A 142735-nucleotide genomic window follows, 5' to 3' on the forward strand; every position below is an offset into this window, starting at 1 on the left:
AGCACAGGCTACAGTGCAAAGCAGTCCCTCTGCTCTAAGCTGGAAGTCTACAAGTCTGAGTGTGTGCGCATGCTCTCCCTCAGCTCAGAGGAGCAGCTAATGCAGTTATATAATAGTTAGCGCAGCCGGCGTCTGCTGTGAGCCAAATGCCAGGCCGGTCTGGTTACATAAGCTCGTCAGAGTCATATTGTAGCACTCCGGAGCGCTCACACCACAGCATGTCCCCGCTCCTTTCACTGTCTCTTCCTCCGTCTCTCACTTCCTAACGCCGTTTTTCTTTGCTTTCCCATCCTCTCGTTTCTACACCTCTCCTCGCATCCACCCCTCCCTCTCAACCTCCCTCGCACTTTTCCTTTCCTTTCCTTTTCCCCTCTCCGCTGCAGAGCTGTTCTCAGCCACGAGAACAAAGAGTTTGCGTGCTGGATGCAGATGCACAGACAGCTCAGAAAATATGAGACACAAAAGAGCAGGACTAACTGTACGCTCACAAGTGCATTCTCCAGTGAAACATCAGGACATGTGCAATTCAGTTGCTGGATGCCTTGGCAGTGACGATGGGTGAGTCAGGTGAAGAGATAAGCTCCGGCTGCCAGTTACCACAACTCGTGCACTCTGATGTCCACTGGCCTTTGATTACCATTTGATCTCCAGGAATGCCTTTCTCATTGACCTTTTGCATCTACCTCCCATAAGTCCCTACTTATGGGCCCACAAATAGGAGAAGGTCAGAGAGCCATGGTCAACAGATCAGCACCCATTGCAGCCGGGTGTCTGCCAAAAACTGCAAACTAGAAGTGTGCAGATCGATCCAAATATCGATAAACTTGTATTGATATTGGAACGATACTAGCACGATAGCAGGATAGGCTTAATACTTATGTGTCTGTCTCTGAATCATACCCAATATGATTTAGAGACAGACACATTTACATAAAAGGCCTGTTATAATGTTATATCAAGCAATTATTGTGGAAAGTAAAAATCAGTAATCAATTGGCCATTAAAATGGGTTCAACTTTGGTTAACTGATGATCATTCATCTCATAAACATAACACGGTTCCCTACATAAGCTCCCTTTAAAGGTTAAAAGTATCCTTAGGGATATCGTTACATTGGCCCTGTATTTACTTGGTATCGGGTCCTAAAACTGCAGAATGGCACAGCACCCTTGCGCAATTGAAGTTAATTCATTTATGGTTTCAGCTCATAACAAATCATTGTTAAGATCTTTTGTGTGATGTCATCTCAGTCACTCGTTCAAGTAGACTGTTGTTGTACAGGATGGAGGTGTGCGGTGATGGTGTAGGTCCACGGAGGAAAACAAAGTGGATAAACGGCTCAGTTTGACTCCAGAACTCTCACGCTCACTGCGCGAGCTTGTCTAGCTAATTAGAATTAACAGCATTAACCAGGAACCGCTCCTCTCAACCAATGGCGTCCTTCTACAGCTTATGATTATTCATGAGGCGGGGCTCGGCGCGCCAGCCCACTGGTGGAGGCTGACGGGAGGGCGGTGCCCACCGGACCTACCGCGCGGGGTGGTGCGGAACCGCGGAGTGTGTCTTGCGTAGGGCGAGATGTTGTTTTTTTGTGGCGATCTGCTGAACGTGGCATCGCTGTCCGGTCTGACACAACAGTGGGAAGCACAACCAGCCCCTCCGGTCCTCCCTGCACAGAAACCCGGGCGCACAGCAGCTGATCCCGGCGCATCACAATCCAGGAAATGCGGACTTCTGGCCCCTTCGCAACGGGATAAATGGCTGCAGCGCCAGCACTGTAGCAAGCTGGTAAATATGAACCGTGTCGGCTGTTTGTTACTTACTTTCATTTGGCTTGTGGTGCTCGTCAGAAAGAAAGCGCGAGAGAGACAGAGAGGGGAGGGGTACACGGTGTGAAGTTGACAGCTGATCCCGGCCGTATTTTATTTTATTTTTGGTGTTTATTTATTTTGAAAAGCGTGAGTGTGATATGAAGTTGAGCGATGCGTTTTGGTGATAAATGATTAAAGATGTGTTGCGTGTAGCGGACCCGAGCAGCAGAGCGAGTTTTTTCCCCCCCTTTCACCAAAGTACTGTACGCTGAAGTAGCGGCAGGGGCGCTGCACATATACAGCTGACAGCATATGCTTCATCATGCACCTTCATTCACCCCGGCTGTCCTCAATAGCTAACCGGCTGAGGAGAGCAGGAGTGGTGGGGATGGGGGGCTAGCACACGCACGCTACGCATAAACACGCGATTCACGATCAGGCCTGTGAAGTTATTTGTAATGGGCTACACCTACACTTGGCAGATTTTTGGACGATGACATCATGCTTTTGGACTCTGTTGATCTGCTTTTATATGATAGATGGGCTCAGTTAACAAAACAGTTTTTTTTTTGTTGGTCTTTTCATCTACTTGAAGTTGTGTCATTGAGTTTTAGTGTAACTCTATCTGTCTGTGTAAAATCAGAAGTTGGCATAAGGCAAAGTCATGGTTTTGCACCTCTGATGTTACTTTTACAGGAAGTGAGATATGGATAGCACTTGAAATCTGTTGTTCTGTGTAGATGAAGACCACAGCCAGCTGATGCTGTCTCGTTTTTGTTTTGTTTTGTTGTGTTTTACATAGGAGATGAGGTTCAGTACCTCATCAGTGCAAGCATTTGAAAAGGAAACAAACACAGCAGCCTCTATGCTGCAGCGTCCTTGGCGACGTCTGCCAGCTGTACTCTTTTAAGTCCCACCACAAAGATACAGTAAGATGTCACACCATAGTGGTAAAGGTGGTGTGGGGTGAAAAGGGAGAGAGGCCTATATGCAATTATTTCTTAGTGAATCAGCAGAAAGTGGCGAACTTACGGTGCTCCACTCTGGCCTGGATCAAGACCAGTTTGTGGTGTTGCTGGCTGAAGGAAGGCGCTAGCTCAGCAGGCACCTGAGGAGAGCGCCGCTCCATTTCCTTGCAGAATTCCAAGACTGTTCGCGTCGTGGAGGATTTGGTCATTGGACAAAATACCTGCTGTCAGAGATTACTGCCATTAATAGTTTTGACATGGACGGGGATAAAAGGCGAGATTCGAGGCTTTGATGTTTTCACAACAGTCGAAAGTCAGAAGGCAGCTTGTTATGGATAATTACTACGTCTTAAAGTTGGAAACGAAGGTCTTGCAGAACCTGTTTTTATATATATGTGTGTGTGTGTGTGTGTGTGTGTGTGTGTGTGTGTGTGTGTGTGTGTGTGTGTGTATATACACACAAGTCAACGGATTAGCAATGCCAGTTCACTATATAAAAAATATTCAGTGTCGTAGCTGAAGACTTGAGCAATAAGTTTGATCAGGCACAATAAGAGCAAATATAAGTGTCAGGAGTAACAGTGATTACTAAAGAACTTCGACTCTGCTCTGTCTTGGTGTCTCTCCCACTGGCACAAGTACCACTTGAGAAAACAGGCCAGTTCTGGTCAATTAATAACAGCTTATACCCCATATCCCTACTTTCACGTGCACCCACAGTCACCTGGCATACCCTCTGCAGCTCTCGCACTCTCACTCAACCTTGCAGGTGGCAACGTGTTGATTTACTGCATGAAATGCCATTGGCAGCGAGGGGTCTTGTCGAGTTCCTGCTCAGACCTTCAGATGCATCCCCTGCAGACAGCAAGGTCTGATAAGCACTGTAGCACCGGAGCAGGAAGGTCGGGGAGCATGTGTGGTTTTTTCAAAGCGAGCTTGGCAGTTTAGACTGAACCTTTAACGCGAAATGTTTCACGGACGGCGTCACACCTTTCTACAAAAATTCAAACCGAGCGTTGGCTCTGGTGCTGTTGGTGTGTGCGAGCAGGTTTAAGTCTTGTTTTCTTCGAGAGGATGTTGAGGGGTTTTATTGGGATCTTCATGGGAATAAAAGAACACATGTTGAAGATGTGTGGTAAGAGGGCACATCTTTCATCTCTCTGTGGCTGGTCACTAATCCTGTTCCTCCGAGGCACCGGAGAAGAATAGATGCACTGTAGTGCTCAGAGGCAGTAAACAGTAAACCAGGAACAAGTCTTGGATACACAAATTGCACGAATGCACACCGAGTAAAATGGAGGTCAGGAGTGCCAATCTGGCAACTTCACAAATGCCCCAGTAGCCCAATAATCCTTTTGCAGGCATTCAGTAACACTGTAATGCATTCTGAATATTAAAAAGCATTTCCTTCACTTATCTAGCCCTGTGGCCTTCTGTGTAGTGCATGACTCTGCTTTGGTGTCATTTAGGTCAGTGTGTGTGTTTGTGTTTGTTTGCAGGGGTTACAGTTGTTTATCAGTGTCTGGCCTACACTCAGCCTCCTACCCGGGCCTGTGTATTGGCTGGCCCCTTCAAATGGAGTTTCTTTGTGTTTGCCAGGCAGGGACCAGAGTCTGTGCCGTATGTGTGTTAGTGCCGCCACCTGGCCCGCTCCCAGGTGTGCTCGTCCAGGTTATACAATGATAATCTTGGACGGTGATGTCCGTGCAGGCAGTGAAGGTTCTTACAGGAAGAGAAAGCGCAACAAAGTGGTTACTCGCTCGAACACTCCCTCCGTAAGCGTTAATCATTACCCACTCGAGCACCATTGGTAGCCAAGTGGAATGTCGAGAGGTTTGCTGCACGTAATGACAATCCTTCTTCGAAAACAGGCGACAAGTTGATTACATCCTAACTCCCAACTTTTCTCGAGACCCAATAAATTGCCATTATCACCAGATTTGTATTTTCTGTTGTCGTCTTTAGGATATGCAACAATCTGTGTGTTTTCTCCTTATATCAACACGGAGGGCATTTTTGTGCACGGGGTTGTTCGCTGTCTGCAGCGGCCGGCATTTTGCAATACTTATTGTTGTAGTATGATTGTAAGCCTCTGTGCTCCACACCACAGGTATGTCTGAAAGGGGGCTCCGCCAGGATATCACTGCTGAGCTTTGTGTAATACTGGGGGTGAGGCTGATCAGTGCTTGAAAAAACACAAAAGCAAAAGTGATAACACGCACGATAAAGTTTCAGCTTTAGAGTTAGCAGTTATGTGAAAGAATTAAATCGCACTTTTTGGAGGTCAGGCATGTAATCCTCCAGTTTGGGTTTTTTTTTTTTTTTGCATCTGTTGGCTTGAAAGAAAGAGAACGCACCCAGTGTGCGTATTGATCGATGGTGCAGGCAAGTTATTATATTTCACTACCAGATATCTCCACCACTTTCCAAATCTCTCGCTTTCACTCGCCGACTCCCAAGACACCGCTCTGACCACACCCCTCAGCGTGCAATGCATCTGCACAGATTGCAATCTCCAGATGATGCCTGTTCACCGCTCTAATCTGTGTTCATTAACTGACACCTGCAAAGATAACTAGTGTTTACCTCTGCTTTAACTTCTCTGAAATCCCATTGCTGCGTCCTCAGATGCAGGCTCTCAATCTGTCTCATCTTATATCAGTCCCATGAGAGTCTGTAAACTATGCAGGCGATGCAGATACAGTGCTGAACACTTATATAGTTATATATATATATATATTTATATGTGTGTGTGCATGTCCTCATACTAGCTTTCCCTCCTCTCTTGAGAGCTGATTTCTCTCCTCTCCTCTAATGGAGTCCTTTGTCTCAGTGAGTAAGGCACTCCTGCAGGAGCAGTAAGTGAGGATTGGAGGGGATTTCTGCTCCGCAGGAGGGTAAGAGGGCTTTGGGAGGGGAGAATCCTTCCAACCCTGCCGTGGATCTGCCGAGCAAATCAAGACAGCAGGCGATGCTCCAGCACAATCCTCCCCAGCCATGTCACTGTCACTGAAGTGGGGAGGGAGGGAGAGTGCGCCGTTCTTTCTTACTTGCTGTGCCTTACATGATGTGAGCTGTGTTGGCTTACGGGGAACTCCGGGGCATGCCCTTATTTATTTATTTCTTTACATATATTTGCCATGCCCTGCAGTGTGATCCAATATATCGGTCGAACCGGTGAATACGATGCTGTATTAAAAATATAATTAAACCGAAAAATGCACATGTGGGCTGTGGGCTGCACACGTGCATCTATTTGCTGTTTCTCACAGTCTTTCTAGGCAAGCTATGCCCTGACGTTGTCAGGTAAGGTCATGCAAAGAACACCTCACTTTAGATGCTGTTAATTATGCAAGAGTGTGGTCAACTGGTGTCAGTTGGGAAGGCCATTCTCTCTTTATACTTTAAAGGTCATGAAACTCCCCACATTTTGGTGTGTTTGTTCTGTGTTAGCACCAAATAGCTCGTGTTTTTTGTGGTTTTGTGATGCTGCAGATGCTTTGTTGACATCCTGTTTGAGGTTAAAACTACCTTTATAAGTCTTCAGATTTTGCAGTTGTCGGTACACTGGCATTAAAAGGAGGCGTATTGACACACGATGTGTTTACATACACTCTGCACACTTAGATGTATTCTGTACGTGTTTGCCTGTACGATGTTTTTGCTGATGTCTCCATATTGCAGCCCCTAAGCGCGGGTGTCTGTTTCACCTAATTGAAGGTCAATATTTGCATGAGCATTCCTACAGATAACTTTCCTAGCTTGGCCTAGACAGAAGACAGAGCGACTGCTGTACTTCAATAAAATCAAAGTGCCTGTCATATTCCAGTCTAACACTGTCAGATGTATCTCTTCACGCTACATTGGTGCCGTTCCAAAGCAAAAGGTCTTTCCTTGCTTGCAATAAGTGCAGGGGATACGGGGGGTGGGAAATCTTCCTGGTTTGATTTTGTCGAACAGGTTGGATTTATTTAGGCAAGGTCTAAAATTTGCAAAGATTACAGGTTATTTTGTTAAATATGTCCAGGAACTGATTCAGAGGAACTTTTTTTTTCACTTGGATAATTCACCAACTTGTGGCAGTCTCCCTAATCTGATGTCGTTTTTTGTCAGGCTTTAAATGAAATAAATCCAGAAAAATGTAAAAACAAAACTTGTTTTTGTAGCACAGCTTTGAGTCACTGTTTTTAATAGTCAATCTAAGTCGAGTTAAGCTTTTAAAATAGCTCCATATGATCAACAAACCCATGTTTTTCACAGGCAAACAGAAAAACTATCACCCTGGCTGTCATTGTAAAATTCCACCAGTCCACAGGCCCGTGTTTTCCTGTTTATTGAGGAATTAGCGTTATTATAGGTGTGCTTCACTTTCTGGCTTGGCCTCTAAATGAGGAGGGAGCTAAACAGTGGGCTTTCTGACACTCTGATTGTCTAACTGCTTGCATTTTGTTGCCTCATTTTAGAAGCAGACGGATGCAGTTTGGCCCTGAAAACTTTGGGCTGTGACAGAAATCTGTTTGTCTTCTTAGCCTGAAATAATGTTTTAGTTTCTTGTTTGTTTTTTGTTTTTTTTAAGTTTAAATTTTAAATTTCAGGTCTCAAAACCACGTTTGCTTTTTTTAGTTGTCTGTGTGAAAAGCCTCATAAATCCTTACTGAGACGAGTTTATCCGTCAGCCTCAGAATTAACCAGAAGGCCTGGAAGTATGTGAAGGATGTCCACAACACGCCGTGGCTTTAGTGAAGTAATCTCATGACACATTTGTGACACAAGCTGAGCGGATCAGCAGGCAAAGCACGAGCCCCATTATTAGGGGATGTGTGGAAAGAAGGAAGAAAACTGTCTTTTATATTTTGGCTCTTTTTTTGTTACACAATTGTAAATATATTTCTTTCTGCACTTATCATAATGACCACGAGGTATTTGAGACACACACACGCACACGCACACAACTGTCTGTACCATGCTTCCTCTAGAAACTTCCTCACCCTGGGAGAGGATACTCCCTTCCCTCTCTCCGCCTCCTGCCAGTGCAAAACCCCAGAGCTGCTGACGCAGACTCACCCAGTGTAATTGGGAAAATAAACAGATGATAGAAAATGGAAAAAAAAAAAAAAAGCATATGGATGTTTATCCACAACTGGATGCTAAAAGTCTTGGCTTTCCCGGGAGCTAAGATGAATGAGATGTGGGTAAAGTTGGGAGGAGACCCCTCCCAAAACACAGGGCAAACTGTGGAGGCTGAAAATCCTGCAAAATAAATCTATCCATCCATTCCTTATTCGCCCCTTTTAAAGGATTTGCAGTACTATTCAGCTAGCGGCACGCAGCGGTGAAATTAAATTAACTGGGTGTTATAAGTCAAGTCATAATTAAGGATTTGCCACCATAACAAAAGCAGACGACTGCGGGAGACATGAGAGCGTTTATTTTTGGAGGGAAAAGACAGAGATTGCTGTAGGAAGCTCTTCCTAAGTCTGAGATGTTACAGTGGGTTTTATTATGTAATCCTGCTGTCCTCAACAACCTCAAACAGTCAGCAGTCCCAATGTTTGCACCCAGGTAGTCCCCCACCTCCTCCCTGTTTTTTCTCCCAGCTTTGCTCCGTCAGCACAGTGCTAGGGAGCAGCCCCAGCTTAGTCACTGCAAACGCTGTTTTGTTTTTTCTCATCAACATTCTGCAACTCTAATATGCTTAATGGTAGTGCCCTTTTCCTCTGAGGACCCCCACCTTCTCCTCCCTGTGCCTTCTATGTCAGCTTAATGACAGGTTTCCCAGCCAGGAAAGAGGCCAGAGTTAAAGGAAAAGTTGGGTCATTAAAGCAGTCTTACACCGTCACAGGGGTCCTCTGGCTCAGTTGGATTCATGCCATGTTTCAGTCTGACACCAGCTTCCACAGAGAGCGCTTGAGATGCACGGCTGGAAGCATGCGTTGAAGTAAAAGACAGAGGGAGAGTCCTTTTCTCTTTGTTTCGCCAGGCCCAGTCTCTGTTTCGCACTCTCTCAACAGCCTCCAGGTTTTAGTGGATGCTCACAGCAAATCTGAGAAGCTGATATTCACGAGCTGGAGTGGCAGGGGCTGGATTCCCACTCGCAGCCCCCTAAGTAGAGTGTCCATTACTGTGGGAGTGCCTAAATAACACAGAAGAAGGAGATCAGGAGAAACCCTAGTGAGGGTTTGGGAGAGGACGGGGGCTGGAGGGTGTAGAATGGAGAGCTGCATTCTCCACTGAGATTGTAAACCCGGACTGAAATTGCTCTGCAGGATTCGATGGTTAGGTGCATGGCGTGCACTGTCTTATGAGTGCGAGCTGTGCGTGTTGCAAGGATAGAAACTCTCTTTCACTGGTTACAGTTGTAACTATTGTTCACGGGGAGCATGGCGAAACACGTGTCATAGGTTAACTGCTGTTTTCATCAAGAAGTTGAAAACGTTTTTTTCTTCTCCTCAACTTTTTCTTCTTTCTTTCTTCCTTTTTTTTTTGCTCATGAAGCACTAAACCCAGGAGCTGTGGTTTGTTTTGTTGAGGGTACCGGTGTTTTACCCCATCAATCTATGTAATGCACAGTTTATTGCTTTTCTGTGTAACTACAGTGTTATCAGATTATCCCCAGTGCAGTTTTTCATGGTGAATAGTGTGCTGCATTGTATTCTGCCTCTCATTTGCCAAGGCCTGCTGACTGTGTGTCATCGAAACGCGCCCAAATAGCGACGTTATCATTTTAAAGCCAAAGGTTGTAAAATGCAGCAGGTTCTTCTATGGGTGGGAGTGCAGTAACACACTTTCTACTGTAACTGCTTAACACCCTGTTACTGAAACCGTCCAATTCAGCAATCTTTTTCACATTTTAGTTAAGATTTAAGTTAAGATTCATGCCGAAGCTGACAACACATGCCAAACCACAGTTGCTGTACTCACAGGCTGGGCAGGTCTGCAAACTGATTTTCATTTTTTTAATCTATCAGTTTATGTTTATGGTATCGGTACAGGAAGTGTTCTCGCTGACTTTCAATCAGTCGTCACTCGTCCACTTGTCTTTCGCTCCATCTTCTCAATCAGAGCCTCCTTGATTTCGCCGTTTTTGCAGAGAAACTGTTTTACTTCGACGGTATGCACAGTCGATGTTTTCTTTTTTTTGAGTCAGACTGCTACAGTAATGAAAGTTATCCTATCTGAGAGTCGGCAGATTCGATTTTCTGTCTTTAGATTAGATTTTCACTCTCAGTTTAGCGGCTCACTGGAGGGCACATCTTGCCATTTGTTTGAATTTTGTGGGTTCAGACTTATGACTTGCTCATCAGCTTTTTACATGGTCTCTAAACAAGTTTCCGTACTTTTAGAAAACTCTGTCTATCTGTTACCGGAGTACACGGCCCGTTTTCATCTTTTACTCTTTTCACGATGACATTAGACACTCGGGTCCAGTTCAACCAAAATAAACCTTATTTTGGTTGAAAAAAAATGCATTTAATTTAACTCTGGTGCTGTTCTCAATTCATGTGCTTTCTTTTAGTTGAAACTAGACTGGATCTGTAAAAGCTGACCATAAAAACCAATGAATCAAACATGCTCTTCATCAGGGTTTCCCTTATTTTTCAGCTTTCTAGAAAATGAACAGACTTTAGTGACTTATTGATTGTTTAGCTTGTAGTGTGAATGCAAACACTTGCACTTGTCTGTGTTACAGACTGAAAAGAAGACAGAAAATCAAGTCTGTGTTTTTTAATCTTTGTTCCATGTTCTCCTACCTCACAATATTGACACTCTGGCAAACACCGCCTTACTGCGTTATACGTAAATACTTTATTCAGCTAGAAGAGTAACCTTCACACCATGCAGTAAACCTTCAAGGCTGCATGATGACTAAAAAAAAAGTTGATCTAAATCTAATATCAAAAATAGCTCCTCCTCAAATCAAGGGCACAGATTTGTTTTGTAAATTTAGAGTTTGTTGAGTTTTCTGAGAGGTTCATCTAAAAGTGCTCTCTGGGTCCAGCAGTGTGAATTGGAGTGGTAAATAAATGGCCTGTATTTGTATAGCGCTTTTCTAGTCCCTAAGGACCCCAAAGCTCTTTACACAACCAGCCACCCATTCACACACACATTCACACACTGGTGATGGCAAGCTACATTGTAGCCACAGCCACCCTGGGGCGCACTGACAGAGGCGAGGCTGCCGGACAACTGACCACCACCAGTAGGTAACAGGTGAAGTGTCTTGCCCAAGGACACAACGACCGAGACTGTCCAAGCCGGGGCTCGAACTGGCAGCCTTCCGATTACAAGGCGAACTCCCAACTCTTGAGCCACGATCTCCCGGAATGGGGAAAATTAAATCAGACAATCTGTCCAGCGTGCATGAAAAGGCATCTCCTCCTGTCCAACTATGATATAAAAGCTTAGCATGTAAGCTTGTTACATGGAAGCCGTCCAGTTAGAGCTTTTCTTTTCCTTAGAAGAGCAGTTCAGCAGTTTGGAAACACACTTATGAGCCTTCAGTGGATATTTAAAGTCGGAGTCGTTTGTTATGGTAAAATGCTTTAGTATAATACAGACACACAGTCAGTCACAGCTCTGTCCAGTAATAAAAACCTGCCTGATTTTTAAACGGGTTAAACAAATCACTGTTTTAAGGAGATGCCTTATGAGCTTTGTGAGAGGTGCCGAAACTGAAACAGCCCATCCGACCTTCGTACCCTTTTAAGCTGATTGGCTTTAAGCTGTAGCCTCATGTTCAATGGTTAGATATGAGCGTGGTATCATGTTCCCTGAAACCGCTTTAACCGCATGTTTAGTCTGGAAGACACCTGTCAGCTTATCACGCTGAGCTTCACCTCTCAGTTAGCCTGCCATCCAATTATTGTTGAGCGTGCAGGGTTTCCCCATCATCCAGTGATGATTTTAACCACCTTATTTGCTTCATTTCTCACTGCTGTCTCTACAGTTTATGCTGCACAGAGCTTTGCTCCTTCACCTGGTCTGTGAAACTCCAAGGGGATCTCTGATTGGTTGCTATTTATAGGACTTTGTCCCTAAACACTTTGATTTAATCTGCAGGGTTGGAAAAGCCTCTGTGTTCATGCCACTAAGTATCTATGTACTTATTTAAAAGGTGGACGGTACGCAAAGCAAATGGTGCCAGGCAGCTAGTTTCTTCCAAATTCTCCGGTGGAACCGGAGTACCACATTTAAACAGGGAGATGTAAGAGTCTGAGTTTTGTGACTTGCATTGTCAAGGTGTTGTTTTCAGGTGTTGTTGTGCCTGTGTTAAACTGCAGTAAGAGTATTGGTTACGATAGCATTTAATTAATTGGTGATAGAATTGATACTTTTGCTTCGTCATGCACTCTATCATGCTCGATTCTCACAGAAAACATTCTGAGCGGTAACATAATGATCCGCTGTGTGTGTACTGAGACAGAGAAGCCTGTGAAGCCCGGCTTAGGGCAAGTTCAGAGACCGTGCTTCAACCTGGATTGGATGACAAATCAGCCGTACATAACCAGAGAAGAACTAGCAGGAAATCAATGTGTCTGTCCACCTATCCTACATCAATACAGTGTCTCATTTGCTCACCATATGCCTGTTGTTCTTGCTGTCTTTCTCTCCTTCTTGTTCTTTCCCTTTTCCCCCCTCTCATCCTCTCTCTATTTTCTCGCTCTCTCTGCAGTGTGGTTCTTTGAAAGCACACTGCAGACAGCATCTCTATTTTAAGGACACCTTTGTTTCTCTGCTTTGTATTCAAATGATCAGGCTCGCAGGCAGAAGGATGCAACTCTGGAGACGGGAGGGATGGAGGGAGAGGAGGGAGAAGAGGTGGCGAGTTGGCTTTTGGAGTCAGGTTTCCCTTAGAGTAGATCTTTACGGGCCGATAACAAATGGAGGAATGCACAGTTAATACCCCTAAAGCGGGTCACATGACCTTTGGGCTCAATTACCTCTAGTTTGGGTGGTCAGGAGAGAGAATAATGCTCATCTACAGCGCGTGTGTCACATACCGTAAACGCACAATATGACGCTTCATGAGCAGCGTGTCTTTGTAGTGATACGGCAGCGTTACCATGTGTGGCCATCCCAAACGGCCAAACTAGACTGTACATCCCAGCGTGAGTGAGTGTAGCCAGTGACACATTTCTGTCTGTCTGGGGCATTTGGTTTGCAGGAGTTTTTGCCATGGTTCATCTAAAGCGTAAACAAAGGCATCACACATAAATTCTGGATCTCTCACACACTTGTTAATAGCAAATTACCTCCGTAAAGTAGCACTCGGGTTTTGGTATTGGAATGAGAGACAAGTGCAAGTGTTTGCTCAATGCTGGCACTTTGTTTCTAAGCAGCGTGCAAGTGTTGACACACTCATCTTGACATCTTAATTCTTCCTACCACGTGTTTACAGTACAGTGAAGCTATGTTTCTTTAGCTCTCTAGGGTTTTCAGCTGGAAAGACGAGATGAACGCAAGGAAAGCAGCACGATGATTATGCACGTTTGTTCTCATTAAACCTTCAGTATATCCATATTCCATCTGTCTTGTGTTATCAGACTGGATATGATTTCATCAAGCAAAAACGACAAGCTTTCCAGTTGAAAACTTACAGTATAGTGAGATAAAAACATATCAGGGCAGGTAGATGCTTTATTTGATGCTCTGGTTTGGTTTAAATACAATCTGAATACATTTCTTTACTTTCAGCGCAACGGTGGTCAAATATTTCTGTATTTATTCATTGTGACAATTGTTTTTCACCTTGTTAGTGTGCAAGGAGTGGCAGCCTGTCCCAAGGTCTCGCCCTATGATAACTTTACCCTCCCTCGGACCTTAAATTGGATACGCTGAAGCTGGATGGACTGATGGATGTTTGTGGGCATCATTCAGTTTCCAGGTTTTGGAAAGGTGGTTTGTGGCATTTGATCGCAGATGGGGTGCAATGCTTGACAGTGTTAATGCTCACGGAGCTGGGAAAATTAAAAATCTCATCACTGTCATTCATAATTACTTAAGGGAAAAGTAAAAACTTATAACACTTTTCTGCATCTGTACATGTTCATGACTCCACACAGAAAACGTGCAGTTTGACTTTTTGTCTCGATTTCCGTGCGTGATTGACTAACTGTTTCATTCAGACCGGGGGCATTGGTCTCAAGACACAGAGGCTGAATATTGTAAATGCATTTGACAGCCTTTTAAAGTTGGTCTCAGATGGCAAATGGATCATTGAGGACAGGTTGTAGGCACTTTACGAAAACACGAAATGACCACATGCGAGAGCCTTCTCTCTCTCTCTGTCCCTGCCTTTCTCCTACGCATTTGCACATTCTGTTCTTCTCTGTCTTGTTATTCTGCGTCTCGCACTCTTTCCTTCTCTCTCCATAACACACACCTCCACTTTCAGAGAAATAAACACACAAACAGACGGGTTGTGGCACACGGCGTTTGTATATAAGCGCATCGGGTCTGGAGGCTGACGAGGCGTTGATGCGTCAGGAGAGGCTCTGTTGACAGGCCACTAATGCAGCGTGGCACCAAGCAGAATGGTCAGCAGGGCCTCGCAGTGGAGGAGGGAGAGTAAACTGTAAACCGACACTTAGACTGAATGGAGTTGTTTGTCACTGTGGGTAGCAATTACTTGGCCTGGGCTAGCTTTGAGTAAACTCCCTGATCAGAAGAATGCCCTTCTGCCAACCGAGCAACAGGAAGGTGGGGACCGAGGTTTGCTGTGTTGATACTTTCTGTAGGCCAACTGTCATGTTTGAACACACTCAGGGTGAGCGTCCACCTGTTGACTCTTCCCCCGTGTCTGTGTTTGTGTAGGCCTCAGTAAAAGCACGAGCAGCTCCAGCATGGCGGCGTGAATTAACAAAATAACCCCTTACTTAGATGTGCAGATAAAGCTTGACGCCGGGTCACGCACCAAGCAGCCAGTGCTAAGTCGTACCTGTTGCAGCTTCACACAGGATGCAGTACAGCAGCTGCAAAAAGAGGAACTAGCACCGGCTTTTCCATCGCTGGGGAGCAATCCACTTGAGTGACTTCATCGAGAAAAATAGATCGATTCAGCAAAAACAAAAGTAACCGCACCAAGGGATCGCTGTCACAAGATAAAAAATCGCTTGATGTGGGAATCTGTAAACGCAATCAGGGTGCTCTTTGACTATAGCATATTTCCCCCCTCATTGTTGGGTAATCTGAGAACTTTCTAACCTTTTTATACAGGTAACCTGCCAAGAGATTCAGGTGGATGCTTTTCACGTGCTCGTCACATGGCTTTAATACCAAGAGCTGCATCTTTGTCCCCTTTCCTTTCAATTAACTGGACACCTTCATCTCATCGCAGGTTTGCCTCGAGCCAACACTTTTCAGTTCGCACCACAACTAAGAGAGCAAATTTAAAGCAGCCAAGTGTGAACGGCGGGTACGGTGGGCTGCGTGGGAGACTGTGCACTGTGATCTTGACATCTACGCATCACTGAAACTTGTGAGCGCTGGGAGGACAGCTTTTGAAAATGTCAGTTCCTCTTTCTATATTTATCTGCTCAAGCTAACCCCTCCCTCCCTCCCTCCACAATGCTTTGTCACTCTTTTATGTCATTTGCATGCTGCAAGTTATGCATTCAGATGTGTGGCACTGAGCTGTCCGAAGACAGGTTTTGTTTCTTTTTTTCCGTTCGTTTCACTTCTGTTACAGTAACTCCCCATTCAGCTCACTGTGAAGTTGTTACATGTCAGAAGACCCTTTTTGCCTTTGAAGTGTGAGTCAAAATGATCTCAGAAGACTTTTACTAATACTGTGCAGATATATAATAACCGGGTTTAGCTGTTACACTAGAAATTGCAAATGATATATTGCCTCTATATATGGTAACACTTACCAATGAGCACCAAGCTGCTTTCCATAATCACTACCCTCTGCAGCCATGCGGACGCGATTTCCTGGTAGCTGTCCTCACAATATAAAGCTTACTTTGTCAGATATATAGACACTGGCACTTAATGATGCTACAGCAGGGTGGTAAAGAAAAAGATAATGAGTATGCTGTGCGTGGCTAAAGTTTACCTTCTTTTGTTTCTCAGAAAAGTTAGAGGAATAGCCAGCAAGAAAGGGATTTAGTATTATATTATTTAATATTTAGATTATTTGTTTAAAAAATAAAATGCAGAGGTGCTGAGTGGGAAAAAAAGGGCCATGAATGCTTTGCAGGGTCGGATATCATATCTGCTCAGGGTATGTATCGATCGGCATTAACAAAAGACTTGCATGTTCAACTCCATTAGCTGGCCGCTTGGTTCCCTTTCTGTAACTGCTCATTATAAGATCAATGGGGTTTTTTGATACTTTGGATTTGTAAATTTGGCTTTGCTACACTATATGGACAAAAGTACAGCTATTAATCTTTGAAGTCAGGTGTTTTCAGTCCCATCACCACTGAGTGTCTTTACAAACATTTGTGAAAGGATAGGTCAATCTAAAGAGCTCATTGGATTCAATTCAGTTCATTGGTGGCATAAAACTGATCATTTTCTTCAAGTTTTCTTTAGATGTTGAAATGATTACAGTGTCGTCTGCATACCTCAGGTTATTAATGAGGCGCCACTGACCACAATTCCTGGCTTCATTCAATCTTGCACATGATGTGCTCGCTGTACAGAGAAAATAGGCCAGGTGGCAGCACACACCCTTGCCGTACACCTCTTCTGATGTTGACAAATTCTCCAATTTCATTGTTGCTTCTGATTGCCGGACTTTGTTCCTAGTAAAGCTTCTCCATAATTCTGAGGTCTTTTCCATCATCGTTCAAAGCTAATAATAACTTGATCAAATGTTTATGGCTTCACATAATCAAAACACAAGTACAGATCTTTTTGGACTTGAGTTGCTATTTCTGCAAGAGTTCTCAATATTTATATAGCGTTTGTTGTTCTTTTGCCATCGTCCAGAGCTCCTCTGGCATTAACATCAGAACAGAAACTGAGTGCAGGGAGCTTCATGGCGTGACTTTCATGCTCCTATAGATGGAGCAGCACTTCTGTCAATACAGTTTATTTCCTTAATCCTGTTGAATGCCAACAAGCAGGTACCCTCGGGAAAAACGTGTCCAAAATAGTTATGCTGACAGTTTGTTTTAGATTTATGGATATTTTTCATCGATCAGATATTTATTGATTTAAACCACACATTTATTTTGCTGCTTCAGGCTACATTAGCAGCCACTGGTGGAAGGCACACAAATCTCCAACTGAACTCTTAGTGTAGATGCAAACTGTTTGATTGGCCCATCGTCTGGAAAATAGTACCAAATGTGCTAAAATGTAGCAATTTCACGTTTTCAGAAAGTGCCTACAACCTGACCTCGACATCCGAATAATATCGCATCAGCATCTTAGTTTGCGATGGATGGATGGACATTTAGAAATGGATGTTGCATTTTAAACTTTGGGTATCACATTAACTGCTGGAGCCTTTGCATGTGGAGTTTCTCCAGGTACAGTTTCCTTTGCTTCCCTCCAGCTTAATGACATGCAGGTTACTTTCGCTGCATGCAGCCCTGAATGTCAGAGCAGTGAACAGGGCAGGCAGCAGATTATCATCACAAAGCATGTATAACATTATTTAACTCAGGTTAATTGAAGATTCTAAATCGGCCATACGCGTGGATGTAAGCCTGAATGACTGTGCTGCTCTATAATGAGCCAGTGTTCGTTGCCCAGGAGGTACCCAACCCCTGGCCCATCAGCTGGGAAAGGCTTTAACTCCCCTGCCACCTTAGTGGGATAAGCAGTTCAGAGAATGGATGCATGTTTACACTAAGCCAAGGGATTGTCCAGCAATCCTTTTTCCTTTTAAAATGACTCCATTTGACCTCAGCTGAGCAGTGCTCACTGTTTTTTGGAGTCCTACAGTCAGGAGTATAACCTGACGTGTGGCCTGTCAGAGATATTGCTGTGATTAAACTTGTCATACTAAGTTTATATTCTGAAGTGGAGGCTGAGCATGAAACAGTGACACAGTCAGAGTGTATTTTTTTGATTAATGACCAGATTTAGTGGTTTAGTTCTCAAAAGGCACTCTTCTTCTTTGTTTTGTTTTTTTGTCTTCCAAATATAAACAAACAGGTAGATCAACACCGAGCCACTGCAGCTTTTGTAGACTAGGTACGCTCCCTCTTTAAATGACTCTTATTTCTATCATAATACCACAGCTTTATGGACAGAGGGGTTCAGTTTACTGGAAGACCACAAGTCTGAAATAATCTGCCCATGGAACAGAGAGAACCCTCTCTACATACTACCGTGTTTGCCCACTTTACTGCCTATGTCTGCAGTTTATGAGGTGAAAGTCCAAAAATATGCCATCTGTATGGTTGTCTGTAAATGCGCAAACCACTCATTTGGTCTAAATTATAGTCTGCGGCTGATTCAAAACGGCACAGTGTTTCTTATAATACAATGTTTGCATTTTAGGTGTTTCTTGTCCCTGCATTATGTTATATATGAAGGTGTCTGCAGTACACATGAAGCTGCCTCGTGTGACCGTACCACAGGGGAGCCTTTGTTTCCATTTACTGTAAATGAGCGCAGCTTTGCATACTGTAAGTCTTGCTTGCTTTGGGCCCGTGGGTAGTATACGGTTACCATTTATTATAGCCTAATGAAAGCTTTATGTCCCACCTTCACAGTTGCTGCACTTCCCATTTTAATTTACTTTTCAAAATATGATCTGTCCTGTTCTCCTTAAGCCATCCTAGCTTTCTTTCTTGCTCCAAATCCGACTGTTTATCTGCTGCTCGTTCCCTGGCCTCACTAATCATTAGGTCTGCGTAAAGCGACTTCCCTGTCAATCACTGCCATAGTGGCAGTTTTGTTCCCGGGCGTCAGCCTCCACCCCCGACATCCCCACCTTCCCGTCAGAAGTCTTCAGTCTTAGGAACAGAGGACAAAGGGATGACGGATGGGTGAAGGTCCCTCACAGGGAAGTACAGTATAGAAGGTGCGTGCTGTAAATGGTGACAATGAGCACATTCAGGGAGACACAATACAGTGCCTCGGCCAGCAGCCTGTGAGAGTAGCCCAGCATCAGGCTAGCACAGTCCCCCTGCAGCAGTCAGCCGCACAGAGCCAGGGGTAATCACCAAGTCCTGAACAAAACTGCTATTGAATGCGACCAAATAAAACAAGAGAGGAAACACGAACCAGAGGAGGAAGAATGGGGAGACATGTGGACAATCCAGCCGTGGTGCATGTGGAAGAGGTGACGTAAGCAAAAAAAAACGTGAAGAGGGGAATAAAAAGATGGTGTGTGGCAGAGAAGGTTGAAAAGAGAAGCATAAAAAGAAATATGGAGAGCAATTAGAGCTGGAGACAATCATCTTTTTCCAGGCGGTGAATCCCAACCAGGTCAGCACGTGTTGCTGGCCTGCATGGATCCATGTTCTCTCTGCCTGCCTTCTGATCAGCGGGCCAGCCATCCGCTCGTTCTGTGTGCCGGCTCGACGCCGTGCGAGTGTGTTTATTTTAGAGTGTGTGACTCACACTTCCTGTGCTCTGCCAGTGAGGCAAAGCTCTGTGGAACAGCAGGACCTCCGTTCATTCTAAATTCTCTCTTTCTCTTTCTGTTTCTCTCTCCCTCGTGTTGCACTGCTGATAGGCCTAGCCCGAGTTCTGCGTAATGCGGGGGCTTGCTTGAATGGATGCCACTCTGGAATTCATTTACAGATGCGGCACAGTGGCACTCTGGCTGGAACTGGAAGGTTTACGTAAACGAGACACGTCCATGTCAGCAAAAGATTTGTCACTTAGGAACGAAGGCTGCTGCTGTGGCACAGTTGCCACTAAAATAAGATAAGTTTGTAGATAAGGAGGCGATAATTGCAAGGAATCGCCTCCAGGGTTCTGCGTTGCAGGGGAAAACCCCGTGCAAGACCTGTTTGTAATCCTGTCTGTCGCGGTGTGCCACAGCCGCGCAATGTGACGAGTTAAAGAAACGGCAGCCGACGATCCTGTCCTGATCGTGTAAGCCGGAGGGTTTTGGTTTCACTGTGACGGTTCTGTTGGCACTAAGAAATGTGGCAATTAATGATGTTACTGCAATGAGGCGATTTTTTTTTTTCAGATGCTCTGTGAGTGTGAGTCGCCTTTACTTTCTTCTCGCCACATCTTTTTCCTCCTCCCTTTGCATTTGTACAGTGGAAACATTCATTTAGTGTCTTTCTCGCTCCCTCTTTCTCTATCTCTCCTTTTTTGCTTCACCCCAAGCCTCTCCCTCTCTCCCTCTCTCCCTCTCTCTCTCTCCGTCTCTCACTGCAATACACCCACTCAAACAGTCATATCCGCTCTCACTCTCTGGCTCTCCCAGCTTGTCTCACAGTGCCTGTGAAGCGTCTCTAAGGGGGAAGACCAGACTGCTCTGTCAGGTAATCTAAACTCTGTCTGTTTCTTTCCCTCTCACGCTCTCTCTCTTTCTCTATTTGCACCCCACTCACCCTATCCTTTTCTTCCAGCCTTCCTCTCCTATTTTGATCCATCTAATCCATTTAGTCTTCCTCGTTTCACCTTCTCTTTCCCTCATCATTACTTTAGTGTACTTGTTAGCCACAACAAACAGGCTAGTTAGTTATTAAGAGTCACATTGTTGGTTATTGTGTTTGAAATATTTTTTTATTGAAATTTAAAAGTTTAGTTTCTTATTTTTGAGTAGTCAATAACCAGAAGAGTATTTTTTTTTTTTAGTTGAAGGATTCAAGTAGTTGTCAATAAGTCTTTTTCTGTGGTTAAAGGACATTAATGTTTCTCATTAAGCAAATTACAGTATGCAGACATTACGATACAACTTACAGATTTAGTTAATGTCAGAGTCTCCCTCACCATCTGAGTCTCTGAGGAAGTTTTGTGGAAAAGTGGATGTAAGTGTAGGTTGTCGCCAATTAAAGGTGAAGACTTCTGAGTCAAATTCTGGGTTATAATTCAAACTAAGTCGCTACAAAAGAAACAGATGATTTAAATCCGAGAAGATGTCAGCCATAAATAAAACAATGCAAACCTGGCAGCCTGCAATTAAGCCCAAGTTGTAGTCAGTTAATTGCTGTGGTTGATTTTTGTGAGCAGAGCGGCAGATTTTGTGCTGCCAGAGATGTAATTCAAACACGGAGGTGTGCATTACCCAGCTGAGCTCTCCCTTGTTTGATTTAAAGACCGGTATTGACCTGCAGTTCGCTGGCTTGTGTTTAATCAAAATGAACACGGCGACAGTTTGTGAACTGCCAGTCTTGTTGAAGCCCTGCGAAATCCTTCTTTACACCCAGAGGTACGGCAATCCCAGCGCGTCCCGCAAAGAGCTCAGCGAGGGAGGGAGGGAGTGAGTGAGTGAGGACTCTGGTATGTGGTGTTTTGTCAGACAGCGTTCTCCTTACCACGCGGCTGACAGCGCTGATATCGCTTGGCGAGTGTGATTTTCAGCATCCGTGGGGTTTTTCCCCCCCTCTTGTCTATCAAATCAAACTATTCCTGCCTACGTTTCAGACTATTGTAGCATTTTGGGTCCAAGTTTGATCGACAGTTTTTGGCGATGATGGCAAGGGTATTAGGACTTTTCTCATTTTCCAGTTACCTTACAATTTTAGGAATGCAGTAAAACGTCTGTGAATGCTGAAAATGATCAATTATTGGTTCAAGCTGTCACTAAAAAGAGGTGGGTCAGGGGTGGGAGGGGTGGAGTTAGATGTCAAGGGTCATGCCAACTTCTCAGTGCGTGCACAGGCCAAGCAGTACCTCTCCTCACTTCCTGCTGCCAGTGTGCGTCTGTAGTCAGAGAGGATGCTGGGAGATAAATTTAGACCTCCAGCTCCCTCTCCATCTGCCATTGCTCAGAGTAGGCTGGTTTCCATGGGAACCTGCACCAGGCTGCTGCCAGTAAGAAAGAATGGGATGGGGTGAGATCTGTGTGTTTGTGTGTTTGAAGGGTATGACAGCAGATTTTTTTTAGACAGCACGTAAAAAGGTTTATTAGTTATCAGAGTGCAAAGTATTCCTATGCATTAATCTTATCCGTCATAACCAGCTACATGAATATGTCAGTCTCGATGAGGATATGACGAAGGAACACAAAACCCTCCTCGTGGGTCAAGTTTGAACTTTTGACAAAGCTCCTGTGGTGGTTATTGAGCTAAGTGACGGATATACTGAAAGTCAGAATGAAAGTTAGTTGCGTTGTTGTACATGTTAATCGAAACCAGTACAGGAAAAAAAAAAGTAATTAACGGCCAAAGATATTATTTTGCAGTTATTTAATGTTAATTGAAAGACAAGTTATCTGAAATAATGTTTTTCTCTGGAATTTTATCATTTACTTATATATAGATAAAAAAAGGTAAAGCTGCAATGTGTAACCACAGCTAAGTACATGCATTTTCTGGTGAGGGTTTTACAGTTTTAGAAGTATAACTGCTGGGCAGAGATGATGAGTGGAGACAGGGTGTGACGGTGTGTGACAGCACGTGGGTGTGTGTGTGTGTGTGTGTGTGTAAGAGATGGAGTGTGAGCTCTTCCGTGTGTCAGGGCTCCCTTGGGTACCTGCAGTAACGTCTGTTTCTGCTGACAAAGCCCCTTTTGCACGTACACACACGCGCACGCACACACTCTGCACTCGCTGCTCACTCATTCTGCCCTCTCGTCTTTTTGAGCTGGTTGGTTATCGCATTTTTGGAGCAGATATAAAAAACTAGTTCACGCCACAAATCTCTGAATGCACCATAAGGCTGCTACAATGGTTCAGGACAGATGAAATCTTTTTTTTTTTTCGGGGGGTGGGGTTTGATCTGACATCACCGATAAAAAGAATATAACACTGTATGACAGCTGCGCTGGCAACTTCCTGCTCGCACCTCAGTCTAGAAATAGAGCAAAGATCGACCTTGCTTCACCCTCATCAGTATGATACAAGGTCTTAATGTGATCTTTTTTTTTTGTTAAGTACACTAGTGTATGTATTAGGATCATGAGGAAGGAAAACCCCTCATCAAACTACAGGAGGATCGGTTGATGGGGGTAGGTCACCTCGGGGCGCTGCGGCTGATTGGTCGGTCAGATCTGTCAGAGTGGATTTGGGGCTACTAAGTATTATAAGGTATTGCTGTGAGGAGGCTAGTGCTGTTCACTGTATGTACTCTGTAAGCGGAAGAGTGTGTGTGTGTGTGTGTGTGTGTGTGTGTGTGTGTGTGTGTGTGTTAGGGTTTAATGTCACCTAGACTTTTGCATTCCTTTCCCTCGTCTTCCTGGGAAGGCCTTAACTGTGTGCTTCCCCATTCAAACCTGGCAGTCTAGACTGCCATGAATAATGTAAGCAGTGCTCTTCCCAACCTTAAAGCCTTCTAATTGCCCTGTTTAAGGGCTGCATCAACAGCTATGCTTGGGATCATTAAAATTACACCCTGATAGCCGACTACATGAAGAGAGACATTTATTACGGCAGGGTTAAGGAAGGCTATTTGTCTGCTTTTTTCATGCTCAGTGCACAGAATCGTCCTTCTACACACTTTCTTTTTAACTGTCTGTCTGGCTACATTTTTCCTTGTCCTTTTCTTTCTCTCTTTTCTTTAACCCACTATATTTGTTTGTCATTTTTCTTTTCTTAAGCGTGTCGGTATTTACCCTTCAGTCTGTCAACTCTTCATTTCCTCACAATCTAACTCATCTTAATTTAGGCCTGGGGAGTAATGTGTCCCCATGCCTTAACACAGAAAAGCTATTGCTGAACCCTAGACAAAGTCCTCGCGTAAAACTGAGAATATGGAAGCCAGAAAAGTGAAGATGGAGAATTTTAATGCTGTTTTGGTTTGTTATGTCGTGTAATTGCTGAGTGTTGATGGTGAAAGTCTGCTGTAATCAAAGCACTAGTCTGCTTAGAGAAACACACACTGTACAGATAGATGATGGGCCCTTAGCAGATGTGTGGAAACGTGGAAATGGAGCTGAGAATCTGGCGAGCTTTTTTTCCAGGAGGAAGAGTGATTCACTTTCTTTTTATTCCACTTTAAACTGGCTCTAATGAAGGCTGACTGTGCTGTGTTTTTCTAGACATATGGAGAGAGTAAAAGCGTAGCTCGTTATAAAGAACTGTCATTGCTGCCTTGCCACCCCTTGCACCTTAAGCCGCAGTCTTCTGCAGGGTCTGTTTATTCAGCCACTGGATCACTGATTCAGTCTTTTCTCTCTTCCTCATTCCTCAGCTCTCTCCTTCCTAGTACTTTATATGCATGTATAATAGGAAATAGGTACATTTTCACCCCCTTTCAGTCGGTATCTGTGCGGCGCATTAGGTGCATGCTGTCTGCACTGTTGCAGAGGTCTGCAGCTGTGAAGTGAACACACGTGGTGTTCTCCTTCAATGAGCACTGAAGCGCAGATTCCGACACAGGGAGCTGTAAGTACTATCAGCGTCTTAGATGGTGACTGATACTCCTGACGTGACTGTGCTGGGACTGTAAGCAGTTGGGCACGGCTGCTCAGCAATAATGTTATGATTGACCCAATCCATTCCTACAGTGTGTTTTGATTGGCTTTGGTACAAGAATCCCGTGTCTTGAGTTGAGATGGAGTGCAGGCTTGGCAGTAAGTGGGGAAATATTGCAGTACATACATCTTGATAAAATATGAAATTTCATCATAGCCTCATCTCTGACTCTCTGATGAGCTATACTTGGCTCCTCATAAACACAGCTTTTTAGTAGTGTAAGTGTGAAAGTGTAAGTGTGAAAGAGCAGATGAAAGGTCTTACAGGACCGTGTCACTGTAGACTCTGTGCGAAGACACTACTCATAAACACTGCACCCTGGTGGCAGTGTAGTGCGAGAGGCTAACACTGACACCCAGCTGCTGTCAAGTTCTTCTTCTCCACTAGAACACAACCCCCTTCATTTACACCCTTGAGCTTCGGTGCCAGATCAGATATGCATGGACTATATTTCGAACATTTGTTTTGACTCTTTGCCCTGACACTGCGGTCTCCTTTTCTGGTGCCTGTAGTTTGGATGTTGACTTTCTGGCCCCGGGCTCCTCAGACTCCTGCCAAGTAAGCAGGCCGTCAGTTAGATATGATTGTGATTCCACTGTTTGGAGTAGAAGTCTTAATTTCTAATTTGTCACAGTCTAAGGAAATCAAGAGCTGTGCACACACCTTGGGGTTGTGTGCATACATCAGATGAGCACGTGCTCAGTTTCCCATGTAGAACAGCTTGACCTTGCATTTTAATATAGATTTGCAGTACAAACTATCTTAATAAGAGTTTAAGTGAGGACAGATGAGAGCAATAACTTATTGATGCACTTACCTTGTCAGTGTCGTCATGACAACACTGACCCCATTCAGTAGCAAGAAAGGTAGCCCAATTTCTCATAATATGATATGTGGAAGTATATTTTAATATGACATTTGCTAATAAGACACTAATGATTTTGACCTTCCCCTTTATCGGTGTAACTCTTTTGGTTTTTAAAAGCACACTAAGTCTTCCTCACAGGGCCCACTGTGTTTTCTGTTTCTAAATATGATCTGTTGATTTCTTACTTTTGACTGCAGTCAAAACAGCAGGACCTTAATTGCTACTTTGTCTTGTTTTGTTGGTTTTATTTAGAGGAACTTTGCTGGAAAGTGAAGAAGGGAAATGTTATGTTTACAGTATTTTCACATGGACCTTTTTTGAAAGAAATCTGCTTGATGATTGATTAATTTTCCTTTTTCTCATTCAGTGCTTTCATTGCTTCCTTTGCTTTTTCTGTTTCTCTAGACCCATTTAAAAGACGAACAACTAACAGTCTTGCCAACGAACGAAGAAGATGCAAAAAAGACCTTGGGAGGACTTTTAAAATGGCTGAGGCTAGATAGAAGCAGAGCTGCTTTGAACGGAGAAATGATCCATGTTTACCTGCATCCATGCGGCTCCAGGGCACCTTTTAATGATGCCTCATTTTGTCCTCTTGCATAACTTTTGGCCCACTCTGAAAAAGGTGCTCCATTTTGATTTACAACTTAGTCTGTCAATGTTCCTATGCCTCTGACCTCTCTGCTGCCATGCGGTTAGACCAATGAGGCTCCGAGAGCCTTTCGTTACGAGTCTGTGAGGTCTCCTCCCCACTCTATGGAGGCTGAGCCCAGCCATCCGGCTGATGGGGAGCGCTCTGGAAGGCAAGCGCAGCAGCATGTGACATCTGAATCTTCATTGGGCTCTTGTCCACCTCAGCAACCCCAGCAGCCTTCTAATCCTCGTCCTGTACACAGAGCCTTGGGCCGCCTACAAAACCGCCAACCCAAGCGCACTGACCTGCTTCGGTTACAGCAGCAGCAAGCAGTAGCATGGCAGCGTTCAGATACCCCAGGTCCCTCAGGAGGCAGCTTCTTCTCTACAAGCTCCTCGTCAACCTTATCCCTCCCCTCTACGTCCTCCACCCAGGGTGAGCATGCTCACGGCGTTCCAACTCACTCCAGTCAACAGGGCCTAGAAGGGGTTAGCTCACCTAGGAAAGGGGAGAAGAAACCACAAAAACCAGGGAAATATGTGTGCACTTACTGTGGCCGTCCATGTGCCAAGCCAAGCGTTCTTCAGAAACACATACGATCGCATACAGGAGAAAGACCCTACCCATGTGCGCCCTGTGGGTTTTCCTTTAAGACCAAGAGCAACTTATACAAACACCGCAAGTCCCATGCCCATCGTATTAAAGCGGGTCTGGCATCCAGTCGAGATGAGCCCAGTTTGAGTGGTGCAGAAGGCAGTGGCGCTGGAGAAGACCCTGAGGAACACACAGAGGGAGAAAGCACTGAGTCTGAGGACGAGACAGGCCAGCACAGGAAATCCTCTAAAGAGATGCTGGGGCAGCATAGGAAAGGAGGTAAGGAGCGCCTGAGAAGCTCAGAGGAGAGCCAGAGGCCTGAAGACTCCCACGCTGTCAAGCAAAGACTTGCACTGAGGCTTAGTGAGAGAAAACGTGGGCCCATGGCTTCTCCAGATGACCCACCCTCTTCCCTCTCCACATCATCTTCTTCTATTGGGCCTGGCAGTAAAGGCAGCACAGAGTCGGGCTACTTCTCCGGATCAGGCAGTACTGACATATGCCAAGTTAGCCCTCCTAGTTCCAGTGCCAAAACCTACGCAGAAATTATTTTAGGGAAATATGGAAGGCTGGGAGGGCAGCAGCGGAGTCCCCACCAGCAGCAGCCTCATCCCTCACATTCCTCATCCTCAGGAACCGAGGAGAAGAACATCTCCTTCGCCGTACCCAAAACCCAAGTAATAGAACACATTACCAAGCTCATCACTATCAATGAAGCAGTAGTAGACACGAGTGAGATTGACAGCGTTAAGCCTCGACGCTCCTCCCTGTCACGGAAGAGCAGCATGGAGTCACCCAAATTTACTGCCCCCAAAGACCCCTATGCCTTTGATCCCAAAGGAGAAGCCGCAGGCCCCAGTGGTTTGAGGCACATCCATAATCCTGACGCTGATCCACCGGGTACGCAGGACCAGTCAGCAGTGCCTCTGCTTAGAAGCCACTCAATGCCAATATCAACCAGCCAAGGAGAGCCCTTTGCCTCTGGCACCATGTCACCCAGAGGTTACCGCCTCTGCCAATCTTTTGATGAGCAGCAAGCAGTGGTCGCAGAGATGAGGATCGGCCATGCGCAGCGTATGCTCAAGCGCCAGCCTGCCATAGAGGTTCCCCTGGGAGCCGAGTCAATGTTGGAGGAGCCCAGTCCCACCACATCCTCCTCCTCCTCAACAAGAGGCACCGAACTACCCAGACAGCCACAGCAACAACAACAACAGCAAAAGAGTCCCGCCGTGTTTGAATGTGGAACATGTGGGGCCCGCTTTCAAGAGACTGAAGTCTTCGAGGCCCACAGAAGCATCTGCCCAGGGCAGGAGCAAGAGAGCAGGGATGCAAGCAAAGCGTGCAGTGTAGATCGCCCGCTGATGATGCACCATAAGTTTCGAGCGTTAGCCATGGCTGTGAGGAAGCGGAGGAAAGAGGAGAGTCTGGAGGAGGATCCTCCCAGTCCTGGATCTGTAGCTGTGTCCGGCAGCTCTGGAGGCCTCATTCCAGTACCACGCAGACCAGAGCAGAAGCAGGCCCTCTCAGGTTTGTCTCTCATACATATAAAATCATTATGTTAAGTTGCATAATCGATACAGCTATTCTCTTGAAGACCTTTTCTATGCCATTTTAGCATCTGAGACATGCAGATTATCATATACCTAAAAGTTAAAGCAATGAATATCTAAAACTACATCACTGTCTTAACATAGTTAAACAGAAAGCGGGAAAAACTACTACCATGTAACCCGTAGCACTGTACAGTAGATGGGAATAGAATCCACAAAATGCTAAGTTGCATCACTCAAAAGCACAATGCTGATGTCCTATAATGGGAGCTAATTTTTCTACTGTTTGTGTCTAGGTGTTTCCTTACAGACTGAACCAAACCAACAGCAGCAGCAGGACAGGAAGGGTGTGTCTGTCATCCAACACACTAGCTCTTTTGAGAAGCAAGAGAGTATATCTATGGAAAGTCAAGATCCAGACCTCAGAGAGAGTCAGCAAACACAACCTGAGCCAAAACCATCACCCTCTACATCTCGCCTCATCCGCCAGCCAAATATTCAAGTGCCGGAGATACTTGTTACTGTGGAGCCCGATGCTGAAATGCCACCTGTGTCACCCCCGCTGACAGCATCCTCATCAAAGGTAAATGTACCTTTTTGAATTATGTTTTTTTTTCTTGCTTGTTTACAGTCTTCATACAATGCATTTGTCCAAGTTAGCATCATTGCCATTGACTTAAATACTAAATTTATAAAAAATGTATCTGTCCTAGGAGGCAGAGAGAGTAGAGGAGTTCCACTGGCCTCAACGAAGTCAGACATTGGCCCAGCTCCCTGCAGAGAAGCTGCCACCAAAGAAGAAAAGACTCAGGCTGGCAGAAGCTGCCCAGTCCTCTGGAGAGTCCAGCTTTGAGTCTATGTCTTTGCCTCGCAGCCCCAGTCAAGAAAGCAACATTTCAAACTTTTCTGTTTCTTTTGAGGATGTAGCACAATCAGAGCAAGCTGCCCGAGCTCCCAGTAGCCAAAGTTCCCAGATGTTGATGGTGCCATCTGCTTCTCACCAACACCACCAAAGCCACAAGGAGATGAGGCGCTCAGCCTCAGAGCAGGCCCCAGCTAGTCCACAACAAACAGAGCAGATCCCAGAGACCAGAAGTAAGTCCTTTGACTATGGATCCCTGTCTCCTCAGCAGTCTGCATCCTCCTGGAAGGAAAGGAGAAAGTGTCTTCTAGTGAAGCATGCTCCATTAGGGGAACCAGAACAGGAAGTAGGAGGCAGAACTAGTCAGCTGCCCAGAGCAGAGAGTCCGCAACCTGGTCCTTCCTACTCTAATCTTTCTCCTCTGTACTCCACTGGAGTAAGCTCCCAGTTTAGCCTCGATGCCACTGGAAAGGCTTTACAGCCACAAATTTCTTTATGCTCTCAGGAGGTGCTTCCTTTGCACCCCAGAGGGCATCAAGCATTCCCCCCAGGGTCTTTGTCCCAGCTCCTCCCGGTCACCACAGCCATATCGGAAGTACTATCCACCCAAATCATTCAAAGGGCATTTCTACAGTCACACACAGAATCTCCGCCTGTACAGATACACCCAACACAAATCCACATGGCTGAAAGGTTGGGAATACCCCTCCATCAGCTTCCTCCCCTTTTTCCTCGCCACTTTTCTTCCAGGAATACATCGAGCCAGGCCATGTACTTGCCCGTTCCTCCAAGATTTACCACACACATTTCTTCTCCTCAAACTACAGAAAGCAGACCCCCCATTTCTTCTGTGTCTTCTTCACTGACTCAGGAGTCCCTTGTGACAATCTCCTACCACCACCCGAGGCCGGTCATCGCCACATGCCTGGCACAGCTTGCACCAGTAGTGTCTCTCGTGGTGCCAGTACGCCTCCAGACTCATATACCTACATATGCCAGTGCAATGTATACCACACTTTCCCAGATTCTGGTTTCCACCCGCTCACAGGAACCAGTTTCTTGCACGGCTATGGTCATCATGGGCCAGGTGGAACGGGAGACACTGCAAAGGAGCTACTTGAAAGTCCCCTCTCCAGATGTCAAGAGCCTTCTTCCTCTGTCTCTGTCATCAGAGCTGGCCTCAGGATCTGGAGATGGATACGGTCCACTAGGGGCAGGAGGAAGTAAGCGCATGCTGTCCCCTGCAGCCAGTCTTGAGCTCAGCACAGAAGCCCAGCGTCACCAGAAAAGAGTTAAAGAGGAGGAAGAGGAAGAGGAGGAGGAGGAGGGCCACCATAAGGAAGAAGAGGAGGAGGGCCGTGTGGAACCAAAGGTAGTACAGGAAGAAGAAAGGAAGGCAACTGGGAAAAAGCTGGAAAAGGAAAAGAAGAAATCGGATACATTAGAAGTAACGAGTGTGGATGTGCATGGGCAGCCAGAAGACCAGCCAAGGAAAAATGACAGGGAAGAAAAGGTGGAAGAGAAGGAAACAACTGAGAAGATCACCCAAAAAAAGGAAGCTGTGTCAGCTGTGGAGGTGGGCGCAAGCGCATCTTCGTTCCCCAGCCTCCACACTTCAACCTCAGTCAACTGGTGCTACCAGAAGTATGTTAAACCCAACCCATCTGCCCAGAGGGACCCCCGCACTTCAGTTTATTCAACCTGGAGCGTCAGCGCTCACAACCCCAACTTGCCAGGCATCAGCACAAAGGTCGCCCTGTCTCTGCTCTGCTCTAAACAGAAGCACACTTCTGAGATTTATACCATGGCTACGGCCCCTACTCCAGCCGAAGTCAAAGTGGCCCCTGAAAACAGCAGGACGCCGCATGTGTCAGAGGTAAACATAAACACAATAAACATACATTTCCACTTAAATGTTGACCATGTTTAATTTGCTTACATCAGAACATTTCACGGTCTGTTTTGCTCTTGAATACTTCTACATCTTAGAAGTCAAAGCTCTGCAGTCTTCATCTCTTTAGGTTGCTAGCATAGTATGCTAGCATAGTAGCATACTATGCTAGTATTTTCTAACATGGTCACCAATTGTGCCATTAGAAAAACATAATGATAAACAACTGGAATTATACTGAATCTTGCTTTAACAGCACGTAACATTTTATTATAAGTTGTTTTGAATTTTTTTTCCCATGTGTGTCTTGAGTGTAGGTACATGCCACCCCACCCAGCACCCTCACTGAAGTAAAGGAACAGCAGCAGCCTGAAAAGAAGGAAGAAAATAAAGAGATGCGAGAAGTGGAGAGACCATCCACCTCCAAGCAGAGCGAGCCTTCTCGGGTTTGCATCTTTGAAGGAGGGTAAGAATTGTTTAATTCTATAGTTTCAAAATATGGCAGCTCCTCATTACACTTCTTCATAAACCAATGCCCGCTGACTGCAAAACAGCCTATGGAGAGCTGACAAGAGTGCATGGAGAAAATACAATAACAGATGGGAGGCCACGAGTCCAGAGGGACTTCATTTGTACCTGTAGCCAAGCTTTTTCCTCTCACTGCTGGCACGAATGTCTGTGTTTTAGAGGTGTTAATTTGGAGCGCTAGCAGCGTCTGTGTGTGTATGTGTGGGTTTGTGTGTGTGAGAGGGCGGAAAAGGTTGTCTCCAACTTTGTGAGACTCTCATTAATATTTTTATGGCTATAAAAAGTCACACGGAGGCACAGTATGAAGCAGTCTGCAAGCAGTCAGAGTCACAGTCGAGGCTGTCATATTTGTCTACAGACCAGATCAGGGTAACACATAAATGCTTTCCACAAATGTCTGAGTGATTTTTCCTCCAGCACCAAGTGCTTTATTCCTGAGGTTTGAGTATTCTGAACTAAAGTTTCCCCATTAAATGTATCTGATTAAATCTTTATTTTATGATTTCCTCCTGTTTGTCCACTAAGCCTTTCATGGTTTGACTCGTTCCTTACACTCCTATTCAGTTTTCAGGTCCCCCCAGTCAGCTGATGACCGTCCCTCGGTCTAGATTTAAACTCAGAGGAGTCTGGGAATTTTCTGTGTTTGCCCCCAAACTGTGCAGTCAAATCTGCTCCCTCCACTGAGATTTTGAAAGCTAGACTTAAAACTTGTTTTTACGTAATGTCATTCGAGTCTGCCTACTTGCTCACTGTGTCTCCCGTGCCTTTTTTGACTGTGACTGCATGTTTAGCACCCACTATATCTCATATCTATGTACTTCTTATCTATTCCCCTGTTGTTTTCTGTACAGCACTTTGAAAAACGTGGGTTTTTTAAAATTTGAATTGAGTGGAAAAGAATAAAAGGAAGGTATACAATGTTGCCTTACGTGGATAGTTTCCTATGATACTGGTATTCTTTTTGGTTTGGTTTGGTTTTGGTAAATTTTCTATTTTTGAGTTTTTCTCTTCCAGAGTGTTAACACTTGGCACACCCTGCATTTCCTGCTTAGGTGCATGAATGTCAGGTGTAAAGAAGCTGTCCGTGTAACAGTAGATAAGGCACTGAACTTCAGGAAGTGCACTTTCATCCACAAAAAAACCCCAGAGGTGTTGCCCATTTCTCTCTGGCAGCTCTTCCAGTTTCACTTACCTGCACATTATTTTGTTTTCCTTCCCTCCAAAACCTCCTCTGTGTCCTTCCTGTCTCTCATCCCCGCTCCTTGATGTTCTCCTGCGTTTCCACCATGCATGCAAATGGTCACAGCTACTCAATCTTGAAGAGAACAGAATGCTTTTCATCCCGACTCATTATCCCTGTCTCCCTTTTGTCAAGACTTTGAAATCATAGCTGTGTGCCACTCATTTCATTCTAGAAAGCAGTCTTTTATGAATATGTATCATGCAGCTTTGTTTATGTTCCAGTGGCTTGCCAGATTTTATCTGCTTCCAGGCTTCTCTGGAGTTTAATAGTACCACACTGTCATCTCAATAATCGATTTCAGGAAATGGGCAACAATAAATGCTTTTTACTAGTCGTGGTGAAAGTCTGGGGAAGTTTATGTGGGCAGCAGCTGAACTGATTCAGTGAAAAACATGATTGTTTTCTCTGGTGCAAATGGTTAACCATGCATGTTTTGTTACACCCTGTAACACTTTACCCGTGCCACTCAGACAGACTGAGGACAAAAATATTAGTTTATTCTGTTTCTTTCTGGTCAAATGAGGATTAAATATGTTTTAATCATCTTTAGTAGCTCCTTTTGGTTAGAAGCATTATTCTTCCCAGCGTCCAACAAGGCTTTCATAAAGCTAAAACATGATTTTTGACTGAATGTACCGAGAGATATTCTGCTGATTTAATGCTAGATAACTGAAGTGAAGTTCTCTTACTTTACTTTTTTTTTTCTTTTCGGATATGTGGGTGGATATTTTTAGCAGTAGCAAGAAATACACGGCAGGTAAACAGTAGCCAGCTCCTGAATGAACACAACACATTCTCACTGTTGAGGCTATTTTACAGTTGTGTAACAATTTGTTATGATTTGCCGTTACTGGTTCTGTTATACAACGGGGAACATTCACAGCCTGGTGTCTCGTAGATGTCGTGACATCCTGTAATTAGACGCAGTCGGCACAGATTGGATATTTACAATTCAGAATGATTTGTGAGTTTCCCCATGAGTAGTGGATTTTTCATAGAGGACAATTCATTCAGATATAAGACCTCTGTGCCACGCCGTGTCTACAAATAGCCTTTTGGTAAACATGAAGTTTGTGCATAAACAATGTTTTTTATAGAGTAGACATAAATGTGTTGCTTGATTTTTATATGTAGTATCTATTTTAGGTTGGTGGCCATAGCCAGGCTTCCCTTCCCTCTCTTTAGCCGCTGATGTTGTTGGCAGGGCCACCCGTTCAGAGCAGAATAGCTGCTATTCTTTGCACCAGGGTGTAGTGGAGGGACTCAGTGCTGAAGGGGTTTTGGTGGGGCTTCCCCAACCTGCACCATAAAGAAAGCCTTGTTTCTCAGTTTTGTGTGTGTGTGTGTGTGTGTTTGTGCATGTATCTGTGCTGCAATCACTAACTTCCACAGTTATCTTTGTTATTATCACTGAATTTGCTCGCAGTGCAATGTGAAAGAAGAAAGAATGATGACTGCACTCTGCAGTAATCCTCCAAGTATCTTTGAGTGCATATTTTGGGCTTTGGGGTTTGCAGCTTTCATTATCACCTTCTGGGCTCCTTGCAGCTGTTTTCAGGGTTTAACTGAAAACTAGCTGGCGAACATAATGCTCTGTCTCTCAGATAAATCAAGAAATATGTGTATGTGTGTCTGGCTGTCTTATCTCATCCTATCTCGTCAAACATTCATCAGATCCACTTTAAACTTGGCAGGTGCGCTGACAAGGACACGAGTAAGTGCAGTGCCAAATTTGAGGTTATCTGGATGAGCGGGTCTCATATTTTGTCTGCGGTTTTCTATTACCTTTGTTTTCCTCAGGTTGGCCGTTCTGCTCTGTGCTGAATGGGTTGTCATTGTGAATACATTCGTTGCCCTGTTGCAATCTCAAGGCCCATACCGCAAAGCTAAAACATCACAACTAAGTGCCAAATCGAGTTTAAAAGGTTAAAAAAATACACAGTCTGAAGTTTTTATGTTTTTTAAGTGTTAATGAACAACGATCAAAGCTGAATTATATTGACATAAAAATCAAAAAAGCTTTTTAAAATCATGCAGGAAGGAAAAACACACAAACTGAACGCTGAGCAGAAGGTTTGAAGATGGCTATTTCTTGCTGTGAGGCCACAGTCGTACTCCCACACTTCAACGACATGCAGTTAGTGGGGTTAGGTTAACTGCTGATTCTAATCTAACCCTTCTCATTCTAATATTTTTGCTAATAATTGTTTTCTGTTATGCTTTCACACCCTGCTTAGCGGACCTTTGTATATATTGTAGAAATGCCTGAACATTTGGACACAGTTTCAGAAAAAATGGCTCTCATCACTGATTACTTAGTCCCCAGTTGTTATGTAATGGCAAATAGTAAATGAATTGGTTCTTATATAGCGCTTTATGCAATATGCCTCATTCACTCATTCATTTCTTCCATGCTTAAGTGTTTTCTGTCTGTCAGAGTGTGACTGTCGAAGCAAACATCTAAACAAGTCGACTTCCTGTTTGATTATTTTGCATCTGCCTCGGTTGGTTCTGGTCTCAAGTTCACTTTATGAGTATTTATTAGCAGTAACACACACACACTCATTCAGTGAATGTATGCTTATAGTGGTGCTGTTTTCAGTACAGAAATAACCGGTCTTGTCGCTTTCACATCAAGCGACACATTCAGGGACTGCACCAGTTTAGAAGATAAAGAGGAAAACGTTTTTTCGAGATGAGACAGAGACATAAAATCAGAAAGAGGAGGTATTACTGGACTTAAATGTTATGTTGCCCTGCATCTGCTCACCATAACCGTGATAAATTTGCAAATGGGGTAATGTGAATGTTGTGCTTACAGCTTGTTCCGGTTTTCCTCAAGTGACCTAAAATCTAATAAATGCAGCCTTAAAGTTGCTGTCTCTGATCTCTTACCTGTCTGTTTCTCATAGGTATAAGTCCAATGAGGAGTATGTTTACGTGAGAGGTCGCGGCAGGGGAAAGTACATATGCGGAGAGTGCGGCATCCGCTGCAAGAAGCCAAGCATGCTGAAAAAGCACATCAAAACGCACACCGATGTCCGTCCATACATTTGCAAACACTGCAACTTTGCCTTCAAAACCAAAGGTGAATGGAAAATTTGGGTTCTGTTTATTAAAACGTGATGAGCTCTTTGGTCCTAAATGTAAAAATGCTGCTTTTGCCCAGTGATCACATTATTGGCTCTGCTGCTAAAATTATCATCTCATTTGTCTTAAACTCTCTTTCTTTTTCTCTTCCTAGGAAACCTTACAAAACACATGAAGTCAAAGGCTCATGGGAAAAAATGCCAGGCAATGGGTGTATCTGAGTCATCATTGGATGAGCCGGAGAGCGAGGAAACAGGTACTTCAGGTGGTGGGGATGAATCTCACATACTTGCCTTCCCCCTGTGGAGAAATCTTGGTACACAGCTGGATGAACTCCTGCCTGTGAAGAATAGTAGCTGTTCAGCACTGACAGCTTATGCAACACGATGTTCTATTCTCCCCCCTCTGGCCTTGCATAAGAAATTTGAAAAAGTATAAGATAAATAAATGAAGAATACAGAACATGCCACAGCGTCCTGATGTTGCTGCAACAGTCTGGCTGCTGTAACCTGTCCTTAAGGATGAATTCTTGGTATATAACGAAACAAAGCTGAGCCCTTTTGCCACAGCTGACACCTCCCCGTCAAAGCTGGAAAAAAGCCTCAAAGCCTTCACGATCTCCTCCCTAACCTTCCTCTGCAACCCCTCCTCTCTCTCGCTGTCTCTTTCTTGCCAACAGACTACACTCATCACAGCCAAGGATGCGCCATTTAAACTGTCTTTCCATTCACAAGGCTGCTGAGATAGTTTGTGAATAGAGGCATGGCGCTTTTCAATTAAATTCCTTTTCATTCTCAGTCTATTTATAAAGTGCGTTTGAAGGGTGCCGGGTTTGGTTTGTCCTTTGCTTTGACTGTCCTCACGCTTTGTGCTTGTTCCTGTAAATCGCTGTTTTGTGACTTTTGTGTGAGGATTTATTGCACGACTTTGCGCATCCAGTAAATGAGATTTTAGGGCCCATGGTGTTGGCATGAATAGATATCTAAAGTCTGCGTGTTTTTCTGTGTCTGCACAAACAGCAGGGAGTGAAGAGCGTGTGTGCGGCTCGGAGGAACAGGAGGAGCATCAGTTTTCTGACGTGGAGGAGTCAGATGACGACGAAGACAACGACGACGACGATGACGAAGAAGAGGAAGAGGAGTCCACGTCCCACGAGGACCCACCGTCCTCTGTATCGTCTGACACCCACCCATCAACAGGGGGGCGTTCAAGCTCCAGCAGGCACTCTAAGCAAGGCACTCCTGACCCCGAGCCTCCGGGTCCCATTCCCTGCACCAGTCAGGAGCCCTCCCCACGTGGAGTTTGGCCCGGCAGAAGAGCCGCCTCGCCGGGGAGCAGGAGAGCAGTGTTCTCCCGGCGAGGCTGGAAAGCATCTCCAAGAGCCTTCTCCCCAAGCAGTGAGAGCTGTTCCCCCAGCCGCAGCCTCTCCCCCCGCCTGGAGTATTCGTCACCCATCCAGAGCCTCTCTCCGAGGACAGAGCTCCCCTCACCCAGCCGACATGTCTCACCTTCCCCCGAACGAGGACCTTCTCCCATCAGACCCCTTTCTCCTCTCCTTCCCCTTTCACCCAGCTGCTACCGATCGTCACAGGTTCCAACGCCTCCCTCGCCCCTGGGGATGCAGCACAGAACCCCTGGGTACTTACCGTGGGAGAACCCTGGTACATCAGGTAGTCACATGAGAGTGGTAAGTCTATTTTCTAATTAGCTCATAGACGAGTCACAGATATGTGGCTGCACTTTTAACCAGAGAAACATTAAGCAATCCATATGTCTTCTCTACACTGTCTCTCAAAAAGCTCTCAGGACTTTGTGTACTAGAGGAGCAGGCTCATGAGCTAGCAATAACATAGTCTTTGCTCCACCTACAGGAGAAAAGCAGAACAGCAGGAGAAGGGCCAACATGGTCAGACACCAGCTTGTTTCCACCTGCTTTTCGCATTTCCACTTGTGAGGGTTATCCTGGCCACCAGACAACAGACAACATCTTCAGCCATCTTCCCATGCACTCCCAGCAAGCCAAGGTCCCTTATTCGATGATCCCAATAGGAGGGATCCAAATTGTACAGGCAAGACCAAGGTCCCACGTTACTACCCCGACGTCCCCAACATCACCCCCAATGGAGGGGCCATCACTGGCCAGGTTTGAAACATACTGGGGCGGGACCCCCAGGACTCAAGGGCTTAGGACTCCTGGAGACCACTGGTCAGAGCACCAGACAGCAGGAACCAGCCAGTCAGGGCAGCAAGGTCTTAGCACAGCACTAACATTTTCCAAACCAGAGTTGGAGGCCACAGACTCAAAGCAATATGGCAGCTCGCACAGCTCCGTCCACACCCACGGGTCCTCTGCTGAGACCACTGAGCACTGCGCCAGTGACGACCGTTCAAGAGCACCCCCTAGTCTAACACCCCCGGTAGCCTCGAGTGTCATCGGACAACAGCCAGAGAGGGAGGAACGAACATCTGGTAGTGATATGGTGGAGGGAGGAGCTAAAGGAGACTCCGCCACAAGAGACCAGAGAACTTGACAGCGTCTACACTTCGATGCATCGTGCATCCCATTTTGCTTTATTGTTTGCTACACTAGTCTGTTTTTTTTGTTTGTTTGTTTGTTTGTAATTGCTTTGGGTTTTATATACATTTTCAATACTATTGTTCATTTAAATGTTTGTTTTGGCAATATTCAGGTTTGTTATAAAGATGCACTTTTTTCTTTATGAAAACAATGTTTGTGCATATATATATATGTGTGTATATGTATATGTATATGTATATATACATATATATATGGTAATAATGTAAATACAACCCTGTTTCCAAAGGAAGCTGGTACACTTTGACACTTTGTAAAATGTAAAATAAAAACAGAATACAGTGATTTGCAAATGATTTAAATCTCACATTAAACTGAAAATTGGTGACAATATAACAAATGTTGAAAGTAGAAACATTAATTTTTTGAATTGTATATGCACATTTTTGTGTTGAAGTCATGTTAAGCACCATCTTTAAAGAACTTCGGGACAGCAGCACAACCCTTTAAAACACCAAGTGTTGTGGAAAGGAGGGCACCGCGTTCTATAACTCTGAGAGCACCTTTTTTTCTTAGTTTTGCTTTAAACAAAATTTTATACTCAGAACATTTTGGGATCATTTTGCTATATTTATTTCTACATTTCTTAAGAAAAATATTTGCAACAGTCTGAGTGAGAGGCGGGCAGTGCTGGCACCTGGATGGAGCCTCGGTGCCTTCATGGTCATATGCAGAATGTATATCACCATGCCTAAAAAAAAAAAGACAATCCACATAGCAGCACATGCTGATCCTAAACCTGATTTAGCACAAGCCAGATGTATGTCTCTTTAGCCTGCAGGACACAGCATCCATGATTTACAGAAGAATTTAAAGAAGTTTTTGAGTATTCGAACCATAGCACCAGTTTTTCACGTCATGATTGCCTGTCTGTGTGTTGATTTCTTTTATCTAGCATAACAAAAACCACAGTAAGAATATAAAGTAATAAAAGTTTTGCTATTCTCATATTAGGGTACAAAACGTGCACATTTAACTGCACTCTGTTTTTATGCACATTTTTATCCAGGTCCTGACTTTGTTGGAAACAGGGCTGTCAATGTGAAAGGAATAGAAATACATTTGTAAATGACCAAAATTGTTCATCAAAAAGAATTCCATTTTTGTTTGTCCAGTATTACTGAAAATTGTAGTTACTTGTGCCTTTTATGTCCAGGTTTGTGTTTTTGAGATGTATAGTAAAGAGAAGGCTGTGAAATTTTATATCAGCTTTTTTAAAAATGTTCTTCTGGAGGGTTAATACTTTGTCCCTTGATTGTTTCTTTTGTAAAGGCCATTGCTTTAATGCCAGGATAACTAAGAGTTGTATCGCAGACGTGCTGAAGGGGCAGCAGAAATGTGTCAAAGGAAATGCACTGAAGTTCTATTTTTATTACAAGAGATTTTAGACTAGAATATATGTCTGTACAGGGAAGAGTGCTTCTTATTTATTATTCTTTGATGATAATTATTATTGTTTCAAGGTTTTTTGTTTTTTGGGGTTTTTTTTTAAACTTTTTGTTATTGGGGGGGAAAGAAACTTTTTATTACATCTGTGTGTCTTTTTCATGATGTTCTTGTATCTTGAACTGGTGACAAAAAGTTAAGACGCCGAGTCGTCGGCTGGTACCAGAAGATCAAGTGCCCTGCGGATTTCACACAGCAAAATTTCTAGTCATTAAAGAAATAAAAACAAAAAATGCACCAGACTCTGAGGTCGTGACTTTCTTCTTTTTGGCCTTAGCGGAACATTTTGAACAGAACAGTTTGTCAAGTTTAGGACAAATTGTTTTCACACATTTGATGATTTCTTAACATTATCAGCATTGGCTTCAGTTGAAAAGCAGACAAAACATTAAAATCATATGATAAATATCTACTGTTGCCAAAGTGCTTACTCAGAGGGGGTCATATGATTGTCTGGGATTTCAGCTTTGTACTATTGTAAGGTCTTTACCTTACAATACAAAAGCGCCTTGAGGTGACTGTTGTTGTCATTTGGTGCTATATAAATAAAATGCAATTGAAGTTATTTTGATGGGAAAATGGGAAATGGATGCAGTGATTTATTGGAACATGCAGTGCATGAGGCACAAACAGAGCTTTTACAATCTAACCTTTATTCATCAAGACATGCTGGACGCTCTTAGGCAAGCTTGTAATTTCTGTAAGTATAGAGCATAGACCTTCAGCACAGATGCTTTAGCCCAGGGGTGTCAGACAGAAGGCCCACACCTCATGCATGTCCCCTGCACCACTAGCCGTTTCCTCTCGTTTTTATGCCCTACCCTACCTCCTTTTTTAAATAAACATTCATTCACCTCTCTTTAGTACGTGGGGATCTGCCTGGCCTTCCCCAAACTGCGTTTTTAATCTGTGCTCAAACCATGTGCCATTATCTATTAGAAATGCAGTCAAACCTAGATGAGGATGTGGTGAGTAAATGTGTAGTTAAACATTTTTATACTGACAGAAAGGGGAATTTCACTGGTCTGGCCCGCTTAGGATCTCCTCCAGTTTTCTTCTGTTTTATAATGACATGACTTAAGATACTGTTCATCTGCGGAAGGTTGTTTTTTAGACCTGAAACCCATGTTTGCCTTGCACTTATCAAGTTTCCTCAATTTTCTATGGAGCACACCGTGCTGAGATAACCTATGGCATGTGCCACAGATTTAACTAAACAAATGGGAACAAATGATGTATTTTTTTTTATGACAGTCTCCTATTAACAGGTAAAGATTATATTTAAAACTGAAAATGAGTGAAAAAGCAGCCAACTTCCAAAGAAAACCACTGAAAAAACCTTCAGAAAGCTCAAGACTTTTGCACAGTTCAATATGTGTTAAGGTGTGTTAAGATCTAGGGTTTGTTCACAATATGTTCGTGCAGATTATCCTTTGAGCTCTCGTGCCTGTAAAGCAGCAAGCACAGTAATCACAATCAAACTGAGTGTTCGAGATGTTTCTGTCAGCGAGCCAGGCAGCTGTACAGCTTCAGCACCCCCACTAGATGTCACCAGTTTCAGATGAAAAATATATTTCTCTTCCATGAAGCTGCTATGCTAGAATCAGGGCGTACTCCTAAGCCTCAGCTCAGAACCACTGGAGCAAGTCTGCTTCCTGGTATCACTGGCTTTAGATTTCATTGGGGTCAGCAGGTGACACACCTTCTAATTCTTAACCAGAAGTTATAAGTTCCAAGAACTGTGACTGTCTATATGTGTCATTCTGTTACTCCCATTTTTTTATTATGAAAGCACATATATTTATCACTTCTAAAGAATTAGTTTGAGATTATGGAGATCAGCTTTATCAAGCCTCACAATCTTCTGATCATGCTGGCACGCGCAACTCTCGGTGTGCGTCGGGCAGTGTAAAACAAGATCAACACACAGGGCAATATTCAGATAAACAGTATCTCTCCCATCGCGTCTCAGGCCATCCGGTGTTTTTGGTCTTACTTTTAGTTTGCACAGCAATGTTTAATCACACAACCAGCAAGAGATTACTCAGCCGTTACACGCCAGTTTTTTTGACGAGGAGCCAAAAACCTGAGAGCTGGTGTGAATAAAATGTTGCACAGAAAGTGTTACAAAACAGGCAGCAGTGGGGCACTTTTATTTTTAGATACTTAGTCCATCAAAAGCAGTCTGAAGCAACAGATTCGTCTTCCTCCTCCGAAACATTGCAGATGCCAACGCCTTACGGAGCCCTGCTGGGATAGTAGGAAGTTTTATCAAGGAGTCAACTGAGGAGGGTGGATTTTTAATTAAAAGTAAACAGCTTCCAGGACAGAAGCCTGCAAAGACATCAGGGTGTGGTTTAATATAAAGACACTCTCTGGCTATTCCTCTTGCTTGCTGTCTTTTCCACTGCTTTGCATGCAGTGATGCAGAGGGCTGCCTAATGTGACACGTCGATCCCCGGGGGTGTGCTTTAGGAGGACACATCTGTGTTTCTCAGGGAGCTGAACTACTAACCTCTGGGAGACAAATGTGAAGAATTCACCCAATCACAAAGCAGCAGTGATAGCAGTCACACCACATCACACAATCCCCACATTTTTATGTAAGAGGAAAATGTGTTCCCCTCCCCTAAACAAGACTGTCAGATTACATCTAGACACTTGATAGACTTGTGCCAAGTTGGTGTAAAAGAGGCTGAGCCGTAGAGTGCGCTACGTATTGGGGCGACTGTGGTTCAGAGGGTTGGGAAGCTCGTCTTGTAACCGGAAGGCTGCTGGTTCGATCCCCTGCTCTGTCTGTCCTGGTCGCTGTGTCCTTGGGCAAGACACTTCACCTACCACCTACTGGTGTTGGCGCGATATGGCAGCCTCGCTTCTGTCAGTCTGTGGCTACCACTGTAGGTTCACCTCTTCCTATTTTATGTTTAAGTCGCTGTCTTGTGTTTTTTCCAGCATACTTTCCATATCCAAGTGTTTTCCGGGCATGCCTGCCCTACAGAGGAAAAGTGCTGTCTGCTTCCTGCTTGTTCTGCACGTTCATGCGTAAGCTTTCATCAGCTCTTATAGCAAACAAACAGTCGATTCTGTCATCCTCTCATGTCCATCTGTCACTGGCAGCTTCGCATGCTTCCTCTGTCATTAGAATGGGGAAAAAACAATGGCTAAAATGTATTGTTTCATCATAACAGCTTGACGTACTCAAAATTTTGCTATTCATTACTTCATTTTCCTATCAGATAGCTGATGAGCATTTGGGAAATGACAGCAATGAAGCGCAATAGTGATAATCCAACGTGTATTTAATGTATTTACATGTTTGAAGGCGGCCATTTGGCTATCTGCGTGACTCTGGCACGGCTGACCTGCCTTGGCTGGACTTGACCGAGAGACCAAGTGCATGTGGGCAGGGATGAGCCACACTATCTGTGTGCTCAACTTCACCACGGATTGAGGATGGAGGGGCGTGATTTTGATCTGGTGTCACAAGTTTTCAAAGCACACCCACGGTTTCATGTTATACTTCTTTGGGTTAGGGTTACAGCCTTGATTACTCAAGAAAAAGGGTCACAGTGTCTCTGATATATCTGCATGTTAATCTTTGGAAACAAAAAGCATTGTGCTGGGATTCTGGAAATCAATTAACCTTTATTCTATTGATCATTTGATACAATACAGAAACTGTTACTGAGAAGACAAAGTTAGTTTAATTTAAAATGTCTCCATTGCATACCAGCATATCGCAGCATCTCCCCTCCCACAGTGGTCACAGTGATCCATTGTCTTGTTCCTCCTCCCCGTGTTTCCGCTTTATTAGATAAACAACTCTTCAGACCTCACGTCTTCCTCCATCCCCTTCTTCCACCTCTCACCTTATCCACCAGCACAAAGCCAGGCAATCCCTCATTCAAAATCAGACCGGTATCATAAATGTCATTCAAATGTAATCTCTAAATGACATTTACCTCTGTTACAGATGACTTCCAGAGCAGCAGATACTCACACATCCTGGGGTCCTACACTGAAAGTCCATGACAGGCAGATGTGGGTGGAGCTTTCAATGTGTCATCAAGTGAGAGGGGCGAGGAGATGTATAAAAAAGAGTGGCACAGTTCAGACAGCTTCAGACCAGACACTGGCAGCACATGAAGAACACAGTTGCAACTGTATGGATAACAGTCTCTGCAGAGCTCCATCCGTCCACTATGTCTGCTCAGAGCAGCATTCTGCTTCTCGTCACTCTTTGGGCTTCAGTGCAAGATGGTAAGTGCTATATATTCTTTTTCAGTGGGGTGTTCATGGCACAGTTTTTTGTAAGACAGCAGCCTACAATCAAATATTTACACTGGCATTAATCACAGCCACACTGTGCGCAGTGGCATGTAAACTATGCAACATACAGCAGCTTGTTTGTAACACCTTTAAAGCTGCTGCTGTTTTTAAACCTAAAATCACAAAGAGAAACTGGAGTGTTTGTGAGTCCTCATTATGCCAAAGTATTCATAGATTCATTTGCTTGGTCATTGTAAATGATCAGAATCAATTTTAGAGCTGAAAACTGGAACTCTTGAATCTAGATCGGTGTTTCTCTCTCTATATATATATCTTTTTAAATATGTGGAAAATAACGAAAGTGAGCCAGACTACTGACAGGTATTGTTACTTAGCTGGAGCTGATGTTGTGTTTGGTTAACCCTTCCCATCTCTGACTAGGTTTAGGTCTACCAGTGATGAACCAGATGGAGGTGGAGGTTCAAGAAAGAGTCCCAACACATCGATTGAGGACCAAACGCTGTGCCTGCTCTAACCCGCTGGACTCAGAGTGTCACTATTTCTGCCACCTGGACATCATATGGATCAACACACCCAGGTGAGCTTAAAAGGAAGCGCCGTGAAAAATGCCTGAAGGCTCTGAGCATATTTTCCTGTATAGTAGTGACACATCTCACAGCCTTGCAGCCCTGCAAGACGCTGCAGAACAACTTTGCTGTCATTATCACTGTAGTCGGCAGCAGTGAGATATCAAAGAGCAAAGTCTGCAGGCTGGTTATATCACGAGCAAGGCACTGACTTTGTATTTCTCTCTACAGCAAGACGACAGTTTATGGTCTTGGTGGTGCTTTCTCTCGACGCAGACGATCCACTGGCCGCTGCACATGTGCCAACCGCGATGACCAACCCTGCACCAAATTCTGCTATCTCAGGTGAGCACCTCATACAGCCTCAAAACCTCAATGTAAAGCACTAGATTAAAGGCAAAGCTGAGAATATATGTTTAGCTCACTGTAGGTAAAGGCAGGTAATATTTCCCTTTGAGGATGACAGGGAGAAGTAGGTATAAGGAAACAGCTCGTGCTATTATTAGCCTAAATATGTTTTCACTGAGTCCCACTTGTCCAAGGGTGTGACTGTCAAAACAATGCAGCTGGAGCTGAGGGAGTGGAGTAAGCGCACAAAGTTCAAGCAGGTTGTTTCTGATCGGCTTAGATGTGCAGATTACACAGATCGTGTAATAAAGCCGGCCTGGTCCCTGTCCTGTGATTTATGGATCTGGATCTGGATATCAGTGAAGCGCTAAACAGAGAAAACAAGAAGAGGCATGGTTGAATGGCAGCATTCTTCAAACCTTGACAGAAACGATAACTGCTGATTGTGGGCCTGGAACATAAAACATTTAGTGAGCCTGTAAAGATAAGAGTCTTTTAGGTTAACACAGAGTGCTAAAAAATAAGCAGCGCTGGATCATGATCAATAAAAGTTTTTAAAGTGACAATCTTAAGCATGACTATTGGTGTTTTATTGGCTCTTTCTCTGCAGCCCTGAAATCAAAACTCTGCAAAGACAAAGACGGCACTCAGTCAGCATTCTCAGGTGAGCTGTGAAAGTTTTTAAAATGCCTTTAAAACCGATATATAAGTTATATTATGATGATTATGATGATATTTGAAGTTGGTGGCTGACGTTTGTCTTTTTTGTGTGCAGCAGAGTGAAGAGGGCGCAGGGTGCACATGATTCAGACAGAGGCAAGTCTCCGTGGGCTCAGGTGAAGCGCGCTGGCTAAACAGTGGAGCTACTGGAGCAGGGGGAAAATGAGAGAGAGAGCAGTGAGCACCTGAACAAATTACCCTCCTTTGATACAGAGGAGGGGAAACAAAGGGCTGAGAGATGAGTCCCACACAGGAAGGCCATGGAGAAAAGCCAAAGCGCCACAAAGATCGTCTGTTCGTACCTGCAATTAGGGGGCGGAAAATATGCCGCCAGTTCTGCAGGCGTAATGGAAACAGAAGAAGAGGATCGCAGCTGATATGAGTTATCAGGTCATGTGTGACTTTTGCCTTTTGGTGTGTCAGAGCTGTGTGACTGTGCAGACAGGCCAGGCCAGCACCGACGAAGAAGACAGAAAGAGGAAGAGGAGACTTGTACTTCGTATGTACGAGTCATATTTTTGCTGTTGCATAAGACTCTATTTACTATATTATAGAGCTCTAATACTACAGCTTATAAAATTAACTTTTTCACTATCATTGGGGGTTTTTGACTTTGTTAAATGAAGTTTTTTTTTTCAAGGATATTACAAGATTTCTGTACAAAAGCATATTGTGTGTAAAAGTAAATACATTTATAAAGCTGTCAGTTCTTTTAATCAAACAATAAAGAAAATGCACATGACGTTGTGTGCGTTGTCTTATGTTATGTCTCTTACGTTTCACTTTGTGGCGTCCTGTGTTTGCTTCAGGAAAGCAGAGAGGTGGTTACTCTTAATAAATCACATGGGAAAATTGATCTGAGGGAACCATATTTAGCAGCTGTTGCTATTCAATTGCGTGTGGCTCAAACATATTGTCAGAGATCAAACAGAGGCCTGACATGGGTGAATGGTTCAGGAATCTGCGCTTCACATCAGTTATAAGTTTACCTGCTGTTCAAAGGCAGCACAGGCTTTGTTTTCATAAGGATCTATGGAAAGAATGCATGTTTTTGTAAACCAGAGGGTGAGAACACGCTTTGAAATTCCCACTCGCTCCGTGTTCATTACCGACTGTTTGTACAGCACATACTCTCCGTTCACACGTGAATATGTAAGAGGGCAGATGAGCATCAAAGTCCCAAAGGAAGCAATTATCAGAGATGATTTATCTGTCATCAAATGGATAAAGTGGAAGAAAACTGACCGGCCCTCACTTTCTAATCAAAAAACACTAACAGCTACACACGAGTGATAGTATGCCTTTTTATTTCTGGAGTAGGATTTCCTGCTTGACTGCATTTCTTTTCAGGTCATAACTTCCCTTCAACGCTTTCTGGGGAGACCCCCTGCAGCCCACTTTTCCAAACAGGCCTGAACACAGTCTCAGCTTTTCCTCACAAACAGACTGCCTGAATCCACAGTGGACACAGTAATAGCAGACATCTTCAGACGCAGTTTCACAACGCTTCACACAGCTCTGATACTCTGCTTTATCCTTGCCTTACAAGCTACCTGCAACACATGAAAGAAGAAGTGAGAGCGGGGAAATGACAGGAAGTCTATATACGTTCATTCGGGGTTGATGTTGTGGTCATGCATTTTAAATTAGGGCATTTCCTCATTCTGCTTGCCAAGAGGGACCAACAGCAGCAATAAACAACTGCAATGACTCTGCTGTAAAGCAATACAGAGATAAAGATGATTAAAAAAAAACATTCAAATGATTAATAATTAACTTACAAAGAAATATGACTGTGTCTGCTAAGCTGTGAGAAAGCACGGGCTGTCTCAGTGCAGAACTCTGTCCATGGTGCTGGAACAGGAGAGGCTCTAGTAAACCACGTTACTGCTGATGGATGAGCTTTACTGGTTTCCACCAACACTCTGGCAGTATTTCTCCATTGCCAGTAGAGAGTGTGCTACTCAGGCCTTTTCTAAATGATCAGCTTTTGTCCTTCAGTAGAAATTGCTTTCCAATTACATTCAGATACAGAAAATAAAAGCATGGTGCATAAAATAAAAAAGTTAGTAAATTAAGGTGTAAAATTGAAATGTGTGTATGAAAACAGGCTGGAAAAATCCAAAACAGTGGACATGCACTATGCCCTGAATTGCACGTGAGTGAGTTATCTCTTGATCTAAAAAAAAAAAAAAAAAAGTCTGACAAACATTAAACTGAATTTTATGCACTTGCCAATTTTGTGTTTAATTGGTTTCCACAAAGACAAAAGCCGTTTGGGTGTAGCTGTTATGTTTCAGTGGTGTGTCTGCCAGTCTTACAGATACCTTGTGGGAGGTGTAATAGACAAGTGGCTGTACAATAATAATACAATAACAATGTTTCTCCAATTTTGTGTCAAATGACGATTAAAAAGGAATCATGTGTTGATGTACAAACACCTGACCTTTGATTTTGTGAAACTTTGTAGTGGTTGTGTAGCTGTTCTGCAACTTCAGTGTCTTAGTACAGCGTCACTGCACTTGTAACCACCTCAGGATGCTGTTTTTTCAGTCCTATAAAGCCACACTACAGGGATTAATAATGGTGAGCAGGTAGATTGCCCTTCATTTCCAATTATTTTATGAATATTTTTAAAATAAAATAGATAAAGTGGTTAAAGCTGTGGCAAGAGAAGAAACAATTCATCTACAATCAATCAAATTATAGGTAATAGCTCATAGTGCACTGAGCAAATACACTATATTGCCATTGCTCACCTACACATATGAACTTGATGTGCATTCCATTCTTAATCCAGTGGGATTATTATGATGTTCACCCCTTTGCAGTTATAACAGCCTAAACTGTGCAGGAGTGTTTATGGAAATTTCTGACCATGTTTCCTGAAGTCTGTTTGTGAGGTCAGACGCTGATGTTGAACGAGATTCGCTGCTCTAATTTGTCCCAAAGCTGTTCCATCAGGTCGAGGTCAGCACTCTGGGAAGTTCTTTCACACCAAACTTGGTCACCCATGTCTTTATGGACTTTGTGCACTGGTGCACAGTCATGTTGGAACAGGAAGGGGCCATCCCAAATGTCTTGGTACGCTGAAACATTAAGAGTTCCTTTCACTGGAACTGAGGGGCCAAGCCCAACTCCTAAAGCACAAGCTCACACCATAACCCCCCTTCCACCAAACTTTATACTTGGCACAGTGCAGTCAGACAAATACTGTCCCCCCGGCAACTATCAAACCCTGGATTGCCAGCGTGATTCGTTGTTCCAGTTCTGTTCAATTCAGTTTTATTTATATCTTGACAAATTACAATAAGAGTTGCCTCAAGGCCAGAGAACACATCTCACTGCAGCTGGCTCTGTGATTTTTCCGTGGACTACTGCTTTGTTGCTGTTGTTCCCAGTTGCTTCCATTTTGCTATAATGCCACTAACAACTGACTGTGGAATATTTAGTGGTGAAGAAATTTCATGACTGGGCTTGTTGCATCCTATCACGGTACCACGCTTGAATTCACTAAGCTCCTGAGAGCGACCCATTCACAAATGTTTGTAGAAGCAGCCTGCAGGCTTAGTGGTTTGATGTTATACACTTGTGACCATGGAAGTGATTGGAACACCTGAATTAAAGAACTGGATGGGTCAGGGAAAAATGATGGCAGTACCGTGTATTTTATCGCCAGTTCTTCTGCCTTTATTGTGACTTATTGATCATGATTATGCTGTGCACAGAGATATACAATACAAATACCAAGGTCTTGTATCTGCCATCTTCAGCCATCTCCAACGCAGGAAGTTCCTCTTTACCAATCAGACAAACTCTCTTTATCTCAGTGATAAGTCCAATTGTCCACTATTCTCCCGGTTCTTCACTCCTCGATTCTGTGTCACATTCAGCATTGTGTTGTATACATGAGCACTGATTTGCCCATTGACGACTGAAGGCTACACACACCTAAAGTCAGTACGAGTTACATATCATGGTCACCTGGTTTATTGATTGAGTACAGCTGTGTTTTAACCTTTGACAAAGTGGTGAAGATGTGGACCGTACTGTCACGGCGGCGTGGGAGATTCTAGCTTGCGCTGCAACGTTTGTGCTTTATATTGAAACGTTGTTTTAATTCAACACAAGAGCACAAATAGTTTCTACAGTGTGCTTCTTTCTGAAAAGCCAGTTTGTCTGTGAAGCTGCTCCTTCCACTAACACGCAACGTACAGCAGAATTCAGGCTTGACATAAATACCTCTCAGAGCCATAGTTTTCCACAGATATAATTTCCTGCCTATTCCTTTAATCATCTTTCATGGGATGCAGAGTTTTGGTGAGGAACTGTAGTTCGTGGAATGATGACTCAATAATTGATCAGAATAAATGCATGTCTGGGATACAGAGCATTTCTTCACCTGCAGGTATGTGACGAAGCTGTTAAACCCCTCTAAAGTCATAATTATTACTTGTGTTCTCCTGATACCAATACTTTCAGCTGACAGCTCTCCTAATATGAGTTATGTAAGTGACAGATTGTGTTTGGGTTCATGCTTTTGTAACGTGAGAGCTGTTTTCTCAGCAAACACAGACGCTGACCTGTCAGCTGAAATATTTCATACCTGTCTGTGTATATTTCACAGCTAGGCAGACATCATACAGTCAACATCGGTTTCCTGAAAATCCATCTTGTTTATGTTGTAAGCATGATACAGTTGCACAACACTGAATTCTCCAAATGACTCATTCACCGCACCGGCAGTGACCCTGGAGTTTAATTAGCTTCAAATGATCACATAACATAACACGCAGCCCCTACTGATTCAGCACACTCTGTAAACATTCCTGAAATGCTTTGGCTTTCTGCACTCCGCTTTACTTCAAAAGGCATTTTCTGGGTCACAGCCAACTGGCATTGATCAGGATCGTTAACAGCATGTTCCCTCTCTTAAAATAGCCTGCTGTATCACCCATCCTTAACCAAGAATAAAAGCTCAGCAGTAAATCAAGAAAATGTGGACATGTTAAATGTGTAAGATAATTGCATAGGAATTGAAAAGCCCTCTGTCCTCCTTCTGTTCATCCTGGGCACCATTAAGTGCGTTTAATGGTGTTTGCTACTATAAAGGAGTGCAACCTTGTCAGTTTGATTTAACCTCCTAGGACCTGGCGTCCACATATGTGGACATCACATTTTTGGTTGTCTAGACCAAAATACTAAATTTTGCTCTACAAGTGCCTGATATCCACTTACGAGGACATTATGCTGCCTCTGTTTCATCAAAATTTAAAACAAACATCCTCATATGTGGCTCTCATTTTTCTTAGAAACAAAAATTAAGTTAAAAAAAAAATCTGGTGATTCTTTGTTTTTGCATTCATCGGATCTCAATATGCCCAAATATCAAAGAGAAATTAAAAATGCATGCCATGGAAGAGTTCAGGTCTTAGGAGGTTAAAGAAAGAAAAAGCTAGTGTTCTGTTTAAAGTGTAAATAAAAACAGAATGTAGTCATCTGCAAATTATTTAAAGACTCTTTGAAAATACAACATAACAAGCTGAACTGTGTGCTGACGGCAGATGTTGAAAACAAGACATTTTTCATTTTGGAAAGAATGCATCACTTGGAAAAAGCTGGCAGAGGAGCATGTTTATCACTGTGTTGCATCAAATCTTCTTGTAGCAAGTTTCGTCTGTCATACTTTGTCAATGGTTGACTGCTTTAGCTCCTAAACTTTTTTTTATGACTGAGCCATGCTGGTCCATCCTGTAAAAATCTTTCACCATAATACTGTTGCAGATGTTTGCTTTAAACCTGTTTGCAAAGAACACACCACGTGGCCCTTCTCTTTAGTCTAGAGGACACAGTCTCCTTCATTTTCAGGAGAAAATCAGAATTTACTTGGTTGGACCACAGGACTTCAGTCCACTTTAAATGATCTCTGTTACACAAAAGGTGGCATGTTATGTTCTTGCTTAAACCTTATTTTACAAAATGTATCCGCAAAGAAGCATTTCAGCGTGAAAGAACTGTATTCAGAAGTATTTCCAACCCCAAGCACCAATTTCAAATAGCACTGAGAAATGTTATTGTTAAATTGCTGAACCACTCATGCGTGAAATATTTCACAGTTTGGTGAACCTCTTCCCATCTTTTCACCTGATACACTCTCAGATCACATTATTAAATAACTTAGTTTTCACATACTCCAGCGTGTTAAGCATTACTAAGTATTGTATAGCAAGTATACCATCTCAAGTTCTTAATGTGCTGCAGGCATCAAATTCAGAATGAGTATATTCTTGTTTTTCTTGGTTTCAACTTTTAATGTGTTGCTTTTGTGCACTTTTCAATTAAATCTGGAGTTTAAATGATTTTTACAAATAACTGCATTGTGTTTTTGTTGTTGTTGTTTTTAAACAGGACTGTATTAGGTATTCATAAAAATTCTTATCAACAACTACAGACTGATGTTGTCACATACACAACTGTTCTCTGGGTATGTAGACAAGTCAAGCCAACTTTATTTATAAACAGCTTTAAAACAGCAAGCACTGACCAAGGTGCTTAACATTAAGGAGAGAATAAAAAGGAAAAATACATTAATACTAATACTACTAATAAGAAATAGAATAAGAATAAGAAGAATATATTTAAAAACAGGGGAAAAAGTACATTAAAGCACAATTTGCATATATGTATAAAATACACAGCAATAGCCCAGTATGTTAGCCACATGCAGTACAGACACATACACATTACACTCATATATGCACACAGCTGTTCCTTTATAAGGGATGGTTTTGTTTTGTTTTTTTGTTTTGTTTTTATTTCCAGTCTGTTTACTGAATCTTGCGATCAAAAACACAAAATAACCTTTACAGTAAATCAAGTGTGAGTTTTACCCTCCATTGTGCACTGCAGTCATTCTTTACCACCAGAGCACAGGATCATTTTTCTGTATTTTGGCTGAAACAGCTGCCTGTCCCATTCATATCAACATATGCACCACTTAACCCGTGGAGGAGTCCACGCTGTGCAGTACCTAGCTGTTTTTTTAAACTAGGCACAGAGAAATCAGCAAAAAATTAGGATAAAGGACAAAATGCAAAGACCTGTTTGAGAGAAGGATAAACTGATCCTTTATGAAAGCAGAAATGTGCTCTGTTGACTTTTTCAACGACTCTTTCGCTTTGAGTTGTTACGAGATCTTGTCATGATTGTGGAGTAAATCCAAGAAAAGCCATTTTCAAGGAAGGTTATCCATTGGTTATTTTATGCTCAGTTTATCAGTGATAGCAGACCTTAGCAATATTAGCTGTTTAAAGCCTCTACAGAGGCTCTAAAGAGATTTCTCAGTGAAAAACACTGAGAAATCTCTCAGTGATCATTTGAACATTACAGAATGTGGCTTTTCTTAGTCATCTGTTTCTTGGTAGGCTTTATTGCTGTAGATATGCCCTCAGCACTCCCTTAACTAGGAACACCTAAAACATCTAAAGCAATCATGATGTCATAAATACCTGTGTTTGGGATGTATAAACAGTTCAGAATTTGCTGATGTGACCACAGTGGTATCCAGTCAGACTTTCCACACAAAGTGTGCAGTGCTGGGGTTATATTAATTAGAGATAACACCTCATACACTCCCCTCCTAAACTGTACTCATTTTCGTTTTCTTTCTTATCTTACACAGTGAGGATTTTGCTGATTGCGCGAACTAGATAAACAACTGAACGAGGATTTAAGACATTTATAATAATATAGTTATATAGTTATGTTTTGTTGTTGTTTATAACAGCCTTGAACCGTGCTGTTGTTATGTTATTAAATTGTTGGCACACTTTTACAAAATAGACATAAGAATACGCTCAAGGAAACCAAGTTGCATTGTGATGATAAAGTTATAGTGAAAGTGAAAACTGTGTATTTGTTGCTTGGAGTGAAGAAGCATGTCATCACTGCAGTTGACCAGCAGATGGCCTCTGGTTATCATTATTTCACTTGAGAAAATAATAAGAAACAGGTACTTACTATTGACTTGCTGCTCAGACTTAAAGCTTGTGCTTTCAATTAAAAATAGGGGAAAGTAAATCTGGAAAAGTTTGTCATTAAAACAAAACAAAACAAAAAAACTGCCCCACCCCAAACACAGAGTATTTGAACACTGCCGGGACACACATTGGCTGATAATTTGATTCATATAGAAGATATATAATTTTTAAAATAAATAAATAATAGTCCAATAAAAATTCTCAACAGAAAGATTGTTTAATCAAAAAGGTTTTAAACTATTTATTATCAAAGTCAGCTGAACATACTGGTATACTGTTCCAGAGCTTTGGTGTCACAGACTAAAACGCTCTGTCTTCCCTGGTCTTTAGTCAGGTTTGAGGAACAACTAACAAATTCTGAGCCTGTGAACAAAGAGCAGCAGTGAGCAGCAGTGTGTTTTGTAAAATGGATATTAAAATAAAAAAAAAAAAATATTTGAAACGATTCCTAAGATCTATTGGGAGCAGGGGCGGCTCTAGAGGAATTTTCTTTGGGTGGCATGGAAACCAGGTGGGGTGGCAAAATCAAAGCCATTTCTTTACACGTATGCAGGTGTTACATTCTGTACTCTATATGGTTAAAATGCATCAAATGCAGCAAGTATATGCATGTTGCATGTAGAAATGGTCTGTATGATTCCGAATGGATTTAACCTGAATAATTAAACATTTCAGTTCAATAAAATCCAGAAAACAACACAACATGAAGTGGCTCATTTTAAGAAATAATCAGAGATCTGCTCTGTCATGAAAAAAATGGATGTATATTTCACCAGAATTTTTAACATTAATTACACACACCTTCACGGCATTGTCATTGTAACAATCAAAACCTGTGTTGAAATCTGAAGTGGCCATGATTGATTCAAAATGTGCTCTGGTGTTGGTTTGTTATGAAAACAAGAAATAAAGCAGCTTTGGATGCTATGGGTTCAACAATTTTTTAATGGGGTTGGGGGCAGGGTAACATTATGCAATATATTAAGTTTTAGAATTTATGTTCAATGTTAAATGTAGCTAGGCTCAAAGTATCAATTTTAGCTTCTTTAAATAAAAAACATGAAAAAAAAATTCCAGTTCAGCTGAGGAGACTCTAGAGAAGAATTAAATATTCTATTTTGATGGCTGGATTTAGCTTTTGAACAAAAAGAAGCAAGACCCTTATGGATTTAGGATATAGTTCAAGAGGAGTGTCTTGATGCTCAATCATCCAGGTAAGGAAATCCCAAAAAGTTGATTCTGTTCATCTGGATGTAGAATTTTTGGTGGCAGAAACATTTCGTCACTCATCCAAGTGGCTTTTTCGGTCTCAGCTGACTGCAGGTTTTCTCAACGTTATAAACAGTACATTACACAATGACTGAAACCAGATCACTGGCAAGCAACGGGCTGTGAAGTCAGTTTCTTGATCATTAATATGCAAAATGTCATGACCATTGATCAACAACCACTGATCAAAGACTATTGATCAATGATCAAAGACCATGAGTACCATTCACAGAGAGTTGGGGAATGGCTGCAATCACAGCATTGTAAGATGGTGACAGATGTACCCTTAGGCCCCCTCCTCGATTCAGAGATGGTCTTTCCCTTTTCACATAAATGGCCTCCTTGTCTCCGCGCTCAAACCAGCTTTTTGGGAGTTCAAGAGGAGCTACCACCGTGGTCTCCATCTTGTTGAAAAAGGGTAAAAGATCCAGTTAGTAACCTGGATTTTTAGTGGACTAGGGTCAACAGCCTATCCAGCTAATGAGGCTTAAAAGACATATACAACTGAATGTCATCAGCATATAACGGATAAGAAATGTCATTAAAACAATAAATAATGACAGCTAATGGAAGCAAGCAAGCAAGAAAATAATAATGGTCCCAAAACTAACCCTTGTGGGACCCCATATGTTAGAGAAGCATTGTTAAAGGTTAAAGGTTAAAGGTTTATGGTTAAGGGTAGGGTTATGTTTATCCATTTGGCACACCCAAAATGAAAAACAAAACAAAAGAAGTGAAAGGTCCCATTAATATAAATATTTCAGAGCATTTTTTTTAAAAGGTACAAGTATCTAGTTTTTTAAAAGAAAAAAAATGTCCTTAACAAGTAGCTAAAGCAACTGTATTGGTGAGCAGGGCTGTGCAGAGAGGTTTAAAGGGGCGGGTTTCAAAGTTTAAAAGGGGCATATTGAACCAGGCTGAATAACAACAACACACATTCATCAAGAATCTAATATGGGCAACAAGGCAAAGCAAACGTAGCCAATGCTTTACCTGATGGGTACAATGTTGCTGTTGAGGGGTTGCTGTGGATAGTGCTGGAGGGCAGGGCTGTGTTGATCTGAGACTGTAGACATTAAAAAGTGGTAGCTGATTAAACAAGTGTCATGAGATAATAACAAAATGCAAAGATTGGTGACAGCGCTTGGAACCATAAGGCAACAAAAACTGTGAGAAATAAATTGGGCTCTGCCTGTGAATCACTCTTTGCTTCTCTTCTTCCTTCCATCCCATCATTTCATATATCACTCTCCACTTGCTGTCTATCTGAGAACAAGGCACAACTTGCTATTGCAATAAACTATAATCTAATTATCCACACCTAACAACTCTTGCACTTAATCTATAATAAAATGATGACAGAAAAATGTTATAGCACTGCCTTTAGTAGCCTCACACAGCTCCTACTGTTTCCTCCTCATGTCCTTACCAGGCATGTCTGGACAATGTTATATCATGAGTAATAATTTAAAATAATCCATATACATAAAACAAACACAGTGACATTTTAGACCTTCTTCAGAATACTGTATATACTATGGGCATCATGGTGCTGATCCAGAATCTTTTTTATTATTATTTATTACTAGAGCTACAATAATAAAGCAATGAGGGGGGAAAAGTAATAAATATGAAATAATGTATTTATGATGATTCCATTTGTTTCACTATCCACTCCATGCAGGGGCAAAGCTTATTACATTTTTAAACTGTAGAGATACAATAATTTTACTGCTGTAAAATCCAACTTTTGTCTTATTTAAAATATAAATCTGATATAATCTGCTTCTTAATGTATGTTCTTTAAAATACAGCGTGTGTTTTTAATATATTATAATTATAATAATGCATAATTATGTGGACATGCATATTAGATCGTTTTTAGTGAAATATAATCCCTCCAGAAAGGCAGGAAAAGCCCTGTAACTTGCTTTAAAACTAAATATGTTTCTAAATACTTTAAAACTAAATATGTTCCCTAAAACGGTGACAGAGCTACAGACCCATGACAGCCTTACACAGATAGCCAGCAGCTGTGACCAGCACTACTTGTGCAGTTAATAAAAGGACAGGTAATGTTTGTCACGCTGTTGCACACACAGCACGCTCGTTTGTTTCAGTTCGTCAGTTGCAACAAGACAGCTTACCAACGTGTACGTAATAAGCTGATACTCCTGGGTGCTACACACTACAGTGTACGTTGTACACCTACTTACTGGTTTTGTCGCATCAGTCTGTGTCTCTGAGTTAATTTGTGTTTCTCCTACAGCTCCGGACCGCTAAAAATGCGCGTGCTCTTTGTGAGCTCGTTCCCGGCTCGTAACCAGCGCGTTCTGCCGTCAAGGGCGACCATTGGTTAAATGTGATCATGTGACTGATGCAAGCCAGATCCTTTTATTTAGCAAAACTGTGATTAATAGTTAAATATTATTGTTGAGGGGAACAGACAGGACTCCGCACGCACACACACATTAAAAAATAATAATAATAATTTTTAAAAAAAAAGTTGCCTCAACAAAAGGGCACTTTGGGCACCCATCAGGAAAGGGGCGGGTGCTCAAGCCCCTCTAGCCCCCCCTCTGCACATGCCTGTTGGTGAGGTTGTGGATGTTAAGAGATAACTGATAACAGTTCTATCCCACCTCGAGAAATATATGTGCACTATATACTAAAATGCTCCCATTACACAGACAGCTTTTATACACAGTACATAAACAGTTAAAATGGAAAGATTTGTTAAGGAATTAATTCTCGAATTCACTACTAGAGTCAAGGATCTGTTGGTGGGCGTGATAAGTTTAGTTTAGCTCTCTTGTGATATATTAAGTGCCTTCTTGAGCTAGAGTGTAAATTTATATGTTTTCATCAGACAGTTAGCATGAGGGCCCAGACTGCATTATGCTGTGGCTGTGTGGACCTCTTTACATATGTTGCATGAGCTACATTCAAAAGAGAACAAATGCACATACATCTGCCAAGTGTACTTATTCAGTTACAGTTGACCAACTGAGTGCAATCTCATGTTTAACTTTCTGTTTGAGGGTAGTTTGTGAACTTGGTGCCTCCTCTAGGGAAACAACAGTGTTCTTATCTGATTCACTGTCAGCAGAACATGCTGGTCCGCTCACTCAGATAGAGATTTGATCTGGGGATGTAACCTGTGATACCCAAAGGTTTGAAAAAGACAGTTTGTGGAAATTCTGGGGAAGCTGTTTAAATGACCCATGCTGTGTGTTTACTGCTGCCAGCAAATGATGAGGTGTTGTTATATGCATTCACAGCCTTCTCTACCCTTAGTTTGGTGGGTGTGCCATGAGCAGGTGTTACCCTGCAGTCTTTTCTGATTTTTAAATGCAATTCAAAGTTTATCCAGATGGAATGCATGAAAGTTAGCAAGTACAGTTTTAATGATACTGACAGGTCAACTGATCTAGATCCTCTCATGGACACTTTATTAGCAATATGGTAAGCCTTTTTCACTTCTCCATGAGCAGAAATTGATGTTTATTCTCTTTGTGTAGTTTGAGGTCTGTGGTAAAATTGCAGTCAGAGAACAGGACTTCCCCAGACGCCTGAGAAACTAGAATCCCACCTAGTCTCAAAGGTGTAACGGCCATTTTTCAATACTGGAAGAAAATGTTCCCATTCCTGGAACTTTTTTCATCCCCTTTTTTCATGTGTTGCACCATATCATTATTTATTTTATAACAACTAAACTGAAAAGCAGTGTGTGGAAAATGAAGGGTACCCTCATTGCTCCCATAGTAATTAAGAGGGTAAGTAGCAGCCAGGTGCTTCTAGTTAAATGTTTCATTAACTGGTCATCAACAAGGAGGAAAGACAATAGCAACTCTGCAGTTACTTCAGGTTATTGCTGCTTAGGGTGGATCTACAAGCTTTTAAATCTTTTTTTTTTTTTAATTTTCTGATAAATCCTTGAAATTGAAAGATTGCGTCCAGTTCCTCTGCATGATGCAGGCGTCATTGTTTCAGAGTTTGAACAGCTGCTGTCAGACTGCCATTCAGCTGGGTCCATAATTTGCTGGACTCTGTTCACAACTGATCAAAAAATCAATATTTGAGCAAAGTGAAGACTTTAAGCTTTTATTTAAGGAACTTGACATGAATTTTGAATGAAGTGTTTATTTACTATCATTTTATACACAGTCCCCCGTTTTCAGTAGAGAATTGACTGTAGTTTCATATCCTTATTACTGCTGAAACAGAGTTAAGTAAAGTTGATTCTGAATTTTCACTATGGGGCCAAAAGAGCAGGAATAAAAAGGATACATCTGTTAGCTCAGAGGAATACATTGTTTAAAGAATGCTCTTTTCTTTAGTTTTCTTTTTTTATGACTTGGGAGTAAAATTTTGAAGATTTTTTTCCCACGCTGTTGGTTAATTGGTCCGCTTTACTCCTCCCATTTACTCAACTAAAGAAAGATTTTTGATATTTTTTGTGACAAATCATTAAATAATTCAAAAAGCATCAAACATAAGTGCCCCCAAAATGGAAGCAGCCAATCGATTTAGTGAGAATGGTCTCTATGAAGAGATACTGGAAAAACAAGAACAATACAGAATTTCACAGAACATATAATACACTGAGATTATTGCTTTACAACAATCCCATCAATAACTTAATGTAGTTTATTATTATTATTATAACTGTTGTTGTTGTTGTTGTTGTCACTGTTATTATTATTAAATGTTTAAATGGTTGTATTTTATTTTCGGCATCAGTCTCATTCTTACAGCGTTATAACTCAGGGTGTGTGTTTAATAAAATGTCATATGGGGGTTAAAATGATAGCAGGCTCAATCTGTACGTCAGGGCTGCCTTTATTATTTTGTTATTTTTAAGGAAGGGAAGAGAGGGTCTTCATCCTGAGAGTGTGAAGCTGGACAACATAACGGTATGCCCCTCCACCCCCTTCCCACCCCAGAGCTGTGGACTGCAAAGCCTGGTGGGTATTGAAGTCTTCACAACAAAGAGAGAAGCCGTATTCTCAACGGCTAATGCGGCGCTGTCGCTCCCACTGAGGACTACCGGTACCGAGATGCGCAGCTCGGGATGGTTTCCGGTAAGTGCGCAAAATGTTTGGACCGGGCACTGGAAGAAGGGGAAAGTGTGAGGTGAGGAAATGACCGGGCTGCTATTTTTAAGTCGGCTGTAAGTACTTTCAAAAGAGGAGGCGGCGGAGGAGGGACGTTCGTCAGGAGGGATGTAGGGCTGCTGATTCCCGAGCAGCGAGTACAACACGGTGAGTTTGCTGCAGAGATGTCTGCACAGACAATAACCTGCAAGTTGCGCTCTCAAGTTGGTCAGTGCGAAGCAGCCGTTTTCAGAAAGCGATTTGCACGTTCACAGTGCGATGCTGCGCGTGAAAGTGCTGTGTTTCTGCACAAAGCGAGTGCCACAGGGTCAGCACACATCTTTGCTCCTGCTGCAATTGTTTCACACCCTGGAACTCCATTTTCCCCGCTGATGCTCTGCTCAGGAGACCGTGCACAACAAAGGATCGGGATGATCAGGATGTGCATGGTGTGTGCCGATGAATGTCGTCGGAAGGTCCGCAGACCGGTTATTTATCCGCGTCATGTTGTGCCATATATGCTACATCTAAACTATATATACTGAGAAAGAGAGATGGCCAAAACGATTGTCCCTGTAGCTGTCTTATCTCTGTGTAAGTGTTGGTGCTGGTGTGCAAAAGAAGAAGAAAAAAAACATGGATTACTTTTAAGGACATATGATGCATTTATGGTGGGGTGTAACACCTATAGGCCCATCTTCAGCTCACAGTAATAATTAGCACACTTAAAAGGGTAATACATTGCCTCAGGGCCTGCATCTGTAGGCTTGATAAATCACAGCATGGCGGAAATGTCAGGAACAATGACAAATCGGGGGATAACAGACCCCACTCTATTTATGTTTATTTGTTTATTTACTCTATTTCATAAAATGTGTCTACCGGCAGAGTTTTTATTTTGAGGTGTGACACCGGAAGTCGCCGTTTTCGCTGCGTGGCTGACTTGACTCCGGTCTCTCGTTCACTCAGCAGCATCTTGACTCCACTGGCGCGAGATCCGCTCGCGGGGAGAGAGAGGGCAGGTCGGTGCCGGGAGCCTTCTCGCACGGGCTCCCGTTTTTCCTCTCCTGGTGCCGGGGAGTAGCAGCTGTTTAATTTCATGCTTTTTTACGACATTGGCCGATTCAACCTCTCAGGTAATTTTGTATTTTTGTCTCGGGAATGAAAACCGGTTAAGTAAGAGTCAGTTTAATCTCGGCGATACAATTAGAAATCCGCTGTCCGTGTAGGTCTAATTAGGACATGGATTGTTAGGGCAGCGATGAAAGACGCGATATGTGCATGTGTCTGACATCAAAGTGTGATTGGAGAAATGGCAGTCTGGCAGGGCAATTTATATTTATTGTAATTTCTTCTTTTCTTATACGGATTCATCGCAGCCCATTATTATGGAGAGTGCATACTTCTTCAAGGACGTTATAAGCTATACTGCCATGAGGAAATGAGAGTGAAGTAAATTATTCAGCTTTACTCCAGACCAGGCTGATAAACTTCCATCTCAGAGAGCCTCCTGATGGAGAGGAATAAAAATGTGTTTATAATAAGGCTATTATTTTATTGTCTCAATTTCTTTTCAATGCATTCAATGCAGCTACTGAATCTGACACATGATAAAACTTGGCTAATGGTCTCATCAGGTGTTTTCTCTCCTTAAACATGCAATGAAATCCATTTCCTGTGGTTCCATCCACCATAATAACTCTTGAAGTTAATGTGCTCTTGCAGAAAAAAAGAAGCTCATGGCTTGTGTTCGGGCTCTTTCCACTTCCCACTGGAAGCCTCCTCTTTAATGGACCATTAAGAGGAGAACCACAATGGTTAAGCTGTCGACTGTGCCTGATTCATTTGGTTAAACCGCGCAGATGAGACTAGTTGGAGCATCACATTCCTTAAAAGCTCTTTGCTGAATGTCTCAGATCAATCCTCGTTCACAGGGCAGCCGCTGGCAGGGAGCAGAAGTGGGCGGCCTGCTCCGGTGTGTAAACATGCATGTGCGCCATGGCAGAGCTTGTCGCCGATAATCAAATAACTTCACTTAAGTTATGCTTGGTTCCCCTGCAGTGCAGCCTTCACGCAGGTGGAAGGACACTACAGAAGAAAAGTTTAGCAAAGGCGAGGAGCTTTTTGGGCTCCTTGTAAAAGTGGGGCACTGGTCCCTGTGGTGAGAGGCACTTTTCTGGGGCAGGCTCTGATGACGCTCTCCCAGCACAGATTGGGAACAGACACCCTCGTCCATCCATTTCGGAAAGAGGTGTAGAAACTGTGCAGCCCGGGACAGACAGCTACAGAAAGGTCCAAGCGTAGACACAGCAACATGGGTTCGATCGCCATGTTCTGTTTTACAATCCTTATTTCTTTTTGATACCTCACTGGAATTGGCCTGTAAGTATGCCTCAGCTCAGCCTACCTGCTGCACATAATAACTTGTATTCAAACATTTGCTCGTTGTGTTCAGTTTGTTAGAGTCTACCTTGTTAGGACTTAAGCATGGAGTTAATTACTTTCTTCCAGTGATTTGGCAGCTTTTTGTGCCCAGAACCCTGGAGTGAGAAGCAGACTGCTATTTAAAGATGGCATAACTCAGCCAGCTGCTGCCGTTTCCGCTCCCATCGTAATTGAATCAACACTAGTAGACTGCGCCAGTGAGGGTGTGTGCACTCCGCAGAAGATTACACAGTCGGGACCTCTAGGCGGTCTTTAACAGTCACTTTCACATACCTGGTTCGTGCATTTGGGATTTGGAAGCCAGGCTGAAATAATCGGCCATGCAGGGATGTAGTTTGTGATTAGTGATTGATAAAGTGGGCAGGTAAGTTAGGCTTTTTTATGTATTCTTCTCTCCGAAGAGTTCAGCTCGAACTAAGAGTTTGTGTCATTAATTGATTGTGTGCATCCTGTTTTCTTCGATCTGGTTGTCCAGCTGTGTGAAGCGATATATGGCAGCTGTTAGGGGCCCCTGAGAAGGTATCTTTCATGGTTAAAACTCAGAGGTCCTGCATAGTTTCGATAAACACATTACTTTCATATCGATCTGTTCTGTACAATCAAAAGGCAGGTACAGGGTTAACAACTCAATAAGGAACTAGGCCATGAACATCCCTTTTTTTTATCTGTGACTGGCTGTGAGCGTGACAACAGCAAGTGAAACAGAACAATATTTTCCTGTGGAACGTATCTCCTCAAGCCAGTTCTTTATTTATGAAAAGCCTGAAGTGAAGTGTAGTCGAATAATCCTGTTTATATGTATAGATATATATGGAGAAGTCCCAGTATTTTAATTTCCACCCCCTGCCTTTAATCCGCTCGTACTTTGAAGACCTAGAGATATTTTCTCTTTCCGTGGAACACTCACCGCACAGCTCGATTATTTTGAGTCATCTAGCCAAGGCTGTGGCACTGGGCGGGAGTGTAAAAAATTTCATCTCTGACCACAAATGCATCTGCCTCGTCTCAGTGGTGTTAGGGTTCTCATCCAGTCTGTGTGAGTCTGTATGCGAATGGCTGCACTATGAAGGCTACAGTAATTTCAGGCTTTCAGGCAGTGCTGTTTGGCCTGTTTGATGTGCAAGTGATGTTACTTACACTTCTTCTTTTGAAAGGGAAGCTGACCTCTGACCTGCCAGAAAATTGCCCTAGAGGAGAAATAGAGAAGAATGCCAAAGTGAATATCCAGAATTATATATGTAGTGAACTGTTTGCGTTTATATATGTGATATTTGGATTATTTTGCAATACGATCACAGCTTCCTTAGACTGACAGAGCTTACCTTCAGGGTAGGACATTGGCCAGTGATAATGTTAATGATCTAGTCAAGGGCCTCCGGTAACAAAAGCCAGCACACTTTCTCTTAATATATCCCTCACTGGCAAAACCATTAGATTTCAAGGCAATAAAGCTGCAGTTTGCCTAATTTACTCAAATGTAAGATGATATGAAGGCCATTAAAACCCAGAATTTTGCCTTGCAGTGAAGCTCATCAGTAATATTTAAGAGCAAGAAGGAATTTTGTGGCCCAAAGCCAAACTTTATGGTTTGGGTTTGGGCCACTTCGTACACTGACAATTATAACCAGCGTTTTTGTTTGGTTTTTTTCACATTAGATTGCTTGTGGTTTTCTCACTGCAGAAAACATTTGTGCCTGATTTTCTCTAAAAGATGTGGCTTCCATAGCATTTCAGCTATTTTATTGCTAAGAATGTCTAATTTGCGCTCTGCTGTACAATCATGCTTGCATGTCTTGTTCTGTCATTGAACCATTTAAACAATCAACAAACACACTGTCTTGAATTATTAATCAGGTTCAGCTGGGACTAGAACTAATGAATTAATTAGAAAATAAGAAATTATTTTCTTTATAGCTGAAACTTTAAATCATTTCAATTTAATTGTATTAATATTGTGCAAAATCACAACAATAGTCACCTGAAGGAGATTTAAAGATGCCATAACAGACTCGTAATATTGTTTTATTTATAACTTTCTAGAAATGTCAGAAATGTATGAAATAATTCCCCACCATTCAGATGTTGTCATGTGCAAAGAAAGTATATGATTCCTGCAGTATATGACTAAGAAACCCACCAACACAGTAGATTTGAGAGGGTGGAGTTCTGCCTTAGTTCATTCTGTCTCATCTCACTAACAGGCTTTAATCTATACGTAGCCCTTTGATATTATCATTCCACTAAGCATGTGACATTAACTTGTCAGCCAATTTGGAGGTTGTTGGCATATGCTAGGAAAGTGGTTACTATATCCCCAGTCACACAAAATCTGTATTCCCTTTCTGGTTGGCAAAAACCTCCTTGTGCTTGCTTTGGTTGCTAGCATATTGCTGCAGTCACCCTGAGTTTGCATGGAAATGGTTGTTAGCGAGTGTTTACAGACAAACATGAAAAACTGCAGTCAACCATGGAAGTCTGCCTGAAACCAAAGCAGTCGCTAGGAAGAGTTTTTCAATCGTAATTTGATTCAGCGAGAGCCAGCAACCTCCAGGAACCAGTGCCAACCAGTCGGCGAATGCACATTTTTCCATAGCAACTGGTCATTATGACACGTCCAAGATGGCAAACAAATCTCAAGCAAAGTGTGCATGACATCAACACCTGGTCCCCCCAAAATTCCCGACAAACTTTAAATCGGCGATCCACAACCTTTTTTGTGCCACGGACCGCTTTAATGTCAGACAATATTTTCACGGACCGGCCTTTAATGTGTCGCGGATAAGTACAACAAAATAAAATGATACGACCAAGACAAAAACTGTGGTATGTTGTAAATATAATGATAAGTGCAAATTCACTGTGTAATTGTGTAACTTTATTAGCAGCGCCCTCCTGAAATGTGCCAACAACATCCTCCTCTCTGCCCCTTAATCCTCTCTGGTTGCTATGGTAACGCGTAAATATTTATTTCAAAATAAGACAACTACAACACGGGAAAAGACCCAGGGAAACCGAGTTAACGATAAAAACCCTGAAAACCATAAATTTCACACACGAGCTTCAACTCTCGCGGCCCGGTACCAAATGATTTGCAGACCTTTACCGGTCCATGGCCCAGGGGTTGGGGACCGCTGCTTTAAATAATATACCCAGTATGTGTATGATTGATTTAATCCATTAGATTAAAACAGCAGTAGATTGGTCCAAACCAGTGTGGTTGTAAAGTCTTTGCAGTCTTGTGTTAGTATTTGAAGGCAACATGACAGAAGATGGACCAAATGAAGGACGATTCCCAAAAACATAGTGTTGACTCAATGTGCTACAAAGCTTAGCTAGATGTGCATCAACACTATATCGTTGACAATGTATTTTTACTTCTAATTATACAGCAGTTATACTTGTTAATGAGTCAGTACTGCAAAAGTAAATATTTCTGCTTGGTTTTCTTTGCTGCCTTAATTATCAAAGCTTTTGTGTTGTGATTTTGCTTCTGTTTTCCAGCTTTTCTATTGCAAAGAATGGACGGTGCACCACTTTGAGTACATAAAATTGCTATTTGTGAGCTTGTCCATGAGCGGTTACATAACTGAAGTGTCATTTTACACACGACTCTGATTTGAATGAATGCCAGAAAGCCATTTACTCATTACCGTCACCATGTATACATCAATGGATACAAACTGTGGCATCAGACCTTTTGTGAGTTAGTGGGCTGGAGCTATAGTCTGCTTTAAGCTCTGTAAAGTCTGACCAAATTGTATCAGTTTTTGTTACACAGGGGCTTCTAAAGGCCTTTGTAGTATTTCCTTCTGCTTTCTTTCTCCTACAGCACGCACCTTCAAATACACAATAGATTCAGTCTGGTATTAGAAATTACTTTTTTGCTTCATCCAAACTCATAGATACATCTTTTCCGGACATTTATTGCCGGACAGGTTCAAGCTCTGAGATATGGAGTATTATTTGTCTAGTTGTGACTTTTAGTCGGTGTGCCTGTATTTTCACACCCAGGTGTAATCGGTTTCTCTTCGCAGTCTTATCGGAAAATTCCTGGGAAGTGTGGATCTCCTAGTTGTGTGTTGTATGTCAGACTGTGACGTAATCGACCTTGTTTTTCTCTCTTTCAGAGTGGATAGGATGGTTGGAGGTGGCATCGTCAACATGCTAGAGACCTGAAAAAATACTGCTGTACTGTTGCCAAGAACCCCGACCACCCACACCCCTCCCATGACTTTGTGTAGTGTATGTGTACGACTTTTTGCAGTTGCACAAATCCAATTAAATATACAGAAGTCAATGCACAGGAGTTTTATTTATATATCATATGCTTTATATCTGAAGGCAATCTAAAATGTTATAGCTAATACATAAAAGGGAAAAATTGCATTAAAAACTATAAATTGAAATAACAGAATAAAATGAATTATATAAAAGTATAAAATGAAACGAATGTAGAGTTGAGAATATGTCTGCTCATGTTTAAACTTGTGTTTTTCAGGAGATGTTGATTGGTGTGCCTCAAACTCTGTAATGGAAAATCGTGGTGAGTACCAAGTTACGCGTTGTGGTTTTTTTAAATGCAGTGTTAATGCTGTGTTTCACTTTATTCCCCCATCGTGAATGACTCATTGCACACTCTTGTCAGACAGGGCTGGGGATGTTTATGTACATATGTGCGTACCTGACTTAGTCTCCCTCCCTGCTGAAGTAGCCTGTCCCAGTCTGTTATCCAGGTCAGGCCAACAGGTTCTGGAGTCATGCGGATTGGCTCAGTTCTCGCTGGAAGCCAGCCCGGCGTGGTGGCTTTATGTGGGGCACAGGAAGAGAAAAGGAACGCTGCCGAACACACTAGCTCTCCATCTTTAGAAACAGCTCGAGATGCAGCCAAATGCTCACAAAGCTCTGATCTATCCAGGCATAATGACACAGCACAGTGCTCTGGATTCCTCTGAGGCTCAGACGAGATTTTTTTTTTTTCTTCTAAAGACACTCAAACGTCAAACGAAATCAAAGCACTAATTCAGGGGGTCCACTCCCGCTTTTCTTCTCATTTACAGAAAGTGCTCACTTTTTCTTTCCTGCTCCTCTCTATTTTCAAGCCTGATACAAGACTGTGCTTCTTGGCAAACATATTTCAAAGTCATGCTAATCCTTCCAAGTCTTTTTAAAATGTGATATAAGGGAGTTAAAAAAGTGTATAAAATGGTGCCTGGAGACATTAAAGGAGGCGAGCAGCATGATAAACACCCTGCACTAACATTAGGTTACTGAGCAGGAGTCAGCTAATGTTAGCGTGCAAACCCTGTATAGAAAGTGCAATGTTTATTTCTCTGATCAAACTGTCCACTCAACCTGGTCAGTGTCATTCTGTTGATGGTGATGAGAGCGTACTGGACCTTTCCTTAGAAACAGTAATGCATCTGATCTTGCAAAGCATTTCTACTGGTCAAGGGTACTGATTGTATATATAACTATATCTTGTGTGTTGTGGTCTGAGATCTGCAGCTTCAGGTCTAGTGTCTTCTGTGTTGGTTAACTCTTTTTAATTCACTATAAAGGAATATTTTACATTGTACGGATATTACTGAGTACACGCACTGCACCGCATACTACAACACGCGCCGTATTGAAAACAAAACGTGTCTTTTCCCTGGAATGGTAGGCATCTTTCAGTGAATGCTGACCTGTGCTATGAGCCAAGGAGGGAGGGTCAGCAAGGAAGGGGGAGTCCAACTCCAGGAGGGAGGGAGGGGAGGTCTGAGGATATTGTGCGAGGGAGGGATGGGGGAAGGATTGAAGAAAAGGCACAGAAGGCGGCTAGATGACAGACACAGAGAAGCATAAAAGATCTTAGGGCATACGGGGACTTTGTCGCAGAAGAAGCACGGCAGGTGAAGGAGTTGATCTGTATCGTGTAAGGCGCACACTTAAAGGTGCAGGACAGGTAGGGGCCCCTCGGGGGCTGGATCATGGGACAGAGCCTCCGTGTGGAGATCTCAGCTCAGGACCCACAACAACAACAACACAGCCGCAGTGGTGAGTTTCTGGGCTTACATTCTTGGTGTACTTTACACAGCTGTGGTTTCCTCCGTCGCTAACATCAACAACATAAAACTATTTTCTCGTTTACTAGTTTTCAAGGATAGAGGATAGAGCAGAGCTGAGGATTGGTGATTGTGTAATAAACTTTGCACAAATGTTGCGTAGCCTCCCTCCTAATTCTGCCCCTCATTCATGTTTACCACCACAAGGAATGCTAAATCACTGGGATCATGTGGCTAATTCTCTACAGTGTTTTTAACACACTCATGCATGACTTGTGCACTTATTTTCTTATGTTACACTGCACAGGAACATCAGATTGCATATGTTGTCTGGCTCAGAGGTTTTACATAATTTTGTACCGCACCAATTATTCCAAGTTTCTAAGCGCCGCACGATGTTATATGATCGTGCATTTTATGCAAGTAGTGAGTAAAAAGATATGTGCAGCAGTAAAACGTTACTCATATTACAGTGTCATGTAATGACATTTATTTCTACTGGATCTTAAATTGTTGAAAATGTTAGGGAACACGTTTTTTCGCAGGAAACAGTCAGTGCTCGTAAGTGGATTAAATGTCATAATCGGCCCTGACAAAGGTAACTGTTACACCGAGGTTGGAGGTATTTCCTAATATTTATCCGCCTGGACTTTTGGTTTTTGTGTTAGCGATCGGGATAGCATGCTCCTTTACAGCAACAATCTCCTTTACCCACATGCTCACCTGACCAGCCTGCCATGACTCAGTGAATCATGAGGTTAGAGGGAAATCTGGCCAGTTGCATGGGGGAGTAGTAGGTGTGCCTTCTGGATATGGCTATGTCATAGGAAGACACCAGCACAGTCACACACTCTCGTGTTTCCTGTCTGCTGTGGCTTATCTGGGCAGACTTTCTCATTAGAGTAACACTATTAAGAATGTAGCTCTGTTATGAATGGAGGTATTTTTTTATATATCATCATTCATTAGTTTCCCTGTTGTACCTTCGAGCATAGTGTTTCCATGAGCTGTACAGTGGACTATGTTATTGAATATGAGGGGAAGAGGCTGCCTTTGTTCTCTGGGAGGAAACGGCACTCCACCCTGATTCTGTGACTGCGTTTCCAGCCCCCCCATCCCAGCCCGCCACATTATGTCTGTACTTTTTCTCTCTTTGTAGCCCTTTTTTTACCCTCTACTCCAATTCCAAAACCCACAGTCACACTCAGCTATAGTGTCACAACATGCCAGACCTCTTCACACTACAGCTGAAACAATGGCATGTTGGACAGTTTTTCTCTGTATCTGTGAAGAATAATTTGGAGTGGATCTACAAGCTCTCTTGAACGTGACAGCTGATTTGGGTCTTCTGTACTTGTTTCTTTTTTGAGGACTTTTTTTTTTGTACTAGTCTAGTGGATTGGCACCTTTTATAATCGAGCTTCACTGGCTAACGGAAAAGACCGCTGAGGATATGGTCAGTCGTAGCTTTCAAATAGATGCCTGCTGCATGGGCTGAGTCCTCTGCCATCGTCATCTCTGCAGTGCTTTGGAGTGTGCAGGCCTGGCACAGCCAGCTCTTATCCTGCTTCACTGGCTTCAGCTGAGCCACTGTGGCAGTGGCGTCTCTGACAGAACGGTCTGCTGTGTGTGAGAACTTCAGTTCTGGATCGCGGAGAAGCTGCCTTAAGCAATGCTTAATCTGGATGTTATGGCAGCTGGTCTGAGTCCTCAGATTTCTACCTCACAGAGATAAGCTGGATTTCCACAGCGTGGACATGTCTCTCGACTCCGGACTCTCTGCTGTAGTTTCCGTCAACTCTCTGCAACTTGGTCTCCTGCGTTTTCGTCATCTGTGATTTGATGCTGGCATATACACAGGACAGTAGATTTTTGGTTGCTGAATGCTCCTTGCGTCCTCATGGCGTGCTGTTTTAAGTCCCACCACCATGCAAGCTGGACACTTAGCACCCCTCTTCAAGGTAGATTAGTGTCTGCTTTTTAACTACTTGTCAAAAATGCCATTTTTAAACTCACAGTAGGGTATGAAGTTGAAGTATTGTGATTAAAACTGTTTCCCTATCCGAGGTTTACAGTCTGTCAGGCTTCTGAGGTCTGTGTAAACACTCAACTCAAATTTTACACCGCCAGCAGTGTGGAGTTAATGTGCCTGTCCTTCAGCTGCAAAAAATGGGTTTGAATCTTGTGTCAGCAACCATTCGCCTTTCTGTAGTGTCACTTAGCAAGATACTGAAACCCTGCCAGCTCCAGGGGTGCTGGACTGCAGCTAGCTGATACTGATGTATGCGTATCAGTGTGTGTGTGTGTGTGTGTGTGTGTGTCTCAAATAAAGAAAAAGTTTCTATCCAGGAATAACGTTTTGTTGTTTTAGTGTTCCCTGGACTGCTAAGTAAGCCACATCAGTATTGTGTGAGAGCATATTGTTGTGGGAATCAGACTGCAGGGCATTACTGTCGCCAAGACATCCTGTGTGAGCCCGAGACTGGATGTTTTACATCGGACTCTGTTCTCTCTCTGCTGGTAAATATTATGTCTGCTGAATACAGCAGCTGCAGCCTGTTTGAAAGCCTCTCCAAGCTCAGCGCGCTGTCAGTTGGCCTGTCAGTCATGTGACCCAGAGTATGTAGCCATGTCTGCAGATTGCTTTTTAGTTGAGTTCTTGAAGCCTTGGTGACACCTAATGATAATTAGTGGTTTTTAAAGAGCTTTTGCTTCTTGTTACCTGTATGTGTGGGTGTGTACATGTGTATATATTTTATATATGCATGCAGAATGACTGACAACCTTTTTCTGCTGCTTATGTCTGCATTCGTGTGTGCCCCTCTTCTCTATGGGAGCAGCGAGGGCTGAAAGGCTGATAAGGCACTAGACTCCATCCGGTTAAGGAATGTGAGTACTTGACAGCGAGAAATCCTGGCTCCGAGCCAGTGTTAGGCTTCTCCTGTTAGCTGTGGATACGTGGAGGAGTCCGTGAGCTCTCAGCGTCACCCTGCCAAAGCACGCTCGGCCCCCGAGAACTAACAGCTAAAGATAATAACCGCCATAATGATCCTGGCCCTCTTTAAAAAGCAGCAGATGAGCTCAGTTAAAATAGAAAGCGCCGCTGCTGAGTGGGGTGTCTATAATTTTATGTTATAAGTTCTATTGTATTTGTTTTAAATTTGTGCTTTCTGTTTTAGATGATGAAGCTGAGCAGCACCACAGCACAATGGTGGGAGAGGGAGGCAGCACCGGGGACAGCACCCCTCCCCCGAAGCGCAAGGGCAAGTTCTCGACCCTTGGCAAGATCTTCAAGCCGTGGAAGTGGAGGAAGAAAAAAAGCAGCGAGAAGTTCAAAGAAACTTCTGAAGGTTTGTGCTGCAAACTTGTTCTCTTTGCGAATGCCACCTCTCCTTTTACCCCAGCGCCCGTATCAGTTGTATTCAAATGTCATTAAAATTCCTCAGTGAACATGTTTCCGCCCAAATGTTACAAGCAAGTTTGTCTCTCGCTATTTTCAGTGCACATAATACAATAAGATGAATACAAGATGTCTCGTTAAGAGATGACGTGTATATCATGGTGACCTTGCGTTTTGAAGCGTCTTTTTTGGCTAATTAATCGTCTCTTTAGCAGTGTGGCACATGCCATCTGTGAACATATCATCTAATGCAGGTTTAGGCAACTCCCGGCCTTGAGTGCCGTTGTTCTGCAGGTTTTAGATCTCACCCTGTGTCAACACACCTGAATCAAATGATTAGTTTATTCCCAGGCCTCTGGAGAACTTCAAGACATGTTGAGGAGGTCATTTAGCCATTTGAATCAGCTGTGTTGGATCAAGGACACATCTAAAACCTGCAGGACAGGAAAGTCGTGTCCATAGACTGTATATGAAAGATGGATGTTTTTACTGTGACACCTGCTGGTTACTGAAGTTCTAGACTTTTGGCTGTCTCCTCGATGGTTTGATGCCGGACGTGATAAGAGACCGCTGCATCTGTACGAAAAACCGAGGGCAAAGTATCGCAGAAACTTGACAGTTACAGGGTGTTTATCCTTTTGTAGAGTACTATGTACTTTTGTACAATCTGACTTCTTTCTGCAACCAGTAGAGTTGCACTTGCTGGTCATTAAAAGTATACTGATTTAAGACACTTCTGAATTGGCTTCACTTTTTGAAGCTACACCCACATGTTATATAGAGTATGTTGTATATAAAGATACTTGCTAACTTGTTCTAAGTGTTACTGAATAATATGGGAAACTTACAACCAGAAAGCATGGTGAAGAGGTCCAGTTCAGTGACTCGAATTAGCACAACATATATATATCTATATATATTGCTTCTGGTGCATGAGATCACAGTGAAAATTTTAAATCATAAATATCTTGGTGAAAAAATGGTCTATAAAATGTCATTTCCTTTTGCTCTTGACAGAACTAGAGAGGCAGATGTCGACAAGGCGCACCCGACAGGAGCTTATAGAACAGGGGGTGCTGAAGGAGGTCCCGGACAGTGGTGAGGGGACTTGTGTGATTCAAAATGTGATATCTTTGCAAAGCTTTGTCTGCGTCTGACAGCAGCAGCCCCGAGGCAATAACGCCCACTCAGACGGTACAGTTAAGTCTTCAGCACATGATAGCAGGAACGCTGTCTTCCCATGCAGCAGGTGCCTGAGACAAATTTAGAAAAACAAATTTGAGAAAAAACTGCTTTCACCTTGCTGTTTCTCAAAGTAATGCAATGTCTGTTTAAAATTACTTGCCACTCTCCAGAGCTGAGGAAAAGTGGAACAAATTGTGCCTTGCAGCAAAATAGCTTAGAAAGGGGGGGTGTGCAAACGTTCTGCTGGTCCCGCTGTTGCAGGAGCCCATTTATTAAATCTACAGCAGCTTCTTCATCACGGCAAACACTGACTGTCCATGGGGCTTGAGTTAAGGGCACATTTTATTACTGTGGGGAAAAAAAACTGCAAATAGCAATTATTTTTGAACAGTTTCTGTATTGATTTTGTAGTCTTTAAAATCTCCCCAAAAATCACTCCTCACTGTATCTGAAATCCAGATTTAAAGAAGAAATAAGCAGCAAAAAGTATGTTTAACAGTGTTATGGCTCAGTTGGATAGTTATCAGTTATCTTGCCATGCATCAGGTTAATTGTAGAATATTGAACACAGCACTACCAGTATGTAAAACTTTAAAAATGTATCAATTTAGCATGTAATTTCCTTCTGCACTTTCTCAATAGCTCAGAATATCATTCAGTCTTCTAATGTATTTATTTGAGTATTCACCCAGTGTTTTTGACCAATCTTTTTAGATGGAGAAGCACAAAATGTGAAGCAGTCGTATGTAAAGAATGGCCACACTCTGCCTGTTGGAGGAGGAGGAGTCATCAGCGGTGTCAGGAGCCCATGCAACCAGGGCCAACTCCCCTCAGATTCAGATTTTAGGATGAACCCTGCATGGCTCGCCCAGCCAGATGACCGAAGGGGCCGTTGTTCTCCCTCAGATGGAGACCGCCGTGGAGCTTTGGGCTCCAGGGGAACAGGACTGCATGACGATGGACGGAGAAGCGCAGGGATTGGGGCACGGGCGCAAGGGGAGGGCGAGTGGAAGTCTAATATGGCCTGGCAGGGCCACATTCACGGACAAATGGAAGAGAGCAGACATGGTGGCAGGCTTCACCCTGACGATGGGCAAAAGAGGCCAGGACTGCAGAAGGCCCCATCCGAGGACGGCAGGAGGAGTCGGCCTGCAGAAGGAGACTGGAAGCCTACACTCCCTCGGCATGCATCTGCTGAGGAGGGGAGGGCCCGGAGAGGTGAGTCACTTCCAGTAGTTGTCCTCCCTGCAATCTGAATTTTTCCACCAATTTTTACAAGTTGCAATCATAGCAGCACTGCTGTTGTCAGTGTAAGGCCATAACCGATGAAGTGCACACCTTTTACACCTTAACCTCCTTCATATTCGAAAAGTCGGTGATTCTTGGGTACCTTATCCCCTCCCTTTTGCTGTCACTTTTCTGCTTATATGCTGTCCTCCCAGATATAGATGGGCTCCTGTCAGCTCCCGGGAGGCCTGCTCCAGCTATGCTTCTTATTCAGGAACATGAGGGAATAGCTCGTCCTCTCTTCTCCTCTCCTAATTAATGTGGCGCGATCGCTATACTCATTATTGCCCTTTAAGGCTAGCACAGTGAGCTCAGTGATAATTGGTAAAGTGCCACAGCTAATTGATTTCCCAGAAAAATAGAATTTGTTCAAAAATAATGGTGTTTAGCTCTGTTTTTAGATCTCAGCTGTGTGGTTATCGCTCACGTGACAGGTTATTCTGTGCCAATGTGTAAACATGCTAAGGAGTTGAAAAGTATGCAAACACTATAGCACGTCATTGCAGCAAAGAAGAAAGAAAATTTTGTCCACTTTCCTTCATGTGTCATTGCTCTGCTCTTCTTTTCATCTTACCTTGTTTTTTTCTTTTTTCTTTTTTATGATGCTACTTTTTTTTACCTCTCCCACTCGCATTTCTATCTTTATCACATCTCCTGCTTCCTCTCTCTCTGTTCTTCAGTCTGACTTCCTGCTTTCCCCTGGATTAGTTCCTCTTTGATTTACATGGCATCACACTGATAACACTTCTGTAAATAAATAGCCCTGAACCTGAGAGCGGCAGGAATGGCGTGGGCGCAGCGGTGGGAACAGCGTGGGGGCCGGCTCGCGGGTATAGTGGGGTAGGCAGAGGGAGGTGGGTTTTTTTGGTGGTAATTGCAGCCGCCTACTCTGTTTATCTTCACAGCTGATCCCTAGATAATGCCATTCTCAAACAAGTGCTATCACAGAGAGTGCTTGGAGTGCTTAGAGCTGTAGAAAAGTGGCTCATTGCTGAGTCTCTGAGCTGAAACATTTATAGCAATCCACTGGGATATTTGGTGAGATTTTGCTAATTCACTGAAGTGTATTTGTTATGATCATGCATAAATAGAATACAGTATATGCACTGCAGCTGAAAACCAATCATGTATTGCTTAAGTTTTTCAGTCTCAGTTGACGTGCTGTAACTTTTAAAATTATATAAGCAGAATTACATGTTATGATATAAAACTATATGGTTAGCTGCTTTTTCCTCTTTTTTTAGAATCAGACAGCCATTTTGCTCCTGACCTGGACACCCTACGTGAACCTCTGCCACCCAAACAGGTGATCATGCCTCCAAAATGGCTGGTGAGCTCCACCCCTGAACCTGGCAGTGAGTGTCCACCTCGAACTCCATCCAACCACCCCACGAGCCAGTTCTCTTCTCCGTCGGGTGTGACGTCCAAACCTGTTCGATCGGTGTCTTCTGCGTGTTCCAACACTCAGCAGTCTTCGGCCGCTGCCCTTACCCCCACTTCTCAGCCCGCCAAGCAGCCCCCTCTGCCTCCACCCAAGCCTGTGAACAGGGGCAACGCGGCCATGCTGGGTAAGCTTTTACTAACAGTAGCTTCTTAGGTTAACAGATGTTGCAGGGACAGGAAGCATACATCAACAATCCAACCCCTGCTCAGTTAGCGTGTAGTTTTCCAGCTGGCGTATACAGTATGTACATTTATGCGTCAGTGCACTACTGATGGTAAACTCTTCAGCACAACATCCTGTATACGATACTATCTTAACAGCACGAGCTGCTTTTCCCCAGTTAATTACTTATTAAGCCTGGATTATTGTAGCAGAAACGTATTCCAGCATTTTACGCTATGAGGATAACAAGGACTCCTGTGGCTGTGGGCCACTGCTTCCACAGATACAGTGTAGCGGTTCTGTGGTTTTGCCTCATCTGGGATCGTGTTTTAATTCCCAGTAGGGGGGGAGGGGGGATTACAAAAATGCCCCATTTGTCGTCAGTTTATTATACTAATTGTTGTTCTTGACACAAATAGAATACAAAATGAGTCAGTTAGGAACTTAAACTAGTTTCAGCTTAACATTTACACTACAGAGAACTCCTCGAAATCTAATTTCTCAGTACACTTGTTGACAGTTTACTATGAAGTGACTGTATTTTAAAAGCCAGGAGGCTTCTTTGCTTTGTGGCCAAGTTTATGGACAAAGAACAACTGAGACAAAAGGTGTTAATAAAACACACCGTGAAGCGGATACTGTTACAGTTACAAGGATAGTAATCATGTTCTTACCTATGTGTTTGTTTTAGTGATTATCACTTTGGGAAACAGTACCATTCCCTCATAGTGCAACTCTGTTTATATACAGTTGTGTTCAAAAGATTGCATCCGCTCATCACTGGCATCGTCATGATCATCCAGGGTGGAATGATCGTAGAGCGTACGTGTGTAATGACTTTAAAAACACGAATTTGGGGCACAAGTTTGATTTTATTCTGGGTTTTCTCGATCCACTCGATCAGAAGTATACATACAGGCTCAAATATATACACTCACCCCCACTAATGTTGGGATAAATGTTCCTCAGCAAGTTACACTTCAACCAGACACTTTATTTACATAAGATCATGTTATATGGATATGTAACTACTTTGCCAAGTTTTGGAAAAAGACCGAAACTGTCAATATGAAATTCAATTCAATTCAATTTTATTTATATAGTGCCAAATCGCAACAACAGTTGCCTCAAGGCTCTTTATATTGTAAGGTAGACCCTACAATAATACATACAGAGAAAAAACCCCAACAATCATATGACCCCCTATGAGCAAGCACTTTAGCGACAGTGGGAAGGAAAAACTCCCTTTTAACAGGAAGAAACCTCCAGCTCAGGGAGGGGCGGGGCCATCTGCTGTGACCGGTTGGGGTGAGAGAAGGAAGACAGGATAAAGACATGCTGTGGAAGAGAGACAGAGGTTAATAAAAGGTATGACTCAGCAGAGAGGTCTATTAACACATGTTGAGTGAGAAAGGTGACCGAATATGATATGAATGACGGTAAACTGGTTTTACTGGACTGAGAGGATATCGACAAAGAAAAAACCGACACCTTGAAGCTCGACTGAAATTTTCAGCTGCCCACATGGACAAACCAAATTCCTTCTAGACAAAAGTTTTGTAGTCAGACAAGACCTAGGAACATGGTACTGTCGAGGATGGTGTTGGTAGCATGCTCTGGGGCTGTTTTGCTGTCAGGGGTACTGGTACATCGCATAAAGTGGATGGAATAATGAAGAAGAATTACTACCTCCAAATTTTTCAACTTCACCTCAAATCAGCAGCTAGATGGTTGAAATTCCAACAAGACAATGATCCCAACACACATCAAAACTGGTTTTGGGATAAAGCAGGATAACGTTAAGCTTCTCGAATGGCCTTTCCAAAGACCCGACCTCAGTCAGGAAAATCTGTGGACTACACTTAAAAGTCAGATCCGTGACTCTGTGTGGATTAGAGGAAACCCAAAATAATTTCAATTCTGTGCACCAAATTCTTTCTTTTTTTTAACTCATTAACGATGTTTGCTGCACAATCATTCCACCCTGGAAAAAGAAAAGTTGAAACAGTTCAAAGAAATCATTAAATGCCCAGAATTACTATGAGATTCATGGCCACGATGAGTGGATGTAAACTTCTGACCACAGCCGTAACTTATGAAATCAACAACACGACACCAGAAAGTAGCTGCATTCATTAAACATACAAGCTGAAGGCCTCCATCTCGTCCCTGTTAGTCTCCGCCCTGCAGGGGGGAGAAAACGCTCAGCTTCCACTCTACTGGTCCTGCTGGAAGCGAGAGTGCGACTATGATGTCTACCTGTCCCTGCCTGTCTACCTGTGCCGGCGGGCTGGAGGCCTGCGCTCAGGTAAAAGGATGCCCCCCCTGGTATTTCTTTGGCTGGGGTGCCAATTTCTGGAATGCCCTCTTCAGAGTCTGCACACTTCATCATGTCGCATCCTTTCCTGCTGCCAACATATGTCTTCTGAAAAGCCTTTAACTTGTTCACCGGCCTTCATTGCTTTGGACCTGGTATATAAGAGCCGCATGCATATAACAAGCTGATAATGAGTGTGCTTACTGTATGCAGGAGACAACTTCTGTGTGAGTGCAGTTGAGTGTATTTTGCCTCTGAATAAGGGAGGGCCTTTAGAGGGTTCCAGCTGTGTTCTGCTATGCATCAAATGAATTTTATGTCTCTAATCCACTCAGCTCTCACTCAAATGGGATGGATGGGTGGACTTGAATGGATGACTGAATGGGTCGAAGAATAAAAAGGCAAAATGTTTCTAACATAATGGCTCGACATATTATAGATAGGAAGTCCATTACAGTGTAGGTTACTGCATGTTGTAAGTCTGTCAGCACTGTTCACTTATTATGTCTGCTTTTAACAGAAATGTTGCCTTAAAGCTGTCCTCTGAAGTCTTAAGAGCCAAATAGCAAATGTGCAAATGTGCATGCAAAACTGGAAGGTTTGCATTTGAGCTTTTTGTTTAGGAGCTTCAGGAGCTTTACTACGCTAATAGAAAAAGTGTCGGTGCGGGGTTAGTCTGGCTGTGAAGAGCATGGATGCATCTTTTTTGTCTCTGTGACCTGGAGCACTCGCTGCACACTGGTCTTTTAGAGCAAAGTGTGCGTTCATGGCCGTCATGTGAACCAACTTGCTGTACGGATGCAGTAATGCTCAGTCAGACATGTAATCCCAGCATTCGTGTGTCTTCTGTCATACCGGGTATGTTATACATGTGTGACTGATGCTTGTGCACTTGCGTCACAGTGACAAACTAGATTCAAAAGTAAAGCACTTGCTAGCAAATCACTCACACGCCTAAGCTGTAGCTGTTTTTCTTTAGCAGTTATGGTTGGATTAGCTCTTTTTCGTTTTGCAGGTGACTTCACCCAAGCAACAGGGGGCGCTAGCCTTGTTCCGGCCAAACCCTCTCCTCCGATGCCTCCTAAGAGGACCACCCCAGTCACCAAACGCAACACAGAGGACTCTGCTTCAAGCCATCCCATCATCCCCTCACCACTTTCTCTGGAGGAACACAGCAGCCTCCCCTTGGGCTTCCAGCTGCCTCCCCCTCCTCCGTCCCCACCCCTGCCGACTCACATACCACCTTCTCCACCCCGCCAACACATACAGACCCACCACCTCCACCATCAGCACTCCTACCCCCATCCGCTGCCCCAACCCATACCAATGCTTTTCGACCCACCGAGCCCGACCAATGAGTCTCCCCAGCGCCCGGCTCCCGTACCGCTGCACATCATGATCCAGCGAGCCCTGTCCAGTCCCGGCCCGGCTCAGCCACATCCAGATGGGTCGCAGCGGGCACACACACTGCTTTTCGAAACACCTCTAGAGTACCAAGGAGGAGGTCGCCCTCTGCCTGTCAGCATTCAACCACTAAAACTGTAAGTTTCTCTGCACAGAAAAGTCTGTGAATCAGTGTATACAAAGACAGTACATGGTGAAGAAGTATGGAGTCTGCACGTGATCTGTCTTTGCATGTAGCTTTCGGATCTTTTTCATCCATTTTCTAAGCTGTGTACACTTTGGACTTACTTGTATATCCATTTCAAGCTGAAAAAAAGTCCAGTCTTCATCATTGTAAAGTCAGATATAGCTGGAGGGACATATTTCAGTTAAATTCATTGAAAAACACGTCTTCAGGATTAGCCCAAAAAAACAGAAAAAATGTTTTATATGCATGTATTTTTTTCCTGTTAGATCTGAGGATGACTACTCAGAGGAAGAAGAAGAGGAAGAAGATGATGAGGAAGAGGAGGAGTATGATGGGGAGATTCCACAGCCAGAGCTGGAGCCAAGGAGTCGCCGGTGCTTGGTCGGTGACGCTGGCATTTGTGTGATCCCACGGGGAAACGGCAATGACGACGACGAGGAAGAAGATGAGGAGGATGAGGATGAGGAAGGCGAACACGACATGCACGGGGAGGACAGTGATTCAGATGGTCCTGTGCCTCATAAAGATGAAGACTCAGATGAAGATGAGGAGGATGAGCCTCCGATGAGTAAGCATAACAAACTGATTCGGGGGTCATTTAGTGGCTTTTCCGGACTCTTTGTAAACCTGTGCAGTGTTGCTGCTCCTTCTCAGCTTACTGCATCTCTCCGCTTGGCTTTTATCCAGGCGCACTGGCCAGCAGGGTGAAGAGAAAGGACACCCTGGCTCTGAAGCTGAGCAGCCGTCCCTCTGCTCCTGACAGGGATAGGTTTACGCAGGAGAGAAGCAGCCGAGATGACCACCCTCCAGGACAGACCGGCCTCACCTGGCAGAGCAGAGAGCAGTGGGAAGCCATTCGCACACAAATCGGCACTGCACTCACGAGGTAAAGATGAGCGGTATCATTGTATTGTTTAAAGTGACAGCAGTGAAACTGCATTTCCTGAAGAAATTAGACCAATTTTTAAAAGATCCTTGACCTGCTTATTACCTGAATGTCCAAGTGAAGTAAATGTGTAAAAATAGGACTCCATTTTTCTTTTTTCTTTTCTTTTTTTTTTATTTCAGGCGACTAAGTCAGAGACCCACTGCTGAGGAACTCGAGCAAAGAAACATCCTCCAGCGTTAGTATTAACTCTCTCTGTCTTTGTTCATGATCCTTGACTTGTTTGGACTCCTTTGTTTCTGGGTTTTAGCAAAACCCCTCCTCATTCTTTCGTCTGATGCTTTTGCCTCAGCATTTGTCAACAAAGTACATTTCACATCTGTCAACAACAAGCACATATCTAATTTTAGAAATTGCTTTTAAACCTGCCATCAAACCAAGCCTTTTATGCCAAAGTCTAAATTTGGCTCTTCTATTCTTTCTCCCATCTTTGTTCTCCCCTCAGCTAAAAATCAGGCTGACAGACAAGCCGAAGTTCGAGAGATCAAGCGACGGCTGACCAGAAAGGTGAAGCAGCACGCCTGCAAACATCCCAGTGTTAAACCATGTATTTACCTGATATTAAACTGACATAAAAAAAAACATCTTTATTGTAGCTGAGTCAAAGACCCACGGTTGCAGAACTACAGGCAAGAAAAATCTTGCGATTCCACGAGTATGTGGAAGTCACAGATGCCCAGGACTACGATAGAAGAGCAGACAAGCCGTGGACTAAGCTCACTCCTGCCGACAAGGTAATCAGCTGCATATAAAGGCTTTATCGGCACAACCGCTTTCTGATACAGCACTTTACAAAATGTCCAAGACAGTGTTACAAACATGTGATTTTAAATGTTAAACATGTGCAACTCCTTTAGGTTAATGTAATTTTTAGCAGTATATTGTCTCGTTTTCTTTCTGAGTTCATGTTTAACCAAATTGCTGTTTTGTCTAGGCGGCCATCCGGAAGGAGCTCAATGATTATAAGAGCACTGAAATGGAGGTTCATGAAGAGAGCAGAATTTACACAAGGTAGACCTTTTAGTTGAAACTTGACTGGCTGATTGATTGCTTTGGTCAAATGAGTGAGGTACTGTGTTTTGCTGATTTGTTTTTCTACACCACTCCTTCATGTTGGTGGGGTATGGAGTCTATCTCAGCTGTTATAAACCGAGAAACTGGACAGCTCATGAGTCCATCGCAGAGCTAAAGGAGAGACAGATGAACCACTCACACTCGCGTTCACATCTACGGCCAATTTAGAATCACCCATTAAGCTAACATGCATGACCACCCAAAACCTAGGACTGTGGGAGGAAGACGGGTACCTGGAGCACAGGGAAGCCATGCAAACACCACACAGTTTTGTTTTTGTTGTTATTTATTTCTCCTGGTTGTGTCAGGGAAACAATGAAATATGTAATGCACACTTGAGAGTGATGCATCTTTGAACACTTCCTGCCATTTGCAGCCAACCTTGGCGCTCATCCTGAAGACATCTCCCCCCCAACAGCAGGTTTTAGCTAAAGGAGTTTGTTACCTTGCTACTGTGTCAACACTGTTTATTTCATACTCCCTCAATTGTTAATGACCTTCAGGATGTCACTTATTTTAGTCTGTAGACATCGGCTGCCTTAGCTACACATGCACTGTGTCCTGTGATTGCTTTACACTTAAAGCCATCTTGTGTTGCTTGCACCTAAACACTTTAAATATGAATTAGCAGCAGTGGTGATCTGCTACTACATTAATAGAGTTGTGACCAGTAAACATCCATGTAGAAACTGATTGATTGGTCATCTTTATTTCTTGGTTGAATGGCAGAATCCAGCACTAACAACGGGCAGAAGAAGACTTTTAGAGCAAAATCTGTACTTTAAATAGCAATATAATGAATTTCCCTGCATTAAAAGCTTAAGGATTACGAAGGTGTGATCTTGCCTCATGAGAGCTGTTTGTTTCTTTAGGTTCCATCGGCCTTAACATCGCTGCTTCCGGATAAAGAAGCACTTAAGATCTCCGGCAAAGAAGCAGCTGCTCCCTATGCAGACAGATCGCCCTTTTGCGCCTCTTGAATGTACTGTTATCAGGGAAAGCCTGGAACCGACTCCACATGAGAATGCTTCTTGCTTGTCCTCCATCGCCCTCTCACTACATTGCTTTCACTGAACCGAGGTGTTGGTGGGTGGAGACCAGATGCAGTATTTCTCCCAGACGGCAGGGGGAACCACGTGCCAATAAAGTGGAGAAGTGGCAAAGGACCTACAGGGCTTACTCTCACTCTGCTGTTGTGTGGTGCCCCTCAGGGACTCGGATATAGTTACAACCTTTAATGCGGCCTCGTCCTGTGTTGCCTTTTTCTTTTTTCTTCTTCTTCTTTACTGTATATGGAAAAGCTAACTCATCTTTGCTAATGTAATAACGTAGAATAAAAATGGTAACAATAATGATGACCTATAACACTTCACACAGTAATAATAGACACAAACGGTCAGGAGTTGGCTGAAGACTTAAATATTCTGTTTTAGAACTGGACATCTCTGGGATATCGTGTGTTTGTTATCCACTCTACAGACTGCTGCTGTGATACGTTAGAGTGAAACTGGAAGAGATCTCATTGCAAAATATTCTGTAATGCACAAAATATTTTCTATTACAATTTTGATCACAAGGGTAGTGACAGCTTTTCTTTGAGCCTTCTTTATTATTATGATTATTATTATTATTTGGCTTGCCTGTGTTTGTGGTTGTGATGTGAGTCGGCCTTTTAATAGCTATAGGAAAAGGTCAGGAGGCTGTTGGTGTTTTAATGCGTGCCAACACACCCAATACTGGTTTTCATATCACTGATTTCTGCAACCCACTGCATGAGCCATTACAAAATCCAGTGCCACCGCGTCTGGATAATCTCTCTTCATTTATACTTTTTTCTTTTGTAAGTTTTTGTACTTCCCTTTAAAGATTGAACATGCAATACATTCTGTAGCCATTTTAAATAAGGTCGTTACGATAGTGTCTAAACTAAGAGTTAAATGTAAGTTGCTTCACGTGTAGATCAGGGATTTATCACAAAAAAAGAAAAAACCACACCTGAAAACGCATAATCGGTCAACAGAAACTCAGTTTGGCTGGAACTTTTTGAAACTGCAGAAGTGTTTTACCTTGTCTTGTCTGGCCAGTAGCTTACAGGGTTCTTGTGTATAAGTTGATATAGGTTTATCTGATGCTTCTGTATATCTTGTCTTCCTTTTATTTGAAAAGAAATTTTAAATATAAAAGTATTATAGGTTGCTATTTTTTTAAGCAGAACATGAGTTTATGATTAAATGCTACAAGAATGGGAATATGAAAGTGCACCTTTCTGTAAATCTGAGTTCATTTTTAATTGAATGTGGAGCTGTATGAGCTGACAGTCTTCTTTTTATTTGTAAATAGTCTGGATCTAATTAAAAATCTTGCAATTCCTCGAACCTTCTTGTGAAACAACTCTGCAACTGAGGTCCAGTAGACCTAATGACTGTTCAGGTTGAGTCTTTTGTCTAAGCTGGAACGCCTAAAGAAACAGTGGGTTTGCAGCAACACCTGGTGGCGATTTAAGTTTTTGCACTGTCTTTTGATTTTTTTTAAAAAATTGCTGGTTTAAGGGCCTTTAGTGTAATTTAAAATGTATTTTAAGTAATAGGTTATATTTTAGATTATTGGATAAGGTGACACCAAAGGGTGGAGGTGTCAAACATGAGCCCCCGGGGGCCAGATTTGTTCCCGCAAAGACTCCAATCTGGGCCACTTGATGGTGGTTTTGGAATATGTGAAGGAGGGAATAGATTTTAAACTTTTAACTATATTTTTTAGAAATTTTACAGGTTTTCCTACTGATAAAATCTCCCATATGGGAGTAATTAAGCCATAGATAAATAATCAAAAGTTCCTGCTTTTTCATATGGACTATAGTCATTTCTTTTTACAATGGGCCCACAGTAAAAATAAGTAAATAATTAGAACAATGAAAAATTAATCTTCTGTGAATTACCAACATCTTTCAATTTTGTAATTACTGAAAAGTCTGGACCGTTAGCTGCCAGAACATTTTCTGTAATTTTACTTGTTTATTTGTTTGTGCTAATAGATTTCTTTCATTTACTACAGCAGTATGTCTTCATCGTGTACAAAAAACCAAGAGGTATAGTTGAAATTGCACTTTTCATATTATTGGGATTAAATGTGTAGGTAAAGGTCTTCACACTGAGAAAATTGAGAGTTTTGCTAGTAGCTTTAGCGTCAGCTAAAGAAAGAAAGACAAGACTGAAGGTAAAATATGTTCACAGATCTTTAAGGTCTGGGTTGGACAAAAGGAAATCTAGTTACAAAATATACAACAGATGAGGGACAACCTAAAAAAAGGTTTGTAGGTTACTGATAAATTTTTATCTCTTAATATCAATTAGACATAAAAGTGATACAAGATGGATTAAGGTGAAAATCAAAAGATTCCCAACAATCTCTGTGTTAATATCAGCTGGTCAGCATTTTCTTTACATTACATACAGCTTGCTTAATTATTGAGCTGTACAAGATAACAGAAATATTAACTATATAAGGTAAAGGTTTTATATTACGCATTCAACTTTAAATGAAAATACCACTACTTTTACATTGTTGTTGTTGGGTGTTTTTGTTTGTTGACAATAATACACTGCCCTATTACAGCTATTGACGTGTACCTTTACCTAAATTCTGCACTTTTTGAAGTACTTGAGGTACTGAGGGTGAGATGGAGCCAGATGATCTGCTGTGGCGACCCCTAAAGGAAACAGCCAAAATAAGAAGAAGGAGGAGTAGAAAATACTCTCATATCTTTGGTTATAATAAAAACTGAGTGTTCCACCAGACGTTAGTACTTTTACATTTATAACTGATCTGTAGCCCGATTCATTCACCAGAGCTACCTGTCCCAGTTCTGAGAAAGATGATAGGAGTACTTCCTCCAGCACCAAGTATTACTTAATTTACGCAGATACATGGCTTCGCCGGATGCACTTTATCATAGATAGATAGACATATATACATGTGAACATCTGTCTGTGTCCATCTTCCTGCGGCTCTGAGTGTTACTGTCTCTTTAAGGAGGCGGGCGTTCCAAAGGTTCCACAGAACGTAACGTAGCACGTCTCGAGACCGGGAACCAGGCTGTGCACGTTCACTTCAAACTGCACTCTTCAACATTTCACAGGTCAGTTAATTATCACCTCCTACACTTTACAGATGGATTAAACAAGTATCGAGAAATACTGCACCACTGAATCGCACGCAGTTACATTGTTAAATTATGTTTCTCGGTTTCATTCATTCAATGTCACGCTAACACCCTAGCTAGCCAGCTAGCATTGGCTAGCAAACAGTTAGCCGGCATTTGGCTGAAAAGCTTTACTTTCAATGCCGGTCAACTAACTTTGGTTAAGCTGTAACAACTTATATTTACTATCTTGCTTTCTCGCTGTGTTCGTTGCTCGTTGTGACACGATCATTTACAGTCAATGTTTTACACCACATACAACTCGTTCAGCAGCCAAGTTAACTGAATGTTAGCAAGGGCACATGGGCACTGCCAGCGTTAGATCACGCAGCTTAATTTAAACTGTCCAGCGCTGTAAAGGAGATGATAGCACTATCCAAGCACTTCCTTATGAAATCCCAGCGTCTGTCGTACGATCTATAGTGGAGACCAAAAGCTAAAACTGACTCTCATTTCAAACTGTACCACGTGTCCTTATTTTTGTGGGCAGTGGTCTCTTATCAGCATGAGAAGCAGGGGTGACTGAAGCGCAGCTGTTTGTGGGGTGAAAGAACTATTGAAGTTAGGCTCCGACAGCTGTTGAACCCTAAGAACTGCTGGGCAGTCTTAGAACAACAACAAAAGGCTTTTTGTGTATTATGTTGGTCTGCTGGCTAGTCTGTAGTGCTGTCTAAGAGTCAGGACCACTGTGGTCTGGACTCTGGTTTGGGGGGTGATTGTGGTCTATAAACGCTTTTGTATTTAGAGAGATCATACTAGTGTAGCCTGGTTTTCTCCAGGTTACACTAGTGTTTTGTTATTGTGGTCCACGTTGCTTTTCTGTCTGCAATTAAAATACTCATCATGAGTATCGGTAAGTAATATAGAGAGATCGATGTATACTTTACTCATCCCCAGGGTAGACATGCAAATGACTTGTAGGTTAAATGTCGGCTGTTCATGTACTTAATTATCTGCCTTGCCTTGTAAATTTGAGACATTTGTGGTATCTAATAACTATCCTGTTTAGCCTTTTTGTTTCTTTTATATTGTGTGGTGTAAGAATTCTAGCGTACTTTAAATTACTTTGTTGTACTGTTTAACTCACATTATCCATTTAGTTAAGAAACTTACCCAATTTACACACAACCTTATATTTTCTTAAAGTCCAAAAGTGTTGCTATCATGCCTGCCAAAAAGACAACCACCAAGAGAAAGTCTGCTGCTATTGTGGAAGATGATAAAGACTCCAAAAAGGTGAAAGGTAAGTCACTTCCCTTTTCAAAACAGCAGTTTATAAAGGGGTAACCAGATTCAGTTTGAACAACTGATAGTCCAGCTAAAAAGTGGCATTGCATTTAAAAATGTACACCACTTCTATTTGAGTTTGCTGAAGTAAGATATTTCTGTTAAGCAAGTATTATGGACATATGTGAAAGGAAGGCTTTTGACTCCCAAGTGTATCACACTGCATTGTCAGTGTTTTTACTAACTTACTAATTTCATCATTTTCCACGTGTTTTCCATCAAACCAATAAAATTCAGTGCTCACTATGAAACTGGTTGTATATGTGTTTCAGTTTCACACAGGAGTCATTTCAAAGAGGCGGGGCAGGTTCTTGTTTTGGGCCAAGGTGATGTTGGACAGTTGGGTTTAGGGGAAGATGTCATTGAAAGGAAGAAGCCAGCACTTCTGTCCCTGCCAGAGAAAATTGTTCAGGTGACAGCTGGAGGCATGCACACCGTGTGCCTCGGCGAAACTGGAAATGTAAGCAAACATCTGTCTTATTTCTCACTTCAAAAAAATGTAATGGCAACCTGTTTGTAGCGTTTAACAAAGAGCTTCTTAGTTTCTCATGTAAACTGTTTTCTTTGTTTAGATTTACACGTTTGGCTGTAATGACGAAGGGGCTCTTGGTCGGGACACATCAGAGGAGGGGTCTGAGATGATCCCGGGAAAGGTGACGCTGAATGAGAAGGTGGTCCAGGTATCGGCAGGGGACAGCCACACAGCCGCACTCACAGAGGATGGATCGGTGTACATCTGGGGCTCTTTCAGGGTTAGTGCTATCCCTGCTAGTTAGGGAGTCTGGTCCTGTGTGCTGTCTCAGCAACTATTTTTATCACCCTTCCATTACTTTCTATGTAATTGTTTTTGTTCTTTGTTACTTTACTATGTCTTCAAAGGTTTCAAACCATTTTTCCTTCAGCACTATATTATTATCCAAACCCTAAATGTTGTTCCTAAACATTTATTAACGCTGTAAAATGAATGTATAAAAACTATTTTAGTATATTGTAGTATGTATGCAGTGGAATCAGAAAGCATTTAATTTTAATGAATAAAATCATAATCTTCTTGTAATTCTACACAATGTAGGGAAAAGACTTTGAAATTTATTTAATGTTTTGACTGTCTAACATGTTGTCTGCATATTACCCTGTTTTCTTAGGATAATAATGGAGTTATTGGTCTTCTGGAGCCGATGAAAACGTGTGCTCTACCAGTTAAAGTCCCTTTAACAGAACACGTTGTTAAAATAGTTTCAGGTAAAAAAGAAAAGGTTTTTGTTTAGTGCTTTATGTTACTATGTGTGCACTATAAATGAGTTTCTAACTGGGATATTTGTGTAACTGATTTCTTTACTAGGTAATGATCACGTGGTAATGGTGACGCTGGAAGGAAATCTATACACGTCTGGCTCAGCTGAGCAGGGGCAGCTGGGAAGAGTGCCTGAACACTTTTCAAACAGAGGAGGCAGGAAAGGCCTTGGTACGTAGCACACACCTTTTCTGTTTTTTGGTGGATCAAAAACTGTAGATTTATGTTAATATCTGATTACATAAATGTTTCTTTTTTATACTGTCTTTAATGTTCTATACATCACTCCTGTTTATTTTTGTGATCTCAGAGCGGCTGCTGGTTCCACAGATGGTAAAAGTGAAAGGGAAAGTTCACTTCGTTGACGCCTTCTGTGGCGCGTACGTCACCTTTGCTGTGTCAAAGGAGGGCCATGTGTATGGATTTGGCCTCTCAAACTATCACCAGCTGGGTCAGTGTGACTCGTCACTCCTGCGTTACCCTTTGTAAACTCTACTGCCATGTACTATTTGTGACTGCGACAGTGACTGTATCATTTCAAATGAATCTTTTTAGGCACCAAAAGCACCAAGATGTGTTTTGTCCCTGTAAAGCTTACATGTTTCAAGAACTCGACCACCGCCTGGGTAGACTTCTCTGGAGGACAGCATCACACACTTTGCCTTGATGCTGAAGGTAAGCTGGCTGTGTGTAATTGCAGGCAGATGTTACGCATCATCTGTTAGCACTCAAGTCAGCTGGAGTGTTGGACTCTTGTCTTTCAGGGCAGGTATATAGCCTGGGAAGAGCAGAGTATGGTCGTCTTGGTCTGGGAGAAGGGGCTGAAGAGAAGAGCGAGCCCACACCTGTGATGGGGATAGAGCTGGCTAAAGGAGTGTCGTGCGGGGCGTCTGTCAGCTATGCAGTTACCAGAGAAGGTGAGAACCAAGGCAATCAGGATGGGACGAGTAAAACAACTGAGTCTGTTTGCAGCCCTTTTTTTTGTTATTATTTTCTTCTGAAGCATTGAAGTGCAATGAGACACTATATTTGCCCTGAATCGTCCTAGCTTTAAATTTATCTTACAAACACATGACCCCTCATTTCCTGTTTGTTTAGACATTGCTGCTGGTGACAGTGAGATGGCAGCAAGTTTAATCCAACTTTAGGCATGAAGAGAAAGTAATGTGAGGTTTATTAGCAGGAGATCACAGTTAACCTTGTTTTGTAGGGATACTTGAAGCTATTACTGTACGTTAACTACCAGTTGTAACTTACACTACCAGTCACATCTGCACACACCTTCTTATTTACTGGTTTTTCTTTATTTTCATGACTATTTATATTGAAGATTCTCACTGAAGGCATGGAAACTATGAATGAACACACATGGAATTATGTAGGAAACAAAAAAGTGTGAAGTAACTCAACATGTTTTATATTTGAGATTCTTCAGAATAGCCACCCTTTGCTTTGATTACTGCTTTGGACACTCTTGGCGTTCTCTCTATGAGCTTCATGAGGTAGTCACCTTGAACAGTCTCCTTCAACAGTATTGAAGGAGACTGTTGAGCGCTTGTTGGCACTTTTGCCTTCACCCTGAGGTCCATCTCATCCCAAACCATCTTGGTTGGGTTTAGGTCAGGTGACTGTGGAGGCCAGGCCATCTGATGCAGCACTCCATCACTCTCCTTATTGGTCAAATAGCCCTTACACAGCCTGGAGGTGTGTTTTCGGTCATTGTCCTGTTGAAGAATAATTTGGGTCCAACTAATCGCAAACTGGATGGGATGGCATGTGGCTGCAGGGTGCTGTGGTAGCCATGCTGGTTCAGTTTTGAATAAATTCCAAACAGTGTCACCAGCAAAGCACCCCCACACCATCACACCATCCGTTCACCTTTTCTGCATCACACAAAGAAACAGCGGGTGGAAGCAAAGATCTCAATTTGGACTCCTCAGACCCAAAGCACAGATTTCCACTGGTCTAATGTCCATTCCTTGTGTTTCTTGATGTTTTTTGCTTAGTCGTGGTTTCTTAGCAGCTATTTGACCATAAAGGCCTGATTCGTCTCCTCTGAACAGTTGATGTAGAGATGTGTCTGCTACTGGAACTCTGTGTGGCATTTATCTGGGCTCTAATCTGAAGTGCTGTTAACTTGCGGTTTCTGAGGCTGGTGACTCGGATGAATTTATCCTCAGCAGCAGAGGTGACTCTTGGTCTTCCTTTCCTGGGGCGGACCTTATATGAACCAGTTTTGTTATAGTTCTTGATGGTTTTTGCGACTGGACTTTGGGGACACATTTAGAGTTTTTGCAATTTTCTGGACTGACTGACCTTTAGTTCTTAAAGTAATGATGGACTGTCGTTTCTCTTTATTTAGCTGATTGGTTCTTGCCATAACATGAATTCTAACAGTTGCCAAATAGGGCTGTCAGCTGTGTACCAACCTGACTTCTGCACAACACAACTGATGGTCCCAACTCTGTTAAGAAAGCAAGAAATTTCAGAAATGAACCCTAACAAGGCACAACTGTGAAGTAAAAACCATTTCAGGTGACTACATCATGAAGCTCATTGAGAGAAGGCCAAGAGTTTGCAACACTGTTAACAAAGCAAAAAGTGGCTACTTTGAGGAATCTGAAATATAAAACATATTTAGAATTATTTAGCAATTTTTTCTTTGCAAAATAATTCTATATATCTTGCCTCATATATTTGATGTCTTCAGTTTGTATCTATATAAAATAATGAAAAAAAAATTCAATAATGTGTCCAAACTTATTCTTTAATGGTTAGAAAGTTTTTAGATATGGAAAAAAAGTCTTCAGTAAATGTGTGACTGACTGTCTGACACAAAATTGTGAAGCAGGATTCTTATCAGAGCCATCACTCACAGTGCAACAAGTACTAAACTTTCACTCCTGGGTTTTCACACAGTCGACACCCTTAGAGAATAAAAGGTTGCTCGCTCTCCTTACTGTCACTTTTTCCTACTCCAGGATCTGTGTATGCCTGGGGCATGGGCACCAACCTGCAGCTTGGCACTGGAGAGGAAGATGATGAGTGGAGTCCTGTGAAGATGACAGGCAAACAGCTGGAGAACCGTGAAGTACTGATGGCCTCCAGTGGAGGGCAGCACACCGTCCTTTTGGTCAAAGACAAGCAGGAGAGCTGATGTCCTGCACTGACAGAGAGTGAAGGGGGCGCTTCAAGGTGGGGCCAGGGTGCCTAAATCAGGGGAAGGGTGTTGATGAATGTGACTTCCTATGCTGAGCCGAGGGAGTGTGAGACGTGCGTGATAGAGGGGAGAGGTGAGGTTTGTCCTCTTTTATGGAAGCTCCTGTGCCCTTGGCATTGGGGAATGTTGTGATGTTTTTGGTAGATCATGACAAATGAAAGACTATTTTTTTTAAAGCTAGTTTTTGACAGTCCTTTAAAGTCTTTTCATCTGGTCATTTGTATGACTCTAAGATGTTATATGTGATGTTTATGACTGTGCATGTACATAAAGGAAATGGCAGTGCAGGATGTTTAAGGACATAAAATAGTCTTTTTAATGTTTTCATTAAAGCAATAAGTAGATTAGATCTTTGTCAGACAGGACCTGTACGCCTGGTGAGTTTAACATGTGCGACTACTGTTCGTTTTACCCAGTGCACACAAATTTGTTGTAACTGTTTGGACATTTGGTAACACATCATACTGTATCCTGTATTTTGTTGCATTTCCTGTCTGAAAAATAAAGCTGATTTCTTTTTTAAGGAAAATACAAGACACATTTACTTCATTTCATTTACTGTGTATTAATAAGATCCTGGTTACAGCTTTTTGATAGTAAACCCTTGCTGCTTTTCTTTAACTGTAAAAAGAACATTTGTCTGTGTGCGTGTGTGTGTTTGTGCTACTTTTTGCTGCAGAAAAGGCAAATAGAGGCCCACTCACTGAGCTGTTTATTGTTGAATACTCGTGCAACACAATGCTGGAAACATTGTTAAGAGATTTTAGTCCATGTTGACATGACAGCATCACACAGTTACTGCAGATTTGTAAATTGTACATTCATGATGAGAATCTGCGTTTCCAATGCATCCCAATGTTGCTTTACTGGATTGAGATCTGGTGACTGTGGAGGCCATTCAAGTACAGTGAACTCAAGCAGTCTTCAGCAGATGGATACGCGATATAAAATGTTCCCCACACCATTACAGCACCACCAGCAGCCTGAATTGATGATACAAGGCAGGATGGATCTATGTTTTCATGTCGCTACGAGTTACTGTTGCCTTTCTATCACCTTGAAGCAGTCTGGCCTTTCTCCTCTGACTTCATCAAGGTATTTTTTTTCCCCGAGAACTGCCGCTCATAGGATAGATTTTTTTGTTTGTTTGTTTTGTTTTTGTTTTTCAGACCATTCTCTGCAAAGCTTATATTTGTGCGGGAAGTCACTTAAATCACATTTCTCCCTCATTCTAATGTTTGGTTTCAACTTCAGGTCATCTTCCCCTTGTTGCTGCCAAGTAATTGGCTGATTAGATATTTGCATTAAGGAGACGTTGGACACGTGTAGCTAATAAAGTCCCTGTGGGTGAACAAAGCATTGCAGTTCTGCATCAATATCACTAATGTTTCCTTACTTCGTTAATCCAATGTAAGACCTGAAACATTTATTCTGTGTGTAATGTTATTTCTAATTAAATAACCATTAATTATTTATTTATTTTACTTGTTAAAGAACCTCCAGTGTAGATCACATAAAGATCCTTGATTCTGTAATAAATATAGTGTTCCTTTGATGCACCTTCAGGGCATCAGTGGGGTAAATGTTAGAGATTGAATCTGCAGAGTTTGGAAAGGTTGCCAGGAGATGTCAAGGATTGATGCTTTTATCAGCTTTCCACATACTGAAGCATTCATCTTATTATAGTCCAAAAGCTTCTCAGCACAAAGACTCACATTCATACAGGAAGTCGGCAGTGACATCCTGCCATTAGTTCCTTTCACTTTTGGCTCTGATCCTCTTCATTTCACAAATAAAAGAGGAGAACAGCTACTCTCACACACCTGCACACGTGCACAGTCACTCGGAGATCTACATAGTTCTCTCATAAGCTCATATTTGGGTACCACTCTCTGCAGGGCTTTAGACTACACACCTCTGACAGACTCTTCATGAGCAGCATCACCTGAAAAAAAAAAAAGATGAAAACATCACAAATTTAGCATCATGTAGCTCTGCATCAATCTGGGATGTAGCAGCTCTTGAATTACCCTGCTGCTTTTTTTAATTAACATGCTATTTCATAAAGTCTTGAGTGCTATTTCTCAAGTGTGACCTAATCATGAAAATCCAAAGTGGGCTGATGACTTGAATTCTTTGGAGAGGCTTTTCTCCGAGTTTCTTTCATTTGCTGGTAAGAATCTGCTAAATGCGTGCAGCAGGAAGCAGTTGTCCAAATCAATCCGTCTTTATATCGAATTGCTGCCTCATATAGAATTAACACAGTTTGGATAATATGCATCTGAATGTGTGTTTAGGCAGGTTAAATGTAGAGAGGAGAAGGAGCAGCCTCAGAAACACTGATATCGACCAAACGGCACACTTCACACTGATGTGTGTTTTTATTCAACTTAAAGCACTTTAAAGATGCACTGCTTAATGACTTGCATTTAGCAAGTGGAAAGAGACTACATTCAGTAGGTGCAGATATTGTCTTTAAGCAGGCACATGGTTCATGTTAGGATGTCGTTTGGTGTCAGGCTTTAATAGGAGGAGAGTCTCACTTGGAGAAAACATGCCTGAGAGCATGTGCGCTGGCGAACCGAAATCAGATCTTATTAGTGAATAAATGACTCTCTTGCTGTTAAGCTGCTGGTCCTCCGTCCTCTGTGATCCATGCTAGGAGTTATTAGTGACTGCCTTGATAGGTTGAACTGCTCATCTGCTGGTTTGAGGGGATCTCCTGAGGCCCACAGCAGTGAATCAAGAGCCGTGCAGAGGCTTAAAAGAAGGCAACATCTTTTGAAAATAATGCTTTTTTTAAAAGACGTGTTGTCCCGATAGGATAACACAACACATTAAACACTAGCAAAGCACAATTGTATGCAACGCATCACTTCAAGAAGATGTGATATATCTGTCTTATGGACTGTGTTTAGCACTGGGTTTAAGTCACCTTCATGGACAGCAGCTAACTGACAGCAGGGAAGAGGGAAACTGAGACAGTCTCGTGACGGAATTGAGTAATTAAGGCTCAAACCACATCTTTAAACTGTTATTCTGACCTGAACTGGTTGCTTGTAAAGTTTCACGACTGTATCCTCTTCATTCTAGTACCTACACCATCCAGCCAGGCCTCCTATGTAGGATAGGTCCCTGACTCAATGACTTATATACAAACCACTGTGTAAAATGTAAATAAAAACATAATGCATTGATTTGGAAATCCCATAAATCCAGATTTTATTCACTATACCACACAAAAACTATCTGATGTTTAAACCGAGACATTTAACAGTTTCTTTAAAAAAAAGAAAGAGAGAGAGAGATGGCTCATATTCTGCCCTGTTCTGCATTGTCAGCCTAGATGAGATTGTAAAGTGAAAACACGCTGTCTGTTATGTGTTTTATACTGAAAGATTTACATGACTGCATCATCGCGATATAATAGAGCTCAAGTTGTGTATTTATCCCAGTCTCCCAAACAAGATGATTGTCTTTTATTAAGCCAAACAACAAATCTGAGCTTTTGCTCCCAGCAAAGCGATATGAGCAGGGACACACACAATGCAGCGCTGTTGTGAATGCTTCAGTGAGATTTGCTCTGTTCTCCATTCTGTTGAGCATATGAGCCGCCGTGAGCGAGGGTTAAAACACCAAAGCACCTCATTAAGCGTGTGTCACTCTGCAGCTAGACCACAGCATCTCAGTGTTTGACTGTACTTGTTTTATAGAAAATGTGAAACAATGAAAAAATTAAGCAAATGTCACAGTTGTGGCAGTGCTGTAAATCTGGGTGCTTGAGGGGTGAGCATGCAGTCACGTCAGAAGCCAGACAAATGTATTTAACTAAATTCTTTATATTTTTTTAATGCTTTGTCTTTTAAATAGCGAACGTGCAGGCAGAGCCATGTAACTGTCAGAAGGAGCACGCTTCTAGTGAGGTTTCAAAGAAATCTTCAGCAAGCTCTGCTCTCCTTCACTCTCCCAATCACAGATGTGTCTGGTCTCTCTTTGTTAGCACTGTGATGTAATACACAGGACCGTCTGAGACATCAAGACTGAACATTTCTCACTCCAGGCGTTTGAGTGACATATTTCAACTTTCAGCAGAGAGCCTGATGCCATCTAAGGTTTCTGTTTTCTAAGACATCATCAGTCATTCTGGGCAGAGAATCTTATCAGTCTTTAAAAAAATGAACATTTGAACACACAATCCATCAGCCACAATAAATAAATATATATGGCCAAGATGTTGTTGTGTTCGCCTCATCTTCCCCAAGCCTAGCTGACGTTTGCTGCAAGCATGTGTCACTTAAGTGTTAAACGTGTCTGTAGTGTTTTCTTCTCAGGCAGTTGCTCAGCGAGAGTCTTAATTGTTTTGAATGCACTGCGGCGCAATTCGTCCCGTCCTTGTATTCTCCAAGATGAGTACCAGTTAGTCGAGTAAATAAAATTAAAAAATAAAATATAATTAAAAACACATCGCTAGAGCCAGCACAACATTAGCACATTATCAATCAGAAGGACACGTTATTTCTTTAATTTTGATTTGCTACAGAGCCAAAGAGGCTCTGCAGAAGACATTAAGTTGTGGGTTGTGAGTTAAACTAGCATGTTGATTTAGGTCTTCTCATGGGATTTGTTAACAATAGCATAATACAGTATTGTGCAAAAGTCTTGAACCAACACTTGTTTCTTTATGTTTTGCTTCTTCTTTTTTTAAGCGCTCCTGAACAAAAGTTCGTCTTTCACTTATTTGCAGAAGAGTGATTTTTGTTGTTGTTTGTTTACTTAACAAGATTTAACACTGACCTATGAATCACTGAAACATAGAAAGGCACCTAACTAAAGGGATGAACCAGCGTTGTGTCTACACATCACAGAGATAACAGAACAAATTCTAAATAGCATCATTAGCCTCTGTGTTACTAGCCACATGTCACAAAAACAGATCATTTGTTCCCATTTCTTTAGTTAAATCTATTTAAAAATGCAGAATAAAACACAGTTTGACAGCTATAAAATAGTATTTTTTCCCCCCAAAAAACTCTGCCAAATTGAAACGAGACAAATGGAGGACAAAAGAAGAAAGGGTAGGGCTAAACAACTGTCTACAGCATATGAACAGTATCTGAAAGTCATGTCCTTAAGAAAAAGGAAAAAAATCCAGCAAAAACCTGAAACAAGAGCAGAGAGACAGATCTTGTCAAGATTGATGGAATTATGAACGCAGAAAAGTTTCATCAGATCTGGATTTGATACATCCTGCAATATCAGACGCTTACATTTTCAGCATGACAGTGATCCCAAACTCACTGCAGTAAGAATTTATCTGGATAGAAAAACGCACAATGGACCACTATCAAATCATGGATGGGCCTCCCCGAAGCCTCGACCTCAGTATTAGTGAAGCAGTGTAAGACGCCCTTAACAGAGATCAGCGCAAAAGGCAGCAAACATCCCAAGAAGAGCTCTGAGTGTCCTTCAAGAAGCCTGGAGAACTATTCCTGAAGACTGCTTAAAGAAATGACGTTCAGGGTGTGTTGAAGAATAAATCTTGTCAAATTTTGACTTTCAAACTCAGTATTTGCTTCGTATACTGTATTTCCAGTCACCTCAAATTCAACTCTGGAGCTACTAGGGTCCTGATCAATTCAAGTTTGAAGGAGATCAGGCTAACACTTATCAAAAAGTGGCAGACCCACAGACAGTGACACCAGTGACAAAGCAAAAAACACCTTGAAAGTAAGACTTGATTACATTTTATTTTTTACATTTTAAAAAATTAACAAAAAACAGTTGCTTCAAGGCGTTTTATACTGTAAAGACCCCACAATATAAGAAAGAAACCCCAACAATCTGATGATCCCCTGTGAGCAAGCACTTTGGCAACAGTGGACAGGAAAAAACTCCCTTTTAACAGGAAGAAACCTGTGACAGAACCAGGCCATCTGCCATGACCGGTTGGGGAGGGTTGATGGTAAAGAAGTTAAGTTTCTTCAATTTTTGAAGAAAAGCCAACTTGCCTTAGGAAAAAGTTTTTGACCCCTTTCCGTAATGAAATCCGACGTTTAGCAGGATCTCTATTGACTGTTCCTTCTCTGCTGTCTGTACTTGTACAGGTACTTGTACTTTCCATGCTAGAATCACTGGATTCTACCAGATTTTCGGGGGGGTTATCCCAGGTTTGACACCCAGCCTCTGCTGATCTGATTTATCTGCAGGGAGTGGTTTGACCTTTTTACCCCAAGACATGTCATCTTCTGCATGCTATGCAAGCCTTCTAAATGCGGGCTGATCCTGTTGCGTGCAGCTGCTCTATTTTGTCGGTTTCTTTGGATTTCAGCTGCAATCGCACGGTTGTCAGAAGTGGATGACAGTCTAGATTCTCGACTGCTTTGTTTTCTGTTTTTTATGATTTCACTTCAGGTAACAAAGTTTTCGATTTCATTTTCTGGACTGAGGGGTGGGCACACTTTCATGCTCATGTGGGATGACTCCACATAGCAATCTACTGCAGGGTCCTTGGGAAGATGTTTCATTGTAATAAAACGATGTCCCAGACCTTCAACAGGTGTGATTCTTTTTACAGAATCCAAACACAGCATCCACTCGAGCAGGCTTAAAAATGCCAGTGTGTCTTCCACTTTGGATTCTGTGTGTGGCTGTAGGTGGTGTTTGGGTAAATCTTCTATGCATTTGTCTGTGATTGTTTTACTGTGTTTGATCAAAGTGCCTGTAGATACTGAATACTGAACTGGTGTCTTCAGTACCCATGTGTGTTTCATTACCTCTTTTCTCTTCCAGAAATATTTCTTGGTGTGTTTCCCACTCTCTAATATGCTTTCATTAGGCTGACCAAGCATCTAGCATTTCCATTGAAATGAAAGTCTCTGCGACATAACTGAATGACGCATTACGTCATGGGACGTATTGGAAAGGCTGCTTTGAGATGGAGCAGCGGTTAAGAGCTTAAGAATGCAAAGGTCTCTGAAAAGAAATACAAGTTAGGAACATAAACTCTGGTTTTTAAGCAGGACTTGTAGAAACCAGAATGTAATTTGAAGGCGTAGACGGCCGCTGTAGCCAGCTGACTGAATGTAAGAGCACTGGACATGAATTCACACGTTGTGGATCTGTCATCAGTGCTGTGGCTTTGAAGTTGAGCAAAACTGATGGTAGAAGTTTCTTCTGAATTCTTCAATTCAGGATTCTGAGTGCAACCCATTTGAACTAGCTACCCAGAATGCATTGCAGCGTTAGCTGTGGTAGCCTGTAAGTGAAATGTTTAGTTTTTAAAAGTACATGAAACTAAAACCTTATAAACTATATAAAAGTGCTTGTATAAGTTGGTGAATGCGTCAGTATAGTGCAGCATAAAAACTATATAAGAACCAGTCCATTTCCCACTGCACACCAGGTGTTACCACTGTGAACAAACCACGCTTCATATGCTGCCCCTGCAAAAGGACAGCATTCAAACCAGCTGAAAGGTAGGCTGTGGAAAGGCTTGTTGATATAGCTATCAAAAAAATATCCCACATGAACAAAGTCTTTCAGAAATGTGTTTGAACTGACACACTGTTCTTATCTGATATTCCAGAGCATGAGTGAATGCTGGCGTTCAGTTTCATTTGGTGCAGGATTGAGCTGTCAAATGTACAAATAAATTTGATTGTGGAATTTCTATAAAATGCAGAAGTTAGTAGTCTTTGAGCAAAGTTTCATCAAAATTGGTCCACTTGTCTAGGAGGAGATATACAGACATACAAAAGCTACAGTCATTATATAATCAGGTGCAGCTAAATGATTTGTAATCAGTGTATTACAGCTTCATTTACATTTGAAGTGTATAACTTGTGTGAATACAGAATTGTATGCCTTTTTATTATGTGACAAGAAAAGCAGATTATTTTTAACAATCAGAATATGATTAGACTGTTAACCTAAATAAATATAAAAAGGTAGATAAATATCAAAATCCAGACAACAAACCAGTTTTAACCGGTTGTTGTTATGACTTCACTGCATGAAATCGTAATTTGCATCAGTGGGAACAAGAGCTGGCTATTAATTTTCACAGAACAGAACAAATAACTGCAAATGTTCACGTGTGTTTCAATACATATCCCATACAATTTTCCCAATAAATTTCCCATTTTCCTAGCAAAATATAAAGAAGTGAGTGGTGTCTCGAGACTTTTGCACAGTGCTGTATAAGAGATTACCAGCCTCAGCCTTCCATTCATACAAAGATCACAGGATTACTCCACACTTATTTCAAATTGTGCTTAATTTAAAGATGGACTTTAAATGTGTTGTGCCTACCCCAACGCCCTACGCTCAGGCCACCAGATGACACTATGTCCCATCTGCATTGCCTGCTCATTACACTCAATCCAACCAAGAGATCACATGTGAAACTTCCACAGTGTCAGTAATTTTTAACAGGATCTGTAATAATGATCACATACAGGTGGATGTTTTATTGAAACAGTGATGATAATCAACAATATTTCAAAATAAAAGTCCAAGATACAACTTATACTAGTCTGTATGACAGTGGGGCTTCTTCTTTTTTTCAAAAACAAAAGCAGTTATTACATATGCACATTAAAGTACTTTAGATACTGCAGAATATAAACAGATTTTAAAGATCAAGCACAGACAGTCAAACATCTGTCTGCAAAAACACAGAAACACAAGTTGAAAAAGGCATTACTTACTTTCATTCAGCTGAAAATACTATCATCCACACTGCAGGACATTTTTACTGTGCCTATAAAAAACCCAGTTAGAGATTGTCCAGACAGGAGACAGAGACCTATTTCCTTTCAAGATCTGGAATACTTCTCCTCACATTTTAACTATGTGTATATAGTTATATCAGATTTGACTCGATGGTACGACAGCTAAACAGCACACTGAAATAAAATAAATCACAATCAAAATACTGAAAAATATCATTACACTGTGATATTATGTACAGATCTGACACAGTTCGTACTCGTGTATATACACAATACTGCCAAAGCAACACTACATTGCTGCACTATCAAAATGAGAGGCATCAATTTGAATTCTCTCTCTTGTGTAAATGTCCAGCAATCATCACTGGAAAATTGTCCATTAGGTTTAATATGTTTAGGAAGATTCTTCCTGCCCACTAATGCATTTGATCTAATTCAGATTTTCCTCCAGGTCAATTTGAGGCTATTTAGTGATCTATCGCTGACTTGAAACAGCATTTCCATTGTCCCCTTCAGCTTGTCACCCATCTGCCAGCTGAACAGCTTTTTGGTTATTGCCTAACTGCTACAGGAGCGGAAACATAGAGTCAGCCAAACAGTCATCGCTGCTTATTCACGAAGGCAGTATTTTCATGTTTTTTGATATCTCTTTAACCGGCATCTTTCCTTATGTGAAACATCTGCTAGTTCAAATATCACCGACAGAAAGCAAATAAAGCCTCAACCTTACATTCATGATATTAGTGAGTTTTTAAACGTGTTGACATGAAAGAATCTGCTTTTAGTGACCAGCCCATGGAGAATTATCACTCAGCTCAACAGCAATAAGATAGTGGAGGTTTTACTAGCTAACAGAGCTAACGAAAGAGAATAAACATGCAATTTCTAATTGTTAAATTGCAAGAATAAACATTTGTAAATGAAAAAATAAGATGTTAGAAAACTAGTGCACATTCTGAACAGTTGTTGAGACAGTTTTTAGTAGACTTCCAACAAAAATGCCAAACAAAAAGGAACCTCTACCTCACTCTGATGACATGGCCAGCTAAAGTGGCAGAGTGCACATTGGCTAAAACGGTCACCAGCTTTGAAAGATCTTTATCAAATCAACCTTCAGGGTGAAACCGGTTTGTGTGTAAGATAAGATTGGTAGCCCTTTTATGAAACGATCCCACAATTTTAGTGTTAGATGAATAACAAGCGGCAATCAATAAAGTCCTCGGGTCTGATATTTGTCTGTAAATCAGTGAAAGTCTGTGCTCCACACATGTGAGGAGACAGCAGTGTTTGCTCTGCCAGCAACGACTGGCATCATCAGTCGTTGCTGGTTTTCAGTAAGGAAAGCATATGATCTTTTTGATTGTGGTCAGCTGACTCACTCGGCCAATCACACAATCGCCACCGCTTGGCCATAAAAATACACCTTGCTGGCAATGTCTGTATGCTTAGGATCAACGTCCTTCTTGATATCCTGCTAATTTATGGACTGAGCACATATGGTGCAATGACTGCCATTGTTTACCTAATATGGATGTGAAATCCCACAAACATAGTTAAAGCTAAAAGTCAGCTTGTTGGCTTCCCAGTGCGCATGTACTGTTGAGATAGGTGCATTATTGGTGTGTATTTTTTTTTACACACTGCAGTAATTTATATGCATTTTTAAATACATATTATCATACACAGGGACACACGGGGATGTTTGTGATTGTCCTGAAAGAACCCCCCACCCCAAAACCTTGTGACACATAAAAGTTTCAAAAACAATCAATCATTCATTTAAACAGCAGCTCAGAAGCCTGCATGTTTAAATTCAGACTCCTGTGGTGGAGAACTGTGTGACTTCAGTCTGGAGGTCATCATGCACTGCTCTCCCACCCAGCTGATCCATACCTAGTCAGGCGGGCGGCTTCGCTGTCGGCGCAGGGGCACAAACGGACGCGGGCTCCCGCGTGCTGTTGCGGACTCTGGAGAAGCTGCTCTGCTCCGGGCGAGAGCGATAGGGCAGGCAGAAATCCCTGAAGCACCTTTTGAAGTTCTCATCCATCAAGGCATACAGCACAGGGTTCAGACTGCTGTTGGTGTAGCCCAGAGCTATGCAAATATGCCAGCAGGCCATGGTCAGGAGATTCTTGCGGTCAATTTTCACAGCGGTCTTGACAATGACGAAGATGTGAATGGGAGTCCAGCAGATTATGAAAACCGCGACGACAACCAGGACCATCCGGGTGATCCGCCGCAGGTTCTTGTCCTTCTCTTTGGAGCCAGAAAGCAGACGGACACTCTTAAGACGCAGGATCATCAGCCCATAGCAAACGGTGATGACCAGGACGGGCACCACGAAGGCAAAAATGAATACACAGATTTTTGTCACCGTGTCCCAGTACCTTTCCGGTTCAGGAAATCCAAGAGAGCACAAAGTGACTCCTGAGGAGGTAAAACAATTGCAAGTTTAATAAAAGAAGGAGAGGCTAACTGAAATTAATAACACAACTCAAAAGTCTGTTTTATTTTTCCTTTTAAACAGCCAGTATGTTTTCACAGAGCAATAGTATTTTCCAGCGCCTCTTTTTTTTTTTTTAACAGCAGCAATGAAAATTCCCTCACCTTCTTCTGTCACCTTGGTAACAGCCATGATCATCACGGGGACTCCGATAGCAGAGGAGAGGATCCAGATGGCGACGTTGATAAGCTTGGCTTTGGCGGGCGTGCGGAAGTCCAGGGCCTTGACCGGATGACACACAGCGATGTAGCGATCCACGCTCATCATGGTGAGCGTGAAGATGCTGGTGAACATGTTGTAGTAGTCAATGGCTATCACCACTTTACACAGGAGCTCCCCAAACGGCCACGTGCTCATCAGGTACTTGGCGCTCTGGAAAGGAAGGGTGCTGGTGGCGAGAGCGTCGGCCAGAGCCAAGTTGAAGATGTAAATGTTTGTGGCTGTCTTCATCTTCGTGTACCTGTTTGGTGGGAAGAAAAGTGCAGAGCACACTTTAAACAGATTGTGACACACAGCGGATGGGAACAATTGTCAGCTGGAGGAGACTGGATTTCTTCCCAAGGTCTGGCTGTTGCTATAACACAAAGAGGATGTCTCGTGTGGCTGACTCACGACTTCCATTAAAATTTTAAAAGTTACAAAGTTTTATTTAATTCATTTAACCATAAAACCAATAATCTGCTATTTCCTCTAAATAAACAAGATTTTTTTAGGTGCATAATGTCATTAGAGCGCTACACTAAATGCACAGCAGCTCGTGAGCTTCTCTGGAGCCTCCATTAAAACACATTTCCATGTAATGAATTGATTATAGCTCAAAGCCCTCCAAACTCCTACTTGATTTTAGATTAAAATTATTTTGTGTGTGTGTGTGTTTTTTTTCTGAGTGCCAGCTTAACATTTGCCTGGCTCTTTTAATATGGATTGCTCCACATCAGCCCACAACATGACACTCTCTGGGTCACATTTGATTAAATTATGTTTCTAAAGTGTTTTGCTGTAAAATATCAGACTCTGAAAGGATTGTGGGAGACACATCTTATTCCCAGGTATAAAGACACCTTTGTATTACAGCACACTGATCTCATCCTGTGTGTAACTGCTTTGCCTGGGAGTGTGAGTGATATATTTAAAGTTTTCTTCATTTCTTTTTCAAAAATTAAAAAAGAAATCCCCAAAATCGAGTATACATCATATCGACACAGTATCGCTTTTTAAGGTTGAGCTTGCTTACAGGAATAATTGGTGCAATTAAATAATTTCAGGGCTAAACTGTAGATTACGCTCCATCCTCTTCTTACATGTGGGAGGTGTGTGTGTGTGTGTGTGTGTGTGTGTGGGTGGATGTGATGGAGAGCGGCTCTCAGGCGCAACTGGCACTGTGGGCAGTTACAAAGGGGACCATCACAAATAAAGTACGAGAGTGAAAATGGATTTCCCTCGAATAGAAATATGTGAAATTGTTCTGCTATATTTTAATACGTAACATACAGAGTACTTTATGGTCATTTAAAATAAACCCTGATCACATAAAAACATATTTATCCTATCCATATTGGGGTTTCTGTCATTTGTGCATGAGTGTGTCGCTTTTCACCTTTTAAAACGTGTCGAGCAAGTAAATTATTTTGTCTTCCTTTCAACACATTCCCTTTGGGTTATCGTTATCTGAATAGCGTGTCCTTCTTACCTGACCACCCCGTACATTACAAGCACGTTTCCCACCAGTCCCACCACGCAGACGAGAGAGTAGAGAGCCGTGATGCAAACGTGGATGACAAGTCTTCTGTCCTTGTTGGTCTCGTTGCCAGGAATGGAAAGCAGATCCTCAGAGCGCGTAACATTGAAAGGAGTTACTGAGACCGAGTAGAAATAGTCCGGGAGAAGAGTGGAAAACTCCATTGCGGGGATCCAGGTGCGAACAGAGCGCAATAATTCGAGAAGTACGAGCGCACGAAAACTGTGCGACAAATTAAGTCATCGGGCGCTCGGAGGATGTGAGAGCTGTGCCTCTGCGTCTCGCCCGCCCGCGTGTGAGTGGCGCGTGCGTCTCTGCGCACTGGCGCACAGAGAACAAGCAGACCGTTTCCCTGACAAGTTCTTACCTTGCCTAAAGAGACTTTTTTTCAGAATGCGTGAATTAAAAATGCTTCATCATCAAACGATTGCCAGTCATAACCAAGCTGCCATAACATGTTCTACAGCCTGACTCTTCTCACCGGGCGGTCACCATCACGTTACCACCTGACAGCACCAGGGAAACATTTAGCTTGCCTTTGATAGCATTACTGCATAGCAGCAAGTGCGTGGATGTTAGGGAATTACAAATGAAGTCATGTGATTTGGAACCGCCTTTGGGAGGTCGTTGTGAAAACCCCATGGAAGTCTGCAGATCTTAAGTGATACTTTGATAACTTTTTATTGATTTTGATATTTTTGAAAGAAAAAAACACGCTGCCAAGTGAAACACTTTAAGAACTTTACACATTAATGATGTATTAGGGTAAAATGAGGCAGTCAGCCGATGTCAAAAACGACACCAGATCACCAGCTTTATTAACAACTCAATTATGTTAACTGTTTTTTAATGGTTAAACCAGTTTATCATTTCACTCATGAATCCTATCAGTGACCTTTGTGCCCTAATTTAGTAATTTTGCCTAAATAGATCTCGCCAAACACACTCTGTAAACCTGTGGTTTTCCTGCTGTTCCTGTCATCCATCCTAGTTATGGCAGATCAGTCAATAACTGTTTAGCGATGGGTTGCAAATGTTTAAAGAGTCTAAGTTGTAAAACCCTAATGTCCCAAATTACCGGCTTATGACCCTCACAGTACTGATCACAGCTATATGAGCAAACACACTGACGCAAGCCTACAAATACATATGCGCCTCCATTTGAGAACTGTGTATTTACTCTGGGTGAATATTTAATAAGTGGGGGCCATTTTTTAGTAATATAAATGTGATGAAGCCTTTCTTGTCCCTGGATATCACTGTATCACTGTTCTGTTTTTACTTATTAGAACATTTAATTTGTTTACTAACATTAGATTTACTGAAGCTTTACAGCCTAACATGTACAGCTGGCAGCAGATCATAGGTCCTTCATTACTCTTTTTCTGAGAGTGCCAAGCAGACATCTTTTTCCAATTTTAATGAAAGCATTCATTTATCTGTAGCTGCCTTTCCATTAACCTGGACATCAAAAACCATTACAAACAGGCTGCAGCATGTAATGCTTTATGGCTCCTGAAATTGAATGTGTCATGCATTTGAGTCTTTCTCTAACATGTGGGGTTTTTTTGAACATGCACAGATACAGATTCTCCTGTGGCTGTATTAAAATTGCAATAATCGATGCACTCTGCAGACTGACCTTTAAGGAACGGCCATCAGCGCAGCACAAAGCAGTGAACGGGCAGCATTTAAATGGTAAATGGACTGCATTTATTTAGTGCTTACTTACTAGGAACATTCACACAGTGTGTTTGTGCTATACATACAGCATTTGTCCTATTACATACTAATGGACATGCTGGAGAACATGTTAGGTTTTCAGTATCTTGCCCATGGAAACTCTGCCATACAGACAGGCAATGATCAAACCATCACCTCCAGTTAATGGAAGAGCCATAATCTCTGGTAAGTTGCAGCAGGTAACACTTTTGCAGTGTCTTTGAAATAGACTATTTGTGTCTCCCTAAGAAAAGAGCCTTTTTAGATTTCACAAGCTTGTGTTTTGTATTGGACTGATCTGCCAGTTGTTCAGTGTTTTGGTTTGAGTGCTATGAAGTCTGGTGAGGAGGACTGTTCCTTGAGAGCAGCCTGGTTAACATTTCTGATGTTCAGTCAAAGGTCTGTTGATTCTGACTTTTAGTGATCCTTTACTTTTCCATCATTTTCTAACTTGCTGTTCTTTTCCTTTAAAATCTCTGTGAGATTTCCCATTGTCTTTTTTGTACTCTTTAAAACTGACATGCTCTGTCTAACACAGCTGCACAATTCAATTTAGTGGTGCAGGTGGCAAAAACAAAAACTGCTGGGACCAAAGTTAGGCTTCTGACACAAGAGTCACACTAAGGCTTCCTCACTATTTTCATTCCTCCCCATGAAACTTGAACCAATTCCTGCAACATAAGGCTAAACAACATTCAGTTCTCAAACCCTGGAAAATGTAAGCTGAGAGTATCGAACAGGTGCTTTTCTGGGATTTTTAAAATAGGCTTTAACAGTAGGGATTTATTCACATGTACATCACTTTAATGTTGCTGTTACAGATCATTTGAATAATCTTTATTATGTGGTGCAACTTTATCTATAATAATGTGGAAAAATGATTATTAGACTAATATATTAAAATCTGAAAATTTTATTTGATCATTTTACCACTTTTGAATTCCATGCTATTGTTTTCAGCAGCCCTCCAGTTTTATCTGTCACAATTTATAGACCACCTAAAGACAGCGCTGCTTTTATCAAGGAATTCTCAGAATTTTTAACAAACATACATTCAAAATATAATATGATCATTTTAACCAGTGATTTTAACCTGCACATAGATAATCCTTCTGACCCTGCAGCAAAAGAATTCTTAAACATTCTTCACTGTTTGGATTTTACCCAGCACGTCACACAGCCGACTCACAACAGAGGACACACTCTGGACCTGGTCATCACCCATGGGCTGTCCACCAGCGTGTCCTCTGTTGTTGACTTGGCTGTCTCTGACCACTACTGTGTGTTTTTTAACATCACTGGTTTTATTCAGCGGGAGACCTCGGTGCGAACTGTGAGGAGGCGCTATCTAACCTCTGAAGTGGCTGCAAATTTTACCAGGGTCTTAGACGAATGCCCCCCTGTGATTTTACCTGCACCCTGCGATTTGATTTTTAATCATTTCAACAGCAAACTGAAGAAAAGCCTTGACTCCGTTGCTCCACTCACCACCAAAAAGATTAACGTAAAACATGCATCACCCTGGAGAAACGAAGAAGTCAAAAAACTCAAAAGAAATTGCAGGGCAGCAGAAAGGAGATGGAGGAAAAATAAAAATACTATCAACCATCAAATATTTTGCGAGCAACTTAAAATGTACAATAATACATTAAGGAACTCAAGAAATTCATACTTCGCCAAAATAATCAGTAATAACAAAAATAATCCCAAGGTCCTCTTTTCCACCATAGATCATTTATTTAACCCTGATTTTAACAGCTCCCAAAGAACCCCCACAGACTCACTCTGTGAGCAGTTTGCAGACCACTTCAGGGGAAAAATCAGCGCCATCAGATCTGATATTTTATCTAATCGCGATATGTTTGTAAACACATCTGAGGGCTCGATTGTACCTGAGGAGACACTGGACAGCTTTGTCCTGGTTAATGCTGAGAACCTTCAGAAAGTTTTCTCCACAGTGAGACCCACCACATGTCTTTTAGATCCAATTCCTTCTTCACTCTTTAAAACACTTTATGGATTTTTTGAGGCTGAGCTTTTATATATGATGAATTGCTCTCTTCAGTTGGGTGTCTTCCCTGCTGCCTTTAAAACGGCGGTGGTGAGGCCCCTTCTGACGAAGAGCAGTTTGGATTGTAATGATTTTAATAACTACAGACCTGTATCCAACTTACCATTTTTAAGTAAAATCTTAGAAAAACTTGTTTTTACTCAGATTACTGATTTTCTCAATGATAGACAGATCCTGGAGATATTCCAGTCTGGATTTAGGGTGAACCACAGCACAGAGACGGCTCTCCTAAAGGTTCTAAATGATCTTAGATGTAACTGGGACGCCCAAAAGCTCTCAGTCCTGGTGCTGCTGGATCTAAGCACAGCCTTTGATACAGTAGACCACGCTATTCTTTTAAACAGACTGAAACACATGGTGGGCCTCTCTGGTGCTGTACACAACTGGTTCACTTCCTATCTCTCTGACAGAACTTTTATGGTGAGTATGGATACATGCTCCTCTAAGATCCATAAAATGACATGTGGTGTGCCTCAAGGGTCGGTTCTAGGCCCTGTACTTTTTAATTTGTATATGCTCCCTCTCGGCGGTGTCATCGGGAGGCATGGAGTGAACTTCCACAGTTACGCTGATGACACTCAGCTGTACATCTCTGTATCTCCTGATGACACCAGACCAATGGATGCCCTTTTTAACTGTATCTTGGATATAAGATCTTGGATGGCAGAAAACTTTTTACAGCTTAACCAGGACAAAACTGAAGTTTTAATCGTCGGTCCTGAGGCTCAGAGAGAGAAACTCTTGTCTAAATTAGAGGCATTTTCACTATGTCCTTCGCTACAAGTGAAAAACCTGGGTGTTATTTTTGACTCTGAGCTTGGTTTTATCCCACATGTTAAACATGTAACCAAAATTGGATTTTATCATCTAAAAAATATAGCCAGAGTCCGCCCTATTCTCTCTCGGGCCAACACGGAGATGCTGATGCATGCTTTTATTACCAGTCGCATTGATTACTGTAATGCCCTGCTCTCTGGTCTTCCTAAGAAGAATATTTCAACTTTACAACTTTTGCAAAACTCGGCAGCTCGTGTGCTGACGAAGACCAGAGGGCGGGCCCACATTACACCGGTTTTAGAATCGCTGCACTGGCTCCCCGTGTGTTTCAGGATCGATTTTAAAGTTCTTTTATTGGTTTTTAAATGTCTTAATGGTCTTGGGCCTTCTTATCTCTCAGATCTGCTTTTACTATATGAACCCTCGCGGACCCTGAGGTCCTCTGGTGCTGGCCTTTTGATTGTCCCTAAAGTCAGGACACATACTCACGGAGAGGCAGCTTTTCAGTGGTATGGTCCTCGTCTGTGGAACAGCCTGCCGGAGGAGCTCAGGGCCGCAGAGAACGTACATGTTTTTAAGAACAGGCTCAAGACCACCTTTTTAATTTAGCTTTTACTTAGCGTTTATTTATTTTATGGGGGGGGGGGGGATATGTGTGTATTCACATCATTTATGTTAATGAGAGTGTGGGGAGTGAGTTGGAGGGTGGGGTGGGCTGCTTTTAACTATGTAAAGCACTTTGTGCTACATTTTTTGTATGAAAAGTGCTTTATAAATAAAGACTGATTGATTGATTGATTGAATTTACATGGAACCAATTCACAACAACAGTTGCCTCAAGGTGCTTATTATTATAAGGTAAAGACCCCACAATCATGCAGAGAAAACACCAACAATCAGACAAACCCCTATGAGCAACCACTTGGCAACAGTGGGAAGGAAAAACTCCCTTTTAACAGGAAGACACCTCTGGCAGTTCCAGGCTCGGGGAGGGTCAACCATCTCGTTGGCCTGGTTCTGCCCTGCCAGTGGCACCTGCACCATAACTAGGCTTCCTCCTTTTCTTGGTGGCTGTAATGACCATTTTAACGTCAATGAAGAGAATTGCATTGTGGGATAGTTATCTTGTGGTATTTTTGTGCTGTATATTAAAAATGAGTAATTCTGCACAATCCTTATTTTCATGCCCAACCTTTATGATTAAATGGCTCGTATAAACAAGTTTGAAAGCACTACAGCTTTGTCATTCTCAACAGAGTACCGTGCTAAAGTGTCATGTGCTGATATAAAAGTGCCTCAAAAGTGAGCGTAAGCTGATAGGAAGGAGGCGCGTAGGTGGAGAGGTCACAGTTACTGTCATACTGACATTTTCCTTCAAACATTTCATTAAATTCAGCCCATAAGCTCTGCTGAGGGCTCTGTGTATATCTAGCTTATATACTTACACACTTCTGGCGGCCCTGATCACAGCAATCAATCTCAAAAACAATAGTTCAAGTGGGACAGCACATCCCACCAGCATTAAATGACTTACTCAGCAGTTCAGAAACAAAACTCACTCCATTTAATTTCTGGGTGGGAGAACAATGTATGCCACAGAGGTTACGTTGGAGGACTATCTACTCTGTTAATGAATAGGACTAAAAATACTGTAGTGTGTTAGTTCTGTGCAGGTGCTTCCTATAATCAAAGAGTGTGCACGTTGAGATGCATGTTTCTCTTTAGACAGTTGTTATAACTGGTGGAAATATGCTGCAAAGGAGACAGAAATGGGCCTGGACATAGAGTCACCAGCAGGAACAAAATGCTGCTGTTGCTCTTGTTTATATTCTCCTCGCTCCTCGGGGAGAATCACTCATGATTAGTGTGTACAGGCAGTGTGATTACCCGCATCACTCATCAGCCCAATGGAAACCTTGGGAAACATTATGCTGCTTTCCTGAACCCATTCATAGCAGGGAATACAGAGTACGGGCAAATGAAAGTGAACTCGTTGTTGAGTTTTTGCATAAACATACAACGATGATGTTGCATATTTGATTTCATAATGATTGCATAAGACAGGCAGACTCCTGTCAGCGCCTAACAGATTGTTTAGTTTTAATGAATAATTTTAAATAGATTAACTTTTCAGTGTCTATACATTGCATTTTCACATTGTATTGTGTGGAATTAGTCCCCTGTTTCGTGCACGCAACAGCAGTTCTGATGTGAGCCAGAATACTTTAACTTCTTAAAGGTCAGAGAACAAAGTACATGACTTGACATTTTATTTCCTCACGTTGTGAGTTTCTCTTCTGTTATTACATGGATGAGAAACTAAAAAGAAAATATATGGAGGCTTTTTTAAATAATATTATCATTTAGCTGTACGTTCTGAATCTGTCAGAGCTGAAGGACAGTGGAAGCAATCACTCGTGCTCTGTCTTAGCTGTAAGATTAAAGGACATTTTGTTAGTTACACCTTGTGTTACTACCTGATTAAACCTCCTTTTGCCTTTAGACCTGTTTTAATTACAGGGTTCTGGAAACATTGCTCAGCAACGACATTGGTCCATATTGCCGGGATAGCATCCGACACGTGCTGCAGAGTTGTTATCTTGGAATCTCTCAAATCATCCCAAAGGTAGTCTGTTGGATTGATTTCTGGTGACTGTGGAGGTAATTTGTGCACAGTGAACTCATTTTCATATCCAAGAAGCCGTGTTCAAAGTGACTGAAATCGCTTTTCTTCCCCATTCTCTTTTTTTTTTTTTTTTTTTTTTTTTTGCCTGTCCCGTTTGGCTCTTTTGCCATCAGAATTATTGTCTAAAGGCAAAGAAAGATGCCCAACGGATTTACTTTACCAAATTGACCATCCCAGCCTTGCCGTAATGGTCCATTTGATTCACCTTTTATTGTTTATTTTATTTTCACTTGCTGAATACGGGACAGACTTGACTGGGGGAAAGAAGGGGAGAAAGAAAGAGGGAAAGAGAAACAGCTGAGAAGAGGGACGGGGGAGAAGGGCAAAAGACAAAAACCAACAGAATGGGCAGAAAAAAAAAATGCATATATCAATCACCTGGATCACCTGTTGAGAAAGAAAAAAGAAAATAAGCAGAAGAGAACAAGAGTAATAGAATAAACAACATCACAATGATATATGGGAATATGACAGTAAATACTAAATATTAAACATTATTGTGCAGCACGTAAGATCGACAGAACACAGTGTGCTTTGAGGTAGGAGCCAAAAAGGGTGTAGTTTGTGGGTGTGATCACCCGTGTGTACACCTGTGAGCATGGACGCGCTTGTTTTTTTTAAAAGGTTCCTTCATGTAATGATCTGCTAGAGGGTGTGGGGGGGCCACAGCCCCGTCCTCCAGGGCATGAAGCAGGTATGGAGGAGATTAAAACTCCAGACATCCAGAGGCCCCCAGAACACAAGAGACCAAGGAAGACCAACAGAGGGGCAGCCGCGCCACTGTCCCAGAAAGAGCTGAGGAGAGTCCCAGATGAGGGGTCACTCAGCAGCCGCGGAGCAGAAGCCAGGGGGAGTTGCAGTGACGCGCCCGTGAGCTCCGCCGGCAGCCAGCTGTGCCTGAGTGACCGAGCCCCAGGCCGAGAGGCCGGGGGCACCCCACCTCCGAAGTGGCCCGAGCGAGCCCCGGGCTCCAGGCCCCGATAAGCGGCCGCCAAGGAGTGAGCCGGTGTGTACCTGGACGCCCATCCCCGGACACAAAGAACCACCAATGCACCGATGTCTGAGGGAGTCCACCACTGGCAGGGGAAGTGGTGGTGGGGGGAGATAGGCCTCCAAACCTTGGAGGGCCTGAGATGTCCCCAGAGAGGTGGCGCCTGACACCCAACCTGACATATAGACACAGAAATACAGGCACACACAGACACAAACATCCATTCCTACCCTCATGCTTTCATATGCAATTACTCAACACTCAACCAACGTGGAGACAGACATAAAGAGACGCTGTACACACGATCACACTCCCCAAGCGTACTCTACGAACCGGGTCTAGGTACCCTCGCCCCTGGAGGGGGGAACTGCACCCAGACCCAGGTGGTGTTACCCTTTTCCCTGCGGTGGGGGGAGGCAGACCACCCCGACTCTGCAGCAGCAGGGAGGCCCCACACTCCAGACCGCAGTCGGACGGCCAACTCCTCCTCCTAGCCCCCCCGCTCCAGCAGGCCGCAGAGAACGGGGGTGAGAGAAGACTCCAAACCTCCCTCCACCCGCTCATTGTAGTGTTGATGCATGTGTGTTCTAAGGTGCAATTAAAACCCAGGAGGGCATGGAGCTACCTGCCAGAGAGCAGCAGGTAAGCGCATAGTCCCTCCTGCTAGCCCTCAATGTCTATATGTCTTTAAAATTGAGGGGTGGGCAACTACGCCAGGGTTGAGGTGTACACCCTGATGGTCTTTTGGAGTCCGTGTATCGTGCCCACCCCCAAGATCCTATATGTATGTGTAATGAGAGTGTGAGTAATGTGAATGTCTAAGTTGTGGGATAAAATTGAGGCAGAGGCAGCCAGAAGGGGACAGAGGGGGGGGGGTAGCCTCCTCTGCACCCTGGTGACATACCCCTACTCCAAGGCCCTGCATGTGTGGGTGGTTGTGGTGGAGCGGGAAGAGGGAGGCAGCTGGAGATGGGGAGGGAAGGAAGGGAGGGGCAAGTGACCCCTCCCTGGGGCCAGCTCCCCCGCTGACCCCAGTAGGCACCCCCATACTCCGCGACCCGCCAGGGAAAGGGGGCCCAGGCCCATCCAGACCGGGGCCCAGTGCAGCAGCGCCGCCCGGCCCCACAGAACCCGGGACAGTCCACCCAACCCCACCACAGAGAAAACTGCACCCACCCCACCATCCACTCATCTTCCAGACTACATAAGACAATAAACGCCCAGGCTGAGATCTTCCTCCACATCTCCTGTATCTCCCCCTCCTGCAGAGAGAGTTCCTGAAGAGAGGAAAGCTCCTGCAAGATGTGACAATTTCCCTCACCAGTTGAAGAGCCCCCCAGGTGGCTCGACGCACCGGCGGCACCCCTATTCTCAAGCACAGTTCGAACTTCAGCAGATTATCTTTATCATGTCTGCATACCGAAATGCAATGAGTTGCTGCCAGAGGAGACATTTGCATAAATGGGCAACCAAACAAGTGCACATAACAAAACTGTGTAAACAGACTGAAGGTAAAACATTGTCTATATAAAATAATACTTCACCTAAATTATGGCAATTTCCGATATGAATCCATGCTTGTAGTGTTATTGATGCACATCTATTAGACTTTATTTCTTGTACTATCTGCACTTCATGTTCTGTCAGAAAAAGTTATTGCATGATCAACATGTCCTCTTAGTATGCTTTTTAATGGATGAGCAGTGACAAAAACAACTCAATCATTTCAAGAAAAAGATAGGAGCAGATTTCATTCACAGCAATCAGCAGCCTGGTAAATTTACGACTTTGTAATAAAGTCAAAACTTTAAGCCTGATATAGTGTGGCAAATGAAAACTGTGTGTGAGCGTGTCTTAAATGCAACCAGAACAGCATCATTAACTGCTGTGCAGAATTGAACAGGAATACACACTTTTTATCTTTTACATGTGCCAGCTAAAAATGCATTTCCCTCGTTGCAGTGACAGTGCTTATGGCCAACGTTTTTAATTTGCAGGGAAGTACACAGACACCCTGCTGTGCTTTCATTCAGTCATGGTGCACAACAAAGCTGCTCTGGTCTACAAATCATCTCACACCTGTTTATTCTGCTTTAGCACCAGAGTTTAAAACTAAACAGAACATCTTTAAATCACGTTTGAGAAAGATATGGATAAGCACAACATATTTATATCATATTATACTGAACACAGATTAATAATAGTTGATGGTGCTAATGAAGGTAGGGCAAGTCAGAGGTTTGTAGTTTTAATATTTATGATTTGGGGTGTGAGAAATAATTGATGAAGGCGAGGAGCTTAGAAAAGGGTGTATTTGTTCAGTTTTTTGCATTTAAACAGAAAGTGTTTCAATATATTTAATTGAATGCAGTGGGGAGGAAAAATGCTGTTTTCAAATCAAACAGCACCAAAGGAGTTTGCACTGAGGAAGGTTCACTTAGTTGCTTCCTGTACTTGCACTATGTCCCTAAATATGTCTGTTATAATCACATACTCACTAGCCATCATATTATTAACAATTATCTAATCAGCCATTCACACTGCAATTCAGTGCATTCAGACATAATCAAGATGACCTGCTGAAGTTCAAATCAATTATCAGACAGAGGAAGAAAGGTGATGATAGTGGCTTTGAGCATGCCATGATTGACAGCTGGTCTGAATATTTAAAAGAAAAACTGCTAAACTGCTGGTATTTTCCCAAACCAAACTGTAGGATTTAAAGAAAACCATTCAAAGGGGAGAAAATATCCAGTGAGTAGCAGTTCTCTGAATGTACAACACAGTGAATCTTGAAGCAGAGGGGCTGCAAGCTGACCACACTGGGTGGCATTTCTGCCAGTAGAAACAGGAAACTGAGGCTATGGTTCACAAAGGTTCACCAAAACTGGACAACAGAAGATTGGAAAAACATCGCCTGGTCTGATGAGTCTCAGTTTCTGCTGTGACATGCAGATGGTAGGGTCTGAATTATATAATCAACAGGAAAACATGACTGAACCTGCTGTGTACAGTGAGGTCCATAAATAGTTGGGCAGAGAAAACCTTTTTCTAATTTTTGTTCTGTACATTACTGTTTCAGCAGACGCTCAGCTTTAATTCAGTGGGCTGAACAAAAAGATTGCAGAAAATGGTGAGAAGCTAAGGATTTTTTAATACAATCCCTTCTTTTCAGCAGCTCAAAGTTGGACAAATTAAATAGCTGAAAATAAATTGTTCATTTCTAATACTTGGTTGAAAACCCTTTGCTGGCACTGACAGCCTGAAGTCTTGTACTCATGGACATCAGCAGACGCTGCTTTCCTTCTTTTTAATGCTCTGCCATATTGTAGCAGTTTCTTTTCTGTTTTCGCAGTTTAAGGACGGCTTGTTTCACCTACACAGAGCGATCCTTTGACCACATGTTGTCTGTTCACTGCAAAGTCTTCCAAATGGAAGCACCACACCTCAAATCAACTCCAGGCCTTTTATCTGCTTAATTGATGACATAACGAAGGAACTGCCCACACTTGCCATGAAAGACACTTTCAGTCAATTACTTCTGGCCCCTTTAAAGAGAGGGTGGCACATGTTAAGGAGCAGAAATTCCTAAACTCTTCATCCAATTTAAAAGTGGACACCCTCAAATAAAAGCTGACAGTCTACACATTATGTCCATGTTCATTATTAACTACAATTAGAACACGTTTCAGTAAACAGATTTATATGGACCTCACTGTATGAGTTCAGGATAGTGATGGTGGTGTAATGGGTGAGAGGCAGAGTTGGGAAGCAAAGAAGTACCAATAGTTTGTTACTGTAATAAAGTACAATTTTTGGGTACTTTTCTTCAGTACGTTTTCAAAAACTTAGTTTTGGTTTAATGTATTTGAGGGGAGTTATTATTTCACCTCCAAACATCAAACAGACTTGAGCCTAAACAGAACCACAGGAAAAGGCAGACCTGTCCGTTTATTAATCACCAGAGGATGTTGCATAAAACAGGATGAGTCAGGATTTAAAAGATTAATTTTTTTTGTTTGCTTTGTTTTTGTCACAACACCAGAAGGACTGCAGGTGCATAAAGGGAGTAATATTTTTTGAGTTTCAGGTAATTTCAGCGTTTCTATCAGCTCAACAAATATCAGCAAACACACAAAGTGTTTGTGGGCAGCCTGTCACACAGTGTGTTGCTAGCTGTTGGACTTTTGTCTGTACTTTTGTCAACGCTGTTGAGAGGGATGTTTTCTTGGCACACTCTGGACTGTTTAATACCAACTAAGCATCGTTTAAGCACCACAGCCTGGTTGAGTGTTGTTGCTGATGATATCCATCCCTTATGACCACAGTCATCTATGGATGGCTGCTTTCTGCAGTATAACATTTCTCTAAACTCAAATAATCTCAAACTATTTGCTTTCAACAATGACAATGAGTGAAAATATTAATAATGCTGTCAATTGTCAGTTTTCCAAATACAGTATGTAAAATTCAGCCTCACTTACTGCTATATTAATTTGAATGTTCTTTCGCCTTCTTCCACAACGATTTTATGATTATAATTTGACAGTCAAATTTGAAGTGAACTACCGCAGAAGTTAGCTGCTCACGATTTTTATGAGCCTGTAAACTACTGAGCTGTCTGCTCAGCCTGGTAGTCATTTTCAGGATATTGAAGAATATTATTTGTGTTATAGCATCCTTGGAGAGGTTTAGTCTTCTCCTTCGTTTTATGTCTGTGGTCTTTTCCTTCATAACTTGATAAATAGTGGGCATAAATACACTCAGAGAACACACAGTCAAATATATTTCCCTCCATTATTAAATTCCAACCTCATGTCTTATGAATACAGAGTTTTACTTGGTCGACTGGTGTGCACAAAATTAATTATTCTGACTAATTCAAGCTATCACTTCAAACAATAATGAAAGCATTGGTGCCAAATCCATTCAGTGTTTTCCCCCCTTTCTTAACAATATTGAGGTAATAATATTTTCTTATGTAAAGAGAACGTCTCCCCTGACGTGATAGCTGTGACTGACAATCTTCTGTCTGATTATGGACGAGCTAAATGAAAATCCACAAGATGCTGTTTTCTTCTGAGTGTGTGTGTGTGTGTTTTTCCATTCACAGCCATATTTAGTAATAATGGATAATGAGTTTCAGCAGTTTCTGTTGATAATTATGCAACAGTGATTTGTTTGGGTCTAGGACTTGATGAGCTTTTCTGATTTCCACCGGGAAGAGACAGCCCGCACAATGTGGATTTGACAAGACCCAGGCAGCATGTGCTAATTTAAAATGCTTTCAGCACTCGTTGTGTCAGCCGTTAACGTGAGCTTTGTAGTCAAGCTTTTACGGTGAGAGCGATGAGAGCCTAAAATCACAGTTTTTATTTAGGGGGACATGATTTGTTGTAATGCTGCGTGACCAGAGGCAACACAGCAAACCAAAGAGGAGGCAGAAACAGCCTTCAATTGGGAAGTCAGGCATTTTTTTTTAATATATCTTTCTTTAAAGGTTCAAATTCTGGAGCAGCTCTCCTTCTGGAAAAACATTATTCACTCAGGGTTATGTGACAAGCCCGACTTCAGTGTTTATTTAGCTATTTCCTGTTATATGTTGTTTACTTAGTTCCTTGAGTGCTTTTGGGCTTTTATCCTGGATTTGTCTGCTCCGTGTCTTTTAATTTGTGTTTTCTTTTCTGTGTTTATCCAGTTACCTGTTCACTTCCATTAGTCTTCTTGATCCTATTGACCTCGCCTGTTAAACACTCACAGATAGGAAGACAGCACGAAAAATTGTTCTCATCTGAATCGTTATTATGGCTGAGATTGAAATCTCACTGCTAAATTAATGTCGGATCAACATTAAAATACTGATGAAACCTGGCAGTGTGACAGGAATGACATTGATTCATAGTCCTGCTCATAAGTGACAGCGGATCAGGTGACAATGATGAGATTGACAAGTCACTGATTTATAGTTGCCCGGGAGATGATCTCGTGGTAGACAATATTACCATACTCCATAAATCTCCTCTGTGAATACATTAGAGTTAATAATGTATTTATTTAATCAGTAATATACATCACTGCCTGCTTATGCCATTAAAGCTGCTATCGTCAGGATTATTACCCACATATCTCTTGTTTTTATCTATAATAGAACAGGACATATTGTTTTTTATTGCCCTTTTATTCTAATGGTCTGACTGTTGATATTTGTTTATATGCACCAACTATAGCAGTAATTTAATTGTATGCTTGTGTTTAATGACAGCAAAGCTTATCTTATCTTATTTTGTATGTGTATTTAAAACGCTCATTATATTTATGGCTGTCAGAGTGCTCACTATCAGATACTTCTAAAATGTCATTTAGTGAAGTTTCCTTGGTAACGAAACTGATAGAACCTAGAATGATTATGTTTGCTAGGATGAATTAGGGAAAAAGATATATACAAATTGGAAAATCTAAGCAAAGTGTGGTCCTATCATATTTTTTTCACGTGCTTATTCAGTTTTTTTCCTTTATGTCTTCTGACTCAGCAAACTGGCCGTTTCCCCTGGCAGTTCACAGCTTCGATCCAGACCGGGTGGAGGCAGGACAAGATGTAGGAGCGAATTCACCAAATGTGACGTTAAAAAGGTGAAAGACTTGTGTTTTTTACCTGACTTGAAGTTGTCTGTTGTCATTTACATGTTACATCAGGCCTAATGTTACTTTGGTACTTTGCTGAAATACCACTGAGGCTCTGTTCATCTTCTTTTGTGATGTATCTGCTTCAGTATTAATCAATCAATAATCAATGACAGAATTTGACGTTGAATGTGGTGTGTATTAGTAATATAATATTGATTCAGTGAAACATATGTTGACAATACGATGTTGGTTTAAAACAGTTTCAGCTCCTGTTGCTCTCTGTATTCACCCCTGTTGTGTTGACTCCTCCCGACTGGCCTTGGGCATCTGTCGTATCAAGTCGTTGCAAAAGTTTGCATAAATTCGTCACGGGCATGAACGTCGTGGTGTTTTTTGGACTTTTAATGATTCCTTTGAACTGTTTTTGTTCACAGATTGAATAATTGTACAGGATACACCTTTAATGACTTAGTAGCCATCAACAATCTTCTTGTCACGATCCCTCTGTCCTCGCCATGCTGGCTCACCACCTTTTGTCCATTTCCTCTCGCTCGTGTGTGTGTGTTTTGGTTTTGATGCTGAAACGGGGCCTTCCTAAACTTCCCACCTTTTGCTTCCACAAACACGATGCAGTCACACACCTGTTCCTGCTGTCCTCGTCCGTGGACACTAGTTAATGCGGTGGAAGACCTTCAGTCTTTGGTGTAAAGAGAGCAGCTGGTGTGATCTGGTGCTTTTATCTCTGTGTTGGTGCTTACCTGTTTCCTTGTCAGCAGATTCTGGAGACACCCTGGCTAAAGAGCAGTGAGCTGTTTTGTGTTCTTGTGACTGAAGCTTTGGATCTGTGTGGATTTGTGGATTATCCCTGTTGTATGGAAGCCCTGGATCTTCCCTAGAGTTTATCTTCTGTTTGAACAGTTTTGGCACTGTGAATAAGTCACTGAACCGTCTGAGTAAGTCCTGCCTCACCTGTTACACCTCTGGCTGCATATTTGAGCACTCCTCTTGGCAGAATTGCTCTGTCCTACTTCCCATCCTGCTCTGCTCCTGGACTCTGCTCTGCCATGTAGCTTCCTCACAGTCTAAACAACAAATGGTTTATTACTCAAACTCTGTACTTCAATAAATCCTGTTTGTTTCTTTTAGTTTCCCTTTTGTCTTTTGCTTTGGAAGCTCCTTATATACCTGTTTGTTTCCCTTTGCTTTCCTCCCTGTGGTTTATTTGACACTTTTGGGCCACTTTTGAAGAATTATGGAATTAGAATCGCTGCTTTGTGTTTCTCATTCGACTCCTCCACAATCTGAATAAAATGTAACTCTGCCTGCCTTTTAAATCATGCATTTAGGTCCTTTACCAGCACATTAAGGCACTTCTGACTTCTGCAGCAGAGATGGTGGTTCTGGGCTGTTAACATATGCCTGAGTAATGGTTTGAAAAAAGGAATAATAAATGGTTTTGTAATTGAACTGCTCTTTTGTTAATTGACAAGTGTTTGTTTAATGGAGCATGTCTGTAACACACACTCCAAATGGCCTGCAATATTTCAGCAATAAATCTTTAATGCCTCTTTACCTGAAGGTTTTTACACTAATTATGTTTATACGCACACACACACGTTATTTTCTTTCATTGACTATCCTTACTCCTGCTCTCACTGTACAATTTCCTTGAGGGTCGCTGGATATCTGCGCTAATTTGCAGTGACGGTGCAGTATGAAAATAGGTGTCAGGTGGAAAATGAGATGGAAGAAAGCAGGAGGTACTTCTCTAGCAATCGCAGGAGTGTAAGGCACAGACACAGAGCTTGCAAAACTGTACAAAAACTGTTATTAGAAAAATCTAAAATTACATGAGGGGAGAGAGGAAAAGACTTATCTAACAGCTGGATGAGACAGAATTTTATTATACACATGACTGTTTCTGTGGCAGGGGGTCGTCAGCTTTCTCTGTTAAAAGGAAACCTGCTAAAAGGTTGAGAAAAGCATTTGACTGTTATGTCCCTTGATACCACAGAGTACATCCATCTGTAGAAGCTGAGGTCAAGTTCTACAGCAATGTTTTTTGGCTTTTGTCATGCAAAACAAAGGCACAGCTCCAAATATGTAAACAATAATTTTAAAGTGTTTATGATGCAAGAAGTGAAGTGGTGCCACTAGGTCTCAGGAGTTGAATTTAATTAAACTTAAAACAAATCTCTAGGACTGGTCTTAGTTCATCTGCAAGATATTGTAAAAATGAATACAGCAGTTTACACTTAACAGTGTTTGTTCTTTCAGAGTATTTGAAATACGTAAGCTGGCGAATAAGGAAAAGGCTGTATGAATCATGAATGCATGAATCATGTAACCAATGTAATGTCAAAATAAAGCATCACAGACATTAAATGACTTCCAAGGTTACAAAAGCAATAAACAACAAGCATGTCCCAGCTGAGTCCATCACTTTATTGTGTTCCCTGGAAGCAAAGACAGTCAGTGTGACTCGCAGCTACTGCTTTCCTTTTTTTTTTTTGCTTGTTTTTCTTCATCTGCAGTTCATTGAGCTCTCAGGGCCACCATAGATAATCCAAGGGTGACAGAAACAGAAAAATATACCAAACTGGCTCAGGATGAGAGGGGGGGAAATTACAGAATGAGATGAAGCGAAGAGATTTTACAAAAAAAACAGCCCTGAGAGGCGAATTTAGGAGCAAAGAAAAAAAAGAAGAGTGACAGAAAAGTATGCATTTATATTGGGTGAAATGAGAGAAGAGAAAGTCTGATTTGGAGGACTTTAGTGAGCACTGCCCCCCCCCCCCCCTCGACGGTAAAATGCAGTTGTCAGGGAAACAGTGGCACTATCTCCATATGTATTCTCCCTGAAAGAGAACGAGAGAGCGCTTCTACAATTCTGCCTTTTGCTGTCCTCTGGAAGCCCCGCTAACCTCCCTGCGACATTCGAGGGCAGTGACACATACTGAGAAGTTTATATCTGCATTAGGCCAGAAAGGACGCTGAATGATGAATATGCGGAAATGGAAACTGAGGTTTAGCTGAAAACCAACTGAGAGCTGCATAAAGGAAAACAATGAAAAAAATGAAAGCTTTTAAAGGAAAGTAATTAGAAAATAGTAAACAAGGATAATTTCTGTGGAGTAGTAAAAAAAGCTGTCGAGTGGATCCACGGTGTTAGACGTTAATTTTAGCTGACAAGTGAGTGAAAGGTTACTTTGTCCTGTAAGTGGAAAGAGATAAGATCCAGACTATAAAGCCAAATCCATTTTAAATGTAACTATTGACAGCTTAAATCATCCTTACTCTGATTTCTGCTCTCCCATAAATTAGATTACAAAAGCATTCATTGAGGAAGCTTATTTTGCACATTTCCTGCAATTTCATGTAATTACCTGGTCTCTATGAAATTTCTCACTGATTTTTTTTAGGTGAAATGCATAAGGTTTACTTGCTGCAAATTGCTTTTCAGTGCTTAGTTTCTATCTGCAAATCAATAGCACATTTTGGTTGTTTTACAGAAGCAGCTTTGCAAATATAACCTGCCAGTTTTCCCACTGGCAGCTGTAGCTATTAGAGGGTGACGGTTACAGAGGTTCTCCACACTTCTGGGCATTTTTAAAAAGCTGTTTACTAAGTGATATTACGGCACCGTGATGACACACTGCAATGCTGGTGATATTTAGTTTTTGGTCCAAATTTATAAACATGAGCACTGGCTGAAAACCCCTGAGACCAGTGAGTCTGAGAAACCACACTCCTGTGTTTATTAAGACTTATCGTTCAAAGGCATTTGTGGTGTATTTTTATCTTTTTTTGATGACTTGGAGCTTTTCAGTTCTGCTGCAGTGGTTGAGACTTGTGTTTTCGACAGCTGTGGAAGCACCACCAGACTGCGTTCGTTCCCTTCAGACGCTCATATGGCTCAACAGTGTTTGCAGATGGCAGTGCAATCCCAAGAGAAGGGGGAGGGTCGGATTAGCTCCTAGTTGTGGAGAACTGTATGTTCTCCAAAATCTATGTATGTATAAAAACCCATACATATATAAACATGATAAACAGGCATCTTTATGTAGTCTATGGTTCTCCTTTATAGTTCCCTTTGATTGTGCAGTCGGCGGCTTAGAGCTGGGGTTGAACCTGCACTTCAGAGTTGCTCCAATTACAATGACCCTTTATAAAGTGTTTACAAGTTATAGCTAATGTTGTTCTGTTGTTAACAAATCACTCAGTCAAAGGTCTGTCCATTGTCATTATTGAGAACTGCTTTTGAGTAAGGAGGTCATTAATATAGGGGTCAGAGGTCTGTAAGCTTGTAATGGGCAACTTAAATGTCTGTAATTGTAACTATTGAAAGTTGTTTGAAATCCAAGTTTTCAATTGTAAACATTCGACTACTCTCACGGCTTTATGCTAATGATGGTCATCTGGCTCAGCCACACTAGAGCAGGGGTGACAAACATAAGGCCCGGGGGTCAGAATCAGTGATGACTCCAGTCCGGCCCATTGAATGCCAGTACCATATGCCAGTATTGGAACTGGTATTCATCCAGCGACTGCCAACAACCTTCAGCCACTCACCAACCAGGGAGTCACCGAACGGCCTCACGAGTTGGCCTGTGTGACTCAAGCCTTAGCTAAGTAGAAAGAAGGAATGTCAAGGTAGCTAAACTTGTTCTCTCTGCCTGTTTATATTTGTATAATCAGTAAAAATCAGCCAAAGTGTAAAAAGATGGGACGTCCATTTGACGAGTGGGAGTTTCTATTAAGCTCAAGGACACACTGGGTATGATTTCAGCATTGCAGTAGTTTCATATTTAGCCTTCCTTAATAACAATATAGGTAAAAGTCATCTTTGGTAACTGTTGGTATGAAAGAAAGTAAATTTACCTCAAAAATGTGAAATTATTCCTTCAACAGATGAAAACAGAACCCACCGGAACCAAATCACTCAGCTGACTAAAGGAAGATGTTATTATAGGACAAAAAGGGTTTGGCTTCTCCAATTCACTCATCATTGTGAATATGGTGCAGCTATAAGGTATAATTTGTCAGTGAGAGAGAGAGAGAGCCACTGTGGCGCTGGCAGGGCAGAAGGAGGCGTCTGCAGCCCATCTACGTTCGTATTTGTTAAACAATGTTTTCGAATGTTATTAAAGGAAGAAAAGAGCTGTCACTGCTCACAGCTGTGATAAAGTAGCTGAGCAGAAGGTGACCATAACCAGTGAGGAATGTCAATAGCAAAAGATAAACAGAAAAGCAATATTATTTTTCATATCTTTCCATAACACAGTGTATATACCCAGACAAGCATAATCATCAACAGTGGGAGAAAAAACAGAAATATAAATATTATAAATACCATACATACAAGACAGATGATGTGTTTGGTTTTCTGAACAGGGGTTGTAGACATTACATCAACTCAACAACTTGTTGCCATTCAGACCTTCACTCTCTGGAAGCGGAGGACTTGTTTATGGTTCTCGCTGCATGGCTGCATTTGTGTTAGTAGCTCCTGATCGCCACTGACATTTACAGCTGGCTAAAGGCAATGGCATCATTCCACCTTAACCTTGTCTCCCTGAAACACAGCATGGCTAATTCCTGTACACTGAGTGATCCTGTGCTGTATCGTTTCTGTTCATCTAAAGTGCTTGACATCGTTGCATCACTGGCACCCTCAGCAGCCCAGGGTTTCTTCCGAAGATTATTTGAACTAAAAGGAATAGGTTAAGAGTCCTCTGTGGCTCAAACACGTGGTCTGTAGGATTATGACCAAAGGCTTAAAGCAGGATGGGACCCAATGTGGGAACCCTTTCCCAGGACTGGATTGATGAGGAGGATTATGTGGTCAAGGTTGTGTAAGTGTAGGACTGACAGAATGTTATACAATGATGATAATAACAAACTCTTATTATGGATTTGTTACATTATAAACAGAAACTTGTTTGAATTAAAGTTTTATCTCAGAAATGTCAGCAGCACAATGTGGGCAAGAAGACATTAATCATTTCTGGCTTGAAAATATACCAAAACATAAATTCTGCATTAGCAGCAAATAGAAGAAATGAATAAATGAACTTACAATGAAGACAGGGTTGCAGAGGCTCCTTCAAACATTTTACATTTTTAATTCTACCTAGAAAATAACCGTATTGTAACCACAAAACGGAATGAGTTGCTGAATGAATGAAGATTTAAAAAGCAGGCAATTGAACAGCTAATTGCGAGCTTCCTGTTTTCCTTCAAAGGAGCTCGATAGGAAAAGGCCGACTGCAAACCAAAGTCCTCATTAGGTCCTTATTGAGAAACGGCGTGCTGGACAGAGTTACTCAGAAACCCTGTAGCGAGATTAGTCATCCAAGAAAACAGATGTGACGGTGAATACTGTAGCTCCCTCCTCTCACCCATCAGAAGACAGTGAGGAACAGTGCCTTCCTAATAGCAGCCGGCTCTCATCGACCTCCAAATGGATCACGGTTTTGTTGGCTCAGTGCAACTGAGATGTGTTATCTGATTGTGGAAATAGAGCCATAAACAAGATCCTATCAGCGATGTTTGAGAGGGTACACAGTAATAGTTCTTGTGTCATTAGAAAGAACATCTGGTTCATTTTATTCTGAAAGGTAAAGAAGGCAAGGCCTTTTTTACTTGTGAGGGTGGAGTGACTAAAGGTGTGAGCTTTTGAAGAGACCTGAAATTGTGTTTTTAAAGCATTTAAAAAAAACATTATATCACGTTATGTATTATATATTATATATAATGTTTACCACATATACCTGCAGGTATATTTTATGTCTGACTGTATATCATGTCCTACAAGGCCACTGAGAAATTATAGATATACAAACAAGGAGAAATAGTGAGCAAGAGCTTCATTAATTCAATTCAATTTTATTTATATAACGCCAAATCACAACAACAGACACCTCAAGGCGCTTTATATGGTTAGGTAGATCCTACAATAATACATACAGAGAAAACCTCAACAATCATGTGACCCCCTGTGAGCAAGCACTTTGGCAACAGCGGGAAGGAAAAACTCCCTTTTAACAGGAAGAAACCTCCGGCCATCTGCCGCGACCAGTTAGGGTGAGAGAAGGAAGACATGATAAAAGACATGCATTATTCCGTAGAAGTGCTTTTGTTAAACATTTGTGCATTTTTTTCTCTTTTTACATATTTTTAATAAAAGCTGGTGTTTTTTAAGTTCCTTCCTCCTGCTTTGGTGAAAAGTCTGAGTTTTTCCACTAAGTTCCCACAAGGCTCATTGAATAGAAGAGGCAAGGAGAGCTACATTTTCATGAGAATGGCTTCAGCCTCATTACACTTGATAATTTTGTTTGTGAGGACTGTCTGAAATGGAGGAGACACTTTGGCCACCATTTAAAGAGGAACATGTGAATATTCATTATTATTATTATTATTATTATTATTATTATTGTTGTTGTTGTTGTTGTTGTTGTTGTTATTAGTAATAGTAGTAGTAATAGTATCATTATTATTAAAAAGCTTTTGGAGCTATTATTCAGCACTCCTGACTCCAGCAAAGTCATCCTGCTGGTTTTGATTTGTAACAAATCTTCCTGCTGTGTCATTATTGCGTTTTTGTTTTAAATCTCCTTTGATCGGACATCTTTGTATGAACTCTGAGGTCTGCAGTTTGCACATTTCTGTTTATAGACCACTGCAGACAGCTTGCATAAAGACAAATTCATTTTTCCCAACATCCCACCTTAATAGCTTGAGAGAAATAGCAAAGCTGAAAAGATATATTGGTTTAAGCGACCATTATAAAGTTTATACAGTGGGTACTTTTGTTACTACACTTGTTCGCAGTAGTTTATCAAACTGTCTTTTAGGAGCAGCTCTGAAATAGCTTTTTAAGATCCAAACAGAATCCTGTATTCTGTCCTCCAGTGCTCTCAAGCACACTACTGTGTCTCTTTTTGGTCTGGGTCATTTCACATAGACATAAGCAACCATGCATGTAATATCTGGTACTGTCTGAATGCCGCTCCCCTGGCTCCCTTTTCTGACAAACACGACTTTTTCCAAACATCTGCTAAGTTGTATGTAATCAAGTGAGAGTGGAAAGCAGCCTCATAGGTCTTTTGTGTAAGCATCTGTTTGAGCAAGTAACCTTAAAATGAAAGCAGTAGTATTTATTATGGTAGCGGCAATGGAAGGACACAGGTGACGAGTTTTCACCAGATTTAAGAACAGCCACGGCTCCAGGCTTCCCTTCCTCTGAACTGTATGAGCTACGTGATTATTTACCCATCAGAAGGCAGTTGGTCGAGGTGAAGTTTGCTTTGCAATTCCTAATTAAATGGATTCTATATCAAAGAGGCAGGTGTATGTCCAAGACATGAATATCACACCAGGGTCTGACAGCTCTCAACATCAAATGCATTTCATTTTAACAACTCATGAGCAAAGGTAGCAAAACGGCACTCAAGAGCTGGAAGATGAGGCAGTCGGAGTACAGAGTTATAGATCATTGAGTCTGTGCAGTTCAAAGAGTCTTCTCTCAGACACAACAGTCATAAAGGTGAACACTGAAAACTTTATGCTCAGGTTTAACAAGGAAGATTCAAAACACGAGGCATAAAGCTTGCTGAAACATCCCTGCTTCTACTTCTGCAAGTGCATTTTCCTTTAATTTTAGTTAGCAGTGACTCAGGTGACGCAGTGACAGCTTGTGCCGGCCTGCTGTTTGACTAGTCCAAAATCCAAATACACAATACCTGAGGCAGCAACATGAAAAAATCTCAGTAGGTTTGGAAGTGTCATTTTAGAGCATCACAGGCTTCTCAGCAGATGAAACAGTTGCAGAGGTTGTGAGAGATCAGCAGGGTGCTGGAGTGCATTAATGGCACCGTTTCAAAGTGTGAAGACAGTTTGGATGCTTTAGAAACTGCAGATGTTCCAAATTGAAAAGTTTCATAGAGAGATAATGTTTCCTGGCAGCAGGTTGGTATAACATCACTTTCAAGATGCATTAGAGGCAGGAGGAAAACAGATATTGCAGGGACTCAAACTCAGGGCCGTTGCTTTCCTGAACACTTGTCTCTTCTAGGCAAAAACTGAGTCACTTACTCTTTTCAAACCTATGCTACAGAAAATAGCACTTCACAATACAGATGGTGCCTCTTGTGAGTTTGCAGCATTTGATATGTAATTCTTCTGAACATGGGAATTCATTTTCAGTTCCTGAACATGTGCACTAACAACACGTGAAATGTACAATAAAATAGGAGAATAACAGAAGTTCCCACTGGGTGTTTTAAAATAAAAGATATTTTGCGTAATAAACTTCAGGGCTTACTAAACAAAAGGACAAAAGATGGCGGATCGATTATTACATTATTTTGCGCCTTTAAGTGTGTTTGTAACATTTTATAAGTCAATATTGCTTCCAAAGGATGGTTTTTGTCAGGGTGCTGGGTTGTTGACCAATCATTTGGACTGTCTTCTGTCATCTAGATTTCCTTTTGGTGTTTTGGGGAAATGTTTAAGTGTTAAGTTTAGTTAATTTTATGATCTGTGTTTTCTTGTCGATTTCCTGTGTTAGTCTGTCCTCTGTGTATGTCTCCTAAGTTATACAATGTCTCCTTCATGTCTCACCTCCCTTTCCCATTTACATATTCCCCTCGTGTTATCACTCCATGTCTTCTGTCCGTGCTTGCATGTATGTTGTCCCCAGCACGTCATGTCTCTCTCTCTTTCTCCATGTCCCTCGCGGATGATCTGATATCCTCGTGTTGGTGTTGTTCCCAGACCATCATGAAAATGTTCTTCCAGGTTCAACATTGCAAGTGACCAATCACATTGTTGTGACGTTATTCTTTTGCGCGCCAAGCCATTCGTGCATTTATGAAATTCCAATGTTGCAAGGACAATATCAATTCTGCTTACTGTTTATTAAAGGGTTAGGGTCAGGGTCCGTTGATCGGCGGACAGAGGCGGTTTCACGCAGCTTTAGTACAGTTTTTGGTTTTAGGCCGGTTTTTCCCTCCCTCGCTCCCCCTCTCACTGTGTATCATCTCCCTTAACTGTTTCTGCGTTTCCACTCTTTGTGACTAGTCTAGTCTAGTTTCCCTGAGCGTTCTTTCCTCCTGGCTCCTGTGTCAAGTTGAGTGTATTAGTCTGCATCTTAGTGTTTCCTGTTTTACTTTGACAGTGTCGGTCCTGTGTTCAGTGTGTTTAATTTTGCGTCCTCTGTGTCGTTAGGTCTATTCATCCCAGCAGTGTTCCCATGTGTTTCCTCTCTCCCTAATGACCCTCATGTGCTTATATTGGCTGTATCCCAATTCAGGGTCTGCAGCCTTAAAGTACGCAGCCTCAACAATCCTCAAGGGCCGCGTACTTAAAGACAGCTAAGGCCGGAAGTGCGAGGCTTGTGAAATGGGACGGTCTAGCCTCCGTTGCGCTGCCCAGGTTGCCTAGCAACCATGATACTAACAGCTAGAAACGTTTCATACAGCTTTGTTTGACAGAAATGAAGGAGAAAATCTTTTGTTCATTTGTTTGTTTGTTTCTACATGAGCTTTGATCATTCTCTGTAAGATTGAGCTCAGCTATTGAACGGCGTATATTTTAAAGTAAAGGCTTTAAAACCAAGTTAGTACAAACGTCACTAATGTCACATAACTTTGCCGACATGTGGCAACAGTAATGTTTTAATGTTCTTCGTTATTAAACATTTGCACATAAATAAGTGACATGATATTCAGTACTTACTTAAAGTTTACTCTTCGGGCGCCCCCCATCCGCCGTTTTTTTCGGCAAAATTATCCACACCCACCGCCGCGCTATGCATTCTGGGATATGTTGGGCCATGAAGTTAACACCGCCACGTCCTTAAAATTCAGGGAAATGAAGGACGCATTTGAGGGCCGCATTTCGAGCAGCCTTTGAATTGGGACAGCCTTCGTCGTGTCGCTGTGACGTAATCGGCCTTAAAATGCGGCCTTTAAGGCTGCAGATCCTGAATTGGGATACAGCCAGTGTGTCTGTTTTCTTTTGTCCTTTGTCGGGTTGTCTGTGTTCCTCGCATCATGTTCCAGTTCCCTCGTCCAGGTCTCATGTTCCGGTTTCCCTGTGTTTTGGTGTTTTAGTTTTGCTTTAGTTTGCCCGGTTTAGTCAAGTCTCGGTTTCACTTTTTGCCTTTTATTTAACTTCCCTTTCTAACATTGAACTTGTGGGTTTCCTTCAGATACCTTGGTTTTCCCCCTTTCCAGCTAAAACAGCAAATGAGAGGAGGTAAATGGATTCGTACACAGACATGCCACCGCGTGCTGGAAGCCGACATATCACAGATTCTGAAGCAGCAGGTTTCGTCACTCTGACCAAAAGAAGATGAAAGCTACGCTTCACATTTGATAAACTTACTTTGGCAATTTTGCTTCCACCACAATGAAAACACACTTCCTGTACAGCTCTTTCTCTCTCTCAGTGAGAGAACAGTTTCCCAACAAAAATCTCTGTTTTCTTTATTATTTGCTTGCTTATTATACACCAGTCTACCGTTGTGTACAGTGATGTCAGCGGTTGTTTTTGTTTGTTTGTTTGTTTGTTTGTTTTTCATCTCTCACCTTTTGACCTCCAACAAGAAAGCCTCATGTCTGCTGTTCAATACCAAAGACATGTAAACTTTTCAAAATTATGCCAAATTGCAAAACTCCTAGCTGTGACTCTAATAAACCTCTGTAACTTTGCTCTGCGTCACTTCAGCAGCATCAGGTAATGTTCATATGTTGATTCGTGCTTTTCTTCTGTTATTGTTTTACTGCAGAATATTTTTAAGGTTAATTGCTATAAAAAACGAGGCCACGAAAATCTCCTTCATACTTTTCTGTTTTATCCTCAGTTACTTTGACACAAAGGCATCTGCTGGGATGCTCCCACCTCTGATGAAGTCTCACAAGTGTCAGCTTTGTTTTTATTCATAGATATAAAAATATAGATATGCACTGATAAATGATCAGATTTATAATATTTCTGACTGACTAAAAATTGAATTGAATCGAATCAGTTATAGAAATCGAAATCGATAGCCAGCCCTAAGATACTTCCAACATCTGATTAAAATGTGTGTAACAGCTGTAATCCTGTCTTTTCTTTCATCTGCATCTGGATTTAATTTGTTCCTGTCAGTTTGTTAGGTACAGTGCCAAGGTGAGAACCACTACTAAAAAGAACACAAATCTCACATTTGTGGAAAAAAAAACAAACAAAAAACATCTTGATGATCTTCAAGATGTTTTGGGAAAATATTCTGTGGACTGACAAGACAGAAGCTGAAGTTTTTGGAAGGTTTAAGTCCCATTACATCTAAAGTAAAACTAAAAGCATTTCAGAAAAGGGATATCATAGCAACAGTCAAACATGGTGGTGGTAGTGTGATGGTCTGGAGCTGCTTTGCCACCTCCCCACATAGCAGACAGGTCTGGCCTGGATCTGGTGTCAAGCACTGCTGGCTGACTTCTGGCATGGTAAGTGGTATGTCATCCAGATATGGGCCAGGCCTGGAGTAGATGGCACTGTTTATGTGATAGCATTCCACATCTGGCCCAATTGTGGTTTGGTTTATGTGGCCCAGGTTCATAGGTCTGGCCCGGATCCAGCATCAACCTGGCACTTCTGACTGACTGGTGTATGTCAACCAGCAATGATGGCACTATTTATGTTCCTATTTTCCTATTTTTGTTAGAAGACCCAAATGTTATGTTGCAATACTATACTGCTAGGGTAGCCAGCGTTTTAAATGCAGGTTTGACAGGTTTGTGAGTGTACACTTGATCCAAAACCTAGTGAGGGTTTACTCATGTTTACCACCGGGTGGCTGTAGCTCAGAAGGTAGAGCAGGTCACCTACTGATCGAAAGGTTAGTGGTTTGATCCCTGACTCCTCCAGTCTACATGTCGAGAGTGTGAGTGTAGTTAGGAAGCACTCAGTTTAGAGAAAGTGTGTGAATGTGGCATGTTGAGTACTTTGAGTAATCTGGGAGAGTAGAAAAGCGCTGTGTAAGAATCAGTCTGAACACAGTTTCATCATGTTTCTTTTGCACTATGTGTTCCAGCACATGTTGTTATTACATGGTTTGATTACGGTACACATTAGGCTGACATCTGGGGCCAGAGCTGAAACTGTTCTGGGCCAGCACAGGGCCAGCAGTGTGTCTGCAGCTGGCCAGTGGGTCATGACATGGAGGATTTGCTGTAATTGATGAAACCATGAATTCAGCTCTATACCAGAAAATCTTGGGTTATGCAGCATGACCATAATCTGAAACACACTGGCAAGTCCACCTTTGAATGGATTTGTTTAAGAAAAAAAACGAAATGAAGGTTCTGCTTCTAAGTTGGCCAGAGTGTTTTGATTTGAGAGTGTGACTCTTGCCCTCTGAGACCTGGGATAGGCTAAAAGTTAAAAGTTAAACCTGTAGTAGCTGCAGGTACAAATGAAGGCAGATATACTGAGCTTTGAGGATGGAGCTGTTATTCTGCTGTTATATAATGTTTGCACCATAGTTTTTTCACTTTTTTTAGCCCCACCAGCGGCATAATAACTCTGATGACAATGCTGTCTGTCGGCTGAGACACATCTGCACTCGGTGAACGTAACTAAAACACACTAAACACACTAAACTCACTAAACTCACATAAACACACTAATGACTATAATATCATGTCAGAATTATCAGTTGCTGAATCGTAAAGATACTGTTCAACACATTCATACCACCATAGGTTCAGTGTTCAGTACAATCTTTAATTGCCTGCATGATTATGTTATGTGGGGGAAACTGCGTGCCTACCAAGTCTCATCTGATTCCATTTATAGAGAGGCTGCATGCAGCAACAACAAAGGACAGTATTACAAATTCATCACTTCACTCCAGAGAAAAATTTCAGACAGAGTCAGAAGGGAAAGCTTTCAAAAATAGGCCACAGCCACTATGAACCATGTATGCAACATGATAACAGGAGGTGTGAATATATTAACAGGATCAGTGACTCTCATAAGAGTTCAATTTTGAGCTCCTCAAGACAAAGCAGACTGAATTATGCAGCTTTTTATCGGCTATTAACAAGGCTGGTAAAAAAAAAGAAAAAAAGAAGAAGGTCCCAGACATTCCTGTGATGCTTGTTTTCCTCTGACAGAGATGCAATTATGACAAAAATGTTCCACCGAGTGGTGAAATAAACTCATTCCAAATGACAGCCACTTGACCCCCTGAGGTCTGGCTCTTACGATGCACAGGGACTCATCTGATTGGACAGGAGTGGAATTGGCAGAAATGCTCCCAGGAGCAACTTTGACATTAATACTGCGTGTACATCACAGTGGGTCTTTAATTTACCTGACATGCGTTTCATGTCACATGTGCAAAGACTTGCATTATGGGTCACGTCAGAAGGAAAGACACAAATTAGTTGTGTGCAGCATAATTGAAGTCAACTAAAAATCACGCCACAAACCACGTGAACAATAAATGAGCAGGTCACTGCATAAACCTTTCAAAGTGAGCCCAGTGTTCCCATTGGGGCCATCAAATCTGCACTTGATAAGCCATAATGAAAAGAATGAAAATACTGATCTAAGTATGAGCTTAGACACAACAACTGAAGGACAGATTTGTCTGTTGTCATATCAGTCAGCATGTACAGGGTTATATTAGGCTGCGTTCACACTGCAGGCGTATGCGCATCAAATCCGATTTTATTGACCCTATGCGACCCATATCCGATCATGGTATGACAGTGTGAACGGCACAAATCCGATATTTTCAAATCCGATCTGGGTCACTTTCGTATGTGGTACTGAATCCGATACATATCCGATGTTTTAGAAAGCGACTGCTGTTTGAACGGTCAAGTCGCATTAAATCCGTCTTTTACATCACTGACACAAGACAGACGCCAATTATCAGCGCCGGAGAAGCGCCCGAGAAGACATCGCAAACACTTCCTGGCCATCCAGTGTAGATGTCAGTGAAACTGTTGGGAAGACAAAGTTGGAGAAACATGAACATTTTATTTGTTCTGTATAATCTGCAGATTCTGACAGAAATCTGCAACTATCCTTTGAAGCACCGCTCCTCTAAAACAGCAATAAGGATCATTATTAGGTTATCTACATTATTATGTAAATAACAAAATAACTTAAAGCAAAAATTGAGAAACGTGAAGTCTTTATATTAAGGGCCATCAGTCAAACAATATTGTTTGCTCTGGGTCTAAACAGAGCGCGTTGTGTGTGACAGCTTCTTTTGCGCATGCGGGCCGCTTTGAGCGTTCACACTAGAGCGCGTTTGCTGTCGCATTTTATTTGTAGTGTGAACAAGCACAAAAAAAATCGGATTTGATCAAAAAATCGGAATTGAGCATTAACACCTGCAGTGTGAACGTGGCCTTAGTGACATATGAGCACAGCTTGGAGTTCTGACCCAAAAAGCTCCATTTTCCATCTCATTATATGAAAGAATCTTTATGGTCACGGTCTCAGAGTTAAATGCTATCTGAAAAACTCAAAGTGGACTGTCTCATGTCTTATCTTTAACGTGCCTCCCACATAGCTTCTCGACCTTAAAGTGCTGACTGATGAAGCGATGCTTTTAACAGCTTCCCCCACCTCTGCAAACAATTTCTAAACTGATTCTTGGTCAGGGAGCTTTGTTCAACCCTTCAAGTCCTGATCAGTCTTCTTTGTGAAGGCCACTGTGCCACCACCTTTGCTCTGTGAGGTCTGCAGAGAGTTACTGAAACCTAATTTCTTGAGTTCTGCCTGTCATTCAGTGTGATTTGTGGGACTTAATGTGAACAGGTGCATTGCATACACGTATCACAATCAAGCTCTAGATTTATCTCAAGAATAATTAAAGCAAACAGCATCACAGCAGATTAAATCTCTTGTCAAGTTGTGCAATGAATTTGCATAAACATTCAGTTTTTCATTATGGGGTTTTGGCTATTGAGTGTTTACAGAAGCAAGGCCATTGTTTCCCAGAGACAAAACGGTGAAGTGCCCACTCCGAGATGAGCTGCTGCCTCAAGTGGAGGAGTTCAAGTATCTCAGGGTCTTGTTCGTGAGCGGGGTAAGAGCAGAGCGGGAGACTGAAAGGCAAACTGGCGGACACTGCACTGCTCCGTTGTGGTAAATAGAAAGCTCAGCGTAAAGGTGAAGCTGTCGATTTACTGGTCGATCTACGTTTGCTACACTCAGCTATGGTATTGAGCTGTGGGCAGTGACCGAAAGAATAAGATCTGAGGTTCTAGCAGCAGGACTGAGTTTCCTCTGGGGCTCAACCTCAGAGATGTGGTAGGAGCTCAGTCACAGCTGCTGTAGAGCCCCATGGCTTGGACCCCGATAAACAGTTGAAAAACGATAGGAAGACTGATGGATACCAACAGTTATTCGTTTAAATTAAGCCTGCAAGAAAATTAAACACACAGACGATCTGAAGGAATTTATGATTTTGCAGGATTTTATGATCTATATCAGGTGAATTTAAAATGTAAAAATTGCCTTTATCTTGAGAAATGGCTCAGAGCATCTGTTTGCTGCTCAGTGTATCACATCTAAAGCACAAAGGACTCAATATCTAGATTAAAAATTGAACACTTTTAAATCAGTGTGAAGACTTTTCTATGTGGATGTATATTAAAGGTCAATGAATGTAGTGACCAAAACTGACATAAAACAACTGCTGTGTATTATTACTGCAGGAAAAGCTTATAAGGCTTTAGAAAAGTCTAGAACTGCTAATGATAAAAGCGTCCACTTAAGTCAAAAGGCTGTTTTTTTGCTTTTCTATTTGCATGATAACAATTAGCCCTTCCTTGCAAAGCATTTAGGTGTTTGGAACAGAGTTTAGAGATGATTTCAACAGTTTTCTGTTTGGGGTTTTTCCACACCAGCTGTCAGAGACATAGAGGTCACAGAGCTGAGCAGCTGTCATTAAATGAAAAGATGGGAATGATGTCGCAGAATCCATTAACAAATTATTACAGAGAAAAATTGGGGGCTTTGCACTGATTATTAGTTGTATTTGCCAGTGAGAGTATTTCCAGAACACAATATAATGCCTCATGAGTGTTTTTAATTTAGGCTTCATTTCAGGATTATGTCCAAGTAACATTTCATGGCCAGGTGTAGATTCTAAGCTCACAAAGCAACGTCAACACAAGTGTAGTGTGACAGAATAAAAAGATGAGTGGTGAGTGGTTATGCTTTCCCATCTCTGCCTGCACATTAGAGGAGACTTTAATGGTGCAACTGATGCAGAAGAAGTAAATGAATTAGGTTTAAACTCACAGGAAAATCAGATGGTCCATACTCAGCCGAGGGTAGCCAGAAAGCTGTTCCCGTGGTTCTTTTCTGCTGAAAACAGACTGCATCTCCAACAATAACAACACACACCTTCAGGGGGGAATGATGGGATGTCATCGCTCCAGGCACAAATGCAGCCTGTTATTTATTATTCATCATAGGCTTGTTTCCTGATCAGAAATGGTGCTGAATGGCTTTAAATATGATCCCATTAAGAACTCAGCAGCAACTTCCTCCAGCTTTAGCAGCCTGTCAAACTGACACTAACCTGCGAGCCTCTAACCTAATGTCAGTAACCTCTGAATAGAACAATGGAAATCTGCGAACTGCTGCTGAATGTGTTTTGGTGAATTGTTGCCCTCTATTGTTTGCTTTTAGATGTGCAACAGGAAAACTACCATTGCACCACTACCATTCAAATGTTGGATGTACTCATGAACGAAGGCGAATCATTTGTCTGTTACATCTTAACCTTCTTGAATATTAGCAAATTGCACATGCACTGAAACTTTTTGCCCAACATTATGAGTCTTAATACATTTGTAATACGTATGAATATAATTTAATGTATAAATCACAAGCCCTGGGGCAGGCTCCGGCCCCCGCCCACAACCCTGAAAGGAATAAGTGGCAGAAGATGAATCAATCAAGAGGTGGATGAATCCCTTGCTCACTTCCACAGCAAGTCTTTTGTCCTGTTTCTCTCCCCTCACCCCCCAATCAGTCAGTGCAGATGGCTGCCCCTCCCTAAACCTGGATCTGATGAAGGTCTTTTCCTGTTAAAGGGGAGTTTTTCCTTCCCATTATCGCCAAGTGCTCGCTCAAAGGGGATCATCTGATTGTCGAGGTTTTCTCTGTATTTATGTGGGGTCTTTCCCTTACACGATATTTGGTGCTGGATGGATGGATGATGGTCACATACATAATAATCTTATACAATAATGTATGGAGACAGATATGGAGGCTGAGAGAGTTTGGGCATGTGGATATGTTGGACAAAGGATGTTGAATGATGCTGATGTAGTGAAGGAGGACATGCAGTGGGTCCGACACAAGTAGATGCTATGAACAGGGCGGCAGGGCGGACCAGAAGAGGAAGACTATAGAACATCTTAACAGTTTTTAAAGCAACCATAACGTTGATTGATGCAGTTTTATTGGCTTTAGATATGTACAAAGTGAGCAGTCGTAATATGTCACAGCTTATTAAATGGATTATGATTCTCTCCATCATGACAGCACCATGATTATTGTTAAGTTACAGCTAGATTTATTTAATGACTCAGTCATCAAACTGTCATACACTCTTAGTTCTCAAAGCTGCATAAAGCAAACTCTGATTATTAGCACATGCTTATAAATCTAAAAAAAAAAAAAAAAAAAGATAAAATGGAAATCTTAAGAACAACATCATCACTTTAAATCACTAGCTGCAACAGTTTATAAACTCCATTCCCATCCCATTATAGAAAATAAGCTTCTCAGTTTGCTCAGGAAAAAAAATGTGGGGTGACCTTTGATGGCATCAGCAGAACTGAAATTTAGAGAAGAACAATAAAAAGCATTAAAAATCTCTTTAAAGTTATTTAACAGAGCATGAAATAGTGTCAGAGCAGAGCTGTTCAGGTTCAGGAAAAGTCTTACCTTCCAGCGGTTGCCACACTCATTGCACAGAACAAATGTGGTCATTGGCTCATCAGCACTGCGTGTCTGCACCTAAAACACACACACACACACAGACACACACAAAGACACACAGACACACAAAGACACACACAGCAGGTTTAACTGTAAACAAAACACCAAACTGAAAGGAAGCGGTTTGTACGACCTACAGTGAAGCTGAAACACTCCTTCCTCACTAGTACAGTGTATATCCCCCACTCTGTGACTGAAATACATCAATCTCATTATATTTATTTGAGCCACTATGTTCCCATACAACTCCCCAAATTATCAAATAGCATCGCTGAAGCTGATTTAAGCCCCAGCTCTAATACAGCCCCACAGCTTTCTTGTTTTTCTGTGGCATTCAAAAGAGAAACAGTTACTCTACAGGCTTTTCAGAACATCACAAACAACAGCAGTAAATAGCCGACTCAGTGCGGTCACATCGTGTGAAACAGCAAAAAATTTCTCATTATTATGTGATAACTAAAAGCAAACAGCTGGAGAAATAACTGCCCTATTACAACACCAGCTCTCTCTGTGAAAAAGGCACAAACATCACAGCCTGCTTCACTCTGGAAACACATCGCTTTCACACGCTCACTCGCCTAAATACCACCATTAGAGCCCTATCAGTCCTGTTCTCTGCTTTGCTCTGACACATGTGTGTACCTGGTTATAGGTGCAGTTTTTCTTCTTGCACTTGCCGCACTGCAGCAGGTCGGTGGTGGTGCCACCAGTTTTAGCCATCTGGTGTTCCCTGATGGCCTCCTGGGTGAGCACGTTCCTCAGCTGTTTCAGCTCGTCGCTGGCCATTTCCTTAATAAAGACGACATGATGTGTGATAACGAAAGAGGAAAGAAAAGGCAGGAATGTGCAAAGTGTTGCTCATTGCTGAGGAGAGGTGAACTTGCAGGGCTGTTGTACCTCAGCAGACATGGTGGCGATGCGGCGTAACTCGATGCTTCCTGCGAGCACATTTTTGCGAAGGCCTGGGTTCTTCGGGTCCTTCAAGTTGCTGATGCGGCTCCTCACTCGGTTCTTGTACTTCATATCAGTGGCTTTTATCTCCTGGTAGATATGTGCGATCACGCTGTCAAGGGCAAACTAATTCCTCCGAGTAGCATGCTTGATAACAGCTATAATGTTGAAACAAGATGCTTTCCCTTTGGTTCAACACTGAAAGAACTACAGTTTAATTAATCATGGTGCATAGTGGAGAATTATCAACTCTGAAGGATATGATCTTCAATCTCTGCTGCCATGCCCTCACAGTTAGCTCCAAATTCCCTGTAATCATCTGTGAAGTTCAGAAATTACATTTCATGTAAGTCAGCAGGCAGTCTGCAGCGAGTCTTAATGTGAATATTAAAACTGCAGCAATGATAACGTGCAGCCTAAGCCTCACTATCTGTGCGCAGGGCAGCTGCCAGCATCTCAATGCACTTGTCTCTGATGGAGTCTCCAGTGGCCAGGTGAGGGGACAGCGGACCCCCAGGAGAACTGAAGCTGGGTGACATGGGGCTGGTCGGGGTAGTGGGAGTTTTGGGAGCCTCGGATTTACTCTTTCTGTAAAAAAAAAAAACAAACAAAGATTTTTAGTGTCAAATTCATTAAATACGGATCAAAACGTTGCTGGTGCTGCACACCAGCCACACAAGTGCAGCTTTAACCTTTAGCAATAATTCATTTACTAACATCCATCATGTAAAGAACCCATCCTGAAACGCTCTGACTCATCAGTCCTTGAAAAAATATTAAAGAATGATGAATGTCAACACTGATAAAGAGGCTATTTGGAGTCGCTTGTTGCCACCCACTGAGTCCTCCCACGAACTGGCAGCTTGTCAAATAGGAGTGCAAAATAATAAGCATACAGTGCTGTGCAAAAGTCTTGAGCCACTACTCTACTCAACTTTTTTTGTTTGTTAAGCTACTCAACACTGACCAATGAATCATTCAAGCATTTAAAAATGCACCTAACTCAAGAGATGAACCGTTGTTGTGGACCAATTTTAGACTATATCACATTTTGATCCACTGTGCGATACCATACCTACGGCTTCATTTTCCAGCATGACAATGACCCCAAGCACAATGTCGAAACATATGTAGACAGAAAAACACACAAGGCCTCCCCAGAGCCCGAGCCTCAACATTACTAAAGCAGTGTGGGATCATCTTAGCAGAAAACAGAACAAAAGGCACTTAACATCCAAAAAAGAGCTTTCAATGTCCTTCAAGAAGCCTGAAGAACAACTCTGAAGACTAGTTAAAGAAGTGAGAAGAATGCTGCCTCAGAGAGTTCCTGCTGTGTTCAAGAATAAAGGTGATCAGACCAAATATTTACTTTCAAGCTAGCTAGAATCATATAGAATCCTATATTCTTTATATGCTGTAGTTCTATGAATGTTTGAATTTTCCATTTTCCTACCAATATAAATAATTGAGGGGTGGCACAAGACTTTTGCACAGTACTGTAAATCTACAGTGAATAGCCATCCTTACCTTATTTTGTACCCTGCAAGATCGAAGATAAAATCATCCTAAGAACCTGAGAAACATAATTAAATACCTTTCGATGCTGTCAGTAGAGGGCTTCCTCTGTAGAGGTCCAAGCTGAGGAGCCTTCGAGCCCTGAGACTCTCTCCTGTAATTCAAACTCAAGGTCATTTATGTTTTTCACGTGCAGAAGTACACAAAACTTTAACACCTGAGAGTTGATAGTTTGGTGAGCTTGTATTTAATCAGCACCGGTCGCTGTTATTTACCTTTCTCCTGTTAGCTTCTTTGCTGCTGGCGAGCTGCTCGTCTTTGAGTCAGTCGATTCCCGTCTAAGCAGTGAAACACTTTCAGTCAGTCTGGGTTTAATCATTTGGATTTCACATTTAAGTACTGGTGAGATTTAAACTGGTGCACAGAACTGATACCTGTCAGTTGAATGACGTTTCACAGGTTGGCCAGGCTTTGACTCACAGGAGTCCTTTCTGCAACAAAGGATTAGCATCACTAGCATCACATTTCATATAAGATAAGTGCACACACACACACACACACACACACACACACACACACACACACACACACACACACACACACACACGCTTATGTTGTATTCTCAAACTTATTTCCTGGCTCCTGCACACCTGTGTTTGTCTTTTTTGGCCTCCAGGGTGGGCTTTTTGGGAGGGGGGGATTTAGAGTCTGATGAATCTTTCCTGACAAGAGGAAGAGTTTGTGTGTGATTTTTTTTTTTTAACCAAACCCGTCTGTGAACAATAAAACGAGAATGCATCCATCTCCCTTTGCTCTAAAATCCAACAGTCTTCACACAGGGAATGAACAGATATTTTCATGCAGATGACTTGCAAACCTTTCTCTTTTGGTTTCATCTGAATGTTTTCTAGACATTTTGGTATCCACTGAGTCTTTCCTGCAAAAAGAACACAGCTTTGGTACCAACACTGAACACCAGTGTTTTATGTAAAACCAAAGACACAGATTTCTTAAGGCCACTGATCATCCAGAGACTGCAGCCAACTTGTTTTTTTTTTACATGAATGAGAAACAGAACCATTCCCAGATCCCAGACCTGTCTTTCTTCACATGATCTGACGTCTTTTTCTGTGGAGGAAGCAGCTTAGAGTCTGACTCCTTCCTGCTTTAGCAAATAAAAAACAGATTCAAATTCTGAGTCCGAATAAAATTGTTTTTTTTTTTCAAAAAAATATTTTCCCGTCTGTAACTCGTCTGAATCAGACCTGTCTCTCTCCTTCATTCCATCTAGAGAGGGCCGCTTCGTAGGAGGAGGAGGGTGAAGGTGAAGAGGAAGCGGAGGAAGAGGAGCGTTGGGGTCAGGAGGCTCTTTTCTAAATGAAAAGACACCTCTGAGCTCAGATGAATCACTTCATAAACAGAGTGAATAATGACAGAAAATCGTTACGGCACTGCAAAGAAAGTAGGCATGCAGAGCCTGACCTTAAGGGAGGAGGAGGATGTAGGTGAAGAGGAAGAGGAGCAATCGGAGCATTTGGATCCAAAAGGAACTTTCCTGAAAATCAGCACTTGTTTGAGATTTTTT

General features: G+C 42.2%; 6 protein-coding genes across 26 annotated transcripts in view; 4 read left to right on the plus strand and 2 right to left on the minus strand.

Moving 5' to 3' along the window:
* The first annotated feature begins 1516 nt into the window (after positions 1-1516).
* On the plus strand, positions 1517-39828 carry LOC120722014 (transcription factor HIVEP3). Of its 4 annotated transcripts, none has more exons than XM_040012717.1 (10): positions 1517-1788; positions 5570-5676; positions 25558-27907; positions 28227-28513; positions 28644-30668; positions 31001-31149; positions 35367-35542; positions 35699-35800; positions 36564-37231; positions 37416-39828. In XM_040012717.1, the coding sequence occupies exons 3-10, from the start codon at positions 25909-25911 to the stop codon at positions 38073-38075; spliced, it is 6066 nt and encodes a 2021-aa protein (XP_039868651.1). In that variant the 5' UTR covers positions 1517-1788; positions 5570-5676; positions 25558-25908; the 3' UTR covers positions 38076-39828. The 4 variants fall into 4 exon arrangements, with proteins under 4 accessions (XP_039868651.1, XP_039868649.1, XP_039868648.1 ...); XM_040012715.1 differs by lacking the exon at positions 5570-5676 and adding an exon at positions 15117-15287; XM_040012714.1 differs by lacking the exon at positions 5570-5676.
* Positions 39829-43581: 3753 nt separating this feature from the next.
* LOC120722296 (endothelin-2) lies at positions 43582-46252 on the plus strand. Its single transcript, XM_040013230.1, has 5 exons — positions 43582-43846; positions 44297-44453; positions 44674-44787; positions 45401-45454; positions 45566-46252. The coding sequence occupies exons 1-5, from the start codon at positions 43729-43731 to the stop codon at positions 45642-45644; spliced, it is 522 nt and encodes a 173-aa protein (XP_039869164.1). The 5' UTR covers positions 43582-43728; the 3' UTR covers positions 45645-46252.
* A 13625-nt stretch (positions 46253-59877) lies between these two features.
* On the plus strand, positions 59878-83818 carry phactr4b (phosphatase and actin regulator 4b). 8 transcript variants are annotated; one of them, XM_040013034.1, is made up of 16 exons: positions 59878-60082; positions 66487-66601; positions 66858-66902; positions 71583-71753; positions 72821-72901; positions 73703-74206; positions 75520-75843; positions 78058-78189; positions 79214-79739; positions 80056-80357; positions 80477-80675; positions 80858-80913; positions 81181-81242; positions 81332-81469; positions 81670-81746; positions 82682-83818. In XM_040013034.1, the coding sequence occupies exons 3-16, from the start codon at positions 66890-66892 to the stop codon at positions 82695-82697; spliced, it is 2601 nt and encodes an 866-aa protein (XP_039868968.1). In that variant the 5' UTR covers positions 59878-60082; positions 66487-66601; positions 66858-66889; the 3' UTR covers positions 82698-83818. The 8 variants fall into 8 exon arrangements, with proteins under 8 accessions (XP_039868968.1, XP_039868967.1, XP_039868973.1 ...); XM_040013033.1 differs by lacking the exon at positions 59878-60082 and adding an exon at positions 60112-61050; XM_040013035.1 differs by lacking the exon at positions 59878-60082 and adding an exon at positions 61060-62296.
* A 1999-nt stretch (positions 83819-85817) lies between these two features.
* On the plus strand, positions 85818-92340 carry rcc1 (regulator of chromosome condensation 1). The gene is made up of 10 exons (XM_040013040.1): positions 85818-85944; positions 87154-87250; positions 87567-87754; positions 87867-88046; positions 88440-88536; positions 88637-88759; positions 88899-89039; positions 89144-89263; positions 89353-89505; positions 91570-92340. The coding sequence occupies exons 2-10, from the start codon at positions 87172-87174 to the stop codon at positions 91743-91745; spliced, it is 1257 nt and encodes a 418-aa protein (XP_039868974.1). The 5' UTR covers positions 85818-85944; positions 87154-87171; the 3' UTR covers positions 91746-92340.
* Positions 92341-99338: 6998 nt separating this feature from the next.
* oprd1b (opioid receptor, delta 1b) lies at positions 99339-105536 on the minus strand. Its single transcript, XM_040013370.1, has 3 exons — positions 104734-105536; positions 103148-103503; positions 99339-102967 (listed from the first exon to the last, which is right to left on the minus strand). The coding sequence occupies exons 1-3, from the start codon at positions 104943-104945 to the stop codon at positions 102438-102440; spliced, it is 1098 nt and encodes a 365-aa protein (XP_039869304.1). The 5' UTR covers positions 104946-105536; the 3' UTR covers positions 99339-102437.
* A 32588-nt stretch (positions 105537-138124) lies between these two features.
* The window catches only part of tcea3 (transcription elongation factor A (SII), 3), an 11122-nt gene continuing 6511 nt past the window's right edge, over positions 138125-142735 (minus strand). The window contains exons 1-14 of one of the 11 annotated variants that reach the window (XM_040013115.1): positions 142633-142689; positions 142416-142523; positions 142247-142315; positions 142028-142087; positions 141801-141872; positions 141585-141641; positions 141426-141488; positions 141230-141304; positions 140063-140223; positions 139898-139954; positions 139582-139736; positions 139327-139473; positions 138631-138702; positions 138125-138520 (exon numbers count right to left, since the gene is read on the minus strand). In XM_040013115.1, coding sequence (XP_039869049.1) covers positions 138512-138520; positions 138631-138702; positions 139327-139473; positions 139582-139736; positions 139898-139954; positions 140063-140223; positions 141230-141304; positions 141426-141488; positions 141585-141641; positions 141801-141872; positions 142028-142087; positions 142247-142315; positions 142416-142432 — 1014 coding nt within the window. In that variant the 5' untranslated portion in view covers positions 142433-142523; positions 142633-142689 and the 3' untranslated portion in view covers positions 138125-138511. Of the gene's footprint in view, positions 138521-138630; positions 138703-139326; positions 139474-139581; positions 139737-139897; positions 139955-140062; positions 140224-141229; positions 141305-141425; positions 141489-141584; positions 141642-141800; positions 141873-142027; positions 142088-142198 lie in introns of those variants that run through there. The other 10 variants (XM_040013116.1, XM_040013110.1, XM_040013114.1 and 7 more) reach the window with 10 other exon arrangements.

This window comes from Simochromis diagramma, unplaced genomic scaffold (assembly GCF_900408965.1).
Source record: "Simochromis diagramma unplaced genomic scaffold, fSimDia1.1 OVJJ01000618.1, whole genome shotgun sequence".
Taxonomy (NCBI): domain Eukaryota; kingdom Metazoa; phylum Chordata; class Actinopteri; order Cichliformes; family Cichlidae; genus Simochromis; species Simochromis diagramma.

What these genes read in the sequence shown, in the direction of transcription:
- phactr4b (XM_040013031.1), top strand. Translation starts at nt 68,329, where the DNA reads ATGGGACAGAGCCTCCGTGTGGAGATCTCAGCTCAGGACCCACAACAA. An exon ending in GGAGGGGAGGGCCCGGAGAG is followed by an intron (nt 74,207 to 75,519) that starts GTGAGTCACTTC and finishes CTCTTTTTTTAG; the next exon opens with AATCAGACAGCCATTTTGCT. An exon ending in GGAGGATGAGCCTCCGATGA is followed by an intron (nt 80,358 to 80,476) that starts GTAAGCATAACA and finishes GCTTTTATCCAG; the next exon opens with GCGCACTGGCCAGCAGGGTG.
- oprd1b (XM_040013370.1), bottom strand. Translation starts at nt 104,945, where the DNA reads ATGGAGTTTTCCACTCTTCTCCCGGACTATTTCTACTCGGTCTCAGTA. An exon ending in GTAATGTACGGGGTGGTCAG is followed by an intron (nt 103,504 to 104,733) that starts GTAAGAAGGACA and finishes CCCACCAAACAG; the next exon opens with GTACACGAAGATGAAGACAG. An exon ending in TACCAAGGTGACAGAAGAAG is followed by an intron (nt 102,968 to 103,147) that starts GTGAGGGAATTT and finishes TTACCTCCTCAG; the next exon opens with GAGTCACTTTGTGCTCTCTT.
- LOC120722296 (XM_040013230.1), top strand. Translation starts at nt 43,729, where the DNA reads ATGAAGAACACAGTTGCAACTGTATGGATAACAGTCTCTGCAGAGCTC. An exon ending in TTGGGCTTCAGTGCAAGATG is followed by an intron (nt 43,847 to 44,296) that starts GTAAGTGCTATA and finishes ATCTCTGACTAG; the next exon opens with GTTTAGGTCTACCAGTGATG. An exon ending in ACCAAATTCTGCTATCTCAG is followed by an intron (nt 44,788 to 45,400) that starts GTGAGCACCTCA and finishes CTTTCTCTGCAG; the next exon opens with CCCTGAAATCAAAACTCTGC.
- LOC120722014 (XM_040012717.1), top strand. Translation starts at nt 25,909, where the DNA reads ATGGAGGCTGAGCCCAGCCATCCGGCTGATGGGGAGCGCTCTGGAAGG. An exon ending in CTTTGCCTTCAAAACCAAAG is followed by an intron (nt 35,543 to 35,698) that starts GTGAATGGAAAA and finishes TTCTCTTCCTAG; the next exon opens with GAAACCTTACAAAACACATG. An exon ending in GCCGGAGAGCGAGGAAACAG is followed by an intron (nt 35,801 to 36,563) that starts GTACTTCAGGTG and finishes CTGCACAAACAG; the next exon opens with CAGGGAGTGAAGAGCGTGTG.
- rcc1 (XM_040013040.1), top strand. Translation starts at nt 87,172, where the DNA reads ATGCCTGCCAAAAAGACAACCACCAAGAGAAAGTCTGCTGCTATTGTG. An exon ending in GCCTCGGCGAAACTGGAAAT is followed by an intron (nt 87,755 to 87,866) that starts GTAAGCAAACAT and finishes TTCTTTGTTTAG; the next exon opens with ATTTACACGTTTGGCTGTAA. An exon ending in ACATCTGGGGCTCTTTCAGG is followed by an intron (nt 88,047 to 88,439) that starts GTTAGTGCTATC and finishes CTGTTTTCTTAG; the next exon opens with GATAATAATGGAGTTATTGG.